This window comes from Calypte anna, chromosome 8 (genome assembly GCF_003957555.1).
Source record: "Calypte anna isolate BGI_N300 chromosome 8, bCalAnn1_v1.p, whole genome shotgun sequence".
In the NCBI taxonomy this organism is placed as follows: domain Eukaryota; kingdom Metazoa; phylum Chordata; class Aves; order Apodiformes; family Trochilidae; genus Calypte; species Calypte anna.
The window spans coordinates 3,758,912-3,901,642 of NC_044254.1; the positions used below are offsets into that span (position 1 = coordinate 3,758,912).

The following is a 142,731-nucleotide window of genomic DNA, read 5'->3' on the forward strand; positions in this document are numbered from 1 at the left end:
TTTCTCCCTCGGATCCAACAGGAGCAAAAATAATCTTTGGGATGCAAAGAGCTTTTTAGTGAAAGAATAGGATGAATAATGAAATGCAAAGGAGAGGGAAGTGGATCCCATCACAGCACTTCCATTCTGTGCTGCAGGATCTAAGTGTCTGCTGGCTTCCCCTCCTGGTACAGAATTCCACATTATCCACCACAGCCCAGCACATCACAGGGATGGTGAAGACAGAGAAGCTTGGAGTGGGAAAAGCCAGCACATGGAATATTTCTGCAGAGGGTTTCAGAGATGCATCATCCCTCAGCGGAGCTTGAGAGCTGCTGGAGGGATGGGAATTAGAGATATCCAGGTGAACACAGAGGAGGAAGCCAGGAGAAGTGAGGAAGTCATTTCCTGGGCTGCTCCAGGCAGGATGTGAGGAGGTGATGGCAGCCCAGGATGCAGGGAGAGACACTTCTCTTGGAAAGCACTGCCAGGGCCACAGGAGGCATTATTATGGCTAATTCAGGAACTAACATGTCACTCTCTTCATGGATAGATGTGGAAAATGGTTTCTTTGGAGTCACTTGGCTAATACCAGGCTGAGATTGCCCAGATCCAGACCATGCTCCTCCATCACCCCCATTGCTCTAGCCCAAAAGCAGGTAGGTGCTGCAGATCATAACAAAGTGAATGTGAAACAGCATCACTCCAGAGAGCAGGGTTATCAGCTTGCATAATTTCATTGCCAGTCCCTTTTTCTTCCCCTCCCCCCCCCAAGCCATGTTTCCTATAATAATTTCATTTTTTTCTTAAAGCATCACATGGATGACCAAAGAGAACAGAAAAGGTGGGATTCTGAGCTTTTACAAAGCTCAGAAACAGGAGTGCCAGAGGTTCTGCAGCAGGAAAGAAAATTAAACCTAAAGTTGTTCTTTTTGGTCGATGCAGTTTTAAATAAAACATGGGTTGGGAAGCCCATCTGACACGAGAGGGGTGCTTGGGTCTAGTAGTGCTGGTAAATCAAGCAGCACTTTGATCCAAAATGCTTTTCAATTTCTTTCATTTTCTTCTGGGACAAAGGAAACACAAAACACCTGCAAACCAGCCCTGCCTGGATGTGGCCATTCTGGCACAGCTGAGCCTGCTCAGGTCCTGAGTGCAAAGTTATCCCAGCAATACAGGGATCACAAACCTGCCAGGATCTCCCTCTCAGCACTGCAGTACTCACATACAGCTGGCTTTAAAGCTTGGAAGTATTGCAGCTAACTTCATATCAGAGTGGGAAACTCACAGGAGTTTTATATCGTTTCTTCCCAGGACTGAAAAGAGTTTTAATCACTGCAAAACTTAAAACCAAAATACTTTTATTCCCTTCTGGTTTGCCTCTCATGTAAAAAGTCTAAGCCCACAGATTTTGCTCCCAGACTCTGCTATTTCCTTATTTCTTAGGACAAATGTTCAGCAAAATAATGCAGCAAATCCTTGGTGAGCTCCTTCTCCAGTGGTTTCTGCACGTGGAATCCCTGCAATTTATCCCACAGAGGTTCAGCCCTGCTGCAGAGTGTGCCTGAAGCCCGGCACTTGCAGGTGCCCTTGAGTTATTACACCTTAAACCCCTGCTCTTCAGCACATCAATAATTTTCTTCCTGTTCAGGCGAGCGTTTCCATCAGCCCAAAATGCTGATGCCAGAAGATGCTCAGGAGCTGAACCCTCAGCTGCTGGCATGGGAATTTATTTTGTTCTACACTCAATCTTGCTTTTATTTTCATTAGCAGCAGAGCCTGGGGCAGCTGTATCAATCAGAAAAAAAGCCTGACGGTGCAAAACGCCATCCCTGCCAGAGTCCATCCCACTTCTCAAGGGTTTGAAGCTTATTTGCTGCCTTGTGTACTCCAGACAATATGGCTGCTAGACTATAATAGGAGCATTAGCCCATGGAAAGGACCTTGGGAGTCAGCCAGAGCAACCTTCAGCCCTCCTCTGTGTCTGTCTGGGGGAGTAGGAGCTAAGCACAAGGCTGTGATGCCCTCACTGCACCTTCTTCCCTCCCAGCATAGCCCTGGGAGCAGATTCCCACAGCTTTCCAAACCTGCCTGCTCCCTTGGGAAGGGCAGAGTTAATGCACAGCTTCCCACCTGATGTGGATCAGTCATTACACAGCTCAGTTAATTCACTTTTGCCTGCACAAAGCACTGGAAAAATAAACCCAACCCAAAGAAGAAGAAGTGTTCAGCTGGAGCTGCCCACCAGCCCTGACCTACCTTAGAGATGGAGCTGGGGATGCTCATGGATCACACACATCTGACACCAGTGGGAAGTCTCTGTGCAACTGCAAACACCAGATCTGTTCAGGGAACTGCAGACACCATCACCAGCATCATCATCACCATCCCTGAAATCCTGGTGAGCTGAAGGAAGACTTGCAGTCACACCTGCACACCCATTTAAGTGGATAAATGGTTGCTTACCCCTGGGGAGATGGTCAAGGGAGGTCACTTTCCCACCAGAAAAAAAAAGGATCTTCTCCATCACATGAGGCTGCCTTGGAGCCCCAACCTGGGTGAAGGACAGGGCTGCCCACAGGAGACACCCAGGGACACACAAGTCTGTGGCAGCATCCACCCTGTCCTGCACTGGAAGAGAAGGAAAAAAAGCCCCAGGTAATGTCCTTAGGTGAGAGTTATGCTATCTCCTTCCCAAAGATAAATGTCATTAAAGTTCAGCCCTTGTTTATTTTACATCCAGAGGTGCAATGAATGCTCCCTCTCCCCAGGGCAGGGCAGGGGGTTGTGTGCTTACAGCTTTCCACCACACTTAAGCAGAAACATGGTATTAACCCATCACATTCCCCAAAACATCACCCTGAGAGCAAGAAAAGCTTAACCCAAGAGCCACTTGTACTTCCCTCCTGGTGCTGGCATCATCCTGGGGCATGGGAAGAAGTGGAAGAAGCACAGGGACTGCTGCTTTTTCTGATTTATAAATCACTTAAAGCCACCTATGGAGCAGTCAGGGAGATTTTTTTATTATTATTTTTTTCCCCCCACCCTGTGCTGTGATATTTAAGTGCCCAGTGAAGGAGCCTTTGGCTGTTCACCATCTGTCTTGGCTATTTTTCTTGTTTAGTGGCCACATGGAGCTTTATCTGTGTACTCTGAAGCCCTGCCAGAGGATGTGGATGCACTTTGCCTTACCCTGAGATAGTCAAGATGTGGCAAAAAGGTCTCACATCACATTTTCAGCCCCAAATCAGGATGTTTACCCTGTGGTGGGTAAACACAAACCTGTGAGTTCGTTCTGCCCAGGAGATAACAGCATGAGCTGTACTCATTTATGTGGAAAGGGGCAATATTTTGGGGGACACCACCTGCTCTATCTACTGGGATGCCTCTGAGAATGGCAGCACCTTTGGAAAACTTGGAGAAATTAAAAAAAAAACAGTTGATTTTCACCTCTCTTCCAGGGATTTGTGTCTGCTCTCCCTGTCACCAGCAGATGCATCTTTGCCATGAGCCACTCCTTTCCTTCCACAAAGCCTAAATATCTGATGGAGCATCTTTTCCTAACACTGGGAAGGAAACATTGCACCATGTGAGCACCCTGAGGTTCTGCAGCAAAGAAAAGCAGGTTCAGCCTGCCCCAGTGCCCATGGAAGAGCCTCTTTTTAGGGGAGAAGGGCCATGGGGAGGTGATGCTGGTTGTCTCCTGTGTGAGCTGGGGACATCCTTGGGCAGTGAGATGCATTGATCTGCTGAGGGGTCTCTCTGCCAAGCCACAGCCCTGCTTGGCTCCTGGGCAGAGGCTCATTGATTGCAGCAGACACAGCTGTGGCATTGGCTTTGTAGGGAAAACATCCCCTGTGGGACTTGTGGTTCCTGCAGCTCCAGGCAGGGCCAACACCAGGTGTGGGGACAAGGCCCCCTCTCTGTCCCAGGAGAATTTTGGGTGATGCTCGGTGGAATGGGAAGCAAGGACAGAGAGTGCAGAAAATTAACTCCTTCCAGCCAGGTGTGACCTTACCAGGATTACACCAACCACTTCTCTGGGCTTCTGGTAACACAAACTCAGTGGTTTGGTTGGAGCAGCCTCAGGCCATCCATGGGACATGGCAGCATGGGGTAAACCCATGGGGATGGAGCCAGGCTCGTGTGCTGGCCAGGGGAAAGCTCAGACATGCAAACAAACTCAACCAGCACAAGCAACCCCAAGCCCCAGCATGGGAAGCAGATGAAGATCACTGAGGGCAGCCCCAGAAATGTTTTCTGCCCCCTTTTTGCAGCACAGCCCTCTGCAGCCTCCCTGGCTGAACAGAAGCCTTTCAAAGCTGCCTTCTGGCCATCATCAACACTGCCATGCCAAGGGCACAGGGCAGGGAAAACTGAGGTGATACCTTGACAACCACCCAGCCAGCCTTCAGGGACCACCCACATCTTCCCTGCTCTTCTTCATGTCTGTACCCATATCCCACCTGCCCTTTTTTGTGCCTTCACCATACCTGAGCTCCTTTCCATGCAGGCACAAGCCTGCAGGCAAGACAGGGCTGCAAAACTGCTGAGAACAAGCTCAGGAGTGCAATGATGAGCTGGGCTGGCCCTAGGGCAGCCATCAACCTCCTCATGGGCACCCTAGAAATCCTAGGAGGTGCCTGCATGATATTAGTGACCAGGGATGTGACAGCACCTTCCCCTCCCAGTGCCAAACCACAAAGCCCATTTTGCAAGGCTGGGAAGGATGCTCAGCCCATTTCTGTCCCATCAGTTCCCCTTCCTGGATGCTTTACCTCCCCCATGGAGGCAGTGGGAGCTCTATGGCTGCCCACAGTGTCAAGACAGCCACAGGTGCTTGGGGGGGATCAGGGGGGAGGTTTTTAGCAGGTTACCAAAATGCAGCTGAGCCATGGCCCTTAAAGCATCCCTGCCTCCCTGCCTGCTCCAGCATAGCCCAGGCTTGTCCTCATTTCAGGCTGGGCAAGCAGCAGCCCAGCCCCAGAGGTAGTGAGGTGATGTCAAATCTCCTAATGGAGCTTGACAGCAGTGGGATTAAAAGCACAAGTGAGATTGCAACCCCTCTGCAATCATCATCTGCCTTGGAGGAGCTGAACCAGAAAAAAAAACCTCCTAGCAGTGGGGAGGGAGCACACAACTGGGGCAAGGGCAGAGGGAGCTAAGGGGAAACCTCACCTGTCCTGAGCTCTCCTTACTTGCCCTGCCAGCCCATCACCAAAGGGAAGGAGCCAGTCTCCCTGCTCCTGTGAAGGGTTTCACCAGAAACAGCCCCAGTTCCAACTGGTCTCAATGGGGACCAACTTCTGCTGCCCCAAACTTGGGATGCGGAGCAGCTCTGCACTGATTGCACCTTTCCTCTCACCATCTGTGAGTTCAAGGTGGACTCCTCCTTTCTCCCTCTCCTTTGGGTGCTTGGAGGAGTGCCACTGGCCCTGGGAACAACACCCAAGCAGCAGTGGCCATGATGGAAATGGGAAGATTCCCTTGGATGTGAGTGGGTGCTCAGGGTATCCACGGCTCCCACAGGGCATGCACAGACCCTTGCAGCTGGCACCAAGCCCCATGTAAAAAGCCAGCAAGGCACAAGCACTGTTCCCATCTCTGCTCAGCTGAAACCCAGCAGCCAGAGGCTGCTCTCCTGCCATTTGCTCTCAGCAAAATGCAGAGAAAAAGTGGGGCTTTTTACTGCAAGAAAAAGGGAGCCACTCCAGGGACGGCTGCGTGTGCTTGGGAGCAGTGGGAAGAGCTGATGGGTTTTGGCACGGTGCTTGGGCTGAAAAGCTGTCTCTAGCTCCAGACCTTGTTTTGCAGTGACCTGTATTGAGAATTGGCTTTTTCCTTGTCAAATGGAAAGAAAAAGAATCCTTCCAGGTCAGAGGAAAGAAAAGCATTTACCCATGGGTCAAGTGAAACAATCCGATGCAGGGTTGAGTGCACTTCTCTCCTCCCTAAACCCAGGAAAAGATTCAATTTCCATCTGAAGAAACATCTAAAAATAAGAAGAGGAAGGTTTTTTGGGGTCAGGAGCTTTTGATTTGGGTTTTTTAAGCCCAAATGACTCGCTGAATTGAACCCCAATTTACAAAGCACAAGTCAACCCAAAAATGCAGAGGGGAGGAGAGGGAATGAGCTGATGCACTGATCTGGAAAATGTCACCCATGCTGACACAGTGTCACTGGGGTGGCTTTAGCCACTGTGGTGGACCAGCCCAAGACCTGACGTGTCCCCAGCATCTCATGCAGGTATCCCAACCTCAGTTCTTGCTGCAAGCCAGGTGTTCAGCCACCTCTGCAGCACTCAGCTCATCCAAACCAAGCTGGCATTTTCCAGCCTCCTCCTTTCCAGCCCATTTAAAATCCCAAGCAGCTGATTACCACCATGAGCCAGGCAGCTGCTCACAGACACCACAACTCTTCTGTGACACTTAAAACTCCTGCCCAGAGCATCACTCCTTGGCCTTTCCTCACCCATTTACACCTGGCCACTTTATTGAGCTGGTCCAGGTCCAGCTCTGCACTCATGTGCATGGCCCCAGCTGAGAGGACCCCACATTTCCCAGTACCCCAGAGGTACTGGGGAGGAGCCCTGGCTCCCCCCTCCTGGCAGCACTGATCCCAGACCCCACACATTGCCCAAGCCCATGAGCAAGTCCATGGAGCACACACCCCACTGGTGCTTTTGCTTAAGCCTGGCTTTTAGGGAGAGCTGCAGACCTTTCAGTGTTTCACTTGCTCTAAAGATTCTGTTCTTTTCCTCTCAGATCACCCCTGCCACCCCATAGCTATGGAGAGGGTGGGAAGTGGGGGGCAAGGGAGAGGAAAGCAGCTCCTCACTGAGCCACCCTCCTCTGAGTGGGACCCCTTGGCAGGAATGCCCTGGGATGAGGGTTACCCCACCAGGCGCTTCTGGGAAAGGGCCCACAGCACCCCACGAAGATGCTCCTCAAAGAGGATGGGGATCCTCCAGGCTCCTGACACATGCAGACAGGGTTGCTGCAGGGCAGAACATCTCCCTCCTTCTCATCAGGCACCTCTCTAGGCTTGAGTGCCTCCAAATTTCAGTTTGCTCAGGTTTATCCAGATGCCACAGCATGTGGCCCTGGCAGAGCCACCTCTGCTCCCCCACTGCCTGGCACTGCCTTGAAGCAGGGACACAAATGTGGCATCACTTTCCAGTCCCTGAGGCATCTTTCCCTTTTCTTCCACTGCTTTAAGCAACAAATGTACAAACAGGGACCCACCAGGCATGAGAAATGTGACCTGAGCTGCTCTGGGAGGGAAGATGCCACAGCGTGGCTGGGAAGCTCAGCCCAGGTCACCTTGGTGCAGGGGAGTGTCTCCAGGTGGGTCTCCTCTCACCTTTTAGCTCGATGGAAAGGGTGTAGAAATACAATAAAGCACTTGCAGACCAGAGATGAATGGCAAAAAAACATAGAAAAACAATATCCTGAGCAGTCAAGCATTAAAAAGGTACCTCAGGCATGTCTGCATGTGGGCACAGAGAGGCCACTCAAGCCTCTGAAGACCTGAGGAACAGTTTAGGCAGCAGCAAACCAATTCAGAACTGGGACCCTTCTATCTTCACAGCCTTTCTCTTCATTAACCAGACACATGGCCAACAGCCAGCTTCATGCTTTTTCTCACCAGATTTTTTATGGATCTCATTCATCATCTGCAACACAGAATTCCTTACGCTTCGTCCTAGTTCACCAATAAATCAGAGCATCTTTTGAGGGGGGGTAGGAAGTTTCTTCTTGCAAGCTACCAGTTTGCAAGCTGGTAGCCTGGACTGAGGCCCTAGCTGGGATACAATGACTTCTAACAAAAAAGAATGTGTAAAGCTTCCATGGTGTTAAAACCTAAATAATCTCCTCACACAATGTCAAAACTGCTAGTGCAAGGAGGGGGGGACAGGACAGATTCCCTTTCCTAAACTTAAAGGATATATAACACAAAATGACACTTAGGTGCTTTCCTGAACCATTGTATTAAAGAGCAATAAATCAGCAGAACACCTGTACAAACAAAGCAAAACTGTACAAAACAAAGCCAAACTCTTTTCCTGAAAATAAAAGTAACATTTATGATGCATCCTGGGAACATCTGAGGAGATGTCACACTCCCAAGTTTCCCACAGGATTAAACCCTTCTGAACAATGAAAAGCCATGTGGAGAGCCTTTGCTGCTCTAGGCTGCCTTGCTCAGCAGCTGCTTCCACTCCCCTCTTCTCACACCTTCTTTCTCAGGTTTAGGGGCCACTGGAAGTAGTGACTGGACGTGGCTAAACGTGCAGCTGCAAACACTGTAGAAAGTGTGGTGGGAGGGACATAAAGTTTCTGAGATGGCCCTTGGTCCAACAGCCCACCAGCACTGCTCAGCTCAACTGCAGGACTCCCAGGAAGGTCTTTGTCCTTCATTTTCTCTTCATCTGCATAAGGAGGAAGACAGAGAAGGAAGATAGCATTATCCACATTGACAACTCAAAAGACTTCCAGTCTAGATTGAAATCCCTTTTGCCTGGACCTTACCAGGCTGTGGCAGGAGGAATTTTTACTTCACACCAATCTGATGAGCCCACCAGGGTATAATCCAAGAGCCTCACTCCCTTTCCACCCAGTGCTTAGCCCTGTCTGCCCAGAGGTGGGAAATCAGATATATAACTGAGTAGCTCCTGCCTGGAAAAAGGGGTCTTCTGCTCCAGACAGCTCTGTTCCAAGGCACAATCAGGCCCTGCTCCTGACAAGTCTATCTACCTCATAAATCAGGTGTTGTAAAATCTTCCATCATTTGGAAGACACAGGGGGGACCTTACAAGGCTAAAAAAAAACCCAAACATTTTGTCCCTTATGGTTATGAGGTTGAGAGAATCTCAATGGTCTCAACTCTTATGGTTGGGAGATTGACAGAGTCAGGGTGGTGAGACACAGGCACAGGTTGCCCAGAGGGGTCATGAACACTTCCACCTCTGGAAGTGTTCAAGGCCAGGATGGATGGGGCTTGGAGTAATCTGGTGAAGTGGGAGATGTCCCTGCCCAAGCAGGGGGGTTGGAACTAGATGATCTTTAAGGTTCCTTCCAACCAAAACCATTCTAAGATTCCATGACTTTATGAAATGAACAGGCTAACCTATGCAGTGCAGAAAGACTTCTGCAAGAAAGCAGCAGAAAGTCAAGAAAAGACAACAAAAATCAACAGAGAGGAAAAAAAACCCCTCTCAATTCATTTGTTCCCATTAAACATTTAGAAAAGCATTTTGCTGCACAAAAGGTCAAATCAATGCACCACATCCAGCCATTTATTATCCTTGCATCTCCTTCCCACAAAAGCACCAACATTTTTAGCTGTTCCAGCACAGCAGCAGCAGCACCAGTCGTGGGATACCCATCAGTGACTGCAAGCCTGACAGCCCAGTACCAGACTGCTCAGTTTTTGTGCTGTTAAACTTTACTACTAACAAATCTATTCGTACTGTTATGGTTGTCCAGCATAAACGGCACTGCCATAAGTAGAATAGAGGGATGTACAGCTTCACCAAGTTGGGCCTTGTTGGAAAATCTTTCTATCTGACCAGGGTCATCTTGGCTCATTCCTGCTCGTTGCTCGGAGTAGATAAAGGAGGAGCAAGTGTCTTCCACTGACTTGACTAAGACAGCAGGCATTGAGGACTCTTCAAGAGAATGAGGTGTCTGCAAATGTATATAAAAAACTCAGGAGAGAGTGTGATAAGTATTTATTGGTTCATTAGCTACTCTGATCTTTATTAGCTCTCACAGTCCACAAAGAACTGGAATGTCAGCAACTAGATGATTAAAAAAACCCCACCAAACCCACAAAAAAACATGCCCCAAAAAACTATTTACTCACAACCTTGGCCAAAGGGCAGTTTTTTCTGCACAGTAAGCTGGAAAGCCTGACAGATTATTACAAGATATAAATCACCATGTCTTAGCAAAGAATGAACAGCTGGCTTGTATCTCAGCAGCCCAAATGATGGCAATGACAGAGGGAGTTGCTGCAAGGGAGTAGGAATCAAGTCAGAGGAAGTCCCTCTGCATTTCAGTTTAAGAATACAGATTAAACTAAAGTTCTAGGGATGATCATCCATGGATCTGCCACAGAAAGGGACTGCTCTGTTTACAGAAGAAGCAAATGAGACAGTGCTGTGAGGGGCAGCAAGCAAAGCAGTATCTGTTCTTTCTTCTGATTCACACAACTAAATCATCACCACTGAAAAGGAAAATGTGAGCAGTCAGAACTGGAAAGGAGGGAATTCCACCTGGTGATGCTGTGTCACAAAACCCTGAAGCCAAGAGATGAGCAGGAATCAGATGCATTTTCCTGCCTGCCTTCATAAGTAGCTGACTCGTGCATTTTTTTTCTTCCTTACATCTATAGGCATGATTATTTTTTTAATCCCATGGTCTTCCTTAATAGAAATTCTCCTCATTTCTTCTGTAGACTGTAACAGAGATCACAGCCAGGGACAGAATATGTGCCCAGCACTTCTTTGATCCAGTAAGGAGATTCCTATGCTTTGAATACTGATGTAGTTTAATACTTGCAGGGGAGCATCTGAGTCAGCTCACAAGGTCTCTATCACTATCTACCCACCTTCCTCACCACATTGTACATTCTCCCCACACTTGCTAACAGAAACTTTCCTTTTCTCTCATTCCCTCAAAATCCCTTTTTCCCAGCCTTTCTCTCCATCCCTTCCAGCTAACCAATTCTTCTAAGTTTCCCCCTCATCCTTCTAGAAAGTGCTTTGTCTCAGACACTATCAACCTCCAAGATATGTAAGGAACCTCCAAGATATGTAAGGAGCTGTGCTTGTCCAAACCCTTGCAGGAACACTCCTGTTTCCAGATCTGCAGTGCCTTCTGTGCCTCAACAAACCCTGAGTGATACTGGCTCTCTGCTGAACCCAGAGTGGAGTCCTCTCAGACTCATCATTAACCACCATTTAAGCAGCAAAGTCATGACACCAGCACCAAAGCATGGCCCAAAACATAACCCTCCCATTGCCTCCCTCCTACTTAAGAAGAAAGGCCTGTGTGATCCAGAGTAGCCCCACAGTAACTCCCAGTTACTCCCAGTAACCCTGAGGGCTGTGAATAAAGGGGAAACAGAGGAGAAAAAATGGGCCAGGTTTGATCTATGAAGTGCTGCAACAGTCACATTTTCCACACTACCTTGGCATGTCCATGGAGCACAAGTGGATCTCCAGAAACACTAGAAACAGTGGCAATGGGGAAAACATAGAGCTCTGAGCCCCTGCTAATAGCCTGGTGGCATTTATCAGTCACTTTTAAAAAACACACATCAAAGCAATCAAAGGATTATTCAAATGATCTAAAAACAACCTCTCCCAAAAGCAATAGTTGTGAAAAATGCCTTTACCTTAACCACTGCAACAAGCTCTCTAGGAGCTTCATTTGCATCCTCCTGTGCAAGTGCTGGGTCTTCATCTGCTGTTCCTGGGACACTCACTTCTTCCAAAAGTGGCAGCCCATCATCCTGTGTCTCCTCCTCAGCAGACAGGTGCCATGGCTATGGAAATGGACAAAGCAAAGAAAGGTATAGCCAGTGATGCCAAAAGAGAAAGTAGGAAGCACTGGAGCAAATCAGAGAGCAAATGTGGTATCAGATGATACCACTTGGAGATCAACTGAGACAGAAATGCAGAGAAGCTCTTCTGTTCTGCTCAGTTTTAACATTTCCATCTGGAGAAGAGTCTGGGTGAGAAAGGAAAGAAAGAACAAAGGAAATAACATGAACAAGAAACTTAATTGTCACTTTAGCTTCTCTGCTCCACAGTAAAACTTAGAAAGTACAGTTTTATTCAAGTAATATTGTCCAGTTATTGTGTTCTGCCTTCTGAGAAGTTTTAACCTGGAGAAGTGTCCTAGTGCAGCAGAGCTGCTGTAACCCAGTGCCCTCCCATTTTGCACTTAAGGGCAAGGGAGGCATGTGTGTTAATTCTGACCAGGCAAATCTAAGATAGGATAATGCATAATGGAAAGGGAGTTTCCCCCTGCATAAGGGGAGTTACCAGAAAATCCTAGCTGAGCAGTTAACAAGTGTTGTATTAGACACATTTAATTCCAGCTCAAAATATTTTGAGTAAGTTACTAATGTTGCACTTCAGAGAAATGTCAGAAAAACAGCCCTGGAGCAGGCTCACTGCTGAACACTTCAACTGCTGACATTTATCTGGAAAGTGCTTTGGCTCCTGTAACAAAACACATCATGAAAAAACAATTTAAACAACCCAGAAGAGCAGAGAATCACCAGTGTACAAATGTTTCTGATGTTTCTAACAGTACTACATCAGATTGCACTCCAGACCCTGGGTTGTCTCCATTCACAACCACTCTGTTCATCAGTTTCTGCATCTGTTAAATAGCAAGAGGCTCATCTTTCCAACATACCCTGAAATCAAAGGTATAAAGCAGTATCCAGATCTGGCTATCACTCACTTTTAAAGTTATCTTTTTAATAAAACTGTAGCTACATACAAATTCATCCCCTGCAACTATCAGGATTGCAATTTGCTTCAATTCAGATAAATTCAGAACAAGACAGATCCCTACTGCAAATAATATATCACTGGTTCTACTCTAAATGATACTCACCTGGTCACACAGATCATTCTTGTCCAGCTTTAATGTTGCTATTTCATTATCCACATCTAGAGATTCCAGCTGCAAGGAAAGGTCTGGTTCATCCAGGTCAGCATCCTCCTCCTTTCCACTGGGCTGAAGATACAAGGCTGAAGGATTCAACTCCTTGAATCCCTAGGAACAAAAGAAAAAAAACCCTCCAATATAGTTAAGAAAACCATGCTGTAACTACCCCAAAGAACCAGAAGGATGCAGCAAGTTTCTAACAGATTTTATGAAGGAGCACATCACTCACAAGCTGCTTCCAAAGTCTTGCAGAAATTGTCTTGCTGCAAAAATCAAATCCCCTTCCTCCAGCAACAGAATAACTGAGCAGTGCCCCCTGCCCCCAAAACTGGGCATACAGGTGCAAAAACATGCATTCTGCATACACTGAATAAAACAACAGTTACAAGCACTCCAGGGTGTAAATTCTGACTTAATCCTGAGATAAAAAACCATGGCCTTTCTAAGGGCTTTCATATCCACACAGTTTTTCCTGAAACTGAGCTGAGACATTCAGTTAATGACAGCCATGAATCTCTCTGCACTGCCTTATGAATTGAATGCCTGTCCAATGCACAACGTGCAAGCTCCCACAGTTGTGCTGTCCAACATTGTACATTTCACTGGCAAAGAGACTTTTTTAAATCAAGGCTATTTCCATAATTCAGTTTGTTGCTGGCATAACCAATCTTCCATGCCTAGAGCAGAGAAGGCACAGTAATTTATTTCACTATCTGATCCTCATTCAACTGCCCCTGCCCCCATGTAGCACTGCATCAAGTCAGACAGTAAAATCTAATCAGTTCACTCTCATTAATCTTTTAGATGAATCAAGGGCCTTAACTTATGACTAACAAAACTTACTGGAATTAACAACAGGCAGTGAAGTAACTAAAACACATCTCTTAACAACCTCTCAGTTCTATCTCAGTTTGGCCTTATGCTCAGAGTAGCTATAGCTATTTTATTTTTCCATGTTATTTATGTAAGATGTGTGTCAGCTCCAGGTGAATCTGCAATACTAACAAGGTAAGCAATTTTAAAAGAAAACAATCAAAATCTTCCAATCCACTGTTAGGACACAGGATGAAGATCATTTGTTCTACTAAAACATCTCTGGTATTTTAATCTCTGGGGTTTTTTTTTTAATCTCTACTATATCATCAAGTTCTACCTTAACCAAAAAGCAACCTCTCAGCATAGAGTTAAGACACTGTGGGCTGCAGTCACAAAATTGCAAGTTAAAGGAAAGGAGGGGATATCAGTTCTGCTCTTCACAAAACTACCTGCTTCAAGCTAAAGATCTTCCCATGACAGGCACCCACCCAAAGCTTTCCCTGCCCCTTCTTTGAGCAGCACAGGCCTCCCCCCTGACCTGGGAAGGAACATTCTCCCTGCAGATCTCAGCACACTCCTCATCCCTCAGTACACTGTGGAAGTAAACATCCTTCTCTGTGGATGTGTCACACAGGAAGAGGTGCAAAATGCCATCCACATATTCATCCACAATGCCCACAAGCAGCTTGGAGCCACACAGCTTCTTGAAGAGGAGAGTTGCTGTGCTGGACCATGTACCCTGAAGAAGGAACAAGAATGTAATGTTACTATCAACAGATCAACATCCAACACTGGAGACTTTCTCTTGTGAGCACATGTCAAAAAAGGAAATTAAGCTGGGTCAGGCTAGGGACAAATACAGGACGATCAAGCAGAAAAGCTTCCAGCCCCTCAACTACATCAAACTACCCCAGTGCTAGTTATACTGAGAATTCCCTTTCTCCCTAAATACTTAATTCCAAACACAATTTGATGGCATTCACCAGTGATTTTTATCACAATTACCTAAAAATAGCTGGTTTTTCCCCAGTTCCTGGAGTTATACGATGATAAACTTTACAAGTGTCAGAAGTTTTTAAAAAGCTGCTAAGCTGCACTGTAATGAAAACTATGATTCTTTAACCCTCAAAATAAAAAAAGGGAAATAACTTTTTTAATATACTGTCTTTAAAACCTGGGAGAAGCAACTCTGCTCACATGCTGTCCTTCAGAGATTGTATTTCTCAGGCTACTTGACCCAGGTTTCCCAGCACAAAGGAACCTTCTTATGACCTCTCTGATTTTTTGGCTATGTTGATTGCATCAAACTAATTCACTTAAAGCTTTGTCACAGATTTTTTTTTTAAAACAGAAAATACCAGGGTCTCAGAAGGACCCTGAAGAACTACTGACAGGGAAAGAAAGAAGTTTGCCCAACATTTGCTTAACAGTAGCTACTTGTTTGTGCAACAATACAAGCAAGGATACTCTGACTGTAAGGAAAACAGCAGAAGGGTGCTCACTTGCTGAGACACAAATTCATATTCTGCTGAATATAACAGCAGCAATTCTGCTGTAAACATCAATGGCCTGAATTAAGCCAGATGTTTGCCCCCACCAGGAGAAAAGGCTAATTTCTACTTGATAGCTCTCATCCATGTGTTAATCAATAAAACTGCCTGTGAACACATACCTCCACAGGTTTTACCCATGCCAAGGAACATGGGATGGCCTGAGCAGGGAGCTTCAAGTAGCACCACCTGCAATACAAAACAAAAGCTATAAGCATTATAGCAAAAGCAGGCAGAAGTGCAGAACTTCCTCCTCTTCTGGGCTTTAAAATCACTTTAGGAATAGAGAGGCTCATATTGGATTTTGAACTTGTAACTAAAACCCAAAGCAACTTTGGAAAATGCTCCACATCCAGAGAACTAGCACAGCAGAAACAGCCATAACAATTGGTCATTTATACCTTCCCTTGCCCAAGCATCTTCCCATCTTAACCCCTTATTGATGTCAGCTATTAATTGAAATAAAAACCAGAAAATTATGGAGAGAGCCATGACTTTTAACCAAAGAATGACAATGGCCAATCCTGAAGAGAGGCTCATGAAAGAGCAGAAGCAAGTATGGAAGAGGTACTGAACTACAGAGAAGAATTAATACCTCTGACACTGCAAGTGTCTCCCATTTGGACCCATGTCCATTCAGGAGGATGCTTACATCCAACCCAGGGAACCCAGGAAGGATTAGGGAGTTTGCCCCTAAGTGACAGAATGTAGGAAGAGGAAAGACTGAGGAACACAGATTTAGCCCAAAGTCACTGTGATGGAGTAACCAAAAGGTTGGAAGTGATCAGACAAAAAGGTCTTAAACAATGTCACCTCAAGCAATGCAAGGCAGGAAGTACAGCAAGGCACCATTAATGGAATAAAACCCCAGATGCTTCCTAGGAAATCTGCATGCTGGAATGGCTTTCTGAAAAAAGGCCAGTCAGCCTCACTTTGATCCTTGGGAAGATGATGAAATAACAAGACCTGGGAACTATTTCCAGGCACATGAAGGACAAGAAGGTGACTGGGAGTAGGCAGCATGGATTGCCTAAATCATGCTTGACCAACTTGACAACCTTCTATGATGACATGATAGGCCTGGTAAGGGAGGGAGCAGTGGGTATGGTTTCACTTTCTGTCAGGCTTTAGACACTGTGTCCTGCAAGATCCTCATAGAGAAGCTCATGAAGTATGGACTTGATGAACATACAGGGAAGTATATTGGGAATGGCCTGAAAAGCCAGGCCCAGGGAGTGGTGATCAGCAGTACAAAGTCTTGTTGGAGTCAATATTGGGTCCAGCACTGGTCAAAATCTTTATTAACAATCTGGATGATGGAGGATGAAGAGTCTACCTTTAGCAAGTTTGCTGCTTACACAAAAGGAGGAGTGCCTGATCCACTAGAGGGTCATGAGGCCATTCAGAGGACCTTGACTGGACAGAGGAATGATGGAGTCAATATTGGTCCAATACTGGTCAACATCTTTATTAACAATCTGGATGATGGAGGATGATGAGTCTACCTTCAGCAAGTTTGCTGCTTACACAGAAGTAGGAGTGCCTGATACACTAGGGGTCATGAGGCCATTCAGAGGGACCTTGACAGGACAGAAGAATGAGTAGACAGGAACTTCAAGAAGTTAATGAAGTCCTGCAATTGTGGAGGAACAATATCCTGAACAAGCAGGAGCCCAACTAGCTTGAAAGCAGCATTATTACCATGAGGGTGACCAGGCAGTGGAACAGTTTGCCCAAAGAAGGCCATCCTCAAAAGCCATGTGAACACAGACCTGGACAGTCTGCCCGGGGAAGCTGGAGAGAGCAATTGACCAGGTCTCTTCCCACCTCAACCATTCTGTCATTCTGTCACTCGTGGGCATTTTACTTACTTGAGGAATCTCAGGGAAGATTTTCGGACAGTTTCGAGGTTTCCGTAGTCGGCGTAGAACACTTCAACTTCTTGGTCACTGATCACACGGTGGATGATAACCCTGTACCACCACTTGAGGACTGTGACACAACAAAGCTGTCCAGGCTGTATTGAAGACTCAGGCATGATGTAACGATCAGAAACAAGTTTATGTGAGTAACAGTGCCTGCAAAAGATCATTATGAAAAACTGTGCTTGGTAGGATGCAGGGAAGAAACAAAAAGAAATGTCCAGGTCTTCAGAAGAAGCCTGGCTTCTCAAAAGTCCCCACAACATGGATTTTCAGTAGTTGTTTTAATAGGTGCTTCACATCTCTGTTCTGCTACACTGAAACTGAAATGACAATAAAAATAGCAAACCCAAACTTTTAGGATTTGAATGGTATTCTTGGGGTCCAACAAAAAGCTGACTAATGGGGATTAATCAGAGACTAAATAAAGCCATCTTGGCAATTATTTTTTTAACATTACCTTGACATGAGAGCGCTGCTTGTGATCCAGGTTTTGGAGTACTGGCTCACATACACAGCATCTGTTGGCAGAGTCTGCAATCACACTTACACATGCCCCACAGGCTCCTGGCACTGACTCTGGCACACAATTACCAGCAATTGTAGCAGTGTCACAGTGGAATAAAATCCCAGATGCATGAGGTAACTGTCACAAATAAAGCCACTGATGGGTTTTTGCTTTCAAAACCAGAAGTGACAAAGGCCTATTACCTTTTGCTTTTTGGTAAGTGGAGATGGAAGTAAAAGCCTTAACCAAGCACATCAGCAACAGCAGAGCAGACAACAGAGAGGTGCAAAGAAACCCTGAAGTTTCTTTCCATAACTTGTCCTGGTTTTTAGGGTTTAGGACCGTCTAGGATGTAGCCACTCACAACTTGCTATTAACCATGCTTTTTACTTTCTAGTTAAAAGGAATGGCTAAGTTTTATGAGTGTATGTTTCAGTACAGCATTGACATCTCCACATCAAGTAATCAAGCCAGCAGGGACTATGATTAACAATGTTAATTACAGATATCCTGCTCAGACAGTGCAAGCACACACCACACACACACACACAATGAGCAGTAACACACAGCGTGTCCCCACCTCATTTCAATCATCATGTCCTGCAGTTTATCAGATGTTTCCCTGCTGCAGACGTGGATGTAGAACTGGCTGGGAGAGATGACATATTCCACATAGACTCCCACCAAGCACCTTCTCTCCAGTTGTGGTAAACTGCAAAGGCTTCTGTCCTGAACAGCATCCGGGGGGATTTCTGGAGTCATGATCAACTTAGCTAGCAGATCTTGAGGCTATGAAGGGATAAGAGGAAGGTGGCACTCAGGTGTACTGTCATATGCTGGAGACACATGACTGGCCTTCCCATTAAAAGAAAAAGAATAGTTTTGCTTTTCTGGCAACCTGTGAGTTACTGAGTATCAGAGAATCCCAACAAACTGCACAAACTTGGATTAAAACTTTCCCTGTGATAAAGCATTCGTTTTCACACTCACTCCCTTCCTTCTTTGTTTCTTCCCTCCATTGTAAAGAGGGGTGCAATAAAAACACCTTGCTCATATTCCTGCAAAGAATAAAGGAAAGGTTTTGAAATCATGCCATGTATTTAGACAAAAATACTGAATGGCTATTGCTAAGAGCTCAGAACAAAACAAAAACTCACACCAAAGAAAGCAACCCAAACACAACCCACCTATTTGTGGGATTTTGCCCTAAAGATGCCAATTCCAGGTTTCCTGACTGTGAAAGGCTACAGCAAAACTAACTGAAAATGATTTGAAAGTGACAGAAGGCACAAATGCATTTCACATTCACACTAGAGCTATATCCCAAGGATATAAACAAACAAAAATTACTAATTCTGTTCTTTTCACATTACAGACAAACTTGTACAGCTGTTAGCACAGCTTACAATTTTGTGTTACTCTTCAGCTGCTGAAAACATTATTTCACTTGAACTAGTGTGGATGGGAACCCTAATCAGCTACTTTCACTGCTTCAAGAGCTTTCTTTTGTGCCAATAAACAGCACTCCTCCCATAATCAGCAGTCAAAATTATTTAAATTTTACTAATCATGAATATTTGCTACAATTTACAACTGCATTATACATAAGGCAATGTATGGGAATTTCTCAGCTTTTCTTCCTGTTTCTCATACACCCTCTCCCCCCCATCTTCTAGCACACCCCCATTGCTTATCTGGCTAAATTCAACTGCAAGCAAGGGTTTTTTGCAATGCAGGGTCTTTTAACCAGTTTTTAAAGAAGTAGATAAAGAGTCTCTTCTTCTGTAGACTAAGCCAGGGCTAATGCCCTTAAATTTTCTCAAGTTAAAAATTTTGACAAAACAGTGAGGTAACATTAAAGCAGCAACTGAGAGAACTGTTGCCTGAGCAGCAGCAGCAGCTCTAAAAACTCCTCATATTTCACCCTCATATTTTCTCTAAGAAGTGCCTGTCAATACTGGCATTTCTAAGGGACAGTTTTGCTCCACAAATGCTCTTCAGATCCCTCTCATGGACACGCATGATCTTTATAACCCAGTTCACACCTTGAACATTCCTGCAGGAGATGTAGAAGACACATACTTAAAAAACACAATTCCAAAACAGCAATAAAATTATAAAAAGATAAACAGCCTGCCAAAAACTCTAAAGCCTGTGTTTTGTGAAGGGTTGCACAAAGTCCAACTCGCAGTGCCAGGCTGCCAAATTTGGTGTCAAAACACCAAATTCAGGGATAATTCCTGAGACCTTTTCCATGCCCATGCACTCCAACTGTACAGCTGCATACAGCCACAAGACAAGCTTGGAAATAACTCTCAGGAGGAGGATTTTCCTGAAAAAAGCCTCTAAATGATCAAAAGGAAGAAACAGAGGGAACATAAGCAAATTCTCCCCATCAGGTTTGTCAGTTCAGAGCCTCTGTACTGACCTTCTCCATCTATTTCTAAAACTACAGTGTTGAACAAACAAATTTTCAAAATCCAAGCAAGTAGAGTTGAGACTGAGGACCATTCCCCAGCTCTGTCACAAAATTGCTTGAGACTTGACCCTTCCCTACTCCAGCAGGAGAAATTCCACATACTTTGTCTCAGAAAAAAGTTACTAAAATCCAATTGCAAGGAAGTACACCTAAAGCTATCACCACTGTTATCAGGGAGAAAGGTTGACCTCAGATGATCCACAACACAGATGTCAAGACCAGAAAGATACTAAGAGACAAGAAAAAGACCCAGTCTGTGGGGTGCATAGTTGGGTACCTGGTCAGTCTCAGTCTGGTTACCTCCAGACCCACCTAAAAGAGGTGCAAAAATTTTTGGAAGCAGCAATGAATCAACAATACAAACTCAGCAGAAACAAAAGCAGTGAAGAGTATCACCCCCTGGATTAAGACATGAAAAAGCTACAGATCACTTGTTCAGCTACTTACTTGTTTGAGGTCATCACTTGAATTTACTGCTTGTGTTTCCACTGGCTCTGACCTCTCTCCTGCTGTTAGATGGAAGCTCTTTGTCTCACAGCTCAACTGAATCTCAGCTGCAGGTGCTGCTGCAAGGATGATAGTTTGCCTGTTATTCTTCATTGGACTGATGCAGTGATATATATTAAGCAGAAAGACACATGAAAATGAAAGTCTGAAAGCCCTGGTGCTATTTTCCTCATCTCACAGCCACCAGTCGTGAGGATTCACTTATTAATAGAGTAAACGGTGTATTTTAAATTAAAATACACCAAAAACCACTTGCTATTGTAAGCATACTAAGGGTTAAATCAAATGCTAGAATGATTCCAAACAAATTTTCTCCAGAAAGCCCAGGAATTTGGCAGGAACTGTATGTGATTTTCTGCCTTCTCTCACAGCTGTTAGGATGGGATCTGCAGGCTCTTCTGTTTTCTTTTGTGGAACATTATGATTGCACATTTCAGACTAGTGCTAAACCTTCAGTCTCAAAGTGCTTTATCAGCCTGCAGAACAGGTACTCAGGAGATCCTTCTAGTTCTGTTATCTACTGCTTGGAATTACTAGAAATTCCATCCCTGCATACACATTCAGGAAGTCCAGACTCTGAAGGGGCTCAACATCCCTTCTCCCAACTTACACCAAAACCTGGTGGCAATCAGTAGAAAACTTCACTTAAACTTTCTGCTACCAAGGCATGTCCCTTGTGACAGCACCCCACAACCCTCTGTACTAAAACCTAGAGGAATTGTGACTCCTACATTAACTGGAAATGCAGCAACATCCACTTGAAACACGTGGCCAAAGTGCTTGAGAGCTACATGCTTACAGTTCAATAATACACTCATAAAAATGCCTCACCTTGCAGCATCTCTTCCTGGAAATCACCTCGGGGAACCTCTTCCCATGCCTCACCTTGGGGCATCTCTTCCCATGCCTCACTTTGGGGCATCTCTTCCCATGCTTCACCTTGGGGCATCTCTTCCCATGCTTCACCTTGAGGCACCTCTTCCCATGCCTCACCTCGGGGCATCTCATCCTTCTCTATCTCACTTGCCAGGCACTTCTTCAGGGTCAGCAAGGAACCTGATCTTGTCTGCTCAATTACAATGGTATCAGACATGCTTCTAAGGACTTCAAACATGGAGAAAAATCCATACTGCTTGTACTGGAACGTCCGGCCAAAGCGTCTGAAGAAGGCTTTATCAAAGTCCACGAGCAGAAGTGGTGAGGAACTCAGCAGATCCTGCAGCTCAGCCTTCACTGATACTGGCAGGACAGGGGTCTTGACCCTCCGAGGGAAACTCTGGGGATTCTTAGAAGTAGAAGAAGCAGGAGCAGCCTTTGCACCAGCACCCTTCCGTGCTTTAGCACTTCTCTGTCTGGCAACCAGTTTAGCAATGGCTTTGGTAGTCTCATCTGCAACAGCTACAACAGACAGAAATACTGTTTTGTGGTTTTGGTAGTCCTTTTAAAGGCTCTACATAGGCAAGATTCCTCCTCTTTTCTTTCTTTCCTCTCCATCCCTCACCCTTTTCAGAAGGCAGTGTCTCCTTCAAAAGCTGTTACACCAAATCATGGCAAACACTCTTCCACTCCCTTTGCAAATGGGACTGAACCTTTTTCTAATTGCCAACAACCAATTTGTGCCCCCACCCCTATAAATCCAGATCCAGACAGGAAGGAGAGTCAAATTCCTGGATACAGGATCACAACAACAAACTCAGCTGCTGTGAAAACAGTAAATGTCTCATTGCTTCCCTAAACAAGAACCACAGTAAAGCCCCACTGTGGAGCACCCCCCCACTCAGGCAAGGTCTCCCAGGTCATTTTTCAACAACTTTTTCTTGTTTTAGTGTAGTGCTCTGTCATAGCTTGAGTTCAAGGCACTAGAGGAGGGTTTTCCTGACTCTGAGAGGAGCAGAAAACAGATGGGTCAAAACTCCCACCCACTCCTTTATAAAAGTCAGGCACACCAGTAGCCTCTTTTTTTATGCATGCTCCTTGCTTCACTGCTGTTCCCCTGAGTTCCCTTACTATCAGCTCACCTGCTCTTCAGAATCCACATTCATCAGGTGCTGGGAATTCCTGTGGACCCCTGCCTCAGGGGCCCTCAGGCACATATTCCTGCCCTTGTTGAGACTGGTTTGTATATATATTTGTATAGTTATTCCTTGTCCCAGGTGTTACTGCCTTTCCCCTGTTCTAGTAAACCTGTTCCGGTGTTAATTTCCAACTTTAAGTCTCTCATCCTTATTCACCTTTTATATTCCCTTGAGAAGGTGGAGGGTAATAGAGAACAATTCTGTTCTCTGGTTTTTGGTCAGAGAAAAAGAAAAATTTCACTCTTCCTAATCAATTTTTTGCACCTACCATGTGTTTTCAAAGCAGTTCCTCAAAGAAAAGGAAAATGAAAAAGGTTATTTGATAAAGACTAAACTTCCCACGAGATCAGGTGAGGAAACATTTATGGTTTCTCTCAAGAGGCACCATACCTGGGTTTGGCTCCTGCTGTAGCCTGCATTTACAGAAGTGAAGTTTACCAGTTCTAATGTACTCACAACACATGGTACTGTAGTTTCTAAACTAAATGCAGAATGCAAAATGCACAAAAATAATTCAAGCCTATGTGCCTTTTCAGAAGGAAAGAATGAAAAAGCATTAAAAGGAAGATCAAAATATAGGAAGAACCATCAAAGACATTAAACAGAGCTATATGAAAAAAAGAATAACATTTGTGACACTGGGAATTCATCTTGCAGATCCTCAAGCATCACTTCATACCACTATGTGGTTCCAAACAACTCATCCATCCACAAAGAAACAAACCCTCACCTTTGAGGATACAAGTGCCTTTCTTGTAAGGACAGACTCTGACAACATCAGGCATATTTTCCACCAGCTCCAAGGTGGACTGGAAGCCCAGGTCATGTAGAGGGAGAGGTTTGCCAATCATGGCCATGTAGTCGTTCTCCAGCTGTGCTGGGGTTAAGCCCTCTTTGGCAGCCAACAGCAATGCTCTCACCTCCTTCTTCAGCACCTCCATAAGCTGTGCCCTCTTTGACATCTTCACCCTAAAGGGGAAAAAAAAAAACAAAAAGGCAAGGAGAAAACAACTCAGGACACAGCTGCTCCACTTTTTTACCACTTAGCAACTGCAAGCTATTGTGGCCACAACCCATGCTCCCCAAGCACCACTACCAACCCCTCTATTTCCTTGCCTGCACTCCTGGAGCTACCACCCTTCAGCACCCCTTGTCCCAGCTCAGATAATGGCTCCTCCTGCATTTGCAGCCTTTCCCATGGGATCAACACCCCTACAACCACCGCATCCCCCAGAGTTCGGTGCACCCCTAACCCTCCACCCCAGGGACGCTCCTCTAACACTTCACAGGGACCCCTCCGCCCCCAAACTGCTGCATGAGGACCCCACCCCCTATCCCATCGAGTCACTACACCCCTAAAAACCCCATCCCGGGGACATCCCCACCCCGGGAATCCCATGGTGCCGGCTGCCCCCCCCTCCCTCCCTTCCCCCGGCCCTGCCCGCACCCACCGCTCCCACCGCCCCCTCTGCGCCTGCGCTCTCCTTTTCCCGCCCTTCCGGGGCGCGAGGGCGGGCACCGCCCCACTTCTCCCCTCATGGCTGAGGCGTTGTGAGGGGAGGCGGGAGCCCAAGGGTGGCTTCTGAGGGGAAGTTCAGCTGCCACACCGACCCCCTTCTCGGTAAAAGCGTCCCATGTCCCCCCTCTGACAGGAAAAGAGTAAGGGGTGGCCTTGAAACGCAGACAGCGGCGTGGTGAGGAGTGGCATTTGTGCCTCTTTATCCCCACCTGAGAGGAAAAGCCGCAGCACAGGTGCTGAGGGACTGTTCGCCGAAGAGCGGCGTGACCTGGGTTTTAGTGAGAGACCCGGGTGTGTTCAGCCTGGAGAAGGGAGGACTGAGAGAGGATCTTATAAATGCTTTTATATTTATATATTTATATATTTATATATTTTTATATTTATATATTTTTATATTTTTATATTTATATTTATAAGGCGGCTGCCAAAAGGATAGGGCCGGACTGATCAGTGGTGCTCACCAACAGGACAAGGGACAATTGGCATGAAGCAGAAGACATGAAGCTTCATCTGAACATGATGGATGAGATTCTTTACTCTGAGGGTCACAGAGCACTGGTACAGACTGCCCAGAGAAGTGGTGGAGTCTCCATCTCTGGAGACATTCATAAACAGCTTGGACATCATCCTCAGCAGTTTCTAAGCAAATATAGATGCTGTATGAATTTATTAATTATTCCCCATTTCTATTAAACTTTTCTACTCTGCCACTAGCCCTTCCCATCCATTGCTTACCTGCTGACGAGGCATCCAGCAGAGAAACCTGGGAGCTGGTGCTCCTGCCCTCCCTGCCTGCAATTTCCTGGCTCTCTGTGGGTCACAAGTCTCCAATAAAGCAGGAATCTGTGAAAAACACAAGAGCAGCACCTCCCCAGCTGGCTTCTGGGCTTCCTCCAGGCACTCCTCCACACCAGAGGCCAAGCATCCCTGAGCTCAGCACTGCCTTGTTGATAGAGAAGTCACTGCTTTATCTTCCAGCCTTGCCCCAGCATGATTTCTAGCCAAATGCTGGTTTCTTTTAATACTATCAGTGCCTTTAAAACACTTTAAAAGTGTTTCTTGCAGTGGTTTCTGTCAATGTCACCAGAGGCTGTGTGGCGTGAAAAGAAAAAGCTTTAATGGTTGCTCTGCCACACTGCTGCTATGGCAAACTTGGGAGTCATTTAGTTCAAGCTCTTTTGGGGATTCAATTCAACAGATCTAACCCTGCAGTGGCCTCCATACCTTATACCAGTCAGGAAGGTTCATGCCTGAACTGGGACCAGCTTATTTCCCTCCCCAATAAATTGTGAAGTGTGGTGACTCTAAGAGACAGGGAGTTTGCTGCCAGTGTCCCTCCACTGTGCCAGCCACAGGATTTCTAGAGAGCAGATCAGTGTGAGATGCTGCTCACCCAGCTGTTCTCTGCAATATCTTCTCCACAGATCTCACCAGTAAAGGTTTTTCACCCTGGTGTTTGTTGTCCTGGGTCACTCTCACCTTTTGAGGTCTTTGGAGCCATACGTCTCACAGTTACTTTTAATTTGCTTTTCAACAGCTTTGCAGAAGCCATCTACTAAAAATCAAATGAGTGCCTTTGGTTGTATTTTATTTCCAAAGGCAGGAAGATGCCCTCAAGTCCACCCTATCCAGGTCTAACCTTCCTTCCCATCTCCATAGCACTGTGCGATGAGAACAGAGCAGCTGGGTAACAGCTTGCTCACTTCACTGTCTGCTGTCTGATAAATATCACAAGCCTGTGATAAACTTGAAACAAGCCTCCTTAATCTGACACCTTCCCTTCTCTGCCCCCTCCCCTCCCCACGCTCTGGTTTTCCTGCCTGCAGCAATAAATTCAAGCACAGATTCATCCAGCTCCCACAGGCTGCTGTGTGCTCCTCTGCACAGATGAAGATGGATAAGAGGTCTCAGAGCTCTTCCAGGGAGTCTCACAGGAGATTCAGGGAGTCCCCAGCTCCACAGAGCAGACGAGAGAAGAAGGAGAGCGGCCGAGAAGCCAGCAAAGGAAGGGGAGACAGAAAGCAGGAGAAAGCAAAGGAAATCAAGAGCACTGCAGGGGCTGATGGGAGGGTGCACACATCCACGGTGGTGGACGTGGATGAAGTGGTGTCTGATGAAGAAATGGAGGCAATGGCATTGCTGGACAGTGAGCTGCAAGAGGAAGGTATGCTTTAGGGAAGGGTTGGGGCTGGAAAGCTATGGGCTTTTTGACCTTGTGTGGGCAACAGGGTGACTCTGCTCTCTTCAACAGTGTTATCACACACACATTGCACAGACTACACTTGTAGCTCTCCTTCTGGATAAGAGAGCTCCTCTCCATGTGTTAGGTAGCCTATCATGACATGAGGGAACATTGTGAGTCTTTTGGCAGAGTGTGTATTACAGGGGACAGGGTAACTTGTCTGCTTCTACACCAGTGCCTTTGCTGTCCTGGAATGACACAAAGGTTCAGACTTGCTCCTCCTGCCTCTCTGGGAACTAGTTTTTCTCAACTGTCTTTGCCTGCTGGAATCTCAGCTAGAGAGCAGAGTGGTGGAGCTCTGGTGATCTGAACCTCCCTCTGGCCCTGGTGGCTCTGCAAAGAGCTCCAAAGGTAAAGGGGCAGGTAAAGGGCCATAAGGGATTAAAAATGGGAGGGATGCCTGAATGGTAACTTCATTGCTGGAAAACATGGTCTGCTCTCTAGGCCTAGACACAGCCAGAAGTAATCTATTTATTTGCATGCCACACCTGAAGATTTTCCCCAGGCAAAAGCACAACAAATAGGAGCCAGAGCAAGATCATCCACAATAATTTTGGGGGGATGCAGAAGGTAATACTCACCTGAGGCTCACCACCTCATCCCACCTTGGGATGACTGCTGAAGAGCACAGGAAGATTTCAGCAGCACCTGTGGCTTGGTCCCGCTAAAATCCTCTTTCAAAAGGACCTGAGACACTCTGATAAAGAAGGGCACCTCAGGCTTTGCATGTTCAAAGCTACTTCTTATTTGCAATCTTTCACTTTGCCATTAGCTTATCTTTCCAGGTAAGCTTCTGGAATCCCTGCTCAGCCAGTGGGTTGCCTGTTCTGAGCCTTTTGACACTGCTTGATATCCACAGGTCTTCAAGCTCCAGGCTGCTCTCCAGTGAAGGCACTATGGAGAAGCATGGCCCTATTTCTGCTGGTAAAGCAGGAACAAAATCTGTCAGCACTGCCTAGCAGTTCCTAGCCACCTGGGGCAGGGAGTATTCTTTAACACCAGAGAGTGCCAAATATACCAGGCCTAGGAGAACACTGAAGCTGATCCATGCAGGCACTTGTCAGGCTATCATATTTTGGAGCAGTCCTCTCCTAGCACAGTCATGTTGGATTTCTCCCTAGGTGTGAAGTCTCCAGGTCTGGGCATCTGTGAGTGGCTTCTGACCATCTTGTCTTTCCTGTTTGTCATAATGACCTTCCCCATTTCTGTCTGGTTCTGCATGAAGGTAAGAAGAGTTATGGGGCCTCTCTCAGTTTAGCATTTGATGTCTGATGTGGATGTAACTCCCTGGTTCAGCACATGTTGGACATGAGCATTAAGCTTCCCTGGCCTAAGGCCCTATTTAGAATCACAAAATGGCTACAGTTGGAAGGGACCTTAAAGACCATCATGTTCCAACCTCCCCCCATGGGCAGGGACAGCTTCCATTAGATCAGGCTGCTCAAGGCCCCATCCAGCCTGTCCTTGAACACTTCCAGGAAGGGGCTCAAGGCATAATTACAACCCTTCAACTCATCATTAATTTTGACTTATCCTTTATGACATGTAGCTGCCTCAGAGGGCTGCACCAGGGTGCAGCCACTGACTATCAAATACTCGTGTTGCACTCTCAGCAGGTGGGGGGTTAGGTTTCTCTTTTTTAAAGCAAAAACACTTTCAAATATAACTAAATTTTTGAGATTAATCACTCGGGCAGGGAGGGGGAAAATCTGCTAATAACCTTTTCTCAGATTCATAGCATGGATACAAGTGTGCATGTTTTGGTTCCTGCCTCTCAGGAAATCTCATGTGCACCACGTTCTCAACAGGTGTCAGTTGTAAGGCTCAGACCTCACATGTCCAACCACATGCACACATGGTTATCTTGGAGGCAAAAATAATACCACAACACAACCTTGAGCTCAAGGTCTTTTAGCTCAAGTTTGTCCAGGCTATAAGGAAGTGGAATGCTGGACAGCTGTAACATGGGCTTCTCTCCCAAATGCTGGGCTGTCTCATTGCTGCTCCTGCTCTGTTCAAATGCAAGGCTGGCCAACACTTCTGGGGTCAAGGGTCTCCATAACACCATGAGCTCACAGCTGCTGAAATCATCCCTTCTGAGGGCTTTCCCATGCTCCCATACCTGTCTGCTGGGTATAGGGCTGCCCCTTTCCCTGTCCCTAAACCTCTATCTCCAGCATAGGTTTTGTTTCCCTCTGCAGGTAGTGCGGGAGTACGAGAGAGCCATCGTTTTCCGGCTTGGGCATCTCCTTCCTGGCAGAGCCAGAGGGCCTGGTAAGGTGTTTACTGAGCTACCCCCAGCTCTGACAAAACTCACACACTGCTGCCCTCCAAGCAGGAATAGCCAGAAAGGAGACAGGATGCTTTTGGTCCTTTCCTTTTAAGGCCAGTAGTTTCTAATGGCTTTTCCCATCACAGAAACAGACTCAGAATTTGATCTTATATATTGCTTTTCCACTGTAGTTTTGCATGCCAAAGCCTCCCCTCTTCTCCAGAGCAGGAAGGGCAGTTAGTGTGGTTCTGATGATCACAAGCTTCCTTTGTTTTTCTCCCACAGGCCTTTTCTTTCTCCTTCCCTGTCTGGACACATACCACAAGATAGACCTGCGCCTCAAAACCCTAGAGATCCCCTTCCATCAGGTATGGCTGACACTCCCTCTATATATTAATTTTTTAAAATCTCTTTAACATTACACCTTATGCTTCCAGCCTTCATCCCTGCATAGAAAAGGTGGAAAAAAACATCTTGAAGTAACCCTAACACCTTAGAAAATGGAAGGCAAAAAAAAAAAAAATTGAAAAAAGAAATTACCACACTCAATTCTCTTCTTTTTTAAAACTACTGCTTTTAAACCCATTCAATTTGACATGCCTTAGTGGTGACATACACCAATAGAGAGTGACTGGGCCAAAAATACTGGACTAGGTTTTTTTATCCACCATACTTAGGAGGCCATGCAGCAGGGACAGGAGCTCAGATTAATATTTTACAACGAAGTAAGGGTGGTACTCTGCTCCTGTAAGCTTAGGAGGATGAAAGGGCTGAACCCTCTTTTCTAACCCTTGAACCTGCAACCCTCCTACCTCCTCTTCTCCTTTTGGGATGTGTTGTCTGTGTTGCCAGCTGGACTGTCCTTGTCTGGTAGCATCTCCAGGCTCACCTCCATGGTGAAATCTTTCTGCAGATACAAGAACTGAGCACAGGACACAGGAAATGCTCTCAAACACAAATGGACCAGGCAGCAGCAGGCAGGGAAATGCAGCATAGGAGGGTGACCTACTCAGGCACTTTCTCAGCAGCTGTACTGAGGGGACTGCTTGCCCAAAGGGGTCAGCAGTTGTCTAATTTGCTCACAGTCAGCAACAGAGGTGGAAACTACAAAGACATAACCATCCAGCTAGTTGTCATCATTCTCTTAAGTGTGTGCTTTTCTATGCTACCTTAGAGTTGTCAGAAGCAGCTCCATCTCCCCTAATCCCTCTGCTTAGGTGGTGACAAAAGACATGGTAACCTTGGAGATAGATGCCATCTGCTACTACAGGTTGGAGAATGCCTCTCTTCTCCTCACCACCCTGACCAGCATCTCCAGTGCCATCCAGCTGCTGGTGCAGACCACCATGAAACATCTTCTGGCACATCGAGCCTTTTCTGAACTTCTCTTGGAGAGAAAGAGCATCAACCAGGAGATAAAGGTGCTTCTGTAATTAAATTGCTCTAACCTCCTGGGAAAAAACACTAATTGGAAGTGAGAGAAGTAATTTTATTTATAAAAAGCCTGACTCCCTGCAAGGGGCCAAGGCCAGGGCTGGTGTTCTCCCCATGCTCTAAACATATTCCTCTTTGCAGGTGGCTTTGGATGCAGTCACAGGCTGCTGGGGGATCAAAGTGGAGAGAACAGAAATGTAGGTAGGAAATGCAGGTACAGGGGACTTCCCTGGCCCTTTGCAAGTACCTGTCCTGCCCTGCTCCCTCCTACCTGCTCCTGTTCCTGCTTTGCCTCTGGCTCTCTCCCTGCAGAAGTTAGAGCCTCACTTCTCACCTCCCTATTTTCCCCAACCCTTTCAGCCTTGTGTTAAACTTTTACATGCTGAGACTGTGCTTGCTCCTGCACTGACAGCTGGGGCAGGATCCTTAGCTGGGGTCTCATCACCATTTCACCACTGCTGCAGGCAGTTTGCATGCAATTCTGGTAGCCCAAGAAGCACAGCAAGCACTGAACCCTCTCTGTCCCACTCCAGATCAAAGGCCCTAGGGTTTTATGCTCGTAGGGATGGGCTCATCACTTAGAAGCCCATGCAGAAAGGTGGAACTTACTCATCTTATGAAGGAGCTTGGAAGAGAGCCAAGCAGTGAACAAGTAAATCTGTGAACAGGAGGAAATGCCTGTGCCTGTCTTGAGAGCAGTTTCCCAGTGGATTCTCTGCTGTCTCACAAAGCCCCAGAATCAGAGACAAGAGGTCACCTCTCTGCTGCCTGGTGACTAGAAATCCAGGCTGGAAAGAAGGGTGGGAATGGGATTAACAGGCTAAAGGGAGATATACAAGGAGGCACACCCAGGGAGAAAAGAACATGAGTGAACTTCTCTGCAGAGAGTGAATGATAAGCCCATTCCAAGCCTCAGATTTGACCCTCCAGTGCTGCCAGAAGAGCCCAGAGCCCAGCTAATCCCTGTCCTTTACTTCCACAGCAACAATGTGCAGCTGCCAGCTGAAATCCGGCAGTCTCTGGCTGTGGAAGCAGAGGCCCAGAGACAGACCAAAGTGAGGGTAAGCTGACACTGAATACTTCTGATCTTATTCCAAAGCATTCCTCCTTCTTTTCTCACCCCTGGTTCGAGGTCCCTAGGACATGCCACACCAGGATACAGCTCTGGGAAGATATGTTTCATTTAATTCCTATGTAAGAGCTGTGTCTAGCAAGAGAACCTACAGCAATACTCTGGGCCAGCCCAGTGGAATGTCAGATTTGGCATCAGGCCTACAGGTAGGACAGAAAAAACACAGCAAGAAGTCTGGGGCTATCCCTGGCCACATGGTGATCCCCATGGGGACAGGGTTTATCCCCTTTGCTGTCACCAGTCATGTACCCCACACCTTGCTGGAGGGGCTGGTTTCCAACTCTTGTATGGAGCCTACGTAAGGTTGATGTCCAGCACCCTTCCCACAAGCCTCCCTTGGAGAATATCCCTCTCCCATGCTTTTGCAGCAAGGCTGTGCCCAATTGTGAGCCCTGAAGGGGCCTAGGAAAAACAAGTTAGACTTGCACTTCCAAATTGGTGGAACACCACGAGGTCTAATTAATACTGTGATCTCCAGACAACAAGAATTTTGTGGCAATCTCCCACTGTAGTGAACAAGTCCTCCTTATTATCAGCCCCAAAGGAACTGTATTCCTTCCTCTGCTTGGTAGGTGATTGCTGCTGAGGGTGAGAAGGCTGTTTCTGAGTCCCTGAGGGTGGCAGCTGAGATCCTGTCCAGTGCCCCTGCTGCTGCTCAGCTCCGTTACCTCCATGCACTGCACTCCCTTACTGCTGAGAAACCTGCTGCTTTCATCCTGCCCTTGCCTTTGGATGCCATGAACCTGGTCTTACCAGCTACTCAGAGTTCTCCAGCAGTAAGCAGCCTCCTCACAGACACCACAAAGCTCCCAGAAAGCCCAAAAGACAAGAAGGACTCACCCATGCTCTAAGAGCTGTCCCAGAAATGGTTGCCATGGTGCCTCCTGGTCCATCCTGCTTAGAGAAGAGCAAGAAGGCAGCCCAACAACAGGTCCTGGTCTGGAAGCAGGAGGGACATAAGCCCAGGTCTGTAATATAAAATGGATTGTACATGGAAGAAGCTTCTGATTGTTTTGGAAAGGGAGAGAAATACGGAGCACAAGGAGCAGGGCTGGGATGTGTGGGAGCAAGGGGTTGAGAGAACCCTTTTAGGGCCAAGGGCCTGGTCCCTAGGGTCTGATCCACCCTGCCTCACCACCTTGGCAGTAGGGACAGCCTGGCCCCTGTGGACTTAAATGCCCCCATCCCCAAACCAAACAACTGGGCAGGTGGGGGTGTGAGCCTGACAACTGGTGGGGGAACAGGCATCCTGCCTGATTCTCCTGTTGAAGAGGGAATGGGATGGGTCCTGTGGAACAGTTCTGGATAGGGGATTTCAGGCACCACCCGTGCACACGCACGTACATACACACAAAGGCAGCCAAGGTGTTTAGACCGAGTTCTAACACAGGAGGGAAAGGAGGAGGAAAGCCTTTGATCGAGCCTTGGCACTGCCCGACAAAGTGTTATCAGCTGTGCCGAGGAAAGGAAGCTGTGCTGCTGCTCGCTTCCACTGGGGGGTGAGGCAAGACCAGTTCTGAGCCTGTGGGCAGCTCAAATGGTGGCGGTAACCAGTTTAACCATCTCCCACTGCGCTGGCAAGGGGGAATCCAGCACTTTTTGTTTAGACCCAGCTGAGACCTCGAGACTTGCCTACTGCAGCTGCCTCGGTAACTTCCATGCACAAGGAAAATCCTCAAAAGTCCTGTTTCTTTCCCATGAACAGTACTTTGAAATTACCAGAAACCTACAGATACCTCTGTCCTTTCTCTTGGCAAAGATACAGAACACACTCTATCTGCACTCAGTTTCTCTGATCTAGGCACCCTTGGGGGGGGCATCAGCTCTGCTCCTGCTTTTACTGCAGCATTTCCTCTTGCTTCAAAGCAGACACCCCCCTGCACAGCTACTCCTGGACCATCATTTAGCTACTGTAGAGACCAAGGCAGTGGGGACTTTGTGGCCCTTAACTTCCCCCACAGTAACTGGCCATCATGCACAAGTCTAGAGGTTATCACAACACTTGTGTTTTCACTCCTTTTATTCAGTCTCTCTTTGCCAGCTGCAAACACACACATCAGTACCTATCACCAGTGATACTTCTGCTAAATGCAGCTGTGTCAAGGATGCTGTACTTAAGGGCTTGAGTACATCCACCCATAAACTCATCCAGGATCACACAAGCATCTAAGCCTTCAGGTGGTAGCCTCACATTCAAAACATTCCACCACAGGCTGTGGCTCTTGCTTGTGTGTCTGTAATAGATCTCAGAGTTTTCTCATGGAAAACTAGCTCTGGGAAGTGGAATAACTCTGTAGCTTTCCACTGGTAAACATGAGCTGCGTCCTTACTTCTCTAAGGCTGGTTCTGGTTAGTTTTCAGGTCCCTGGTTTCCCAACCTAGAGTGCCATAATACAGAGTGAACTGCAGATGATCTTTGCTCTGAGCACTTCCCTGGCTGTGTTTCTAACTCCGTGTAAAATGATCTGTCCACACTAAGATTCCTTGGCACATCAAGGACCAACATTTCCACAGATAATGTCTCAAAGGAGCAACACTTAGCCTGAGGAGTGACTCTCCAAGTACATGTAACACTACATCAGGACACACATTGTCCTATTTGCACTCATCTCTGCAGAAGTCAGACATCATTTCTTCAAACATGTAACTTTACTGCAGCTACAGAAAAGGCAAATGATAGCTAAGAGCATCCTCAGCTCCAAAGAACATGCCTTGCTCCAGCAAGGAGCAAGCAAGGAGTCCCAAGCAAAAGATTTCTGTCTTTTACATATACAGAACTGGCAGAAACTTGTCATTTTACCTTCAGGAAAATTACAGTCAAAAACCTCACAGAAGAAAAACCTAATTTAAAACTGTACTTCAGGATTAGGGATCTATGATGCTTCCAAAACAGAATTTATGTGGGAGATTGTATGGGCCAATGTGATTCCTGACAGTTTCACTGCCTGCCCTTCCAAGCAGTCTGGGTCAAATTGCAGTCACACTGAACTCAAGCAGCTCTGATGGCCTTGCAGAGCTTCATAACTGCACAATCTGCCCAAAGTTGGGGACCCAACAGAGGCAGAAACCCTAGGTGGCCACCTCACTGTGGATGGGAAGCAAGGGGCCACAGAGCATACATTTTAAATACCATTCCAGTGCCCTAAGTGGTGGAACTGGCATAATTTCAAGCCTGATTTTATGACCTTGGTTACCAGCAGCTCTCCTGTTGCAGCAGTTTGAGAAAGGCCTTTCAGGATCGTGCTTCAAGGCTGTTTCATGCTTTCTGAAAGAAGAACAGAATCTTCAAATGATTCCAAGACATACAAAAATTTATCTGTGCATTTCTGTACAATTTCTTCAATACCAGCCAGATGGTCACTGTATCATCCAAAGCCCAGAGGATGAAGGAGGTACCCATATCAGATATACAGCCAGCCATGCTGGGACTAATAGAAAAAACTTGGGATGAGAGCAAAAAGGTGGAAATGACATGATCCAACCTGCATGGGTCCATGATGCATGAGGCTGAGCAAGACTGAAGAACACAAAGAGATGATAAGCACAGGGCAAGAGGAGGGGGAGAAGCAGGGGGAGGCTGGCAGGAGAGGTGTTGGGTAGGAGAAAGTTGAGGTAGCAACTGTCTTGCAAGGAAGAGAAGCTGTACAGATATTAGGATTGTGGGAGGAGGTAGAGGACAAGCAAGACAGATAGGGAAGTGACAGAGCCAGCATAAATGCTGAGATGGCACAAAGACACTGGGGTAGTAGGTAAGGATTAATGACAGTGGATTGGGAGTGAAACATTACTATAAATGGGCACAAAGAAACAACTCAGACATCACCATGCTTTATAAATATTTGGTTTATCTGGATCTCTTGGAGTGGCCAGATGTAGAAGCTTTGGTCTCAGGTCTCAACTTCTGAAATGCTTTCTTGGGAACATTTTGCTGAAAGAAAAACAAAACAACAAACCAGAGGCATTAAAAATACCACAGAGTTAAAATGTGCCCAAGGTATCACATCCTTGAGCTTTGATGTCAAAGAAACAGGATACAGTAAAGGACTATGGGGAGAAGTTTGAATTCCCATTCTTTCTCCTTCTCCACCTCTTACATATTTGGGGATCCAGTTGAGAAAGGGCACAAACTTTCATCCACAACAAAGAGAAGGAACTCACGGCCAAACCATATGGGTGAGATCCATAGCTCAGCAGTGTTTAAATAACTCCTGGGGACAGAAAATGTCCTGTGCTATAAACACACAAAGTCTGTGGCCTCTGAGAGTAAAGGGACCTGGAACACTGTATGTGTTTTCTACCACAAAATCAGTGATCCCAAATAGAACACTCACAAGGAAGATGAAGTCAATTGCAGTGATCTCCTAGATACAGATCCTGTGTCATACATCAGACAAGATTATTTTCTCTTAAAAACTAGGGCCATGTTCAGCAGTTCTTTCTCTCCCAATCTGGAATCATGATAAAAGCCTCCTTGTCTGACCTCTGACAAGACAAAAGAGCCCAGACAAAATCCTAGGATATGCCCAGGAGGAGAGGGTCCTGCACTCAACAAGAGATGAACCTCAAGGCTTGCTTCTCTCTGAGTCTAGGAGAAGGTTCAGAATATTGATTCTTCCTGACCTTGCTCCTCTTTGCATGTTGCTTCTGGGATGAGTTTCCCCTCATTCTCCAGCTCACTCTCAAGGTCTCTGATTCTCTGCAGAGCTTCTTCCAGCTTCTCTTCAAGATCTTCAGATCTCTTTTCTGCATTCTGAGCACGGATCTCCGTTTCTCTGAAACACATAAACAGAAATAATTCTGAAACCTGAAATCTAAGCAGCTGCTGGCAGGTTATATAAAATATTTAGAACCCCGAAGTGCTCAGTAGGATTGACTGACTCCACAGAATATTTATGGTTTCAGAGAAGGGCATAAAATCTTGTCAAAAGATCTATGAAGGACTACACGGCCCATCTGTGTAAATCCTTGCCAATGGATTAATTTTAAATTAATCTCAGTGTTTGCCACCAAAGGGTGAGATGCTGATCTTCCTTGTGCACAAATACAGAGCACAGACAATCCTATTAGCAAGGCTAAAGAGATGGGGTTACCCTGGATAATGCAAGCTCACAGACACAACAAATATGAGGTAATGTAATTCAGAGTGCCAGGCCTGCTTAGGCATGGAAGAAGCCCATGGAGGAAGTTAATGACCAAACACAGACCTTGATGTGATTCTGCACAGAGCCACTTGGGTTCCCCACACTTAGACACAACATGGAATGACTTTACCCACCAAGTCATGGGGCACTCAGCTCCTGCAAGTGCTAACAGGACCTGAAGTATGAAGAAGTCTTGCAGAAAAGGATCGTGAGTGGCTCTGCAACGTGCCTCATGAGTACACAAAATGGAAAATCCACAAATAGATGAAGAGCTGACATGGGTCACGTCTTCAGCTAACATAAATCACAGCCAATAACACCAGACAGTCAGAAGGAAACCCCAGAATTAAGCCAGCAGATACTGGATGAAGCAGAACCTTATCAGAAAGCAGAACAGGCACTTGCCTAGGATGAAACCCTGCCCTGCTCATGCCTCCAGTACAGGACCTGTACTCACAGGAGCTGTGCTTGCAGGTGTTCCAGTGTTGCCAGAGCTTCAAACTCTTTCTGAGAAAAGGGAGTCGATGACTTGGTAGCAGTCATATCCCCCTGGATAGGAGGAGCAAAACCTTCTGTAAGTGAATGTGAAGCCAATGATGCCACATTTCATCTACAGCATGTGCCTGGTTGGGTGCTGGTGTCTCAGTCCCTTCTGTGTCTTCATGACACAGATGATCTCAGAACCAGCAAAACAAGTAAACCAAGAAGCTAATTCAGACTCTGAACTGAGCTTGACATTAAAAATAGACTAAAAAGCTTTTCTGACTTAGACATGCAAGTCTCACTGGCTCGTACTTTCGGGTTGCTGATGAATTCACTGGGGTACAGAGATTGGAGATGATTGCAGCCTGACCAGGAGCAAAAAAACCCAAAAACACCCCAAAACCAAAACCAACAAAACAATCTAACAGCAAAACAATGTTCAGAGAACAGAAAGATGCAGCTCCTCACAGGGTCCAACAGGCATAAGTCAGTTTTCTCCATGTGAAGATGACAACCAGGGTTTTTCTACAAGAATAGCTGTTGAAAGGCTCTTACTCTAAGCTCTAAGCATTAAGCTCCACATCACCACCACCAGACCCAAACCATTGGTGTGTGGAGACTCCTACCCCTGCAACAGAAATGATGTCTGACTTCAGAGACTTCAGGTGGATGTTGGAGTCATGTCCTACAGATCTGATCATGTCTGCAGTAGCTTCATCATCCTCTGCCAAGTAATCCACACCAGCACCTGGCTGCTCCTGAGAGAGGAAAGGAACAAGGAGATATCACTGCCTGAGTGGCATTCAAGGCAGCTGTGGAACCATGTTTCCCATCACCTACACTGAGCAATAAATAAAAAGGCCCTGCTGGGAAGTAGCACATTGCAGCTACTAGCCACCTGCTTAACAGCAATCTCCACCCTTACTTCTAATGTTTCCTCCTCTTACAGGTTTCCTACTGCTCTTGGCATCTTCAGCTGCAAGCTGTTCTTGAGTTGAAAAAATGTTTGTGTCCTGAAGCTGAAGCTTCGACTGCAATTCCTGTAAGGAACCATAAGGATCAAGTTAGTAGCATACTCCATTTGTCCAAATAACCAATGTACAGTGAGTTGATCTCTTTCTCTTGCACATATCTAGGTTTGGGCTCCAACCACCTAGGAGGTTCTGAGTATGAATATGTTTCAAATCACAACTCAGTATACCAACTGCCAGACCCACTGTGGCATACCTGCTTTGTATAAGCCACAAAACAAAAAAGAAAGGGACAAAAAAAGACAGCATGGACACAAACAGCATCACAAACACCTGGGGGTTGGGTTCAGAACTGATGCAAACCAAAATGGAAGACACTTAAAATCCATTTCTTCATCATCTGAATTTAACCAGTTTCATATGAAATTAGGCCAACCCTGTATCAAGCACATCTGATTGTCACAGGCAGTGTCAGAAATCCATGGAGCCACATAAGGAATAAAACTAGAAGATCAGGCCTATCTCCTGGGCAAGACAACCACCAGCATGCCAGCCAAAGTCCACCTCAGTGGGTGAAGCAAAACCTATCACACCATGGGGACCTGATCTGCCAGGGTAATATCTCCTAGCTCCAATGAGGATCTGGTTTTGCCTCAGGCCTACCCTCCTAAGAAGCACTGTGATTTTTAACCAGTTTATGGTCATAACACCTCAAAGTTCCATGTGCCACTTTGAGGTCTCCATGCCAGACCTTTCCTCAAACTGCCACTTTTCCTTAAGGAAAAGTTTTGAAACTGTTCTTCATTCAAACTGGTTCAACCTAGAACAGCAAATACAGTTCCTATCTACCTCTGATCCAAAGAGGTTTCTCAGATCTTCTAAATCCAGAAAGGAGACAGGAGTGCCTTTGATCTCTGAAAGGAGAAGACTACACACTTGAACCCAAGCACAGCATTCATCCTGGAATGACAAAGCAGAGAATTATTATTCAGGGGTTATTGAGAAAATAGCTGTCATCCTATTCACCCAATCTGTTAAATAACTTCACCTCTTTCTATCTTTATTCCAGGCCCACCTGGGCCCTCCTATCTTCATCCCACAATGGAAGACATTTCCCCAAGCTTTCAAACAGCATCTGTCACCAGCTAATCACTCCCACCAACTAATTCCTTCAACAAGGTCCTTCTCAGGACAGTGCAGAACATCCTCATCACAGCCACTGCCCCAGCCCACATGGGGAGAAATGAGTGTAAATCCTAGGGCTTAATTTTTCATTTGCTAAGGTCACAGAGAACAGAAGCACAAATATTATTTTCAAGCCCTGCAGAGAAGCTTCTTTCTTACATTCCTGAAGCAATGCCATTTGCCTTGTGCTCAAGGAAGCCTTGGACTTCAGGATAGGTCTACCTCTTACATTCCTGAAGTGCAGGCAAAGCTTGATTCAGCACTGGTGATGACAGTGATAGCAATTAAGAGCTTTAGATTCAAGTGTAAGGAGGTGGCAAGTAGGTCAGCTGAATGGAAACATTTTCAACTGCATCTGTAAAAAGGTATATTGCACCAAGTCCCTCCAGGAACTGCTCAAGCATTGCCCAAGTCTGGGTGTACATGTCTCTGACAAGCTTTTAACCAGAGCTGAATCAACTGCCATCCATATGGAATAAATCTCACAGCAGAATCCTTACAAATGTATCATAAAACAGAGCAAGGAAAATATTAAACCGTCTGATCCAGGTTTATCTACCAGTCAGTAGGCAACCTGGGGGATTGGAGTAATCCATTGGAGTAGCAAGACTCTTCCTCCTCCTTGAAACCCTCACGTATATTTTTCTCTACATTTACAAAGCAAATTCAGTCTCATCTACCCAGACTCAGTCAGACAAACACAGCCACTTCTTACCTTGATCTTACTCAGCTGCCTCAGCTCAAAATCAGCCTCCAGATCCATCTCCGACCGTTTCTTTCGGACAATGGCATTGACAATCTCTCTGCAGCAGCTGCAAAGATGCAGAATGCAGAATGTCAGATGCCTTTGGATGCTTTATTCCCTTCAGCCAGGATCCTGCTGCTCTCAGCATGCTACAGAAGCTCTCTGAAGACCTCTGCACTGGACAAGTCTCCAGAAAAGCAATCCTGTCCTACTCCAGTTACACAGCAACCTCCCAGACAGGAGAGGACAACACAGGTTAGTTCTGTACTAACCCACAGAATATGTGTGAGCACAGATCTCAAACCAGGCAGAGGCTTTGCTCCTGGTGACCTGGGCTGCAGGCTTGCTGCCTGTACTGTCCTTACACTCTCAGAAGTCACCCTCAGAAGTGTGAGCAAAGCCCACACAACCATCTATGCAAACATATTTTATAGCAACACTGGGTATAAAGCAGGTACTGCCATTCTCTTTAGGTGTTCCTGTCTTATTAGGCTCCCTACAAAACTTCAGTATGGTTCAATTAGGACATGGGAAAAGATCCAAGGACAAGGAAATTGATGGAATCTGTCACCATGATTAATCTCTCAGCACACTACGTATTTTTTCTTGATAAAATCCCCCTAGATGAAATTAAAAACCACTGCCAATACCGGATTATAAAGCCAGAGATTCTGTCCATCTCTGCAACCAGATCTTCAGCTTCATGATGCAGCTTATGAGCCTCCAGAAGCCTGAGCTCCTCATCCATCTTGACTCCTGACTCTTGCCGTGGGGGACACTCCTGGGACATGGTGTTTGCTGTCATGTGGCTCAGCAAATTCACCAGCCACAGGGTCAGGTTTTGGTGCAGTTCAGTCACCTGGAAAACACATCAGGGCAAATCTAAACCAGTAAAATAAACGACTGGTCTTGCCAGGAAGTCTGAATTTGGCACATTTCACACAATTCAGTATCCTGCCTGATTCCATTTGCAAGGTGACCTAATGGCAGAAACATTTGGTTTAACCACTTTTTCTCCCATATTCTTTCCCATTACAAACATATCTTCCCCATCATCAATCTGTCCTGCCCCCAATTCTTTAGGATCTGCTGCACATCAGCCCCGTGGTGCTTTGTCTTTTCCAGAATTCACCAACAACCCAAAAATCACACACCACACTTACAGAATGTTTTTAAATGCACAGTGAGGTTCCTCTAGTCTACAGTCCTGGGAGAAAAAAGATAAAACACAGAGCTAGCAGCCAAAACAGCTCTCTGAACAGCAAATATTAATGTTATTCCAGAAGAAATGCTTGCTAAAAATGAGACAATAAAATTATGTTCATGAGCTGTGTAGGAGCCCTTATAGCTATTCTTAGAGTTCTTTTCTGCTCCTTTGGCTGGAGAGAAAAGCCACAACTCAACACAAACATGAAAGAAGGTGCTGAAAGAGATGAAAGTGTTCCTCACACTGGCACTCTGGCCAGATGGAAATTAAAGGAAAGGCTGAATACTGAATGTAGTGCTCTTACTGCAGTTTCAGGCTGGCACTTACTTTCTCATTAAGAAATGTGATGTTCTTCTCAACCTCTTTATTCATAGACAAAACCCATTGCTGAATCATCTTTAAAAATTCTCTAAGTGCCACCCTGAAAAAAAAGACAAATCCAGAAACAAAATGACCTTTAGTGCACCAGACCTGAGGATCTCCATCCCAAAGATACCATTTGGTTCCCAGCTCAAGGAAAACAACATATGCTGGAAACATGACACAGATATTTTTGTTAAATCTGTGGGGAAAGTTGACATTTGCTCTCTTTCATATACATCATGCATGTGCTCTGCAAATAATTTTTTCCTGATGGTATTTGCTAAAGACAATGGAGCATCATGAGGAGGAATATGCCTCCACAAAACTGTCTGTAAAGGAATCACACAATGGTTTGGTTTTTTTTCTTCAAATGTCAAGATTTCCAAAGCAGGTGGTAGCTTTGAGGGAGACTTTCATGTTCCTGGAGTGATATTGAAGCCATCAACTGTTTCCACAGATATTGCCAAATCAAAGCAGATGAAAGGCAGGTGCCTATCATTTTAACACTTTGCTTGATCATGCTACTGCCACTTTGCTGCAACAGGGTTTCCACAAAAGAACATTTCTCTTTTCTTACACGTGTGGTTTAAGATACAAGGCCAGCCCAGACACACTGAACACCTCTGTACTTACGGGAAATGTTGTTTCTTATCACCCTCAGCTTCATGCAGCTGGCTGGAGCCTAAACAGCTGATCACTGCCTTTACCTGGGCCAGCCACACAGGAATCTCTTGATAAAATGCCCACAGCTCAGCTTGGTGCAGACCAGAACTTGGCTTCAGCTTTTGCACCTTGAGTGACCAATCTTCCATACTTCTCACCAAGGCTGACAGAATCCTAGCTGTGCCTGCAGGGGAAGACAATAATGAACCTTTAATTAAAATTCTTTAAGCCAACAAAAACAAAGCTAGATTCCATGAGGGATAATGCCAAGAGGGACGAACAGCTTCTGTGGGAATTCACTACACTTAGAACTAAGAATAAGCTGTTTAAAGCAAGCTGAAAGAAAATGGGCTTGGTTTGAAGCCCTGACTTCACTTTTTGTCTTGCCCAATTTGTCTTCCTCATTGCATAAAGGCTGAATCTTCTTTTTTAAATGGCTTTGCAGTCACAATATGATTCTTGAAAGATGCAGGTACACACAGAAGATGCAGTACACACAGATGGACAGCGTAGTAAATTACTCCTCTGGCACAAGGTGATGGATGTTCTCTATATGCTTGAAATATGTGCTTGAAGCAGAGCAATGTTTCCTCTTGACAGACAGTGTTTAAGCTTTCTTTAAATGTTGGTAAGGTCCTAGGCTCCATGACATCTTGTAGCAAAGAGAGCATGTAATGCAGGGGGGGGTGAAGACAATTTTTTAAATATTCCAATAATTTTTATCCATGGCTTGGTTTCCCCATTGTACAGCCATGGTTAGATTCTCCCCTGGGTTAGGAGAAGTTTGACAAAGTAGTGCTGGGATGTCAACACTGGTAAGAAAGGGAGGAGATTACCCTCTGCAGGGTGGAGCCTTTCAGACCATATGATGGGAGCCCCACAACCACATATTAGTTTTATAACAGTGAGGAGGCCAATTAATAGTAGAAATTATATTATTTAAGTTTTTCTGCCATGCAGCATCAGCTTAAGAGCAAAGATGAAAAAAGGTGGGTCCCAGAAGGACATGAAATGAGGGAGAACAGTCACTTCTCCTTGCTTACATGTGGTCTGGCCATATGGGACCTTAGACAGTATTCTGGATCCTTATTAAATAGTGGCTTGCTTTGGGAATGTCACTGCTTTTGTCTTACAGACTTAAGTTCTTAGAGAAAGAGAAGACCTAATTGGAGCTCACTGGAGACCCAAGTGCCAATTTCAGTGTCAAAAACTTCTTACTCACAAAGAAAGTATATTGGGAAGGCTTTTAGAAGTGATCAAGGAAGACTGAATAAAACCAAAGACTTTAAACCAAACCTTATAGACTTCTTGTAAGTCCTCTTTTATATCACCTGTCTAAAAATTATCCCATTGCTCTCTCTGCATCTCTAATCCTTGCCATTAAATACCAACTTCTGTATTTCTGGCACATGCTTCTTAAGATCAGGTAATCAGATCTTAGAAGATAATAAATACTTCAGGTAACAGAGTGCCATTGCCTCACAGGACAAAATTACCATGTTCTCAGTGATGTTTCTCACCTGTTCTTTATAATCTCTTTCATTCTCCCTGTTTCTTACCAGAGATGCAATGTAAACAGAAGGAATATCTTGTCTTTTCTACTGAAAGGCCATAATATTGCAGTGTAAAAATGAATCCAAGCCATTCAAAATACACAGCTTTTTATGGGTTGAGAATACTTTTCCTGTGGTCCAGCTCCTAAAGCTTTTGTTAAAGTAAGGTAAAATCCCTTTTTCACTGGAGGAAGCAAATTTGCATCAGAAGTCTGTGCTGTGCTGCTCAGCCCATTGCTCAGATCATGACTATGGAGACTTCTAACAAATTGCTTTTAACTCTTGGCCCTGTTAACTCCTCCTCTCTCCCACTGTCTAATGAGAGCTACTGGAAATGTTTAATTCCTTAAGCTGTCTCTAGGACAGACAGACCTATCATTCTATCTCAGCACTTTTAGTAGGCTGAAATATTACAGGTATTATAAGATAATGTAGGGAAAAGCACAGGATAACACTGAGTGAAGTAAGTTGACAGTACAAGAAGCAGCTTGGCACACAAGTAGCAGTTCCTGACAGTACATGTTCAGTTTGGTTTTAGTCTGCTAAAAGGAAATAAGAGGATTAAAAAGCCAGAGATAAAACAATGCTGAAATCAGAAGTGAGTCAAAGGCAAATGAAGGCAGAGGCAAAGGCTGAGAAGTTTAGTTGCAAATTACCCAACATGGTTGTTATCTTACATAGGACATGATAACTTTATATCAGGAAAAACATTTATTTACATACTTCATTATCAAGATAACTCTATCTAGATTAAGATAACATTGTGCCAATGATAAAAGCAATAAAAAAGTATTACCCTCCAAGACACTGCTTTCTAGTTAATGAACTCCAGTGTGATGTTCTACTTTATATTTTAAACATCCATTTTCCTTTTCCATTTATTTTCTTTTTCATGCATTACCTGCATACTCACAGACTTCCCTCACAGGCTCACCCTCTGAACATAACATGACCTGTTCTACATCACATGTTCTTTGCACTCTATTACCTCTAAAATTTCAATCAGGTTTCTTGGTGTTTATCCCTTGAATGCCCTTGATCCCAGCACATAGCTGGGGGCCAAGACTTCAGCTTTGAAAAAACCCAGTACAGATTATGTCAACCAGTCCTTTATTACCTGCTGCTTTCTTGGCATCCCCAAGGAAAGACAGAACAGCAAAACAGGTCATTCCTTACCATTATTCCCACTTATCCTTCTATTGTATTGCTGGTAGAGTTCATGGGCACTTTGCTTTATTTCTCCCAGGGCAATGTGCTGTGGAGACAACACTCCATCCAAGTGCCAGTGTCGATTCAGCACTGTTTGTCCCAGCTCCATCCAGTGCTCCTGCAGGCTGGCAATGCTCCTCAAACTTTCAGACTTTCCTAGGTGCACCTCCCCTCCATATTGCTCTAGGTCTTCTCTTAGTACCTGAAATAAAAGTAGCAAACTCACTGTGCCCCCAAAAGTTGGGCCACCCCTCGGCTGCATCAGAAATATGATGCAAACCAGGTAAGAAAAGTGTGAGGAATCCACCAGAATAAAGATGTCACAGTGAGTAGACAGCACATTATGTTGGAAATTTATTGGTGACAATTCTGAGCCCTTCTACTGATCAAGAATCTACCAGTCACCAGGACTGTTGGTCAGAAAGTTCTCTAATGCATGACTTAGTTTAATGCACTGGCTGAATTATGGCATTGGTCAATTATAACTTCTTCTGTGTAGATTCATAGCTTAAGCTTTAGCACAAAAGATTTGAGCTGATGTGTTCTCATTCACCTTGGTGATGGGCACAGGTGCTCACTGTGGCTCAGCTAACATCTGGTAATTTGCTGAGCAGATACAACTTGATAATATAGCCAAGCTCCCAAAATCTTACATTTATCATGCTCTTGGTGTCTTGCAGGATTTCATCCAGTAGCTTCTCATTCATCAGAGAAGAGCTAGAGCAGAGGGAAAGAAGGTTTGAGAGCCTAGAGAAGAAACTCATCTAGTGGCTGAGGTAAAACCAAGAGTCCAGGTACATACTCTACACATAAAAAGTTTGTGGTAGGAATTGTAACTCGAAGGAGGACTAAAAAACACCAGGTCCTACTCAACCAGAAATACTTGTTCTCTCACTCAATACAAACACTTGATGTCAGTTAAGAAAGTATGTTACTTCCAGCAAAGACAAATATCAAAGTGAAGCACACATATTGAAAATTAAGACCTTATTAACTCTAGGACTGAAATATATATAAAGTGATGCCTTTTGTTAATGCACAAACTGTGCATTGTTTCTGCATTTTGTACTTGCCTTTGTGCTTTAACATATCACAATGAACTACCAAAAAGCCTGCAAAATACAATCACCTCAGCACACAAGATAACTTTGCATTTGAAACATATCTCAGAGTCTCATTTTGTAAATGTACATTAGAGAACTGAGTGGTCCACTGAATGCCTGTGCCTTCAACCACAAACCCACAACATCACTTCAGAATTTCTGCTGTGGATCTGATTATCAAAATGCATTTGTCCAGCAGAAAAGCAGAAGGAGGGATGTGCTAATTACACCAAATCTCACTGCACTGGAGAGTCAGTGCTTGCTTTGCATTGGACCACTGAGAAGAACTGTCACAAGGTTGAACTCAGTGATTTTTTAGGTCTTTCCATAGAATCATAGAATCAGCTGGGTTGGAAGGGACCTCAGAGATCATCAAGTCCAACCCTTGAACCACCGTTGCGGTTGCTAGACCATGGCACTGAGTGCCACATCCAGTCTCTTTTGAAATATCTCCAGACACGGAGAATCCACTACTTCCCTGGGCAGCCCATTCCAATGCCTGATCACCCTCTCCAGAAAGAAATTCTTTCTAATATCCAACCTAAACCTCCCCTGGCACAACTTGAGACCCTGCCCTCTTGTCTTGCTGAGAGTTGCCTGGGAAAGGAGCCCAACCCCCCCCTGGCTCCAACCTCCTTTCAGGGAGTTGGAGAGAGTGATGAGGTCTCCCCTGAGCCTCCTCTTTTCCAGCCTGAACAACCCAGCTCCCTCAGCCTCTCCTCATAGGATCCGTGCTTGAGTCCCTTCCCCAGCCCAGTTGCCTCATTTGGACCTGCTCCAGCACCTCAATCTCCTTCCTGGGCTGAAGAGCCCAGAACTGGACACAGGACTTGAGGTGTGGCCTCACCAGGGCTGAGTACAGGGGCATGTACTCATGCATGTACTCCAACCATGACAGTTCTGTGAGGCAAAAATCAAGGTAGTTGAGTGCTGCCCTCATCCCTCTGGGCTACTCACGAGTCACTGCATTGGAAGCACTGAAGGTGCTTGTTGAGCCTGCTGCAGACAATCTGGAGTTTTGCCTGGCTTGACTCCTCAGAATGCTCTATTTCTGCTCCAAACTGACCCAGCCTCCCACTGAACTGGTTGGTTTCATCCTGCAGATCAGCAAGGTCTCCTGTGTCCTGCAGGTGTTGGGCATGAGAATGGGAAAAGGGAGTGTCACTGTGCTTGTTTTGTTCTGAGTTGGAGAAACTCTCCCTTTGCACTGGCTGTTTTGAGATATGGAGGTATCAGAGGTGTGGGAGATGTCTAATTCCAGAGCACAGCCCTCACAAACCCTTTGAGGCAGGATTAGAGAGGGCTCACCAGGCTTGCCAGACTCCTCCTTGCTTGTGTGCTACTGAGGCACCACGCAGGCCCACACCAATGAGGTCAAAATTACACAGACTGGGATCTGTTTTGTTTTTACACAGAATGAACTGGGAGACAGAAGAAAGCCCTCCAGAGAAAAGGGGGAAATAAAAGGGAAAAAAGAAAGGTTTGAGGTAAAGGAGACATGCAGTAAAAAGCAAAAAGTGAAGAGTGAACTTAATAAAATTTTAATCTTCTAAACAAAGATTCAAAAGTTCAGTTAACAGTCAAAATACCAAATGAGAACACAGAGCTACATAAACCACACGTACACACACTTTGAACAGGCACCCATTACCTTTGAGGACAAGAGGACTATGAAATGCTTGAGAATGTTGATCAGTGACCTCCCACTCACATGGAGCTTGTGAACCAGTGTGAGCTTGTTCCTTTCTATTATCTGAAAAAAAAAAATGCTGTTATTATTTGGCCTGGTTTCTTCTGAGAAAGAAGCTCAAGCAGTCCACTTTCCTTACAATTAAACCTCTGTTCTCCCATGCAGCCCCAGAAGTTCTGCTAGTGGATTTTAAACTTGAATGGGATAAAGCAGATCACAAACAAGGGGGACACCCAAACAAGGAAGTACAGAACTAACCAAAAATGATATCTTGTGAGGAAATGCAAGGAATTTGGTTACAATATTCTAAATTATGAGGAATAGGAAGTTTTTTAGTCAAATACATCTCTGAATATTAATTTCATAGATGTTCTCTCTGCACAGAACCTGGAGATCTGTACACTCTCTACAGCTCCCTGAAAGGAGGTTGGAGCCAGGGGGGGGTTGGGCTCTTTTCCCAGGCAACTCTCAGCAAGACAAGAGGGCAGGGTCTCAAGTTGTGCCAGGGGAGGTTTAGGTTGGAGATTAGGAAGAATTTCTTTATGGAGAGGGTGATCAGAGATTGGAATGGGCTGCCCAGGGAAGTAGTGGATTCTCCGTGTCTGGAGATATTTCAAAAGAGACTGGATGTGGCACTGAGTGCCATGATCTAGCAACCGCAACGGTGGTTCAAGGGTTGGACTTGATGATCTCTGAGGTCCCTTCCAACCCAGCCAATTCTATGATTCTATGAAAAGTGCTCTGTGAATTAACTGGTTTCCATTTTTAAAAAACCACATGTGAAATACAATAAACCTAAGGTCAGGGCAGGTAGGAGATGTGTTACTACCCAACTGCACTGAATAAATATGTCCTTTGGGATGGAATCTGCCCTCTGAGTAAGACTGCTGTATATTTCATTCCTTGCAGCACATCATGGATCTCCTACACCTACCTTCAGAGCCAGGCCATATGCAGCTGAAGTCCAAATGTCTCTCTCCTGGGCAAGCAGCACAACTTGCTCTTCCAGACGTCTTCTCTGCAACTCATACAAGTCCCGATACTCTTTCAAAAGACTTGAAGAAGGGAAAGACATTGAGATACATGCATCTACGTTTGCCATTTGCACTTACTTTTTCCCAGTTCCTAAAGCTTTTCTGAAACATTTGTTCTCCCTCCCTTTCTTCTTCAGTCATGTCCTGCACAATGTGTGAATTCAGACACTTTTCCCTGAGCCCCTGCAACATCTTTCTGTTACTTCCATTGAGATTTTCCAATCAGAATTAACACAAACCTCTAAGTGAATCCATCTGCCTAACCACTCACAACGGCTCTGATGCCAGCCACCTAACTCCCTGATTTCTCAGGTATCTGAGGATGTCCACAAGCCCTCAGAAGTTCAGAGCTTCAGGCTCGGGTTGAAGATCTTGCCAGCTGTGAATGTGGGGTGAAGGGAATGCCAGCAGCTGGCCAACAGATGCAATTTTCATGTCTTAAAATTAGAGAAGTTTTGAACTGTCTTCCATCCCTTGAGGAACTCAGGATTTGTAGCAAAATGATGGCATTTGTCATACCCAGTCCTCTTTCCCAGAAGGAAATCAACCCTCACCTCTCCTTCCCAACAACCCCCAGAGAGTGATACCAGCACTCAGCAGAAATCTCGAAAACCCAATTCTGAAGGCAACTTACTCTGCCTTTGCTTCAGCCTCTAGAATGGCTGCAGCCAGCTCCTCTTCAGCTTTTTCTGCTTTTTTGGTCACCTTGAAGTCATGCTCTCGTACCTCACACAGCTCACTGGAACAGCAGGGAACAGACTTAATTCAGCTTAGCCCAACCCAAAGGTCTCTACTCTGGTGTGAACACACTGGTGGGTCCTACACAATCATGCAGAGCTCTCTTCTTCCAACACAAGCATCTCACTGTAGGAGTGAAAGACATCTTGAAAACCTCTTCTTCCCAGGCATGTTGCCCTTTTCTGCAGTCCCCTACCAACCAACCTCTGGTGTGCTTAGGAAAGAAGGTATCTTGGAGATGATTTGACACTAAGAAGGTGGAGTGAGAGTGTGAGGAGGCTCAAGTGTGGTCCCTGGAGCACTGCTTAAAATCATAACCCTATCTTCCTGCTCCTATGGGAGGAAGATTAGAAAAGCAAACAAAATCAGAGGACTAAGCCTAGGGCATAGAGATGAATTCTTACAACTCAGACCTGGCCAGCTGTCTAACAGAGTCTTTAAAATGAATAAGTTCTTCAGTGATATGCCTGTTGATCAGCTGCTGTGCCATCATTTTTTTGTAGAGGGTCTTCATCTGCTCAGGAATCCGCTCCAGGAGACTCACATACCTCTGTCTGCAGTAAAAAGGGCAAAAATGGGAGTTTACCTGAGAATGCAAATCTCTTACCCCATCTGCAGACCCTTCCTAGAAAGGGTCTAGAAGCAATTTTTTTCCTAGAAGCAATCCTTTGTTTGGAGTGGGTATTTTAAATGTTGTTATAGTGGTAACGTAATACTGGTAATCTGAGCATGGGAACCCCACCTATGAGAGATGTCCCAGGCTATTCTTCATATAGAACTTCCTCTGAAATGTCACACCAATAAGGTGTGGTCACAGTGTCACCAACTTCAAGCTCTGGGTTACCTAACAGAGGCTCCTTCACCCCAGTTGTTAACTAGGCAGGGAAATCCTATTTCAATCCTGGCATCAGAACACTCCCTAATTTATTACCTGGCAGCCAGCTAGCTTTGCCACACAAGGACTTTGGGAATGATCTGCAGCAGCACTCCCAAGAGGACACAGCCATAAGGGAAGAGGGGGATTAAAGGTTGGTTAATGGTGACCTGAGCTTTGAAAGCAGTTGTCCTCTCTCCACGCAGTCCACGCTGACCTGACGAATCAGCTCATGGAAAACAATGTTGTAGATGTTCTGCTCTGCCCTTATCAGCTCCAGGGAATCATGCAGCTGGCAAAACAGGCAAGAAAAATCATAGCTCTACAGAGCCTGGCCAGCTCACTCCTTTCACACCAGAGGTTAACACAGATCTGTCCTTTCTCCAGAAGTTTCACTTGAAGGACAAAACACTACTAAATGTAAAAAGCAGAAAGGAAAGCACCATCCTGCATGCATCCATTTTCAAACCTCGATTTCCTCATTATTACAGGACCTACAGACACCTGGCCTTGGCAGAAAGGTGCCAGCAGGCACCTTGAGCACAGCAGGGATAAACACTGGGGAAAACAGGATTTTTCTGAGTACAAGGAAGTTATTCAGGGACAAGTGAGTTATTCACCTGCGAAGGTCCTGTCACTCTGATTAACTTGTCTACTCCAGCTTTTTCCAACATGCTGTCCATCACCTCCATCAGCTGCATGACCTCTAATCTCCCAGAAGGTTTTCTGACAGACCAGAGAGACATCATTATTATTCTACTTTCCCAGGAAAAGAAACTCAGATTTTTTTTTCCCAACAGCTTCATGCAGGGTGATACTTACATGGATGGGAACAGCCGCGGTTTCTTCTCACGGTCTTTGAGCAGTGTTGTGTATTTACTGAAATGAACACAAATGTTAGAGCTTGATTACAAAGCAATCCTTCCAGTGCTATCTACAGGATCCTGCTCTCTCCTGCAATCTACTGGTCCTGTGATGAAATTTGGAGAGGCAGAGAAGGGTCTGCAGGGTTGCTCTTCAGTGGGAGCATCCAGTGTCTTATATGAGAACTCTCATGGCTCTTCCCCCAGCTGGAGGTCTTCTTGCCACTAATGGCAGAAATCTTGTAGGATAAGACTGCTCATGGTACTTGGCTAAGAAGCAAACAATGGGTTTAAAAGTAACTGGTGGGGCCAGAAAAAAAACATCCCACCCAGCCAGAAATCAATCACAGAAGACCATTGAAATAAGATGCTGTTGTATGTTGGCAAACATATTGTGAGGATTTCACTCCTGATCTTAGTATTTTAACCCCTGAACAATAAGAAGCTTAATCTTTAAACTTAGCAAGTTTCACAGAGAGACCAAAGAGGTCTTCAGTAGTGTTTTCCTGGGCTAGGTTTGGTAAATTTGATTCAAAACTCACAGCCTGGGGAAAAAGAAAAAAAAATCAAACAAACACAAAACCAACAACCCAGAGTGGTCACATTCAAGATGCTAGCAGGCCTATACAAGTGTAAAGTGAGAGAAAGAACTACCAAGAGCCCACCCAGGTTCCTGGCTGAAAGTGATTCTAGAAGAAAAACAGATACCAATGAAAAAAGCAAGAAAAAGCAACCACTACCCCCACCCTCCACCAAAAATACCACAAACAATCCACCCCAAACAATAAACAAAACCTAACAAACCCAAATAAAAAAGGGATAAAGAAGAGCAGAAACTTCTAAAAGTTGCCTCCAAGGATCAAACTATATTTCAGCTTCTACATTCATGTCCACCTACAAGCAGTACTTGTGTGCAGCGAGTTCCCTTTTAGCCACCCCAAAGCAGCAGTGACAAAGAAGAAGGGGGTGACATTGCTCTGCAGGGTTTCCTGTAGCCTCTTGTTAGCATGAGATTAATACAAATTCTCTTCTATGCTCTCCCCAACAGCAAGGTTGGTGTCTTTGGGCAGCATCCTCAGCTTCTCATTGCTTTATCCTCCACGTCTGAACAACTGAAGAACACTCACTCATCCAAGTATTTCAATGGCAAAACTCCTCTCTTCTTCACTATGTGGAATTCCCTGGGAACCAGACTGTCTGCCAGGATTCCTCGCTGGGGATAGGAAAGAGAGAGAACAAAAAAATCAATATAAAAGATGAGATTACATTCCTGGTTCCTTCCCAGAGAGGACACAGGTTTGGCAACCAGGGGAGGGAAGTACACATAGCAGCTTTTCATGCTGCTTTTTGCCTTTCCTGCTCCACACATCTACAGCCTGACAGAAATACATCCAAAATCAGACTGAATTAACCAACACCCACTGAACTGCTGGGGGGAGGGTTGGGAGACTGTAGCCACAAAGAGACCCAATGAATTTTAGGACCAGAGTAACATTGGGACATGTGCATGAGGACCTCCTTTTCTTCAGTGATACAGGCAAAGAAACACCCTATGGGCAGCACTCACAGGAGGATGTGGAACTCTACCAAAGCTCCACCTCTGCTCTCCAGAACACTCAGCAGAAGACCTTCTGTCCATCATTGCTTTCCTAGCTTGGCCAGTTGCAACATCACACAGGTAAGAGACATCCCTGAAAGGGAGGGAAGAGCTTGTTCACTGACCACCCTGCAGGCTGCCCACCACCCACCATTCCCCTCCTGACATCCTCAGTCATCCGTGGGCTTACTCTCAGCCTGAGACCAGGCTCATGGCCAGGCCTCCCTCCCCTGGGCCAAAAAAGATGGATGATATTGTGGTTTTTTGGCAAACTAACTAAACTTGTATTGCCTATCAATTCTTTACATCTGCTGCCAACACCTTATTGCATACATATCCAACCTCTGATAAAAAGCAAAACATTTTTCACTTCTTAGCAACCATTAAGCATCACCTATTTACAAAGAAGTGTAAAGCTATTCCTTGCTAAGTCCCTTAAAGCCAGATGAGCTGCTTTTCCTAATCGTGGATGACAGAACATCCCTGTGAGCCTGGCATCCTTTGGAAGGATGGTTCTAAGAACTGCTCATGTAGCAACTCATTTACTTATTTTTCCTGGAACACCTTTCCCTCTAATCTCTCCAACTCAGAGGGGGCAGCTGGTGCGTTCATCCAGCCACATCAGGCAGCACAGCCTAATTTAAAAAACAAACACACCAAGGGGGAGATCTAGCTCTGCATTCTTAGCTCTGTTGTCTTTCCAACCACCTCCTGATCCCTTCTTTGCTTACCTTCCAGCACCCATCAAACTGACAGGGTGGTCTGTCAGGTGCCTGAACTTGCTCCGATGATTAGGATAATGCCAAAGCCGATCTGGGGTTTGCAGGCAGCCCTGCAGGCAAGACACACATGGCTGTCACTTCACAGCAAGGAAGGTGCCAAGGAGTGGGAGAGGTCAGTGTGGTTATCTAAACCAGCTATGCATCGTTGTTACTGTCTTGGGGCTAAAGAAATCAACTTGAACAAAAGTGCCTCTGCGAGAGCTTCACAGAAGCACGTTTTGCAGGGAATTGAAGGCAACACTACAAGTGTTGTAGTCAGAAAAGTGGTGAGATACAAGATAAATTCATCTTATGAGGTTGGCAAAATTTCCATGTGGCCAGGGAATGAACGTGCACCCCTCATGAATGGCCAGTTCTGGATGGAAAAAGGCAGGGGATGGCAACACACTCACCCTGAAGCCCATTGTGGTTTTGGAGGCTTCCTGGAGCTTTAAATACTCCAGGCTGTAGAGGGAACTGCTGGCACTGGCCAGGCTTCGGAAAACCTCCTCTGGAACAAAACTGTCCTCCAGGGAGGAAGAAACAGGCTTGATGGGATCAAGCATCCTTGAGGTGCCCCTCAGCTTGGGGATCTCTGGAAAACAGCATGTCAGACCCATTTCAGCAATATTTATTCTGCTGGTGAAAGAGAAAACGAATCTGACTTTAAAATACAGGGCTGAGGAGAACATGAAGTCTTACACACCTCTGCCCTGTCTAATGCCTTACCTCAAGATAGAATTAACCACCTAAAACACTGATAGTCAATCCCATTTTTGGTGGTTGTTGGATCTTCAGTGGAACAACAGTTGTTGTTCAGTGGAACTACAGTTGCCTTCCGACAATGGGAGATGGCAGCAGCAACACAACTGCACCAATCTATCAGGGACACAGATGCCAAGGGATGCTGTAAACAGCTAAAGGTTGTGTTCCTGCACAGTGACTTCCCTTCTAGCAACTGGCTTTCTGTGAAGATGCCAACATCCTAAAATATCAGCCACTGAGTAAATAAAGGCAAAACTTCATGCAGACAAGTGTCCTAATGTAAAAGGAAACCAGAAGGATAGCAAGTAAGATGTCCAGCCCAACAGCCTCCAGCCCAGCCCTACCTGAGTGGTTCCCCTCACTGACAGAGCCCATCCGTGAGGTTCTGCTCCATTTCTTTCCATAGGCTCTTGCTCCAGGAGCTGGCATTCCAGTTGTGGGCATGGTGAGCATTTAGTTTATTGTAATGCTTAGCCAAGGAAATTTGCAGTAAGGAATGATCTAGAAACAGAATTAGACCCTCATTTGCACTTCAAAGGGTTAACAGTTTATTTTGCTTTTGTTTTTTTGTGTGGTTTTTTTTTTTTTTTCATTTTCCTCTTTTCTTTTTCCACAATAAGTAACAAAACCAGGTACATCAGTTAGAAGCCCCCGAAGCTTTGCTACATCCTCCCCGGGATGGTTATTTCTGCAGGTACAAACCACACTGAGAACATTCTTTTACACATTTAACACAACCTGAGATCTAATTCTATCTGAATTTCTCCAATTATTAACCTTACCACTTTTTTCTTCTTAGCAATATCTTACTAATGCAAAAAAAAAAAATCCTATTTTTATTAGTCTCATAATCTCCATGAATCTGCATATGAAGTTTTTTTCCCCCCACACTAGCTTTGCCAATATATATTCTTTAACAAATCTCTTGGTTTTGGTCTCCTTATCAGCCATATCCTCATGTACTGCTGTTTCTAATTAGCTTAACTGCATTTCTTTGCCTTCAGGTGTGTGCTTGTGGTATAATCTAGGAATCATCTTGCCAGGTAATTTCTTGCTTTGCTTCATAAGTGGCTTGTTGGAAAGAAAACACAAAAATTTGCTAAAAACTTCTGTCAGAACTTTTTTCTCCCTGGGCTTGGCAGTACAAATTATTCCTTCCTGAAAGGATGGGAGGATGAATGGCACTGTTCTGGAGCAGCTACAGCTTAAGGACACAGACAAGACTTGACTTTGGAGCATGTGGTGTACACATAGCTGGAAACTATCACATCAAGTTCTTGGCACACAAACCCTTTTCAGGCTCAAAACGAAGGCCAGACATCACCACTGTGATATACATTTGGCAGTTGCTCCAGTTTCTTGTGTTAGAAACTCTGCTCTGTTCCAAGAGACATCAACTCCTTCCCTGTGCACTTCCAAGGACAACCTTTCCTCTCTTACAAAAGCCCAGTGCCCCCTCCCATCAGGTATTTAGCTCTGGCATTTCCTACTGCTTTTTAGGACCTAAAAAAAGGCTCCTGCAAACAACCCTCCAGCCATGGGGATCTCCTCCAGTGGCCCAGCCTGGTAACTCCAAACTTTACCAGCTTGCAGCTCCATCCGGGAGCACTGGGAGGCGGTGGCACCAGGACTCCCCAGAGCTACGGGCACAGGCGGCCTCAGCCCTCCCTCCCCTCTGCCAAATAGCTTCCAGATCTCCAAAATAAGCTCCCTGTTCCTCCTTGGAGAGGTAGAGGGGCCCTGTACCTGCCAGGCAGCTCCTCCCCGGTTCCATCACCATGGAAACACAGGGCTCTCCCCCACCCCCCTGCATTCCAGAAGATGCTCTCCCCCTCCCTCCCTCCCTTCCTCCCTCCCAGCTCCATCCCACATCTTCCCCTCGGAGCTGCCACCTTCCCAGGAGATGACACCCACATCTTGCCCTGCTCCCCTTTACCCTCCTGCAACACCCCCAAGCCCGAATCAGAGAAGAAATAGGCCAAGGCAATGGTTTTTTTCCTCCCAATACCAAAATATATTTCAACTGCTGTAATACAGTAGATTATAAACAGCTCTTCCACGTGACAGGACACGGCCCAGGTTGCACCCCCTGGCTGGGCTCCTTGTCCTTCCAGCCCCAGCTACATCCAGAAGGCAGAAGCTCAGCAGTTCTGTTTTCCTTTAATGGGTGGAGTGATTCACACCAGTCGTGCCATTCCATGTTAAAAAAAAAAACCATCAGGATTTCACCTCTCCCACCACATGCCATACTTGGCTGTCATGGGATTGCAGACAGTTAGCAACTCAGACATAGGACTGCTTCACCTCTGAAGGCTGGAAGCCAAATATCCTGAGAGAGAGAGGACAAACTAGGCATAAAGGCTCTGCAGAGGTTCAGTCCTCCTGAGAACAAACCTATCTGCATGAAAACTGGGACATATTTCACCTTATTAATACTGATTGTTGTGATGTTACTGAGCTGCAGCTGTACTGGCTGCCACTCCAAAGCTGGAGGCTTCCCACCTCAAAACTGAAGGGGTTACCATGGAAGCAATTCTGTTGCACAATTCTGTTGGAAAGAACCTCAGGGAACAGTACACGTTGTTAGGAACTTGTCAAGGGCAGGGTGTGAACCTCAGCATCCTCATTGTTGACCAGAACATCAAACTGCCAGCTCTGGCAATCACAGCCTAAGGAAACTCAAACATGGGCCATAATTAAACAATTACTGCAAAAAAAGACTTAGTATATACCCTCCAGTACTCTTCATAAAAATGAAAATAAGCCCACATTCAAAAGCACTTGAAAAAAAAAGAAAAACACCACAAAACAAACAAAACATTACATTGAAAGTAATTCCCAATTGTTAATGCTCTGACAGCACTGCAAGATGCCTTGATCTTCAAGGCTAAAAACCTCAACCTGCCAAAACCTAAGACTTGTTCCAACAGTTGAGCATCCCTTTCTGGTTGCCTTTAGCTTGCCAGCTGCTCACACCCTCAGGCTTCAAAAACTAAGGATGCCAACACAGTAAATGATGACATTCTTTATCAGGAATGACAGCTGTGAGGGAAACACCAAAACTGGGCACAGTCTCCTTTTGAGAACACCAGGACAGCAGCAAGACCTGACACAGCCATCAAGACAGCAAACTGAATCCCAAATCCATTAGACCCTTTTTGAGTGCAATTACAGCTGTACAGAAGTTTTTTGAGCACCACAACTAAGAAGTACTGGACTGAATTTTATCCTGTATTAAGGAGGTGACAAAGCTGTTTGGCCAAAGGGTGGGATTTGTTGATTTTCTTAAAAAAAGGAAGCTCAGCTGCTCCAGCACATCTATCTTCTTCCTCCCACAAGAAGTCTGGTGAAAGATTTTAGGATTAAATCCACCCAAATGAGGAGAAAGGAATGCATTTCATTCTCAGGATTTTATATACTAATACTGCCAAGTTTCAGTACATACATTAACTCCTTCCTCTGAAATTAACCCAGTTGTTTCAACAAATACATTCTAGTGGGAAATCCTTGTAGAGCAAAGCCACAAAAGCAAACATTACATTTGGCAAATTTGAGCTGACACAATGTCCCTTCTGAAGAGTGGAATTCCAGGAACCTGGAAGAGTTTAGGCATCTCCTAACTTTCACACAGTCACTTTATGACTCAGGTTAGGAAAAACGGAAGCCCTAAAAATAGAAGTGGACTGGGAGAGAAGTCATCAACAGTCCTAATACTGCTGGTATCCAATACCTAGGCTGCAGGTCAGCAAGGAAAAATTGTGACCAAAAAGTCTCAATAAAGAATATTTAGATAACTCAGAAACCCCTGTGAACAAAGTTAAGGTACCACCATCAGATTACTTTCCCTCTCTAATCATGAAAACTGCAGTGGGGCTGGAGAGGTACATACCCAGATACCATGTAAGCCTTTTTTTGTGGCTAACATCTGGCAGAACAAGGAAACTGAAGGGACTGCCTAATTCACACAATGCCCCTCCCTTTAACAGCATGCATGAGAGCATGCCCTGCCTTTTCAGAAAGAATACCTAGGAAAAAGGCTCTTCACCTCAAGTCCCTACTGACAGAAAGGCTGACACAGGCAGATGAGAAGCAGCTCTGGCTCCAACCACGGCACCAACCCTCATTTCCCACTGAGGGTGTTGGAAGCTGCTGCTGCTGCAACACACATTGGGAAGAGGCACAGGGCTGTGCTGGCACATTGAACTGGATGTGGCCATTTCAGATGAGAATGCCCTATGTATCTGTAAATCAATTGTCATTTCTTACAGTTGGGTCATGGTGTTTCAAAACTTTCTCACTAAAGGAAGCCTTAACAACTTGCACACCTTAAAGAACCTGCCAAATTGAGGCAACAGCTCTTTTACAAGTGTTTTAAAAGAACTGATTATCTGGAGCAAGGGAAAGGAAGAGCTACAAGGAACAAGCTATTCCTCAAGCCCTGAGAGCCTTCAGAGAACAAAAATGCTGTAAGTCTGTTGGGACATTAATCAATACAGAGAAAACATAACATTTCAGTGTAAAAAGTCATATACAGACTGCACACACTGTGTCCTGCTTCTGAACCCCACTCTCCAATGCAGCCACAAGTAAACTGACAGCCCCTTCTTCCTTTGCCCATTTTAAACCTGTAAACAGTCAACATGTATAGAGTGAAGTTCAAAACCACCCAGGATTATTTTGGCTGTTTTCAGAGCAAGGAGGCAAATACCCTGTTGCTCTGCCACTTGTCTGTGCCATAGCAGCAGACAGAACCTCAAAGAACAGAAGTTTCATTGACATCCCATTACCAAAAGTCAGAAAAAAAATTGCAAGGGGATTGCTACAAAAGATGGACAGACACCAACAGTGAGTTCCTAGCAAATCTGACTACATTATCTATTGTCCAGAAGAGCAGCAACTTGTGGAGAACCCCTGGATGAGTAGGATTCCAGTAGACTGAACCTTCAGCATTATGTTTTACTGGCATAGAAATGGCTCAAGGAGGGACAGCATGTTGAGGATGCTGCCTATGAAGCCTGTTGCAATCCAGGTCAACTGGTTTGCCCCAGTAATGTTTAAAAAAATTACAGTTTCTCCCCAATAAACAGGAGGCACATCTTCCCTTAGAAAAAGTTTGTAGTGAGTTAGGTCACTGGTCCAAATATTTGGAGGACAACTCTGATCTTCTGTGATGATGACACAGCCAGAGCCCCTTTTTTTACATCTTCATATGACATGACCATGAACGTGGTTTTAAGTAGTCCAGGAACGTGGGCTGCAAACATAGAAAGGCAGCAAGTTAGTCACAGGCAAAGAGTGCAAGTTGTGTTCGTGTCTGCTAAAGTCCAACTTCCCTAGCAGGAAAGGTCAAACTACATTTTGACATCCTGCAACCCTATTCTTACCCTCACAAAATGCTGACTGTAGCTACACTTCCACATACCAAGCTGTCTGCCTCCCTGCCACCTGCCTTAACCCTAGTTCTGACACACCAGGTAAATGTCATATCTAATAAAATATTACATCAGGAAGCCAGTCACTTACTATGACAAACTCCTAAGTGAGCACAATCAAACTTAAAACATAGTTTACTTGAAGATAGCTTAAAATTGAAATCAACTAGACAGCAAGGAATTTTGTGTAGAACAGAATCTGCTATTAAGAAATTACTTCCAAGTCAGAAAGTAACAAAACCCCAAACTGACTATTTCCAGGCAACCAATTCTCAGTGCCACCCACTTTTGCCTGGGAGAGGCATAATGGGCTCAGTTCTTCTGTGCCTCCTAAAAAAGTTTCTCCTGACTCACTGGCCAAGTTCTGCAGTGCCATTCACACAGCCTGAATGACCTAGCATACTCTCAAGCAGTTGCTTATTTCCTCACAAAGGTGGAAAACCACCCTCAGATCCAAGTAGTGAAATACCATCAACATCAGAAGAGCACTAGTGATTAGAAAAAGCTTCCTAGGTTCTCTCCTGTCCCTAGGCTAATTAACCCCTCATGACCTGATACAGCACTTGTGCCATGCAGCTTCTGGCCTGTCCCCACAGGCCACTGGCATGGTCAGTTATCCCACAGGAAAGGTCAAGCACTAACATTTTCCATAGGGCAGTACTGGCGGGCATACCACTCCTGGCTGTAAAGGCAAATGATGACACCTTGGCCCAGGAAGAGGGATGTCCACATGATGACATTCCAGATGGGCCCTTTCCGACGGTCATTCAGGATGAAGTTGAAGACCACTGGAATGAGAGGAGACAAGAAGCACTGTTGAGGAACGAACTCAGAATTAAAGAACCAAAAACCAGCTGATTTCACTGGATCCACTTCATTTCTGGAGCAACAAGGCTGCTCTGTCAGGTCAGTTCTAGTGCAAGAAAACCTGACTATGATTGGCAGTAAATACTGTGAGTTGATTCTGAAGAATCAACTTTCAAGAAGTCTGCTGGCCCAGCTCTAGGCCTCTGAGAATCAATACTGTGTTACACTGGTGACCAAGACATGCCAGCAATGGTGGCCTAGAGTTTATTAGAGCCCTCTAGCCCACTGTAGCTCAAAACTGAACAAGAAATGGAAGACCTCTAACTTCTAAATGGGCTTTCTCACTGAAGGGGGAAACACACTATGATTTTAAAGAGGAAGACTTCCAACCTACTGACATATTCAGCTGAGGCTTGGCAAAGAGGAAGCACTGCTATTAAAATATGTACAGTGCCACATGAAAGCAGAAGATCATATATAGCTCTCTTCCTCTCCATCAGTAAGTCCCAAGACTGCAAACCCAGGAATGTGTACATCAATTTATCAATCGATCGATCAATCTATCAGTCAGTCTATCTATCAGTCAGTCTATCTATCAGTCAGTCTATCTATCAGTCAGTCTATCTATCTATCTACTGAACCACCTAGCTGCAAAAATTCATTCACAAAGGATGGAATGGCAATTGCAACTCTTGAACAAGAAACAGTTGTGTGCCAGTGCCTATAGAATAACTGGCACCACTGTCAGAAGGGCAAAGCATGCTTTTAAAAAAAAACACCAAAACCAACCAAACAAAAAGCCCACAACCCACTTAGAGCCTCTCCTAGGAACTTACTTCCAAAGCACATAAACAGGCAAAACAGAACTGGGTAGAAGAAGCCGAAGCAGATGCTCAGAACATATTCGTGCACAGCAGCTGAGACTGTGAAGACAGATAGCATAGCTGCTGCTTTGAACTTCTTGCCAAAAAACTGGGAGAGAAAAAGACAAAGTATTATAAGTTATTCTGTTGTGGGTTTAGTTTGGTTGTTTCAATATGTGAGATATGAGAGATACGAGAAGAAAGGATAAGAGATATGATAAGATATATGATATGACATCTATGATATATATCTATGCAATTTGATATACATTTATAATATAATGTAATATATTTATAAGTAAAACAAAATATCATGACATTACTTTTTATGTCATATAATATATAATTTAACATAATATATATTTAATATGTATAACTAGAATTATACATTGGATTATATTGTAATATACCATATCATGTAGTATATTACCATATGCAATAAATAATATATAATCATGTAGTGTATAGTATATAAAACAGTATATTTCTAATATTAGATATTATATATTACATATTATAATACATTGTAATATGCAATAATCATATTTTATTTCACTTTTTACTGTTTCACTGTTTTACTATTTCACTTTTTACTGTTTTGTTTCACTTAATTTTATTTTATACCTGAAACAAGAAGTGCCTGCACCAGCCAAGAGGCATACATGAAACCTGAAGTGCTTTACAGAGCACTTAAAAATTTCTAAAAAATCATGTGGCTGCCACCACAGACACAGAGGCTGCAGTTTGACAAATACAGTGTCTTGCTTGGTGGTTAAATATTTAATTAACAAGAAGCCTACATCTGCATGTTGCTCACCCAGAGGAAGTCCCTGTAGGCATAGTAATAGAGCCAGTCATGTACCACCACGTTCCAGGTTCGGTAGTAGTTTGCATAGGAAGTGGAGTTCCACCAGTCCTGAAAACACAGTTGAGAAAGTATAATCTAATTAAGTGTAAAAAAATTTTACAGGTGTCCTGGATATCAAGTTGAAAAATATCAATCAGAATAATACCACACAAACATAAAAACCATGCTGACATAAAAAGTCAAATAACATATTCCATTGCATTACCTACATTCTACTCTGAGTATCAAAGTCTGGTTTTATCCCAAAATGCAGATCATAAAGGAATATAAACAGTGCTGACAGAGCTATAGGGTAAGCCTGGAGGCTGGTTCTGTTCACACAGAGAGTATCCTGACTTAGAGCAATTCAGACTGCCAAGCAGAAATCTGTATCTGTTCCACAGCACAACAATAAACTTAAACCCTACCACAGAATCATAGAATCCTAGAATTGGCTGGGTTGGAAGGGACCTCAGAGGTCATCAAGTCCAACCCTTCATCCACTCCCGCTGCAGTTCCCAGGCCATGGCACTCAGTGCCATATCCAGTCTCTTTTTAAATATCTCCAGACACGGAGAATCCACTACTTCCCTGGGCAGCCCATTCCAATGCCTGATCACCCTCTCCAGAAAGAAATTCTTTCTAATATCCAACCTAAACCTCCCCTGGCACAACTTGAGACCCTGCCCTCTTGTCTTGCTGAGAGTTGCCTGGGAAAAGAGACCAACCCCATAAAACAAGCAAACCCCCATGGATGCTTTATTTGGTAAAACACCTTTTTTCTTCTGGAAAATGAGTTTTAGGGGCTTTGTAAAGCTTGCTTTGCAAACTGTAACTCTGTCTCCATACCTTATAGAACATCCTGTCTGCAAAGCGCAGCATCTCGGCAAAGGCGTTGAGCCAGCAGTGAAGGAAGGCAAAGAAAACCAGGAAGAGGATCAGGACTCCTAGGAACAAGGCAGAGTCAGACCAGGTTTGTAGAACTTTCTCTGCTATAAGCAAGAGCCTGTAACACAGTCAAGACTATAGGCACTGATACAGATGAGCTTTGTGCTACCTATGAAGTAAAAAGTATTTCAGTTTCTCATTACTCCATGCCATGCTCACCCCAGAGGGGCAATAGCACAGCTGCCCCAGACCCTAGAACTTGGCTCAGAAGACAGTTAGATTCAAACCCAAGCTTTTATTTTGTGCTGTTGATTCTCAAGTTTTAACACTTCATGCTGCAGTCTGCCCAGGAGACCTCCTTTGCTGAGCTCTGCCTGGTATGAACGTTACCTTTACACCAAGCACTTCCCTCCCTTCCTGCTCTTCCAGAGATGAGATCACTTGGGTCTTACCTGGCAGAATGGAATTGAAGATGCAGAGGACAAGTCCTCGAAGATTGAAGGTTTCTTGACTACTGTTGCGAAACTGAGGAATGCAGAGTCTCACAAAGATGTAGTAGGCATAGAAAAGTGAGCCAAGCACCTGGAACAAAAAAAAAATTACGTCTGATTCCATAGGAAAAATGCACAATTAACACTAAACAGCTCTAGAGGAGGAACAGCAGCTTCCAACACAAGTCCAAATAATTTATTTTACATTGCTGCTAATAAACTTCCCTGAAGGTCCAGGCAGAAAGTAATCCACAGCCAACTCTGTAGCATCTTGAGAGCCAGAAGCAAGATCAACTTGTCTTTTCTGCTACGGCAGCTGGAAGTTTCTCCCAGTCTTATCAACTCAGAGTTTATGACAAAAGATTTGTTTCAATGCCAAAGCAAGCAGGGAAAATACCCTGTGATGTGGGTCCCAGACAAAGGCAGAAATAATTGAGAAATACTTACTCGTGTTAAATCTAATGTTAAAGCTTACTTTGCTTTTATTCCAAAGGGTATGTTTACAGGCCAAATCACCTCAGGCCCTCCCTGGCTCATGAGCCCCTGTTGCAGAAGTTGAGGTCAAAATGCAGGTCACTGCTTTTAACACTCCAACTATTGTAAGCCAGATGCACACTTTGTCACCCTCTTTTTCAAAGAGCAAGCAGCCAAAGACCTTTTCATGCTTTATTTGCATTTCATTGTTTTTAGAAATGCATTGTGTGACAGTAAAAGCTCCAACCATTGAAAGCCTTGACTTGGAAACAGATCCACAAGAAGCAATTGAAGCTCAAGTCCAGTACTCTAAGAATCACATGAACCTTGAAGAGTTGGACTCCAGGTCTCATCATTTCAAAACTGGTACAAATATCTGAAGACAGGTAGTGTGCTAGTGAGTCACAACACAGCATCAGTGCAAACAAAGAGGGCTGTGCTCCACACACATATATACAGCTTTTGCTTGTATGGAACAGAGTCTGAAGGCTTGTTTGAGACAGGATTTTTATATTTCTTTTCCTCTTTGATACAACCAGTATCAAACAAGACCAGATTTTGAAATGAGATCAGTTTAATTTTTTTAATCATTAAAAAGTATTCTTTTCTGGTAAGCCCACAGCAAGTAAGCAGTGTTTTAATGCCAAAGAGAGAACTGTTTAGCACACTTGAGATGATCTTTGAAAGTGGATTCTTCAGAAAGCTTCAGCACTCACCTGTGCAAACTTGGTAGCTACATAGCCCCATCTTATAGTGGGATTCCTAGGAAAAAGAAGACATCATAGCATGTTAAAATAGGACCTCAAAGAAGCAAAAATATCCCTTCAGTTATTGGCTTTACTGACCTATACTCTGAAAAAAATCCCTTCTTGAACTCCAGAGATCTTTATCTCCTAATATCCAAGAGATGTCTGCCCATATTGCTGGTTCCTCTCTTCAAACTACAGCAGAATGACTCCAGGAATGCCATAAATGGGAAAGCATCTGGAGGGCAGCATTATGCAATTACGTAGGAGGTGGTGATCTGCCTGATAGTCACATAAGGGACTGCTGACTCGACACAAAGTGCAACCCAGCAAAGTACACAGAAGTTTGGGAGTTCCCAGTTTTAAAGGCTTCACCCTCCCTCCTTAAACTCAAGAGACAACGTTGCTTCTTGGCACCACATAACACAACACACAAAACTGCTGCAGGAACTCTGTGTCACTGGATATTCAGTAGCAAGTTCTTAATTTCTTACATTTCAAGAGCACATCTCAAAGAAATAAAAGCAGCACTGGAAAGTCAAAATACTATTACAGTTTTCATGACCAAGTTACTGACAATTGCAGCTGGATGAAATCTCTCAGTCATAAATAGAACAGATCCCATGCAGAGATGCTCAACACTGGCTTTAATTTTTAGATTCATGTTCTATTGGTGTTGCTCACATTACCTGGGGTAGTTATCTCTGTAGATCAGGGTGGGAGCAAAGAGGAAGTAGAGGTATTGGGAAATTCTGGGAATAGGTACTGTGCCTGGAAAGGGAGAGACAAAAAAAAACAACCCAACACTTTTCTATCTTTCTGCTTACTGATGGTTTCATTTTCCCAGTGCCCTTTCACAACATAAAACCCTTATCACCTCAAAAAAAAACCCAGTCTGGAAGTAAAGGCTTGCAATTTAGAGAGAATAAAACAAACTGTATCAACATGTGGGGTCATGATCAGCTCTGGTATGCCTTGCTAAAAGAGTTTCTGTGCTTCTACACTCACTGTCATTTCAACTAGAGATCACCAGGGAAGTGTAGGCAGCCTCTACACACATTTTTCTCCCAGAAGCAGAAATCAGGAGTGCTGCTGAAGTCATCACAGAGATGAGTCTGGGCTGAACAACAGCCTAACTGATTGCCTGCTACCACATGAAAAGGTTAAAGCTGAAATGACAATGTAGAAGGTCAGTCTAGAGCCTCATCACCTGCCCAAAGTCACCTACTCAAATCCTACCTCTCCAGTTCATGAGGACAGCTCAAACCAGTGGAGGGAAGAGAGCAGCTGGTTATGCACTAATGTCTAAAACAGGAGGGCAAGTTACTCACTGGACTTGTCCTTCACAGAGGAGAGGACTCTGGGCACGTTCTCCCTCACAAAGGAATGAGCCTTCATAACAAGACGAACCTGTAAGGATGAGTGAATTATCAGATTAAAACCTTTTCACTTTCCCAGCTTCCAAATAAAGACCCTGCCAAACATTTTCATAATCTTCATTTATCTCCAGTTCACCCCTTTCCCAAGGAAAGTGCTGCTTTCTTTGCCCACAGGGCTGTTTAACTGACATGAATTTAAAATGCTGCAAGATGAAATGCAGCAATAATCATGACTCAGGAGGGTCAAAACATCACAGGACCACAGCATGTGCAAAGACTCCCAAATCATATCAGTAAGTCACTAACCAAGACTAACTTAAAAATCAAAGAAAAAGCAAAAACTTCACAAAAACCTATCCACTTCAGTAGTCCAGTGTGCTTCAAAGTTTTCAAACTAGCTCCTTGATATCAAATGCATTTTACAGCAACTACCACTGCATAGCAATAAGGTGGTGTCACACAAATAATCCCTGAAGGGACTGAGGGACTATTATTAGCCCAAAATTAATTCTTCACTCTCATCTCTGACCATTTTGTTTTACCCTGATGGTCTGATCAGTTTCCACACTCCTGCACTCTTCCCCTCCTTGCCTCAAAAAGAAAATTGCACTTTCAGTAAAGTTCTCACTACAAGAATAAGTCAGTTGCTTCTTTCAGCCTTGAAGTATGTTCAGCAAAAAACATTGCAAAATCTTAAATACAGCATAAGAAAAAAAATATGGTTTCCAGATCAAAATAAAGTTTACTATCCAGTATTTCTCATTGGATTAGGTCTGTCTTCAAGTCAAAGACAAAATCCATTCACAGCCCTGGCTTAATTTAATGCATAAAACAACACTTGACTCCTTCAAAAGAAAGAAATCCATTTTGAAAACAGGATTTATGTATTTAAAAGACCTACCTGTTCCAGTATTACAATAAAACGGGAAGCTGGAGGCAGGGCATATGATACAGCAACATAGGTTGGTCCAAATCCAAGGCCAGCTGTTTGGAAGAGTGTGAACAACATCCCATAGAAAAGAGACCGAATGATACGATGGGAGGAGCTGCAGTAGCCTTGGGCCCACCAGACAAAAAGGTTGTAGGGGATGATAACTGTGGCACAGAACATGCACAGCCAGGTGCAGAAGACAACTGGGAACTTCCCGAAAACAAAGACCAAAAGATCAAATCCTAGGACCAACCTAGAGGCCACAAAAAAGAGACAATATTCAGTGTCACTAGAAATACTTCTACTCCACTAAGTGGCTACAAAACACAAAGCTTCCACATCATGGTTGTTTGACAGTCTAGACTGTGGCAATTTTCAGCTCAGAAAACTTGAGGGCTGTCAGTGGCAGATTTAAGTGATCACCCACAAAGCACACCAGAAAATTAGAGATAAGGACTCATGCTATCAGTTGTTTGTTGTTTTGTTTTTTAAATAATCAGAGAATCCACCCTTATTAGTTGATTTTAGAGGTAAAAAGCTATTCTCCCCTAATGTCCAAACAGAATTAAGTCAGGATCAACTAAACAATATTCAAGCGTGCCTGAACCTCTTCTTACACCTAGACAATTATTATAAATCCACATACAGATCTAGTTTTGTACACTGAAGATCAGATAACCAGCAAGATAAAGATGTAATCGTATTTGTGTACGTGGGATGAAGCTTGCCAAAAAGATCCTATTTTAAGCAATAAGCAAATGTGAGGAAATCAGCCTTTCATAATCTTATTCAGAACTGGCTACCTGCAAAGTACAATCTTAACAAAGGCTGTGCCAACATCCTTTGTATTTTCTTCCCCAGCATAAACAAGAAGTTCTCTTTTTGTTTAAGCATAAGTACAGTGTTCCACAACTCATTTTTAAGCAGAGAGAGGACTGATTATTTAAAGTTTCTCTAAACACAGTCCTCCCTCAAGCAACAGAAGAAGCTGCAAGCTACTGTTTCATTAAATTTATTCAATGAGAGAAGTACACATTCAATGATGATCTCTCCCTTCCATCAGCCCTATCATGACCTAGGCACATTAGGCTGAACTGTGTGTAATTCTCATGGAATACACCTGTGAGGATTCTCCTCATATTTATCTATCTGATTTGAAATGCCCTCAGCAGGAATTCCAGCATTTAAAGTGGTTCAAGTTGAAAACCCCCTTCCAACAAGATCCCAAGGAAGGATTCCTGCTTCTTTCTGCACCATTCTGCACTTCCATCTACCTCTGATGCTCTGGAAGCAAGTATTTCCCAGCCATATTCCCTGTCTTCCCAGAGCATTCCTACCTTCCTTCATCAATGAAGTCCACTAAAAGTGTGCTGAGGATGAAGACGATGAGAAGGGCGATGAACATGTGGTAGATTGTCCTGATGTGACTCACTTCAAACAGCTCACTAAGGGAGAGATTTGGATGCTATCAGGCAACTCACAAAGCACATCACACCCCCAGTAGCTTTCAAAGTGCTTCCCAGTAAGAGAAGGTGGCATCACTTTCCATTCCAGTTCCAAGGACTGAAGTTAATGCACTGTTTGGGTGCCAATCCACACAGACACTTCCCTGTGGTTTACCCTCAGACACCAAATAATTAGCCATTATCTTAGTGGTACTGAAAGGACTGTAATTAACACTTATTTACAACTGGGAAGCCCTCAGGTTGCAGTAGAGATGTTTTAGAAAGGAACAGTGAAGCTTAGATGGATTAGCCCACAGGGGCCTGAATATAAAACTGGGTGGCAATGGGGAGAGCACATCAGAGCAAAGGTTTGCTATCAAGGGTATTCTCAGTCAATTTCATAGAAAACATGAAATAAAGGTACTCACTCCAAGAGGGACCTTCTGGCACTAAAGATCTTCCCATGCTCTGGGGGAGCCCTTAAGGTCCTGACAACAAATAGGAGAACATTTGAGACAAGAAAGGAATTAAGGCTTCCAGCCAATCTTGTTATAGAACAGCTTAAACTGATTTACTTGGCTTTGTGCTGCTCCTTCTCTGAGGAGGAAGCTGGGAAGAGGGAGGCTGAAGGTGAGGAGTCCAGGAGGGCCGATTTTGCTACCAAACTGTTCACAAACTCTGTGAAGTGACTATCCACTTCCTTCATGAAAGCTGGCTTCAATTGCTGGTACAACAAAAACAGAGCAGAAAATTGTTTAACTTTCTGGATACATTTTCATAAAACATTTATATCCCTTTTTATCCCAGGGCAAGACAGAGTAATGCATCAAGAAAACATTCCTGTAGCATCTCCCAACAGCTGGAGCCAACTACTGGATACGATCAGGTAAGATCAGGAGTTTATCCTGACCTGTTCACACTCCTGAGGCCAGAGGACTCTGAATACTGGTTGTTTTCTATCAGATGCAAGACAGAGGAGTAAAGTAAACATGCTGATCATCATTGTATGTCTAGAGTGGCAGGTATTTCACATGCTCTATGTAGGTATTTCACATGTTCTAGAGTGCCTAGAAGGTTGAGCTAAACTTAATACATGAGCCCCAGAAAACATTTCTCAGTTTTAAACAGTGTCTAAAGTTAGCATAGAAAACAAATACAATAAGATGTACTTTTTAGCCCAGCTAGTGTTAATGAAGCAAAGATGGATCTTCTCACCCTCACAGGTAAGTAATCACTATTGATGTTCTCACACATGAACATCTGAATTTAACCTTCCACTGCTACCACTGTTTGCATTAAAACTTTCCCCTACCACTGCAATTACAGAATGCACAGAAGATTTCCCACTAGAGCAACAAGAGGGTAACATTGTGAAGCATTAAGACTGAGCAGTAAGAGAGACAAAACTGGCAGGCAGCAAGACTGAAGTTCAAGAATTCAGGGGATGGAATGTCCCAGTTGAATATTGTACACCCACTCTATTTCAGACAGCTTTATACAGGTTACTGCTCTAGTACAGCCAGTTGTGACAAAGTTGCACCATATTTAGCCTCCTAGTGGTTTTGCTCACATTTTATTAGACAAAGGCAACTTCTGCAGCATCTGGTTCCAGATGACCTGGACTTCTTAGGGTACACATAAAATCATTGATGAACATCCCCCTCCCCACCATCTTTTTGGAAAAATGCACTGATACAGAAGAAGCACCAGAGATAATCAGCTGTGAATAAAGCATAGGCCACTACTTCCTGTTTGACCCAGCAAAGAGTTTCTTTTCTGGAAGAGAAAACATTACTTAAAACTTCCAAAAATAAGTTATCCTGGTAATTATTACAATTCATGGTAATTATTACAATTCATCTCCAGAAGGCAGGCTGTAAAATGCCATGATGTTTTCATACCCCTTTTGTCTTGCCTGAAGAATAGCACAAGTAATTCATTTCCTGCATTTTCTTGCCTGTAATATATTTGGATCTGCTATTTAGTCTCATAACATAAGCTTTCAAAGACTTGATCTCCCACACCCCAGGCAGAGTTTTGAAAACTAGATACACTTAGAAGAAACTGTAAGATAAAATGTTCAAAGTTACTTATTTTTGCAGCTCTGGAGAGCTGTTTGCTGCAATGCAAATTCTCTTTTTCTTTATATACAGAGAAGATATGGAGGTTTGCCTAAGTGGTATGACTAGGAAAAAAAAACACCACAAAAAACCAGGCAAAATTAATTCCCTCAAGAATTAAAAAAAGGCAACATGCAGTCACAGGACTTCCATGAGAACTTTGGGAATCTAAAGATCCTTAGATCCTCTGGCACTTCAGTAGACAGCAAGTTGTAAGACTTCTGAGAACTGAGATCCATAACTTCAAATCCTCAGACACCAAATGATTTTCCCAATACTTGAGCTTAGTGATGAAGCACAGCTGAAAGCTAACCCCGAGCTCCCAAACCATGAGTCTTTCTAGCATGTTCTGCCAGAAAGTCATTTTCAGGACAGGAAATAAGCAAGTTTTGAGAAATTACTTTGCATCCAATTGCATAGTGTGTTTTGGGGGGGTTTATGCAAGTGTCTAGTGGCAATATTTGTCTGACCACCCTTTTGACTGTGATTTTTCAAGTTTGTGTCCAGATTCAAGGCCCAACACCTTCTACATGGTAACTAACATTTCATCCAGCCTTCCTGCTGATGAGCTGCTTAAGAAGCACTCTTGCTTCCCTGATCACCTTCAGAATACAGCTGTTTTCTAATCTTTAAGACTGACAAGTTACAAACCCAAGGAATTAATTTTTAAGGAAGGAAAGAAAGAGACAGGAATTTGCACAAAGCCAGTGCTTCTTCAAAAAGGCATTTGTGGCCTCATTTGTGTCTCAGTGCCTATCATGCTGAAGAAAGCTAGAGAAACATTATTTTTACTATGCAGGAAAAGGTACAAAGTCTATGAAAAGAAGGAAAAGCCAAATAACAAACAGGATCCATTAGCTTCAGTGAAATGTTCACCTCTTGCACAGAGCTCTTCACACATTTATGTTTTAAGGAGTTTGGACTTCCACTGATGGACACATGGGATCCATGACAAAGCCTTCATACTCCAAGCATCCTTTGATTGGTTTTATACAGTAGGTCCCCAAAACACTAAGCTAAAAAAAACCCCTTCAGAAGCAAAGCTTTCAGACTAACAAAAATGTACTAATAGATGATGTATTCTTGCAAAACATTACTGGTTAATGTGACAACAGCCGAACAAGAAAGCAAAACAAAGTCTAACTCTGGCAGGAAATACAGGGCAATGTGAAATGAAACCACACAAAACCACATAAAATCAGGGGACCAAGGACCCTGAAGTCAAAATGCACGAGAACTCTACATTCCTCCCATTTCCTGGTGATCAGAAAGATCTCTTGAAACAGAAACTGCAGTAGGAGGAGAAAGAGATTATTATTTAATGTAATAATTTGGTGACTGCCAGTATACAATAAACAAGATTCAACAGTGCTTAATGAAACAGTTCTTAGACTGTGGCTGCTCTTGGATATTGCTTTCTGGGGATCAGATCTCTCAGAAATGTGGATTTGCTCTTTTAAAAACAGAAGAAAAGAGTTAAATACTGTCTAAAACCTGTAACAGGAGACTCTGGTGTTCTCTGGCATAGCCTGCTTTTACAGCATGCATGCACATATCCCTGCCAAAGAAAAAGTCAAATAGAAGTTCCTCCTCCTCTTGCAGCACTCAAACTCCCTTGCCAAAAAACCCCACACTATTCATTCCTACCAAAATCTGTCTTTTATTTTAAAGCCTCTTTCCCTTTTTTTTTTCTTTCAGCCTCATCTCAGCAACATAAATTCTTTCCTTAAACTATCTTTACAATTTAGTTTGCACTCAGCTGAGATTGTCTCCTCCTAATACAACCCTCAGGGACTGCCATAACAGACATGTATTTGGACTGGGAGAGCAGGACATGAGTTCTCTAATCTAAACCAGGAGAGATTTAAACAAGATTATTAGGAAGAATTTCTTTACTGAGATAATAGTTAAGTGCCACCAAGGAGGTCGTGGAGTCACCACCCCTGGAGGGATTTTAAAAAAAAAAAAAGTGTAGATGAGGCACTTAAGGACATGTTCTAGTGGGCTTGGTGATATTTAAATTTTTTTTAATTTGCCTTTTTTGGGAGGATGTTGATGGTTGGACACAGTGATCTTGAAAGTCTTTTTCAACCATGACAATTTCATGATTAAACGTACAAATAGAGCACAGACCACACATTAATTGTGATAACAAAACTGCACAATATATTGTGTTATACTGCCAATTATACTGCCATTCAAAGGGCAATCTACTTGTGCAATTGCCAGAGTAACTGATGTCACCATTACATTTTAAACAAAAGAATTAGATAATTATAAAACCAAATAGAAGGGAAAGGATGAAAAGAGTGCTATGCCAGAGAGAAGCTATCCAGTAACTGATAAGAAGTCATAAAAAGTTGAGAAGCAACACTGTAGCTTATTTAGAAAGTTGCAAATGTTCCTCAGCATTTTACTCATTCTAACAGTAATTTCAGTGACCAATCCATAACATCCAGTCCTGATCAACTGACAGAACACAGCATTCCACACTCAGGTTAGTGTGAACCAAGGACTAGGTTTTCAGACAGGACATCCCATGCATGAACCTACAAACCCCATTTAAATCACGGGGAGCTGTCAGTGACCAGCACTTTACAGAAGTCAAGCACCTGTCTAGAACTCAGTTAACTAACCTCCAAGTTAACTAACCTCCAAGTTAACTAACCTCCAAGCCTCTGTTCAGTGCTTCACACAAGAAAAGGACCAGGCATTCCAGGAATTCTCAGGAATTTTGCAGTAGATGGAGGGTTTTATGTAGTCTTATAGCTATTATTGTAGCTCTGAGGCACATTAAACAAATTTACAAGCTGCCTAATGTTGGCTTTAAAACCTGCATTTCCTATGTTTTGGGAGAAACTTAAGTACTAAAAGCAGTGCTGCTGCTTTTCTTCCATTCTCTTAGCAGATAAGAAATTACTTTGTCTACAAACTAGTGTAAAGCTGGGGAGAAAAACACTGCCAGAAAAACAGAATTAGAAACAAGAGACATTCCTGAGAAAAGAAAGGCAAGATCAAGTTGTACCCTTGCAACCAACTAATGTTCCCTGGAACTTATAAAGTTTGTCTGAACAGCCAAAGCTTTCTCATGTGGCTGTTTTGTCTTCAGGGAAGATAGGAAGCTTGCTCTATCCTGTCCTCATCAGAGAAAAGAAAGTACAAAATAAAGTTGTGAGCTGAATATCCCCCTCATGGGCTGAATTTTAGGAGTTTCACTGCATAAAGCAGTACATATTTTGCAGAAGATGCTTAAGTACACTTTAGTTATATCTGTTATAAATTACACATCAGAGGTGTGTGATAAATATTTCACCAGATGTGAAATAAAAAAACTTGTAAAAATATCTCAAAGGTGCAAAATACTTCATTTGTCTTACAAGTGCCCACCCTCTACTCTTCACATAAGAGTGTCACAATTACATTACTTCATCTTTACCACAGGATTCTCTGCAATAAAATGAAGCAAGAGTGCAGCATGATTTGCCCTGAAGAACAATGCTTACTACAAAACAATGGTTAACAATGAGGGTGCAGTTCATTGTTAGGTAACTGCATTTAATTTGGGCATTAAATCATCTTGACATAAGCTAAGACAATGGCAGCTCACATGGGTGATGCTGGAAATACCCAGTGCTATTTCCTTTGATGCTGCTGCTCAAAGAGTGGGACCAAGGCTCAGGAAAGTCACCTCCACAGCCACAGAACATTTCACAGACTCAGTAGGAAAGCAAGCAAACTGGTAATCACACTGCCAAAAGTTGGTGGTGAGGGAACCTCCATTTTATTTACAGGCCCCAAAGTTCACTCTTATCTCTGGACTTCAGCCTGTTGGGATCAAGTGAGACAAAACTTCATCTGATAACACAAACCCTCTTGTGCAAAGTCAGAAGAAAGGAGGAGCTAAAAAGGGCTGTACAAAAGTCACTGCACTCAAGCTATGACTGACCAGGGATATTTATATTCTAGGACCAGTGACTCTCCAAAAGACATTCAGGGTAAATTATCCTGTTCCTTCCTACAAGCAAGCATTGGAGTATAACTTACCTCAGCTTCTGCTATTAGCTGCATTTTCCTTGTTATCACATGGTCAACATCAACACGGCCTAAGGAAGGAAAGCAAGTATTTAACATTTGTATTTTCAGTGATGCTTTTGGATGTCTGAAAACACAGAAAGTATGACATACAGTAGCTGGTTTTTTCATTGGTGCTTCTGACTTCTAATAAGGTACCAGTAAGTTTAAAACTAAGTTACAGGACATTAATAAAGTTATGACCAATTATTCTAAGCAGCCATTAAAGATCACAGCACTATAAGACAGTCAACAGCTGATAAGATGCTGCATTTTTGAAAGCTTCATTTTTCATCAGCAACTCTGCAAATCTTCCCAAGGTCCCTAGACATATTCAGCCTTGAAACAGCAATTAGAACAACCCTTAGAAGGTCATATCCAGGCGTGCTGATCTTTTATCAGAACTTTATCTTACACTCTGTGAACTAGACCTAAGATTAGTTTGTCTGGAGTTCACCACGTTGCCAAGTCAGCCAAGTCACAACTATCTGTAAACCACTGCAGCCAGCTCTGAAAACAAGCTAACTGGGAAGCTGAAGGGTTATTTTGTGTTCAAACCTGGCTATTTCCACTTCTTTCATCCCCCAGCAGAAGCATGGGACATCAGTCTGACTGTAATTGCTCAGCAATTCATTGCTGGAACAGTGGGGATCCAGCCATGCCATAAACATCACCTGATTTGTTTCATTACCAGTACCACTGGCCCAGATTTAAAGCCTCAAATATCACCTTGCATGAAGTACTACACACACCTGACATGCCTCTAGTATGTCAAGAGGAACAAGGCATGTGTATCTTTATATATGGGACATCTTTATATTTCAGGATAGCTGCTTCAGACAGGGTTTGTCTGCAACAGTTGTCCAGTGCTGGCAAGCCAGCTGCTGTTTCACTTCAACAACTACAACACAGAAGATAAAGTTACTTAAAAGCAGTCTTGCACATGAAGCAAAAACAAGATGAAAGCAGCAATATCAACTCCCCTGGAACACTAGCCAGGGTGAAAATACAGCAATGAACCTTGCCTTGTCCATGTCCTTTGGCAGTTACAGATACATCATTAGTCTCCTCCAGTAATACATGGCGAGTATCACAACTTGTATGATGAGTTTCTAAGACAACATTACCCCTTTCAGAAAAAGAGGATACTGAACTGATTGCCAAGTAATATTCCAGGGAAGCATAAGCTAACAGATTTGCCCTACAGGTGTAAAGAGAAGACAGAAGTCTGAAGATGCTCTTGAGAAACCAGCTGTAAACAGCTTAAGCAGACCTAATTCAAAGTTAACTCCTGTTCCAATACTAGAGAAGAGTTAAATGAAATGAGAGAATTCACCTTCAATGAAGCCATGTTCAGTTGTTAGTATTAATTGCACCCCTCCACACCCCCAATCTTGCAAGGAAGATAATTTCTTAAACCTGCTACACAAGCTACAAACTTAAGAACAGACCAGTAACAACAGCCTATCACTTTGTAGCCTTGTAATCCAACAACAAAGCAAGTAACTTGGTTAATATAATGAATTTCTGGCTGCATAAAAAGATAAATTTTTACAGAAACAGAATCTTGGTTGCTAAGCATCTCACCTACAAGAAAAAAAAATACCTCAGCATTTGAGCTCATCATGCTACTTACTATACTTGCACAAAACAGCAGCAGTTTGGAACACAATTTAAGAGAGGAGTACAAGACAGCATTACAGTCCCTTGTCTCACTCAGTTTGTGCACTTTGCTGGTCTCAAATGGAGCCCTCCCCTCTCTCTCCCAATGAATAAAATAACTTTTTTAAAAAATCAACCTTTTCCACAAGCAGCAGAACTGTATGCCCTTCATATAATCTCAATGACTCTACTGCAGTGTCTCTCCACAATATTCCTATCTCCCTCCCTCTACCACTACTAGGCTGTGCTTGCCTGCTCAAAAGCAGACCACAGGTGTTCAGCTCAAAACTCAAATCTTTTCCTGTAAAAAGGTAAGAATTTGTGTTTCTTATCCAGCTGCCAGTCTTCATGACTTTATCAAGTCAGCTTGAAGCTGTCCAACATGGCCAAAGAGGACAGGACAGATGAAGCTTAAGAGATTCAATTATTTCTTTCATAAGCTAAGCTAAAAATAAACAAGCACTGCTTTGACAATATATTTTCTCTCAGATCTTGCATTCAAAGCTTCTGTTATTAAAACTACTCAGGAATGGGTCACTTTGGAAATAAAACCCCATTTTTTAACTTAGAAGGCCTTAAAGGGGTATAGTTTTACAGCCACCTAATGTACAGCTTTAATGGTTGTACAGGAAATGAGGCCAGTGTCTGACCTGCTGATGCTGCAATTGCTAAACTGTACACAGTGTTCCTCCTATAACTTTATTCACCCACGCACCAGTGTATGCAGATTAGACAGTTAACATCTTTAAAAGTCATTAAAATCAAGATCTCTTTGTCTTTAGGATATGCATCCCATAACAAAAGTAAAACCACCTTTAAGCTTGTTGCTTCTTTTCCAGAGCAAAGCCTCCTGTAGGAGAAAACCCACCCCAAACCAACAACTCAGGCTGCTGTGTTGCACAGCCCCATAAAATCAGGCTGTGTCACAAGGCAGAGAGCAGAGAACACAAACTCATCATATTCTTGCGTCATTCATCTTCTGTTGTGCAAGCTGCTGCTTGTGTCCTGTGAGGTCATTTGTGAAGAGAAACATCACATGATTTTGAGTGTGAAAAGAGCATGTACACCTGACACCAAAAATGAAGACTGGATCCCCCTGTATCACTTTGGGACTGGGACATCCCAACAAAAATGGACTCAAGGCTACACAATACAAGAAAGCAAATCTTAGCATTTAAAATAATATGGGATATGCCTTAAGGAAATGGGAAATCCACTGCAAGTCATAAGGAAGAAAATCTTCCTTGAAGGCTAGTACGAAATGTCATGATACTGAAGCATGGTTCATTTGGGAAGAGCTTTGCTCACAGGGAGAAATTTAATCTAATAGAACTTCTGCTCCTTTCCCAAAGACATTTGTAAGATCTTTAACTAGCTAACCACTTGCCTTGAGCTTGTGACACTTCTGCACAGCCCAAACTCTAAGCAGGTTCAAAAATCAGAAGAAAAACCAATTACCATTTTAATTGTAGACTTTGCTTCCATAGGAAATCAAGATAATAAAATATTACCTGGAGACTGAGGAAGCTTTTTGTTGTTGAAAACTTGAGCAATTTAAGTTTCACAAGACTTATCAGCTACCTTCCTTAAAGGACCTCATTGTCTCTTTTTCAACATATTCTTGTACATTACAGACAAGTGACATTTAAGAGGAATAGAGAAGCCTCCCATTCTGCTGATGTCAGTGTTACAGCTTGGCCTCCAACAAAAACAACTTCTCTGCAAAACACCAGCCAGCACTCTACAAAGTAAGCTCACAAAAGCAAACAGTGCTAAAAGACATTTATTTTATTTCATTGCTGTGGTCCACAATTATCTCCAAATGCACAAGTGGGAATAAGTCCTTTGAGCAAAGCCCTGGCTTGGGCAGTGTTACTGTTCCAGACCATAGCTGCTTCACCAGCCACCAAAGCTGCTCAGCCACTGCCACTCAAAATGTTCCTTCACTGTGGTAGTTAGAACCACCCAGGAGGCTATTGCTATCTGCATCCCTGCTCAGCATTCAAGACAAAAATAGCTCTTTGCATAAAAGCCAGGAAAAGCACACCTACTGCAGTTTATTGCCACATGTACTTCAAAAAAAAAAAAAAAAAAAAAGACACCTCTCAGAACAACCAAGCACACCATTTATAGTTCACAAGTATTTTTTCCCAACAATGTCAGGATCTGTTTAGCTTCAGGATCTTAACAGAAAGTCACAGATACAAATTGTACCCAACACTGCCCCTCTCTAAAAGTTTAAAAATATCTTCATTATTTCTTGATCAGACAACTTACCACTCAAAAGGTTAAAGCAACAGAGGCAGAAGGATTTCCTGGTCCTGTTAGACACCTGGCATTACCTGAAGGAGAGCTATGTTAAAGCCAAGCTAGTGCAAGACTGCTGTAAAGAGGGAAGTCTTCCATATCTAAAGCAATACAACATCTGTTAATAATTTGATGCCAAAAACCCTATTCTGACTTATGACAATGTATTTGGCCACTCAGCAGAACAGAGTTATGACTAGAATGCTTCCAGAACTTAGATGATCTGCTTAAAGAATGTACAAGTGAGGTGTCCTTGCACTGCAGCTGGGCTAAAAATTCAGTTGTAAAGTAATTCCTACAGAAACACAGGACCCAAAAAGCCTCTTCACTCCCAGGAGGAAACACCAGCTCTCTCTGTGTCATACCAGCATGCCCACAGGCTCTTCTCCAAACCCACAGGTTACAAAACACCAAAGCACCTACAACTACCAGAATCCACCCTGTCTCAGACAAGACAGTTCTGCTTGATCCAACCCACTCAAAAAATTTAATTCAAGCAACTTAATCACAAATCCATTAATCCACAAGAAATTGCCTTTTGATACAATTAACATTTATTGCTGTAAGCCAGGCAGCAGACCCAAAAGCTTTCCAAATTAAAGCTCCCTCCTCCCACATCTCTCAGAAAGGACACACAATTCATGAAGCTTCCTGAACTTTTGCACTCAGAATGATCAGTAGTAACCTCTTGACTGGAAGATAACAACCACTTTCTAAGACCAGCATTACCAAACAGGCTCACTCACACCAAACACAGATATGCCACACAGTCTGTTTGTTTGCAGATCAGTCTCCACACACTTCTAATCCATTTCTGAGCAAACAAGGGCAAATTCCAAACCCACCAGTTTACTGTTTTGAATGGTTTAATCTTAGCATTTTAGAGGCACTCAGATACACACTGAAAAGCCATTTCTCTCTAACCTTTTAAGCTCTGCCCATCCAGTTTCTATAAAGGCAGTCCAGGGAAGTTTTCCTGCAACTGGTACAGCACCTGATAGCATTATACCATTAAGCTGAACAGTTTTATATTTATTTATGTATCTCCAGCAGAAAACTTACAAAACTAATCTTTCTAAGGAAGCCCAGCTTTTGCAAGTGGATTACTGCTGCCTAGCTCACCTGTTGACTCTATGCCAGGACCAAATTAGTTGTTTAATTATGACATTGGAACCAATTCAAAGTGAAGCAATGCAGGAGACTGAAGTTCAGGCACTCTGTCAAAGGGAAATCACAGGCTGAACAACTACAAGATACAAACACATCGATGAACAGAAGAATTCTTCTGGCAGTCTCAGAGCTACAAATACTTCCACATTTCTATAAATTTGGGGGTACCAGAGAACAAAATATTGCATATCAGAACTCAGCAAACAATGAGATGGTTTTCAGCAGAACTGATGTAGTTCTAAAGCTATGGATTAAAATTCTTCCTCCAAGCAATTTCAGATCAGCCAACACATTTGAGTTTTAATAATAATTAAAAAAAAGGATTAATGGCCTAGAAGTTTCTACAGGAAGTTCACACACTTCTGGAAATAAGTCAATTGGTTCTTGACACAGTAACTTAAGTTAAAAAACAGTTTGCATTCACTAATCAGGGAGGATAGAAGGTGAGAAATTACATTTTAGCAACTGAGTTTTTCTACAGTAATAATGGCCATAAAAACACTACATATTAACTTGCAAACAAGATACTGCCTTGGTAGAATCCCTTGACTGCAATAAACACACATCTTGTCTAAAATCCAACACAACATTGAGTGTTAGATGTTGAACTACAACCAGGATGTTACCAGACAGAGCAGCCTCATGCTGCCTTTGAAGTACAACAGGACCAGTGCCTCAGAAACAGCTACTCAGAAGTGAAAGGTGAGGACCAAAGAAAGAAAAAAAAGAAGTCTGTGGCTAATTCTTTTGCAAAATTCTTCCATGGCAGCTGTACTTTCACAGAAAGCCCTGTCTACTTACACAAGCATACTGGACTACCTGAAGAGACCACTACCTGGACCATGAGAACATCTCAACTTTATAAAGCTCCCACCTCTTAAATAACCAGGATTGTTCCCTCCTGTCCTTCACTGCAGGTTACACTGTATTAAAACACCCTGACTTCTTGTAAGCCAACCCACTAGGCACACATACACACATGAAAGCTGGGTACACTTTCAAGAGATCTACCCCAGCATGTTTACTTACTACACAGCCCCAGGATCTCACCTGCAGCAATGTTATGCTGCATGTCAGAGGTATTAAAATGAAAGGCTTTTAAAGATAGGCACACCCACCTACTAAGTGCTAATTATCACAACTATAATTACTCTTTACCCACCTGCTTGCAGTAACTCAAATTCATGCATAACAATTAAAAGTATTTTCATAGATAAAAGGTAGAAATCTGCTTCAAAACTGATCATAACTGTTAATAATCATCAACTCCATTGCAATCTTCTAAAAACAGCTTTAATAGAGCAGTCCCATGTGATTCAATTAAAACAACAGTACTATCAGCTGCTTAACATTCCAGTTCTCCAAGTAGCCTGTGGGATGACTTTCCAGAAGATTTTTTGCAATAAATTTGACTTGTCAAAGCTTAAACTTAAATTTTCTCCAACTCCTGTTGCCATAGAAAGAAGTACTAGGAAACAGTGATAATATTCAGAAGTATAATTCAATAAATATCTCCTGGAGTCACTGGCATCAGGGCTTTGGAACCAATAATTATGTGGCACACTGCAATAAACTACTTGAGCTTTTAGTTTACTCTATCTCCCAGAGAGAAAGGAAACAAGCTGCAATTTCTTCACTAGCCTTCTGTCACCAGGCTGGAATGCAGTACAGAAGAATCCAGGAACTAGAGACAGTCACCGTGTCCAGAGATTCCACAGGCAAAACCCCTGAGGCTGCCACAAAACTGTCCCTGCAACAGTACCCATGCAGCAGGGACCCTTCCACAAAGCCAACTATAACCACATAACTTTTAAAGTGACCACAATACAAATGAATACAAACCCAACTGTTTATTGTTCTCCTTTATGGTAGCCAGGGTTGAGACTGGATAGAAGGCAACTGCTCTGACATGAACAGAGCCTCAGAGGAGCTAAGGATAATTTTTTGTGGCATCCTACCTCCATCTGACTGTCAGGATGGGTACACTAGCTCAGCCTGGTATGTCAAAGACCATTTTCTTCAGTCTTGAGGTAGCCACATATTTAAAGCTTGTAAAGGAAGCAAGATGAAGTCCCCAGAAAAAGCATTTAGCAGAATTACTGAGAATTGTTGTCAAGATGCATTTGCAACATTTACAGCATTAATGCCTCTCCTCCTCATCACACACATTTCTTCTGTGACTATTAGTAACTTTCTTTACTCTAGATGCCTGTAAGCACTGCAGTACAGAGGTCCCAAGGTAAAGTTCTGCAGGACAACCTAAACCTGCTGAATAAGTGCAGCTGGTACACAGGGAACTCCACTTTGTCATCCTTCCTACAAGCAGGAAAATAAAACTTAAATGAAATAGCAAAGAGGCAAGAGCCATGAGCTAGAAAGGACACCTTAGAGGATACCACATGGAAGAGATGCAATTAGTCCCAAGCAAAAGAATCTCACCATTGCTTGAGTTTTGAAATGACCTCTCACTCTCGGGTCTCCTCTGTGTTCGTTCATTATCAGGGGTCTTGCAGGTTGTAGTGGAGCCAGATGGACGTTTTCTTACACAGTCTTCACCTGCCATTGTTGCCTAGCAAGACCAGAAAAGAATAGCAAAAATGTAATGACAATTTACTCTTTACATTATTCAAGAATAAATCAACATAGCTTTCTTTGCATGCAAGTTACACTATCTTCCTTCCATGAAGAATTCAGAGCAAGGGTAGGGGAAATGAAGCACATGCTTTTACTAATCACTTACTGTGGATCACACTTCCTCTCCTCTACTACGAGAAGCAAAGGAACAAAGTAACCAAGCAAGTTCCCCCACCCCTGCCAAAATAGCTCCCCACAACTCCCTTACAGACCTTCTAAGTATTTAAAATTACTTAAACCTTTGGTAAAATCTTCCAAAGTCCAGAGAGCCCTTGCAAATGCTTTCTGATAGTCAGCCTGAGAGCAAAATGTGTGTTTGGATAGATCTGGAAGGCTTGCTCTGTAGAATCATTTGCATTATGTTGCCAAGCCCCTTCCTGTCAAGTTTTCAGTTCTTACTGAAAGAGCAGCTTCCTCAATAGATCCTTGTACTCTGCTTGGCCAGACAATGGCTGTGCCACAAGCTGTGTAAAGCAGGAAGAGAAAATCAGGTTTGAACTGTGCCAGATTAAACTACTAAAGTCACTGAGGAGGACAGAGCTGCTAGCAGGGAATACCTGAAGCACCACAGCCAGGCTGAAACAAAAAAATTCTCGTTTGAAGAAAATGGGAAGAGGAGATTCCATTTGATCACATTCTCTGTGAAATTCAGCTCAAGAAGCTCTCAAGGACAATTCTCAGGAGGTAACCAATTAACACCGCTCCTTTTTTAGATTTTTTTCACCTTGGCACAAACCCTTAAACAGATGTGTCTTGTCACTAGTGAACAGAATACATGCACCAGCACAGATGAGCTGTTAGAGACAGGTAAGGAAGATTCATGTACTTGTAGAAAAGCCAAGAAGGCAGGACATAATTATTTAAGGATGGATTTCCTCAGAATAATGAGGTTGACACTTCAAAAGATAGAAAAGACTTTTCAGGTTTGTCCCTCTAGCAGAGCAGTTTGCTATTCTCCTTTCAGGCAGCACAGCATACAGGGATAAAAAGCCCTTTTGCAACACCAACCAATAAATCACTAACTCCAGTGCTGCTAGTCCACACTCACCAACAACATTCCTTGTAACACTACCTCTCTTGGCTCGGAGATCAGAGCCAGGTCTATGACCTATAAAACACCGACCATATAAACTGCAAACTTCACAGGTGGATTTGTACAACACCTGATAGCTCATACTATTACAATTTCCATGATGCAAAAAGCATTTACGTGAACAACAGAAAGAACCCGGCCAGAATTATGGTAAATCTTCCCACATATATCAGTCACTATCAGGAAGACATTGCTCTTTCCTCTTCCCAGCCTTCCCACAAGGTTCCAGGTACAGATATAACCACATCATGTTAGAGCAAAGGATCATCTGGCCCCCCTGGGGCTTGCAACTACATGGAGCTCCTGGACAGGCAAATACTTCCATCCTTCTCCTTTTACACAAGAGAGAGGCCCAAAACCCTATCAAAGAATAAGAATAAATTATTCTGATCACACGATGGGATCTACGGAACAGTACAGGGGGAAACAGAGCACTAGGAAGTCTCTCCACTGCCTCTTGATCCAAGTTAAGGTGTTCTTGAAAGCCACAACTGCCCTTAAAGATAGAGGTTTTCCATCTCTCACAGAGGAGTTTAATACTTTTCCCAGTACACATTTCATGTTTTTCAACAAGTAAAAGGCACTCCTTCCTCTCCAGTGCACAGTGGTTACAGTATCTCATGGAAAGAAAGGCTAACAGAAGTTAAAAATAAAGTTTCAGGATGGGGAAAGGAAAAACCATGTACTAGAGAAGAAGTTAAAGCAATTAATCTAAAGAGTTATTAAACTCATATAAGCTAAGTGTTCACAACAAAGCCTTTTTCACACTGAAACAAGAACTGTGCTAGGTGAAATCTATGAAAACACATTTTCCTAGTCTAGTCTCCATAGTCTTCATATGAAGAAATGTATAACATTACAACACCCAAACAACTATCAGCATGTCAGTGCTTAAAGAGGGGATCAGACCTTCCCTCTAATCTCTGCTAGAACAGAAGCAATCACGACATAACACTACTTTTAACTCAAAACGTTCACCATTGCCTTCACAAAGGGATATCTTTCCTCTTTATGAGTCAAAAGCCACTCAGCTCAGCCCACTCCAAGCACTTGCAGGACATCCAGAACTACAAATGTGTTGCAGTATCACAGTTGTAAGCAGACAAAATCTCCCCCATTTAATAGGCACGACTGCGTTGTGGTACAGGTGGAAGCAGATGAATTTCTCCATCTTCCCTTTCGAAACAAGAGTAATTACAAACAGGCCTCGGGTGAAAAGCAACATCTTGTACATCTTTGCATTTCAAAAGCCTGGGTGGCACAGAGAGGGCATGTATTCTACCCCCAGTACCGCTGATGCTTAAATAATAACCTCATAACCAAACATCTCTCAGATCTACAAGGCTTTCCCCTCGGGCATCACATGAACCAGCAGACCCGGGGTGATACCCAGGTATCAGCAGAGCTCTTCGCGAACTGGACTGGGACCAGAAACAAAGTTAAGGTCATTCCACGCGCAAAACACTGATTAGGAAAAGGAAAAACAAATAAAATAAACAAACAAACAAAAAAAAAAAAACCACAATGGAAGCTGCCCAAAGCGCTGCCGGGGCTCCGAGCACATGAAGTCAGCAGCTCCTTTCTCCGCTAACTCCCTGGAACACGCACGGAAGTGCTACCGGTGGTGCCCGCTGCTCACCCACCCCCCCTCAGTCCCTCCCAAGCCCCCGCCATGAGGGATCCCGGAGGTCGGCGAGGCGCAGACCCCTTCTCCCGAGCCGCACGGCGCTTGACCGGAGAGCCGCGGGCACAGCTTCACCCCTTAAGCAGCAACTCCCCGGGGTGACGCCGGTGCCCTGGAGACAACCCGGGGCCTAAAGTCGCCGGCGGCGAGGGAAATGAGACAGGGAGAGAGAGAGAGGCAGAGCCCGCCCCGGAGGAGCTGCCGAAGGGCGCGTCCGCCCTCACCCGCGGGACCCACGTTACCCCAGGAGCGAAGCCGCCGCTGTCTCCGCCGCTTCCCGCCTCCAGCGCGCCCAGGCCTCTTCCCGGGTCTGTCGGACGTCACCGCGCGGAGGAAGCGAGGGGGGGGCGGAGGGAGGAGCAGCGGCGGCGTCCATTGGCGAGGAGGAGGGGACAGAGGGAGAGGGGGGTGGCACATGAGGTACATGTGGGGATGTGGGGGGGTCTTCTCCCATCCCGCCCCCTTCATCTTCCACGTCGTTTCCCGTCTTTTTCCACACCGCGCCCGGTTTGTTTCTCAGGTGTCGTGGCGGGACGGGGCCGCTCGCCGGTGTTCTTCGTGAGAAGAGTAACGCGGACAGAGGAGCGTCCCGGTGAGGGTACGGCCGTGACCGATGACTACTTTGGGGGGTTCGGCTACACCCAGAGTACACACACACACAGAGCACAAAATACCCCACACGCCCCCTCCACAAAACAGCACCCAACACCCCCCCCACACCCCACGCCCCCCTCACATACCCCCCAACATATACACACCACACAACACCACCACACACACCCCCCTACCACACACACCACACCATTCTTCACCCCACACCCTCTCATCTCCAGAAAAACTTATTTCAAGGCACTGTGAGGACACAGAAATCCAGGCTGAGGAGCCTGGAAGAACCAGTGGGTTTCTCTGTCCTTGTTCTTTAGGGGCAACACAAGGATTGCTCAACAACCCCTGGCGCCCAAAGTTTGGTACAAATGCTCATCCTTCCTAGTGAGGTTCTTTCAAAGGGCTTTACTGGAGCAAGGGAAAATATTTTTTAAAGGGAAGCCCCCCTCGACTTTGGTGAGACCCCCCCTGCAGTGCTGTGTCCAGTTCTGGGGTCCCCAGCACAAGGACATGGAGGTGTTGGAGCAACACCAGAGGAGACCACAAAGATGGTCTGAGGCTGGAGAAACTCTGCTCTGGGAATAGGCTGAGAGAGTTGGGGTTGCTTGGTCTGGAAAAGTCTCTGGGGAGACCTTAGAGCACCTTCCAATACCTGAAGGGGCTACAAGAAAGTTGGGGAGGGACTTTTTATAAGGGCATGGAGTGACAGGACAAGGGGGTGGCTTCAAGCTGAAAGAGAGAAGATTGAGATGAGATAACTAACAGAAATTCCATTTTCTAAATGGGGTTTTTATGCCAAGGGGGAGTTCACCCTCAAAAATTTAACCCTGGGCAGTGTGAGCTGCAGCTCACCAGTAAGGGGGGGGGGGGCAAGAAGGGGTCCTGGATGGAGAGGTCTCCTTCCAGTTCCAGCCTGTGCTACAGAGGGATAAAAACTGTGTGAAAGGTTGGGGGCTACACCCTTTTTCTTTTTTTTCCCCAGGCAGACACAAGCTCGTGATAGATGGTGAGTCAGAGGAACACGTCACCAGCAAACAAACTCTAGTAACCTCTCCATAGCTGTGTCTCACAATGGAAATAGGAAAGTTTTCCCAAAGTCAGGAGAACTAAGCCACTAATTTCCCACCAGCAATTGCATCTTTCCTTCGCCTCACAACTTCAGAGCTGTGCTATGCCAAGTCTTCTGTCACAAATCAAGGTACAAAGCTATGATGGGGCATCAAAACATTTCTATCACGTTCCACCTTATCAGATCTGTTTTAAAAACAAATTTGTTTTGACCAACACACACAGTCTTTTAAATGTGTAACTCTGCTAGAACTATTTGGAAGTTATTTCAAATAACTTGTGGGGACTCTGAGCAGGGCACTGAGTGAAAAAGTCTGAAACTGATCTATTTTGCAGTGTATTCTCATCCCAGTATCCCAGCACCATTCTATTAAGCTTTCATGCTGCTTAATAGAAAAACTGCTGTAAAATTTAAAAATCCAATTGTTGCTGAAATGCAAATAGCTGCATGGTTGATAGCACTGAGAATTTTCACAGAACTTTTCCCCATTCTTAAGCAGTTGCTTTTATACAATGCTGTTTAGAAATACAAGTCAGGCTGTACATGATCACTGGTGCTCTTGTGCTGAACATGCTGTGCCAGCTATTTACACACCAATCTCTTGTGGGACCAGCACTCCCTGGCTGAACAAGTGGAAAAGCAAAAAAAAAAGAAAATAAAACCCTCACATACCAAAACCAAACCAATCAAACATTAAAAAAAAGTAAAAAGACAAATCCAAAAGTTTCCTCGAGTTCCATAAGTTGTTGATTAAACTGTTCCTTCAAATTAGAAAAAAAACCTAATTCTGAGTGTTCAGAAATAAGACATCTTTAACAGAAAGAAAAGTGCACCTAACTTTCTGAGCAAGTCAATTTGCTTTTCCTATTTTGCCTTAAGGAGGCAATGGGTAGGTGCCACAAGAACAGAACACTGCTCTTGTGACCTTTCTTGCCATCCTTTGCACAAAGAGGACATTGCTACCTCTTCTCCCTGCCACCCACACCCATCACCTGCTGTTGCCCTCACTGCTCCAAACTGCTGCATTGTCTCATCAGCCCCTTCGTTTGCTCCTCATCACCACTGTGCTTCCAATCTTGATTTTCTAGAAGGTTTTACATTCATGCTATGGGTTGTATTGCTCAAGGACTGCCACTGCTCCTGAGCACTCCTGGCTGAATCACTGCATGGTCGTTCTCATTTGTTGACATGGGAACATTTGTGGCCCTGACACCCCAACCCTTTGCTCCAGCTTCACTTGCTTTCAGCTACCCAGTGCCAGATAGCAACTTGGCTTCTGCAGTACTGCAGAGGGTTGAAGCTTTCACAAGCCCTCTATAAAATCTGTGCTTGGTCCTGTTCCTTCCTGGCACTTCTGCAAAACATATGTGATTAACACTGCCTACTTTTAATTCTGTGTAAGTCTGGTTTAAGATTTGTGGTGCCAGTCAGCTCAAGGAGTAAGTACCTGTGGCTGTTTCTGATGCCTGTGTTTATTGACCAGAATTTTTAATTATTTTAAAACTTCTATTTGGGCTTTAAAGTCAGTTATTGGAGAGCCTCAGTACTTTCACATATTTCAGTAAAGTGTAGTATGTCCTATAATAAGCTGTTTAAAAGTATAGTTTATGATTTTCCCAATATGTACGCACAACAGCAACATCCTAATGTATAAATGAAAGAGCTCCCTCAAGTGGTAAAAAATATTGCTACAACGTTAGATCTGTAATGTAAAGCCGGTTATAAAAGTTGCAACAAATGAGCTTCCCTTTTTTTGCATAATCAGATAAAAATGGTATGGATGCAAGACCGAGGCCAAAATTCAGTAAGGTAAGTGCTGCAGCTAAAAAAAATATAAAATTTAACAATCTATAGAGGTCTTCAGCCTCATCTGACTATGCATGATCAAAGTTTGGCAGGAAACCTAAAATCCAGCTGCAGCAAATATCACATTGTTGAGAATGCCTGAAGTGTTTATAAATCATAAAGATAGCTCTTTAAAAACTCAAGTTTTCACAGTTCCTGCTATCATCATACCAAGATTTTGTGTGTAATTATCCATGCTCCTTTTTACCTCATATGAGGTGGAGAGTTTTTAAAATACTTGGTGGAAGAGATTCAGATCAGGAAACTTCAGAGGAAAAACAGAAGCAGCAGAAATTAAACTGCAGTTCCAGTGAGCCATCCCTCACATAGTTGCTTCCCAAGCAGTGAAGTTGCTGGTTTTGCTGGCAGATGAAACAGTCAGAAGGAAGCATCCCTCTTGCAGCAGAGGGCAGTGGAATACTTACTCAAGCATTGAATTACTTTTTGCTACTGAACTGAAAACAAAATTAAAAAAAAAAAATCAATTAAGACCTCCTGCCAGCCAGCCTTGCTGCCTCCCTCTCCCAGCTCAGGAATTCAAGTGCTGAGCTTCTTGTCATGACCAAGCACGAGGTGCAACAGCCAACTTCACTGCTGTGATTCCACACTGAAAACTTGTGTTATTTTTTGAGCAGTGAACTTTTTTCTCCTTCCTCTACCATTGTGAAGGAACAGAAATAATAATCTTGCCAGCTGGGCCTGTGTAATGATTGGGGGTTAGATTGTTATAGGAGGTTATTTTTTCAGGATGTTTAAAAAGAACCTTCTGATCTGGCTAAACATCAAATAATGAAAAATATTGAATCTGTAAAGGCAGAACTACTGACTAACCCTGCTAAGCCAAACTGTGTTTCCTGAAGCTGTTCTTCACCCTCAGCAACATACCAGCTTTCTCTTTCTTATTAGAAACAATTTCACCTGGGTTGCAAGCACACTATAGATTGTCATCCTTCTCCTTCTGACACCAGCTCAAAACAATCAGATTTATTTTGCAGCACACTCTGCTGCTTATTAAAACTGCAGGAAAATACTGAACTGCCTCAATGAGAGGATCCCTGAAGCTGTTTTGGCAGGAACACAGGGCACCCATCCCTGGTAGAGTAACTTGAGAGAGTTTAGTTCCAGAACAAACAAATCAACTTGCTAGTATTGATTCTCCAGCATATAAGAGCTTTCTAAATACTTTTGTGGAAATGCAGCACTGAACCTGGCCAGCATCTCCTTCCCATTCCTAGAGTAGCAACTGTGCATGTTTCTCATGACTCCAGAGGTGGCCAGATGTGCTACACAGCTGGGACCCTTCCTTGGGAAGGTAAGACACAGCAGGTAGAAGAGTTTTTTACACATAATGACTGCCTAGTGCTCTTTAGCAGCAATCTCTTCCTCTCCATATTTTGTAAAAAGGTGCATCCTTTCTCTTTTTCCTAAATAAGTACAGAAAGCTTTGCTATTGCTCTTCCCAGAGACTCTAAGGTGTTTAGGTGGAAAAAACCAAGAATTTTCTACCATTTTGTTGTCTCCCACTTATTTCTTAGATTATAAATGTGCTGATTGCTGATGGACATTGAGGAGAATTAGTGCTTGGGGAATGAGCAGTCCATGATGATTCCCAAGACAGTTATTTGCAGGTCATCATACAGTCCTACTCATTTGGTACTTTGCAAAGTGCAATTTGTAGGGGCTAATAATTTTCTGTGTGCAGTAATCAACTTTATCACTTTTCTATGTGAGAGATTTCCATGGCTTTCTCCACTCCCCAGAGGTAGAAACAGAAGCATAATCTTAGGGCATCTAAGATCTTAGGGATCTTAGATCTTATATAAGATCTTGTATGTTTTTTTCTCTATTACAAGCTGTAATGTATATATATATATAAAGTAATTTTTGCCCTCAAAACTGCCATTATGAAGCTATGGGAAAGGTATTGGACTTGATAGATTTTGGGGAAAAAAGCACAGAGCTCTTACAGAGAAATGTCACAAAGTGGGCTTGCAAGGTGCATGGAGAACACCATGGAGAAGTCTGGGGGCACTGAAATGGCAGCCAGAATCACTGTCAGAAGTAGTTGACCTTTGTAGTGAAAGACCAAGAAAATGTGAGGACATGGGAAGAAAGAATCCTCATCAAACATCAGGACTTAATTGTCAAGGATAACAAACACCTTCATAAAGCCATTGAAGGCTGTCAAAACCAAAAGCAACCACATTTTCATCTTACAGTGTTGGACATTTCCTCTTTTCCAGCTTGTTTTAATTTCTGCAAAGATTGATGGCATCTACCAAAAGTAGTCCCAAGCAAGAGACAATTTCTAAATCTTCTCAGCCAGCTCTGTGGCTGTTTCCATGGCAGCGACACAGCACTTCCTGCTGCTCTCCCTTCTGCAAGAACCCTTCCCAAGCTTGATATAGATTGATAACACCATGCATTTGTAGCTTTCCTGCCAAAAACTTCCATCTTTTCTACTTAAGGCCATTCCCATCTGTTCTTTTGTGCTTCTCTCTGATTTTGGAAACACCCAAGCAGAGAGGGAATCCATCCATGTGTTCATAATGATTCAGGCCAAGGAGGGACTGCTGCTGGTTATACAAGTTGGGGGACTGGAGACAGCAGTGGTTTCCAACCTTCCTGTCTTGGAAACAAGTTTTGAGTGATGGTAAGGGAGAATGTTGCAGGGCTAGGAGCATAAAGAAAGCAGAAAGAAAGAAAATCCAAGTTTCTGTCTAGTCTCCCAAAAGAATCAGACTGAAACTTGGCACCTCTGGCCATAGCAACAAGTAGAGCAGTAAAGAATGTAGACTTATTACAATGCAGCACTTATTGAAGGAGATGACAAGCACAAAGGAGTGCTTCCAAATCCCTGAATTCAGATAGATTTATGTCACAGCTGAGTCTCCGGCAGCTCTCAACAGCATTTCATTGAAAGTGGAAAAAAAGGAGTCAAAATTAAAAAGCTGAAAGAGGAGTTTTAGCTATCAGCTGAGGACTAGCAGAAATGGAAGTTTATAATAGAACTACACTGGAAGGTGAAGCAATCTGCAGGGCTTTCTGCTGTTGATCTGCATTGGGCTGAGTTGATGTGGTTACAAAAACATCTTTGTGCTCAGCACTGCTCTGTTGTTGGCCTGATGCCTTAAGGGCTACATGCTTTGGAAATAGGGCTGAGGAGATGAGAACCTGAGCTTGTTTAAAGGATTTAAATCTGAAGATGGCAGACCCAGGAGAGGGGTTCTGAGTTCAGGCAAGTCATGCAAGAAAGGTCTTGTCTTCACTAGCAAGTTAGTATGAAATATAGAAAAAGTGTTCCTGATAGTTCAACCCTTTAAAAAAAATCCCTCCAGCAATAAGGAGCTGGAGAAACATGAATTGGGAAGCTAACCAGAGACATGGGTAAACCTCAAGTAAATTCACTCCATCCTTTACCCCTGCCATTTCTCTACAGTGGGGACCCACCTTGAGCACCCCCAGAACAAGCAGTGCTCACTTCCCACATTTTTTTCCACTTGTGCTCTCCTCACCAACTGCTTGCTCCTCACTTCCTATTCATGAGCTTCTTTACCCAGTTGCAAAAGGCTTCCACAGGGCCTACAACAACAATTACCCAACTTCAGCCCAGAAATCTTTTATTATTTTGAAAAAGCAGATAACAAGACCTCATTTTCCTGCTGATCAGGCATCAAGTTATGGGAGAATCACTGGCATGATGCTACTTCTGTTTATGATTTTAGGAGGCAGGATCCAGGCTGAAAGCTTTCTGGTAGCATTTCAAGTAAGCTGTCATGAGAAGAGAATCCAATGTGCAAAACCTCAGTGCTGGGGGGAAATCAGAGAGTTTCATCTACTCAGAAGAAAAGTGAAGAACTATAAATGCCAACTCAGTAACTCCCTAGGAATGAGCATGTGCCATGCTGAGACTGAATGCAAATCCCTGAGGCCAGATCTCTATTTCAGACTGCACAGTAAAACAGCTCCAGGGAACATACAAACAGAGGATGGTGATAATTTCACAGTTTCTGCCTCCCTGTGATGCAGAAAATAGAAGTGTTCTGAAGCTCTTTCCCAGGAACAAAGAAATAACATTTTCCAGAGCCATCAGAAGCAAAGGAAGATAGATGTGTTCTCTGCAAACTGGGAGAAAAGGAAACACAATAGCCCCCTGCCATGGCTGCTAAAGCAGTCTCTCAGCTGATCAGGAAATCTTTTGGACTGAAGGTACAGAAGTGGTCCCTTGGAGAAGAGATGTTGGGAAGGGATGTGAAGGTGGCTCAGGTAGACCTCAGAAGCATGCACAGTCCACAGTGACCTCACGATGCATCAGCATCTCCCCTAGCAGCAAAGATTATCCATGTGCCTCCTCTGCCTGCCCTTTATCACAAGCCACCCCTGGGAAAAACTTCCAAGACAGATGACTCAAGGTAATTTGGTAGTGTGACTGCATCCTAAGAAAGAGCAGACAAAAAGGGAAAGGCAGACAGCCAGGCGGTCTGGAGCACACTGAGGTCAAATTCCCCTTCCTGTCACTCCCTGGGATGGGAAAGCTGAGGATGACACAGAGAGGTAATGGACATATTCCTGTGTCTGCTGGAGGAGACAGACGAGGCACCAGGAGGACTTAAGCATACACTGGTGTGAGCACAACATTATAATCTCTGTCAGAAAGAAGATGCCCTGGTTTCATTCTTAAATGTCTCGACTTCTCTGCATAGTTCAGATTGCACAGCAAATGCCTCAGCTGTAGGAAATGTGCTGCTGGCTCTGGGGAGGCATTAGTTCAGGTTGGCTGCAGCTGGGAGTCTGCAGCAATGACTTCAGGCCTCATTGGGTACACACTTGACCAGTTTTCTGCACAAACATAAAGGAGAGAAAGGTTTTCCTGAGAAAACAAGGCTCATGCAGTTTTCCTCTGTGTGTGGGGAAGGCAGTGTCTCTGTGTCTGCCCCAGTTGTCTTTTACCTCCCTACCTTTTGAATCTGCTGGCCAAATTTATGCAAATCAGATGGAGAGACAGAGGTTCCAGAAATTCTCAGTTCCTATGAGTTTTGTGAAAAGTTCAGCCTAGACAGAGAACAGAACCTTAATTAATGCTCTGAATGAAGGGAACCTGCAATTGAACTCAACTTCTATCAGAATAAGAATTCAAGTTGGCAGTGATCACTGTAGACCATCTGGTCAAATCCCCCTCTCAAAGCACTCCTAGATTCTAAGTTAGATGCTGCTGCTCAGGGTTTTATTTTGAAAACATGAGGTGTCAGAGAATCCACTCTAAACCTCAGCTTCACAAAACAAATGCACCAAATGCAAGTCCTGCAACTCTGCTTAACAGGTAATTAATTTTCCCTTCTTTTGAAGAAGGTTTTGAAGTGGCAGCTGATGATAAAGCCTGCCACAATCCCTACAGCAGGCAGTCCATAGGACTCTCCTTATGGTAAATACATCTAACTAATTTATTTTGGCATTAAAAGTACAAAGGTTAGACTCAGAGACACAAGGCTTGGTGTATCTCATTGTTTGATTTACCAGAAGCCACAAGGGAAGGAGCTCTGCTCTGTATGACTGGGAACTACAGGCTACAAACCCAGCCTGCCAAGCTCATGAGAACAAGTCATTCATTAACAGAACACTTGCTGCTAGGCAAACACACACAGCTGGTATGGGAGAAGAATTTGGATGTGAAATGAGACAGTGTAGTTGGTTTTTTAAACATTTCCTACTTCAACAAGCTTACAGCCTAAGTAAAGAGCATTCAAAACACATTAAGAGCCTGATCAGAGGAATATTTGGGCTTTTGTCTTTTCTGAAGGGTTTGGTAATGAGAAGAGGGTTGAATTTGTAAGGAGAACAGAAATATTTGCATGTTTAATGGAAGGAACAAGTTTTAAATTTAAGTGAGATCTGTATATGCTGCTCTCTGGGGTACTGGTCTGTGCACATGCAGAAGTGTTTCCAGAAACATCTTAGAACCCCCTGATGCTTTCTCCTGCTTCAGTTGCACAATTACATTTTTCTTTAGAATAGTTTCACACTGCTGAGCACTTTTAAAGGAAATAACACTAAAGCCAGAAGCTGCAGAGCAGGGATATTTAATACTACATCTCTGTGTAAGGAAGAAACACAATGTCCTTTGAAATATACAGTAATCACTTGCAATTCTTGCATAACAAAATAAAAAAACCTACCAAGGAAGGATCTATCCAGACTTTGTAGAACGAAACAATAAGTTCCACCACACTTTGGCTTTTAAAAAGGGATTTCATTATTTATGACAGTTGCATAGAGCATGGCACCATTCATGGACAACACACATGGGCATTTCCCAAAGTGGTTCAGAGCAAGGCTGGATCCCTGCCACCCTATGTTTACAATGCAGAGCACCAATCCTGCAAGAAGTTGTACCCTCTGGCTTCCTTACAAGATAAAAGATTAAATTCAGAAGACTGTACAACTCAAAACAACACCAGGAATGCAATCACAGAGAAATTATTTATTGTAACAAGGGCAACACTGGAAGATACTGTTTTGAGTTTAATTTAAAAAGGGGCACAAAGGTGCAGGGAACCCACTGGCTGGTAAAATATTCTAAGCATGAGTGACAGGGTGAGGAGGCAAGAAGATAGAGGTCAAGGAAGTACTTGCCAAGTCTCAGTTCCATCTTATTTTAGCTGCATGTCTTAGAAAAACAAGACAAAGAAATTATTTCTTTCCTGCTAATGTAGCCTGTATTTTGTTTTGGCTACCATGGAGGTTATTCTAATTCAAATACAGTACAGTAGTCATCAGAAGACTCTAAAGTGGGGTGAGGTCAGTCTCTGAGGCACTGATGGAGGTACTGCAGGATAGTTTTGTGCTCTGAAGCATTTTCTATCCCTTACCTAAATGTCAGCTCTCAGGCTACAAACCTCTAAGGAGAGAAAACAGAAAACACAGGAAGAAAAGCTCTTACCTGCAAACTAGAGGACCCACTCACTGCCCAATGAGCCATTAGGAATCACAAAAACGAGGCTGCTCAGCATGACTTAAGGAAACCCTGGAATTCTGATGGCAAAACACTCCCACTGACCCACCTGCAGATGAATGCCTAAAAGCCTGAATGGTCACCAGGTACTTCATATTATCTCAGTGCTTTATCAGTGATCACACCGTGTCAGCTGAGTGCTAATTTGCAATTTGCATCAGGTGCAGAGACTTGTAATCACTTTTGTTTGGTAGAGACAACATTTTCCAGGGAAAGAGGCAAACAAGCAACATTCTTAATGCTCTTACTAGTACACCCTTCTGCAACCTTTTGATGCTTGTGAAAGGCAGTGCAGCTGCAGTACTTGAAGAAATTTCTCAGACAGTAAAACAACTGCTGAAGAAGTGCTATAATCTGCTTATTTGGTGTCTCCCCAACTCTGCTCTTACTCTGCTGGAGGGTGTGAAAAGGTTATGGGTTACACCATGAAAAGTATAGTTCATGCAGAGCCTCAGAGCAGTTGCTGTGTTGCTGTTTACAGTTAGTAGGGATGGCCACAGTTATGATCCATGAGGGTGCTGAGTCACACAGCAAACCCAAAATAAAAGGAGAATGAGCACTTGAGATGCTGTAATGAGCTGGCTATCTCTACACACTGACACACTCATCTTTCCCACCACACTAGTAGTCCCTTTTCTCTCACTGCACAGGGTCCTTTATTTGCTTGCTCTCCCAGTAGGCATCAATATTTGGGTTGGTAGCTGGCAGTGTCAGAAGAATAATTTGAATGAGGATAGTGCTGAAGCAGCAAAGAAGTAGCAAAAGGCTGTCTGCACTGACAAAAAGGAGTTGGATGGTGGGATGCAGCATTTAGGGGGTGTGGAGTTTTAATTTTGTCTAAGGGGGAAGAAAGAAAAGTTTATCAACAGGGGAAATTTCATCTCTCAAGTGTGGCACTTGAACCTTTCTGTGCTCTTGGGCAAAACCTGTTAGAAAACCATACCTCTCCAGAAAGCTTTTATGTCCATAGATCCCCAATGAACAGGCACATGTGTACTGCAAGATATCTTGGATGCACTGTAGGTAAATTCTAATTTAAATCATAGTAATAATTCAAAATAACTTCTTAAGACTACTCCAAAACACCACCTATTGTGCCATGAAAGATCTGTGCAGACAGTATGTTCCAGGAGCTGCTGATCAGAGATGAAATGGAGAATGCTTCTTCATGTTGCCATGAGAAATGTGCTTCTTTGAGATGGCTCAGTGCTTTTAAGCTTCCAAAGTTTATTGCAGAGTCCCTAACCTTGTGTCATGAAGCTTTTATCAGATTTAAAAATCTTTATATATATATATATATATTTTTTTTTTTTTTTAATGTCTCTCCCCTCCTTTTGGGCTAAGAGATGGCTGTCCCTTCACACAGGTGAAGTGCAGGGTGTTCCAGAGATGCTGTGCAGCAATGCCCTGAGCCATCTAGTGGACATTACACATTTCAGACATCCAAGGGGAGTTACAGCTCCCCTCAGCTCCACAGCATGTCCTGGTACTGTAATAAAAGCATAAAAATCCTGACATGTTGTGTACATGTATCACTTTTAAGAATTCTCAAAAGGACTCATTAAGGCTTATGTTGTTCTAGGCACTTAACAAATACCTAACACCATCCCTGTCCTAATACCAGCCAAATATTTAACACAAATCTGCTTCTCTGTATAGCTTTGAGAGAAGGATGTATATGAGCTGGAAGAAGAGCTAAGATTACTCCTAGGATTCATTTACAAGCCACTGACAGTGTACTACGAGTTGATTTTTTTTCCCTAAGTTACAAACAGAAATTGCCAGGTTGACCCAACACTTAAGCTCAGGAGTCTCCAGTTTGTCCACAGGCTTCTTTAGGCACAGAATCCAAAATTCAGGCAAGATAAGAGCAGCACACTCATGACATGCAATGCTGGGCACATCAGACTGCTTCAACTCCAAATACTTGGTTGTGTGATTCTTGGAGCATGCTGTCAGTGCTTAGAAGAAGCTTCAAAAAATGGATATACTATATAGTGAATATTTAAAGTCTGTTTAGAAGCATTGCCAGAAATATCACAATTCTTATCAGGTAAATTACTCTGACCTCAATGCTGCCCTTTTTTACTTGGTCTTTTTTATCCCTAACAGCTCATGAGATGGCAGATTGACTTGAAGCCCAAAATTGCCAAGAGGACAGGAACTGCTGCTGATGCCCCATTAATGCACAGTGCCAGGCCTCTTCAAAAGAAATCAACCTTCTGAAAAACAGCCTCTTCCTGATACTACATGAGACTGATCACATCACAGCTGATAACAGCAGGTACAGGTTTTTACCTCTTCAAGGCACTGCACAATCTTTGCATGGTTAATGAGTGTGACACTTTGTGAGGTGAACACTTATTAGGCCCTGCTTTAACAATAAGAACAGAGTGGCTCAGTGTCACTGGTGACTTAGCAGTACAGTTGTTCTGTTTGGGGAGTTTCTTGTTTATATCCCCATCACCTCTAGAGTTCCTGCTCACCAAGCAGAGCTCAGCATCCTGTTTGTATGAAACCATGTAAGCAATGTTGTTGAGAGGACCAAGTGGGGTGCAGCTTGTTCAGCACACAGCCTGGGTCACAGGTTTCCAAGCTTTAAGAGTTCCACATGACTTTTAAATACAGTAGCAAATGGCAACTATGCCACAGCTCTCTTTCCCATGCAAAAGGACTTTTTAAGAAAGCTCCTGCCTTACTCCTTCCCCAGTTAAAATGTTTGTGTGTCAGACAAGTTCCATGCAGCTGGATGTTAATGTAATTTACAGCACAGGCTGCTGGTATGAGAGATTTCAGGAGATCTGAGGATGAACAGTGTTTAAACCCAGTTCTCCTTACTGCACTTATGTGTAATAGTCTCTTGACACTGGCATCTTCTTTTAAAGCTCTAATGGCCTTCCTCTGGGTAGTTTTTTAGCATCAGTGAATAGAAGGCATTAGGAAAGAAAAACAATATTTCTGTTGGTTTTTAAAGAGTGGTTCTGTCCTACATGACAACTACAAATGGCACAAGGGAGTCCCATGTTTGTTGTCTCTCCACAGTCTCCAGAGAACATTTTGTTTTGTTTTTTCACAAAGCAAACCATTTATAAATGCCAAACTCTGCAAATTTTAGCTGCAATTAGACCAGGAACTATCTCCACTGTGGATTTTACCCCCATGGGCCACTTCTGCCCAAGAATGCCAACCCTGCAGATCCATCCACTGCTCATAAACACACAACCATGCCTTGCAGAAGGCCCTGGACACGGCAATGCTACACCCAGGTGTTCCCAGCACTATGTTAAGACCTGTTTTATTGTGTGTTATGTATTGTCAGCAAGTCTGTCTAATTCCTGACCTCTCCCAATGTTCTTAGTCCATTAATTTTGGGAGTTAAGGCATTTCCTCACTCCCACACAGCATCCAAGGACACACCAGCTCAGTGGGATGAGCCACCCTTGTTTTAGGCATAATTATTATTGCAGCAGGGTGCATGTGACAGCACGGATAGCATTTTGGCAGCACCTCATGACCTTGGAAAGACAGAAAATTTCCTTTTTCTAAGCGTTCCTTGCAAGCAAGATGATTCCATAAGCTGAGAGGGCTTCTCCTCACCTCCCAGCTCCATGGCAGCCACACAGAGGTTGCTCCAGCCCCAGTTTGCTGTGACTCCACGGAAGCTAGCAGGCCACGAGAGTCACCAAGCCGATCTGTCACTGTCACAGCAGTTTCTAAGCGATGCCATGAGGGCACCGGAGACACCGTGGCTCTCCCGCCAGGAAGCCACATTGCCAAAGCGGTGCTTAAACAGTCACTTAGAGATGAAACAACACACTTCACAGCGCCTAGGCCCTCTCAACTGCAACATACAGTTGGATCGCTCACGCCTGACCTCAAATCGAGCCTCAAATCGCCTCCCTCGAAGGGAGGGACCCTCGGAACCCGAGTCACCCCGGTCCCGGCTCCTCACTCCCCGCCGCCCGCCTCAGCGCTCCGGGGCGGGGCGGGCGGGCGGCCTCCTCCGGCGGACCGGAGGTGGCTGAGGGAGTCGCTCTGTCCCCTCTCTCCTGACGCTCTGTGGTTTAAGATGGCGGCGGGGGCTGAGGGGGCGAGGCCGTGAGTCCCAGGCCGGAGCGCCGCGGGGGCCGGCGAGGCGAACCGGGCCAGGCCGAGCCGAGCCGGACCGGACCGGGCCAGGAGAAGAAGCGAAGGGAGGCTGCCTGCCGGGCCCGGGAGCGGCGGCGGTGGTGGCGGCGGCATGTGAACGTGGGCCACAGGCGGGAGCGCGGCGATGGGGCAGCAGGTGGGCCGCGTCGGGGAGGCGGGCGCCGGGCTCCAGCAGCAGCCGCCGCCTCAGCAGCAGCAGCAGCCGCGGGGACTGCGGGGGAGCAGCGCGGCCAGGCCGGCGGGCCGGCGGAGGGAGGCTACCGGGCGCTCCGCCGAGGGAGGCTTCAATATCTTCACCCAACACGGTGAGGGGGAGGAAGGGGCCGGGGGGGGGGATGCGGTCGCCCGGGGATCGGGGGGATCAGGACAAGGGACAAGATCGCCCTTCCCTTCCTCTGGTGTTGGTGGGGGTGTAACTGAGGAAGGGGAGAGGTGGTTGCTGGAGGTGCCGGGGTGAGGAGAGGGGCCTGTGGGAGCGGGACAGCCCCTGGTGCTGCTTCCACGTCCCGGGGGATGTCGGACTCGGCCCAGATTCTGGCAGCGAGATCGGGGCCGTGAAAACTTCTTGCGGGGCGCTGGACGGAGCCTTCCCCCGCCCTTCCACGGCTGGAGGGAGGGGGCACCGCCGGCGAGCCCAACTATCAGTGCTCGGTAGCTGTCACTGCAGCTGGTTCTAGCTCTGGTTGTGTTTATAAAGGTAAACGTTCCTATGCTTTGTCTTGCTGTTTACCGAGGTGCTTGTAGCTTGCCCGTCTAGATCTATAAATCATTGTTGCTACATTGCTCTTGACAGAGCAAGTAATTTTATTTTAAGCGGGGCATTCTAGCTGTCATCTGAGTCCCAGCTGAAGTTTTTGCCTGTTCACTTCTGTTCCTACTGCTGTAAGCTGATACAGGAAATGTTTGATGTATTGATTACTTTCTCAAAGTACAATCAGAAAGGCAACACCTTAACATAACGCACAGGTTTGGGAAGCTGAAAGTCTGTCTGCCTTGACAGGAGTGTTGAGAATAGGTGTGTGGATGCATCTCTGAATCCTGAAGAACAGAATGTGCTATGGAGAGCTTGGATTGTTTGGCATGAGGTGGAGAGAGATGCCAATATTTATAGAGCAAGGCTGCTTCTGACAATACATATTTTCTTTTGCTTAATAGAATGAGCATAGGCAAAAAGATTAAGGAACATTCAACCAGCACTCTAAATGTAAATATCATCTGCTGTTACTGCTAACACGTAAGGATCTATCAAAACAAGAGCACAGCACTAAATCTGATTCTTGAAATCTCAGTGTTATCACAGCTTTTGAGTTCAGGGAGCAGTATCCACTTTAAAACCAAAACAGAACTCCCTGCTAGCTAAAGCTCCTGACCCACTGTTGGCAAAAAAAAAAAAAAAATAAAAAAAAATTATAAAATAGACTAATACTGCAAATTCAAAATGTTAGGAGTAGATCTTGAAAGTTATGCACTGACACCACTTCTGCTCAATACCCTGAAGTCTTGGCCTTTAGCAGCAGAGGAAAATTGCTGTGTGTAGACTAAGTGTGACTTAGTGATGATGTTAAGTCACACGAGTGTCAGAGCAGGCTCATGACAAACTGTCTGTGTTTCTGTGTTTCCATGTTTTGGTACCAAGATGACGATTTGGCTCTAGCTCTCACAAAGCAAGGACAGAAAGGGTGTTTGTGTGAAGCAGGGCACACCATGTGAGGACGTGTAGTTACTTCAGAATAACACAGCTGAGATGACTTAAGTGCATCTTTGCCTTTATTGCTGATGCTTTAGTAGTAATTTTGCACAGCATCCTGAACAAACACCCTCTGGCTCCTCCCTCAGCCCTGCTAATTTTTGAAGGTGTTGTCTGCTTGATGGAAAGAACAGGGAAATCCATATTGTGGTACCCTGCTGTTGTGTCATGAGAAGACACCTAGACTTCTGGGGGTTGTAGGTCACTCTGTTACTGAATTCAGCAAGCACTGCTGTATAGTTGAGCAGGAAAGTCCTAAGCATTCTGATACACTGATGTGATTTGTTAGCTGTGGAGCAGAGTTCTCCAAGATGCAAAAGAGAGTAATGGATTTTGCAGCCTTTTCCAATTAACCCTTCAAAGTGTCCCCTTGCCAGCATTCCTGGCATGTGATCTGTGACTTAGAAGAGCAAGCAATGGATCATGGAGCATGTTGATGTGCTAGGTATCAACATTTCTAGGAATGTGCTAGAAAGGAAGAGTGCAAACAGGAGGGTTATTCCCCACACTGGTGTTCCCATGTACGCTGTGTCAGAATTCACTAATACTACAGGGACAGCAACTCAAGAGGGAGAAGCTGTAGCCAACACAAGTTACTACCAAATTCTTACAGGTCAGTGTAAGCAGCAAAGATAAGAAGTGCTTGGTGCCATTACAGGATAAGCTTGCTTTCCTTTTTAGAGAAGGGGAGAGAACAGGAAGCAGCTTATCTCCTTATCCTTCCAGTAGTTTGTTTGAGGGAAGGGGTACAACTGATGACAGCCAACAGCATGGGCTCTGCTCAGCTCCTCTTTTGACCTTTGAACAGGGACATGCTCCAATTTTCTTTTTGAAGAGTAGTGATAACTGCCTGCTCTACCAAGATATTCTTTGGAACAGTGTTAGCTTGCTTTTCATCTCTGAAGAGACTTGCTGAGTGTTGTAGAAAACATAGTGCAGGAAAATCAGATTATTTAAATCCTGGAATGGAAAGCCTTTGCAGTACCTGTTTGCAATACTGCTACAGTTGCCTTGGGGTAGCAGAAGGCTCTGCCACACTTGAGCTTTTGATCCAGTAGGCACAGGACATTTGTTCCCTGTTTTGTTTTCTAGAGGAGGAATTTAGCAACCTTTTGCTGTGTGCACCAAGGTCAGGCAAGAGAAGCCTATACTTTAAAAAATAAATTATCATTAAAACTTCCCTAAAGCAGATAGAGTGCTATATCACATGGTAAAAGCATTCTAAAATAGGAAGATAATAATACATAGTGTGATGAAATAGTCTTATATTATTATTATAAAATATATTATTATAAAATAACACCATCCCTTTGAAATTCAGTGAAACTGAAAGACTGGATGCAGAAAAATGTAAAGAATGAGAGAAAATAGGGTCAGTTTAACAACTGCACTTTGTGGGCAATCTAAAACATTCTTTTTTTTTTTTTCATCCCAGTGAAATGCAGGAAGCTTGGGCCAGAGGTACTTGCCTGCAGACTTTCCTCTAAGTAAATGCCCTGTGCAGATGGAATATAATCACTGTGTTCAGTGCCTGACTTTTTGCACTGTACATCAGAAATCTTGTGGGACCATAAAATATAAATAACTTATTTGGGGAGTAACAGATAGTTCAGCTAAGTGCCTACAGAAACATCTGCAGAACATGGAATCATAGGTGTGTTCTCTATTGCATCATTCCCTGTGATAGCTAAATTATTCCTGCAGATTCAGCTGCATCCAGTACTCATTTTTATACCTCTGTCTTAAGTTGGTATTTTTGCATATTGTGTATTTCACAAATGAGAGAACTCTCCTAACTCAGTGGAAGGGACTCCTGACCTGTTAGAATTCCTGACACATACATTTTTCTTATGTACTTTTGGTATAAGGGAACAGAAACTAAAGAAGGGAAGACTGAGATGAAGTTACTTCAAAAAGATGTTAGAATGAACTCAAAAATCAGATTTCCAAGCCCAGACAGATCTCTGATTCCCCAGTTTTCCACATGCAGCAGATGGTGTGGTACAGGTTGTTCTAGCAATATTTCACAACTTGCTATTGCTTGCAAGTGCAGGGCTTTGCAGAAAAAAAAACCAAAACCAGGCAGATTTTTTTTTAAAATAGGGACATGACCAAGTGGAAAGTGAATGTGTAAGCTACTGGACACCAAAACAAATTGTCAGAAGTGGCTTAAATCATCTTTTTTTTAATTTAGCAGGATAGACAGCTCACATAATTAGAGTTGGAAGGTAGCTGGACTATTTCCTAGAGATGCTGTAGCTGGCTTTAGGAACACTTTATGGCTGGTACTAATTACAGATTCTGGGACAGTAGGCTTGAAATCATGTTTTCACTCCTGTTTAGGAGAAGTGACCTGTTCTGTGACCCACTGACTTCAGTGTATGTCATGTTTATTTGTTCTCAAAGCAGGTCAGTCCTTGCTGAAGTAAAATCATTCTTCTTAAATCTTTGTTTTGTAAGTAAAGCTAAATGAGTGTGTGATTTATTCTAGCCCGTTTCTCTTAGTTGTCAGAATTTAATGTTTCCAGTATGCTCATTATCCTTAGGCTGTCTTTTAAATACCACTGACAGTTGCCTAGAGCAACATTCATAAGAAACAGGGCTAAAATCCACCTTACACAAAACAAGAAACAGCAGTTTCTATATGTAAATATAGTGCAGTACAGATGCACGTGAAAGTTATTAAATGGAAGATGGGTTTGTTCAGTGCCTCCCAAGTTCATTTTCACCTGGTTGTATTTCAGAAGTCCAAGGATGGGTGACCTCAGACTAAAGCCTCACCTACAGCTGTTTCTGAACCTGACAGCCTAAGTTACAGCAATAGTTTCTTCAGCAGCATGCAGTTATGGATCACCCAAAGCTGGGCAGCAGTAGTGCACATTTCACCTGGCTTTGCAGGTCAAAGTAGGAATACAGGATCCTTAACAGAGAACTAACTGGTAAAGAAATATTTTTTATAGTTGTTTGGGCCACCAGCAGCCTCTCTCCCTCTGAACACAGAAAGCTTGTGCTGAGCAGGGCAACACAGTTGACTTGCTGGGTCTGAACTAATGGTTCCCTCACTGTTAGTGCATCATCCCTGACATTTCTCTGGTTTTGTGGTTAGGAAAGACTTTATTTTAAAGGCTGATCTTGGTATTATCCATAGAGATGATTCTCTCTAGAATAAGTGACTCTTACAAAACCATTGAGGCTTCCTGTTGGTAACACTGAAAAACCACAACAACAAAGCTTTGTTATGTTACCCGTATCTGCTTAGGAAGTTTTGGGTTCTTTGTGGTCTGTCTATAAAGATATGAGCATCTCTCAGTATGATTGCTTATCTGCAACTGTCTATAAATGAACATTATAATAGGTGACTGTTAGTATCAGCTACATCAGCACAGGAATTTAAAAAAACAGTCAAAAAATAACATGCCTGTTTTGAAGAGGAGACAAAGATGCACAGAAACCTCTTGCTAAGAATTGAATCAGTTTAATTTCAATCTTCTTATAGGCCATTTAAATGTATTTCTTTAAATACTGAACTTTTTCAAGAATTTCCTTTCCTCTTCTCATGTCACTCCCACCCAAACATTGTCCTTAGGATTCTAATCTTACTATGATACTCCCATTAAAAATAATTACATGTGTTAAGAAACTTAGAGCTTCACTTACATTTATTTTAAAGTATTCTATGACAGTAGTGGTTTGAGAGTTGGTACTGCAATTACTTAAGAAAAACTTTTCCATGGAGGAAACCTCATTTTCTGTTGGACAGTTCTGCATCCACTCATCCTTTTAATTTGATAATGTTATTGGCTTGGATTTTGATCTTTCTGGTGATTGTTTTGTTGTTACTTATACTAAAGTGAAACTGAAGCAGCAGCTTCTTGTTCTAAGCTATATGTATGTCCATCACCTGCTGCTGTTTGGGTCAAATTAGGGATCAAACTAGAGGTCAGCAGGATGAGAACATTTTGGATTTGTGGCCTTATGCAGCTCCCAATCTATTTCTCCTTCCTTTTTCCTATAATAATCCCCAAAACAAAGCATCAAGTGTGTCTCTATTGCTCCTGTTTGTCAACATCTCAACTGGGATATGTAAGCTAAAGACAATACTGCAGAGGAAAGAACAGGAATGAACAGAAGGGAAAATGAGGAAAAGGTAAAAGAGAATCTTGCAGCTCCTCTCTAATAGTGAATTTAAGTATATTGGAGTTTCTGTTTCAAATGTTCAACCCCAGAGATAATGCTTTTAAAGTACAATCTTGGGTATAATGATGCATGTTGAATGAGACTGTTGTGCCTCCTGAGCTGATCTATGGTCAGGTGTAAATGGATTTCTGACTGAGGTCCCTGTAATGGGCACCATTCTGGGTTGGGGGTTTCCCCACATAGCTGACAACTGAAATCAGGCACAAAAATGAGTTCTAAGCTCCTGGAGCACAACCAAATGTTAATTTACAGGACTGTTGGTTTTGGAAAGCAAAAAAAACATTAACAAAATATCCTCCTCCTGTTCTGTTCTTCCCAGGGGTGGATTAAAGTACAATGGAATAGTGCACATATATATATACACACATATATACTCTTTGGAGTTCACAGGTGGGATTTACAGTGGGTTGGGATAAGATCCCAAGTCACTTTTGTTGCAGGTCAAGTGCAACAAAAGTTGCTGAGCACCGTGGCTAATTTTGAAATAGATGTCAAAACCTGTCTAAAAAACCTGAAACAGGTGTCAAACATTTCTGGGTGAAAGAAATGATATTAATATTGGCTATTTTAGTGGTAGTATGTAGCATAGGTCATGAAATGTTGCAGTTTTTCAGAATCTGTGTTCAATTAGACCCATAATTTTTGAAAGAGTTGACTGTAGAATACTGTAGACACATCAGAACATACAGAAATGGCAAAGTGAAGAAACTTCCTCATTAGGAGCTTGTTTAAATATTATCCAAGTAGATCAGTATCAGTGCTGCCTACATTTACACTAAACATGAGGGGTCCAAAAGGTGTTTATAGACCATGAACTTGTTTTCTTGACAAAAACTGAAAACATTATCACTTTTTAGCCCCTGAATTGTGAAGGTAACCCTGCCAACCAAACTGGACTGGAAATTAATATAACCAGGCATTTCTTAGCTTGCAGGGTCAGCTCAGTTTACCAAGATTCTTTCAAAGCCTTTGCTGCTCAGGGTTCATTTTGCTCACCAGCTGTGTCATGGGGTTAACAAGACTGTTCAGTTTTACTGCTGCTATTCAGAAACTTGTGGGAGGCTGTGCAACTGATGAGAATATAAATTTAGTGTTGCTGCTTAGAAAAGCCAAGAGCAGAAGCAGAGACAAAATACAGCTATGCTAGAACCTCTGTAATTTACTTGGTAGAAGAAAAATAGAAAAAATAATCAGCTTAGCATTGAAAGAATATAAAAAGAAATAATTTCAGTTATTTCTGGTCCAGTGATCTAGTATGTCAGAACTTGCCAGTTAATGAAATTATGCTGACTGTTTAGCAATAAAAGAAGTCTGTTTATGCAAATTTAAAAAAAAATTGATACAAATTACATCATCTGGGAAGAGGGAAATGGACTCTTGGAGATCTGAATAACCTTGAAGATCTCTTGAAATATTTAGTGGCATAGCTTTCTTCCTCCATTAAGTCACTGGCTGCAGCAGAACTCAAGCTTAAGAGGTCTGAGTTACATTGCAGAAGCATGGAATTACTGCTTGTGTTTAATGCTTTTTTTTTTTCTTATAATGTGGATTTTAACTGTAAAGCTTCCCTTCTGTACAAGTGAAAGAACTGATTTGCATTTCCTTTTCTCCTATAAATTTTTTTTTCATCTTGTCATCTATGAAAAAATCCAGTCTAGGAGTTGGCAGCTCTCAGGCTCAGATTTAAGGTACTAAATTTAAAATATCAAGTTCTTCAAACTTGAACTTGAAATTGGTGAATGTCCTGTATCTGCTCTTTATATAGTGTTGAGTCTTGGTGAAATTACTCTTAGAGTGGCACCTTGCCCAAACAGAAAGGCATTGGTATAGGCAAGACCTTAAACAGGTGCTCTGAAAGTTGTTTCTTTGATCACTTTGTGTTGGTATCACTCAGTTCTGGTTTGTTTTCAAACCCACTTTCATCCTGACAGGATTGGCATCAAGTGAGACATGAGCTTTGACAAGTTTATTCTATCCCCTCCCCTATGGTCATCATAGAAGGTCCTATTGTCAGAAAAGCCAAATCCTTACTGTTAGCACCAACTGCTAGCCAGAAGTTGCTACACATTATTTGTTTATATCTCACAGCCCCTTTTCCTCTAACTGGCAAGATAAAGGAGAAGAGAACATGAGCTCCTTTTCCTCTAACTGGCAAGATGAAGGAGAAGATAACATAAGCCCCAAAGTTCTTAACTTGCACACCCAGTGCTCTATATCGTGCCTTGATTTTGCCCAGCCTTATGTTTTCTGTGTTATTTATGCCTTCATGGGAAAGCAACAAGAGTTAGCAGTCAGTATTCTTCCCAAGTTGTGGCAGCCTTTCACTGACATGGATTTTTGCCCCTGGAAGGAAGCAAACTTCTCATGGTTCTTCACCTGGTCAGCAGGTGGGTGCCTCAGAGCCCTTTAAGAGTCACCCACTACGAGCACACGTTGTTTCTTCTTCTGGTGGTGCAGTGTCCTTGTGGACATTGCTTGGGGGTGCCTACAATTAGTGCCTCATCTCTATTAGTTGTTATACCAGATCCTTGGCCTTCATCTATATCCTTGTTTGCCTGTCCTTCAATTCCCAGAGCTCCATACCTGTTGTACAAGGGCACTTGGGAAGGTGAGGGGAGCTGGGGGTTGAGCCCATTGCTTATGGAGAACATAATTTTCCAGCTTGCCACGAGAGGGTGCTGCAATGCTTTGACTTAATTTCTCTTTTTTTAAAAGGTTTTTTTTTCTCTTTTTTTAAAAGGTTTTTCTGTTAGTAATGCAAATTAGAGGGTTTTTTCTGATCTTATGGTGTTACTCTGAAATGCTTTAAGTAACCATTGGATGATGAAAACAGGTGAGAAAGATGTTAGCTGTCAAATTTTAGGCATGTTCATTGATGTTTATTATATAGAATCATAGAATCATAGAATCATAGAATAGGCTGGGTTGGAAGGGACCTCAGAGATCATCGAGTCCAACCCTTGATCAGCTACCGCCACAGTCACTAGACCATGGCACTGAGTGTTTTGCTTATGTTTGTTTATATGTTTGTTTTGCTTATGCCTTTGGCAGATGGACTTCTTCCAGTTGTTGGAAGTTGTTTTGTTTCTGTTGGGCTTTATCCTAGAAAACTTCATCTGCTGGTAAAGAGAGCTTTTGCAGCTTGTTTATGTGTGAGTATGCAAATAGCCTTCCATGCATGAAAAGACATTAAATCTGATACTTCTGCTCAGTAGTCTGAGTCAAGTCAAATTAAGTCTCATTTCTTCTGTGCACTTCTCATCTGTAAAATGGCATCATCTGCCTGGCTTTATGGAGATGTTTAGACTTAACTGTTGCATAAACAAACATGGAAAAAGCTGTCTGCAGGCTAAGTGTTCAGCCACACTCTTGTCTCATCCTGTAGGCTGTTACAGAAACGTGTTTATTGTGGTTCTAGACTGGGTTTCTAAACACTTGAGGCATGGCAGTAGCTCTGCAAGATGAGTGCCTGTGTTAATTGTCTGACTTGCCTTGGAATGGAGGCTCAGAGCACTGTGCTTTGCTGAATGTTATCTATCAAACATCCATGAATAGACTCAATCTGTTAAAAATAGAGAACTTCAGCGCACTGTCTTTGGTTGTTTACCAGTAGAGCAATACCAGGGAAAGAGTGAATAGCAGTTAACATCCATGCAGTTGGGTCTTTGGCTGGGACACAGGGTCTGAGAGGCCCTAAAACCTGATGTTTAGGATTTAAGTGTTTGTCATTACAAGACAATAAAAATCACCTGACACTGCTGTGGTGTTCATCACTGAGTGCTCATCTGTGAGGTAGTTATGCTAAATTGAGATGCATTTGTGTTTTATAAAAACCCTTTGGTCATTCCCTTTAGTACAAGTCAGTAAAAGGCCACACTGAAAGAAACACATTAATCAGTCCTTAAAGCAGGCTACTAGAAAGGAGATATGCAACTGTTTAAATACAACCAAGACAGACTTCCTGGCTTGCATATAAAAGCAATTGCCTGACTTCTGATATGCCATAGCTGTCCTTTTTTTCTCCCCTGCATTTTGCCAGTTTGTTATGAGACTTTCAGACCTTGGCATCTGGCTTTGTTAGATCTATTCTTTGCTCTCACAGGAAGATGAAAACCCTTTATCACACTGTTACCTCATGTGCTCCATCCCCTAAGCCTACAGAGAGTTGGCTTGTAATTGTTTAAATCATAAAAACTATTATAGAAGCAGCATCTTGTTAATAGAGAAGAAGGCTTTAGTATATAGAATAAACTTCTCTGCTTACAGCAGAGCTTCAGATCAGCAAATCTGAAGGCAGCCCTTCCTGGAATTGCTCTTGTGCTTTTAGAAATTAAATAATGGTCCTGTATGTAGAGAACAAGTGTCATTCCATGGTGAACACTGTGTGAAGTAGTCTGAGGCCTGAAGGGAAACAGAATAGAATGGCCAGAATTGGTGATGATGACAAACTAGGAAGAACTATTTCCTTTCCTCTGAGCATTTAGGATTCTTACTCAGCTGCCTGTATCTTTATTTGGAGCCACATCTGTAAATCTATAATTTTCCAATCTGGAAAATTATAGGTGATGCACAGTCTGATTCCCTGTGCTCTGGAGTTAACAGTTTGTTCCCAAATTCCTTGCCACTGCTGAGAGACAAGAGCTGTTTACTTCCAATAGTGTTACTCATTAGAGCTAAACTGTAAGAATTTTGTAAGAAAAACTCTAAATCTTGCCCTTTAGAAAGCACGGCTGATTCATACCACTTGAGTCCTGCTCTGCCATAACTTCCAGTCTGATGTCTAGCAAATAACTTTGTTTCTTTGCTTTAGACCTTCCTCTTCAGAGTACAGATTTTACCCTGCTCTGTACCACTGTCAAGAGAATAAAATATCAAAACAGTGAGGCACTCCATACATCAAGTGCTACAAAAATACACTATGTAGTATCAAGTCATCATATCAGCATGCCCTGGCTGAGAATGTTCTCTAGGCTGTGAATTTCATGCCTGTGAGAAAAAGCATTTACTGTGGTTAGCACTAGTGAGGGTAGTCACCAAACCAGGTATGGCCTCAGCAGAAGCCATCTAATACATAATCATTCTTTTTCCTCCTTAAATCAAAGTGTTCCAGCTGAAATTGTGGATCTTACTGATTAGTATTACACACCTGTGCACACATGGTGATATAGATGGTCACCAATGAGAGGATTTGGAAATAAACCTTACTAGTATTCATATCTTCATTGAAAAAATGTTGTCTTGTCACAAGTCTGGAGAATTATTATGTAGATTCAGAAAAACCTCACAGTTTTGGATGAGATACTCATGCTGCTGTTTCCTGACTGCCTCTTGTGTGAAAGATCAGGCACATGGCTGGGTGACAGTGTATGTCAGCACTCAGACAAATTTAAATCTGAAAAAAGATGACTGCACATCTCAGGCTTGGTTTCTGAGGAGAAATGCTGAGTCCTTTCAGCACTGTACCTCCCAAGACAGCTGCACAAGTAGCATTTGTGTCTGCTAGAGTCTGTTCTCCACAATGATCCCCACCCTGAACCTCCAGACAAAACCAGGAGATGAATCTCAACAGCTGCAGAAAGCTCAGTTTATGAATCTTAATTAGAGTAAGGAGTTACTTGAAGTGTTTCTTTTCAGAAGTCTGTAATGATGGTTGATAGGGCTGTGTATCTCCATTCAACCTGTCAAGACAATGCTAACCTCTTTGAGGGTCTGGTGGTCTGAGCCTATATGAATGCAATGTCCCTTTAAACATAAACAATGCTTGAATAGATTGTAGTGTTCTTCTATGCTCTACCAGTTCTCAGTTCTCCTTCCTCTTTTCCCCTACCCAGGTTGTGCCTATTTTTTCAGATGCTGATTTTTCCAGTTATATTTTTTATTTTGAGTGCAGGCTCCCACCCTTCCATGATCTCCTGCTGTCATAACAATGGCAAAGTGCCCAATAAAACGGGTTTGAGACCTCCACACCCAGACCTGAATATTTTTCCTTCCAGTTTAAAGGAATGACCTGCATTTTGTCTATTTGTTTTAGACTACAGGAGCCACCTTCACGTACAAAGAACAAAGCCAAGACTGTCAGTTTCTCTGTAATTATAATGTACCTGTTATTATGTAGGAAGACCTGCCCTTTCTTTGCAAGTATTAGTATTAGATTCCATACATTTTAATTGAATGAGTAATTGAGTTTCAATCCTGCTGCCAGAATGTGTCTGTTGTGTCTAATGTAATTTCCCTGTAATGGGGCCAGCAGTAGCAGTACCAGTAGTATAAAGTCCATTATAAATAATCCATCTACAAGATTCACCAGGAATTTATGGTCCAGATACTTAGATTATTTTTTTTCCTGTGGTGAAGAGGGTTATACATTCATCTAGGAAATAACCTAATATTGAAGTAAGCTTTTACAGACTAGAGCCTGTTTGTCAAAAACTTGTCAGAAGAGTCACCCCCACCTCCATGCTCCTTCTTTACCAGTACTGGTTCTCATCTATCCCTGTGGTGAGCCAGTCCAATGGAAAACTCTAAAGTCACACTTTGGTTTCCTGACCCAGCTCCCTGCACATCAGCTGGATATGGGTGTGAGGATGGGGGAAGCAGTAAAGGAGGCAGCTGGGAGCAGGGGAAACAACCACCCATATTGCAGCAGGTGCCTGCTGGGCTCACTTAGCCACATGGTCAGTCCACACCCTCAAAACTTCAGTAAAACAGTTACCTGGGGTTTGTCTCTGGTGCCTGGGGGAGGGCTTTGATGAATCTGGTTTAGGATTGCTTAAAACCTCCCATAATCTAATAGTATATGCACATACACTTAGTATTGTATTTCTTTAGCAAGGCTGGTATCTGAAATGACTCCCTGAAATTTGGCCTTTTACAGTCTTTGAAATTCAGAGATGAGTTAAGTGCCTAAAGAGTCAAAGGTCTCTCTTCAGAAGAGATGACTCTTTAGGTTTCTAAGAATAAGATCAGCTCTTACCTGGTTTAGGGATGGGTTTCCTAACATGTATTTTACTTTACTACTCATTGAGTTTTTTTCCTTAATGGCTTTCTACCATGCTACACATGTATGCCTTAAATGAAAAGCTGATTATAACCCAGTGGCCACAAACAGCAGCTCCTCTGCTGTCATGGAGTTGGTGAGACAGACAGCTAAAGGAAAGGGCTGGCTGGCCTTCAACTGGTTGGATAAACAAATGGGTTATTTGGCCAGTATTCCTGCCATGAGAGTCTCAGTTCTGTGAATAAATGTTGGTCTGGTTTCTGTAGGAATTAGGAATGAAGTTCTTACCCTGGTAATCTGCCACATTTGAGTGAGGCACAGTTCTCAAGGTGGAAGTTTAACTGAACAGTCACATTTGAGGTTACTGGTAAGAGAACATGCCAGCCTGGATTATTGAGTCCTTTTGTGGACCTATTCTGCTTGAAATATTTGATTATGACAGTTTGATGTTTGCCATTACTCAGCTTTTCTGGCTTCAGAACCTGAGGTGTGGCCCTGCATGTTTAATTCACTGATCATTTAGTGGAAAAGATTATTTTGCACTTGATGCAGGTTTCTGCTGGATTCACCAGGCTCTCACCTTTCTATTTCAGTCACAGATTTGTGTGCTGTTCATCTTCATGGGTGCTTCACTTGGTCTTTGTAGGGGCTTCAGAGGTTTTTATTTTTTGGGTGCACGAGAAATCTGTTCTTCTTGGGGCAGGCATGACCTTAAGGGATGTTTGCTCTAGAATCTTCACACAGGAGCTTCAGCATCCTTGGTTGAGGAGCTTAAACGTGCCAGGTTTCTAAATTTCAGCTCTGGTGTAGTTTTTCAGGGACTCACCAATGTAGGATTTATTAAAAAAAATAATATTCTTATGCTTGTCTGGTGTATTTAAAATTGTAAGAGAGCTGGATTTCAAAGCAACAATAAGTCCATATAAAACCTTTCCTTGCCTCACTTCCCTCACTGTATTTGACAGTTTTGGCATCTGCTCAGTTCTACAACCTGTCCTGGAAGTTGTTACTTCTAAGCAGCCCATGCAACAGTTATTTTGGCTTTAAGTGCTTCGAGTAGCTTGAAAGCAGTGGGAAGACTTTCTGGCAATGATGTAGACAAGCAGGAAATGTGTCATTAATTCTCAAGTGTCAGCTTCTGGGTGCTCCATTGCTTGCCAAATAGCAGCTCAGGAGCTGAGGCATGACTTGTAGTTTACCTCAAGGGTATCCTTCAAACAAGTTTGAGAGTTAAGGAACATATCACAACAGCATGGAGTTCCAAGAGAGAAATGCCTGGAAAAGCAGGGTTTTAGGGGCATCTCAAGAAGCTGGCAGTAATTTACTGTCTTGCAGGAGTGATAAATAAGAGGTCTCTGTAAGGATGAACTAGAGAAGCCCTTGGCTGGAAGAAATACCTACATGGGATGGATAATATTGTGCTTTCTGCTGCATGGAGGGGAGCTACAGTTATTTTGAAAACATTTAAATACAGGATTTACACAGGGAATTTTTGTAAATAGTAGAAATGTAACTGAAAAATCCTTTCCCAAGCTACCAAAAGCCAAAGCTGCTTTAGTTGCCAGTAGCTGGGCAAAAGGCAGTATTCTGCCTTCTTGTTTTAAGAGGCTAAGTCAGAACTGAGTACAGGTACTATGGTTTTGGTTACTTAGATATCTGATTTGAAGTAGGTTTGTACTGTAAGAGGTGGGAGAAAGAGGATGATTTTTAGGGGAGCATTTGACTTGGAAATTCCAACTTCAAGACAGCACTTGATGTGCTCCTACAGCCCAGCAGTGACCCCTGGTCCCAAAGGAAGCATTTAGTCTGGCTGGTTCTTGAGGGGATACAATATAGCCCTGTGTAACCCAAGCAGTCAGCTGTCCTGTCAACCTATATAAGCCAGCAACAACTGGGAATGTTTTTCTCTGGAGTGGGAGGAAAGAGAAATGAGGAGGAACTCTGTCGAATCAGAAGAAAAAAATACCTTAAGGGACCTTTCTGGGCCATTCAAAACTGAAGATGTGAGGATCCTGCAAGCAAGTTCCCTTCTGGATGGCACAGTTTGACTTTGGTTTCAATCTCAGTCCAAAATTTATAGGTCCTAAACCAACACTCCTAAAATAGGCAGCAGTTTCCCATACCTCCCTCAAAGCAAGATGTACAGCACAAGCACAAAGGTTGCCATAAAGCTAATTGCAACCATGTTCTTCTGTCAGAGATCTAATTTTATAGTTTAGGTTAAGTCATCTTCCCTATTCTTCATCATTTCTTCAATAATTACTTCATAATTTCCCTATTATTTGATGGTAGCAGTATATGGATACCATTCCATGGGTCTATAAGTATACCTATGAGCTATATGAATGGTTTAATTTCTCTGCTTTAATTTCTCTGCTTTGCATGACTTAAAGTCATAGTTTTGTGTTGCTCATGCACATCATGCATCAGTGATAACTTAGATCAACTTGAGTGGCAGCTGCTGTGCATTTCTACTGCTCTGCCCCCATTGCTGCTGGTGTGAAACTTTATCAGTACCACAAGAGGCCAGGTAATATTGATGCTTCCTCCCAGTTCATGATGTGCTGTACTCCTTAGCTCTAGAGAAAAGTGCATTGCAGTCTACAGAAAAATCCACAAAAACTGATGCTGTAGGTGGATGTAATTTAGAAACCAACCAGTACTTTACAGAGTGAGAGGAGACAAATTGCTGAGTGAGCTGCAATGTCAGACCTCCCTCTGGGATTTTCCACCTCTTTCTTTCTTCCTCCTTGAGAATATATATAGTAAGTGGAGTAAACTAAGCACTGGGGGAGGTGGCACTCAGAGTAATAGAGGCTGGAGTAACTTCCAGTTAAAACCAGCTGACAATATGCTGACCAATCCCCTGAGCATCCCAGTCAGACCACCACAAATACTGGCAGCAGGAGAGATGTCTCAGACAGCTGTGCCAGTGGTAAGTGGGAGGAAGTCTCTTTAAATAACCAGCAAGTGGGTCTTATTCCCTGTGTCAACACTGAATTGTTGTTTCAGTCCCTGAACAGGAAAAAGTAGTCAAGTAATTGTGTGGCAAGCAAGTGACAAAATTAAATCATTTTAACTTTTTCTAGTTGCTGGGTCTGTTTTAGAAGGGAGTGAATATTGTCATTATGCATTTCTATTTTAAAACCTCCAAGCAACATGATGAAAACCAGAACAAAAGACAACTAATTTGGTTAAAATTAGGGGGGTAGCACACAGGTGAACTTCATTACTGAAGCAGTCCAGAATTACATGAGTCTCTGTTTTGGGTTTGGATCATCTGCATTTTGAGGGTGCTGAGGCAGCATTAATCCTTTCCCTTTTCATGGTTGAGTTCAGAATGCTATTAAGTTACTGTGAATAATTCAGTCTTGAGAAGCCTGCCTTACTCTTACAGTATTACTTAAGTTGTCTGTATCCTTTTATTCCAGGTGAATAGAAGGTTTTGTGGCAGCAGTTCAGTGAAACAGAATTTTATTTCCCCAGTCAAGGAAGAAATGTTTGCAGTGTTAGAGAAAAGCTTCGTAAATGGGCAGTCTTTTGTCTTTGGACAAATTGTTAGCTAAATCTGGACTTGCAGCCACCTCCTTTATGGTGCTTATTTGTCTATAGATTAGATTCTGTCCTTGCCAGCCTATTTTAAGGTTAATCTAAGCATTTTACATGCAGTTTCTAGTTTTTGACTTGGTAGTCTTTAACCTGGTAAAAAGATTTGCCCTGCCTGATGTTTCTGGGGAATTAAGCAACTCATTTCCACACAGTTTTACTTAGATTGTCTTTCTTTACTGCTCTACAAACAATCAGAAAAAAACAACCTACAGCAAGTTCCTGCTCTGTTTGCATCCAGGCACACTCAAGTTTCCCATTCCTACTGATTTTCTCCCTGGAGCCCATTATATTGCACCTGGGCTGAGGCAATCCCATGAATACAGGTTGGGAGGAGGAAGAATTTAGGACAACCCTGAGGAGAGGGACTCAGGGGTGAGGGGGGAACAGAAGGTTAAAATGAGCCATCAATGTGCACTTGCAGCCCATAAAACCTGGGTAATACTGTGCATAATTCTGATCTGTTATCTGGAGGGGTGTGTGGTCAAACTAGGAAAAAACCCCAAGGAGTTGTTTCAACATCAGACTGCCTGAGAAGAACTTAAGCCTGAAACAGAAGTCGCTGAGGTAGAGTAAGATAAAGGACTGGAAAAGTCACAAGTGGCAGGGAAGAACCAGCAGGTTCATGATTTGCCTCTCTACAGACTGACAAACATCAGTGATGTAGCAAATGTGGTTTTCAAAACAAATAAACAACAGCGTGCAGTTGAGCTGTTGGTGACATTGCAGCAAGATACTGTTGTTTATATGGAGTTTCATTTGCATTGCTTCAGGCAGCAACTGGAAAGATGTTGGAAGAAGCCTGTTAGGAAGATTCACTACAGCAATGCCAGCTCTGGCTCAGAAAGACTTTGAGCTGCAGTTTGTTGGAGGCTTGAAAAGTTTTTTGGAATGATAATAACCCTTTCCCAAGGCAACTTCTACTGGTGAAGGCAGGATTCTGGGCTGTAGTTATGTAGTATGACTGTTGTTACATGACTGAAGAATCCCAGTTGTCAGCTATCTGGCTTGCTTTTGACATTTTAAAGTGTTATGCTGATTCTGATAGGCAGTGTTGGTTTTTCCTGTCAGACTTCCTTTACATGTTCTGTAGTTCTCAGTGTTAACAAGAAGTACTTCCTGAAAAGAAAACTTATCTCAGTGCCTACCTAAACAGTAAATATAGCAGACATACATATTTATGTATTATACAGAATTTATGTATGTAGCAGACATACATAAATTCTTAGCTGCATAGAATTCCTTCAAGTTTAATGTGTTGGCTGGTCTTACCTCTCTTCAATTATTTTAAAAAGTTTTTCTTTTATTATGCTTTCCAGAAACACCAGCTCTGTACTGAATAATATCCATCACAAACCTACTAAACTAAATATGCATTTTCAATCCAGATCTACTTTATTCATAATTTCCTTGTTCACTCAGTTATCCTTCTTTGTATGATGATTTTATTACTACACCAGCAATTCAGAGATTCTTTTGTAGCTTTGATTACTTTTAAAATAGGAGCATTGACCTTGCTCAGTCTTCCTATAATCTTTTTTCCTTCAAATTAATTCTGCTATAACCCAGAAAGGATTTTTCAAAAAAAAGTTACTTCAGTGGGTACATTCTTGTCTTAATAGTGGGCTCAGACACCTCCATTAGTAGACTGGAGAAGGCAAATGTAGTGACACAGCCTGAAACTGCAAACCTCTCAGCACTGAGCTGGGAATTCTCCTTCTGCCACAGCTGGGGTTTGTGTTTCCAAGGCCATTCAGCAGCTGTTGGAAATGCTGCTGGTGAATGGAGTCCCTTGTCTGGGCAGCAGACCCAGTGACAAGTGTCTGGGTTTGGCCAGGGGAAGTGGCACAGCAGCCAGTAGCTAAGTTTAGTGCAATGGGTGTGTTGCTCTGACTTCATACGCGTGTCTTCACCATCCCCAACCCAAAAGTGAGTCAGCCCAAAGGGCTGGGAAGGAGCAAGACAACTAAAACTCTCTCAGCCAGGGCTCAGCTGAATGTCAGGCTCTGAGGATCTCCTGACAAGCATCCACATTTAGAATTTTCCTTGATTCTGAAGTTAGCAAGACAGGATGCAATTCTGGGGCAAGTGTCTGTGCTAAAGCCTGGCTTTTCTTGGAGGAGATGCTGGTTTATTTTGTAAGACAAACATATTTCAAGAAAGCAAGATCACAGGAGTATTTCTAGTCAGATGAAGCAAGTATTTTAAAAAGGAAACCCCTTCCTCAACAGAAGAAAATTGATGTGGACAATGGCTTGAACAACATATTGGCTGCTAACAAAAAAGGTTAACAGCTTTTGTGATTTATTTTTAGCTAGATAATTTTTTTTTAAATCAGAAGTATTGTAGCCTTGGCAGTTGCTGTGTATTCAGTGTGGGTGGATGGAACTGAGAAGTCACATCTGTGCTAACAAGCATTTTGGGATTCCATTAAAAATTAAACTCATGTACTGGAAACTGAAGCTCTGTCAGCTCACTTGGGAAGCTCTGCCCTCTGAATACCCTCCTCAAGGTAAGCAGTGCTGCCTGGCCAAGGCATTTGCAAAAAGAGTTACTTGGGCCTCAGGTTGTGACATCAGCTCGAATTTTGGCCATTAGGTTGAAGTTTCACTCACAAGATTACCAGTCTGAGTTAAGCTCTATGCTCTCCTTCCAAGTTTTCTCTCTAAGATGGTTAAAAATAAATTTCAAAAAGCCTGTCAAGAAACAGTTTAATGTGGTCATTATTCCAGGTGCTGAGTCTAAGGAGAGTATTAATACTGTATTATTCTAATAATTGTGTCACTGGAGAAGCAGCTTAGACATTCATGACATGTTAACTCAAAAGCCATGTCAGTCAGTGCTTTACATGTGCAAAATAAACCTCTCCCCAGCGAGGCTTTGTTAGTGTAGCTATTCCTGACCTGCTTAGGGGTTAGCTGAGCCATGATTTTTCAAGCAGTCTTTTTGCAGAACTCCTCTTACTTCAAATGTTTGTCTTAACTCTGTGTGAATAAGCAGCTATTCATTTGATCTGCTTAGAAGCAGATAATATTTTGACTTTGATCTGACTAGTATTAGAGACTCCTCAGGAATTCTGTTGGAGTGAAATGTAATCTGCATTAAGCAACTTCTCTCCCAAAGCACCAACTTAAAAAAAAAAAGCTAAATGACTTGCTGTAAGCTGTCATAATGTTTGGCCATCCCACCTTTCCTGAAGAAGGAATGGGTGACCTAATCCTCCTTACCCTTCATACTGGAGAGGTTTACTGGAACTTCCAGCCACAGAGGAAGAATGTCAGACCTCTGAAATACATCTGTGCAGTTTTCCAGTAATCTATAAATTGGGATATCCCTTCACAGCACTCCTTTCCCTAAAATTCCTATGGTGGGAGTAGGCAGGATTCAGAGTGACAGAGATTGGAATTTCATCACCTCAATGGAAACAGGTATGTAATACAGAGCATTTAAAAGTGATGGGGTCTCTGCTTGTTTCTAGACACCAGCAGTTGTAAAGCTGCCTAGCTTTATACAAGCTGAACAGTTTCTTAGTAGTTAAGGTAACAAACATTTTGATGCAGTATTCAGGATTTTGTGGAGAGGTGATATTTGTAGCTTTTAATTCTAAAATACCTTTTGTACATAATTTTAATTGCATTAAAATCTTTCTGAGTGTGGAAAAACATTTTTATCATCATCTGTTGGGTTTTGGTTGCTTGCCTGGAGGCACATTAAAGGAAGCCAGATTAGTACTTTTGAGTGGATTCTGGTGCTTCTGACCATTCCCAGTACCTGTAGCAGGAAACACCCTTGGTACCTTTTTAATAATTACTAAGTCCAGCTCACCAGTGCTCACAAGTTCCTCACCTTAAAGTGGTTTTTTCCAAACCCCCAAAAAACCCTGCATCATTTTACTGGGTGCACTTACTCCAGAGGCACTTTCCTGACAGAGTCCTGTGAGGACAGGAAATCTTAGAGGTAATGATAACCAAGCTACTGAGTTATCAGTGTTTGTACTGAAGAAGATAAATTCACCTGCTTTGAAATTCTCTCTTAAAACAGCAAGGCTACCAAATGCTTCAGTGACTCACAGCTTGATTTATTTCATTCTGGGTTCTGTACCAGAAAGACACTTCTTGACCAAAAAGACTTTGCTGCATTAGGGTGGTTTTAGGAGAAATCACTGTAAATCACTGACATCTGATCAAGGAAAGAGGCTGAGGGACAGCTCTGGATGTTTGGTGGCATTAATAACAAAGGAGGAGGATAATTGGAGGCAGTGAAACAGAAGCCAGGCAGTTCCTTCTGCCAGCATGACTTGGTTTGAATCTTAAAATAGGAAACATCTTGTCACATTCAGGTAGAGAGACACGTGGAGTTCTTCATACACTGCTCTCAATAGTTGAGAGCAGCCTCCAAGTGAAATTCATTAACACCAAAACCCCTTGGATTTTTCTATGAAGTTGACCCAAAAGCACATCTTCTTGATGAAAAGCCACCAGTAAATAAGTTACCACTTCAACCATTAAATAAGTGCAGGGGAACACCTCATGCAGCAGTTTGTCACATTGCAAAATAAATTTGTTTCCATCTGAACAATAATGATAATAAAATAAAAAACAAATATAAATAATGACTATATTTATACTATGAGTTATTATAGTATTATACACTATATAATTGCAAAAAATAAAATACTGCTACTACAGATAATAATAAAAGAATTATAAATCTAGATTCCATCATACTTGAAAAGTCATGGCAGTCTGGTAGAGTTTCTGCTGCCTGGAAAAGGGGAAACATAACCAAAATATAGAAAAAAAAAAAAGGACCCAGGGGACTGGAGCCCAGTCAGAACCACCTCTGTACCTGACAAGACAATGGAGCAGATCCTCCTGAAGGTTCTGCTGAGGCATAACAAAGATAACAGAGGGGTGACTGGTGTCAGCTTCACTAAGGACAAGATCTGACTGACTGTTGGTCTGTTACCATGGGGTCACAGCCTCCATGGGCAAAGAAAGAACAACAAACTTCACCTGGAGCTGTGCAAAGCTTTTGGCACTGCCCTGCCTGACATTCTGGTCACGCCATTCAGGGGGGTTGGAACTGGATGATGCTGGAGGCCCCTTCCCCACAGCCATTCTGTGATTCTGTGAAATCTGCATTTCGGCTGTTTGAAAAATATTTAGGTTTCTCCATGTATTTCTCTCTCTGCTACAAGACATTTTTAATAGCCTTTTCTCTATCACATATATTTTGATAACTGAGGCAAGACATTGCTGCCAGCTTAAAACATGTGAGCTCTTCATGATTCAATTTTGTGATATTTGTCACTGACTCTGAAGTCTCCTCCCATTCTGTCTTTCCCAGCCTGGTACCATTAATAGAAACCTACTCCTTGCCCATCCCAACTTCTTGGCTTGAATCTGTGTTTCTTGGCTTTATTCAGTGAGTTGTTTACAGTACTTAAACTTTGCACCACTCTGTGGGAGGCCCTGAGGCTGTGACTGTGCTGAGCTTGGGCAAACCACCTTATTAAGAGCCTGGTTGCTTACAGGAGAGGAACACCTGGGTATGACATCCAGTCAGGTTGCCTGCATTTTAGCAAAGCCTTATGTGAGCTGTCAGAACCCTTTAAACTGATGTTTTTCATGGCCACAGGTTTGTTAGCAGAAAGACTTTGTGGTCCATTTAGGTCAGGGCTTAGGTCTGTTAGAGGGGAAAGAAAGTTCATGGGTCTACTTCTGTGTCACCGTGTTATTACACGGCAGGAACTTGGCCTGTTCAGCACTGGTTTGCTTTTTAGTTTGTAGTTTATTTTTGGTTAGTAGGAAGTGCTGAGACTTAACTTCAGAAACAAAATTACTGTAGAACTTAATATTGTTCCAGTCATGTCAGGAAAATGGGAAACACACTTGCTGCTGTGTTACCAATTTTGTTTCCTTGAATTAAGGCAGAAATCCTCCTGCTCTCAAGCTGGTTGAAGATCTCGGAGTCTAGTACAGTGATGTGCATTTGGAAAATGCAGTGGAAAACACCAACTGTTCTAGCAGTTGTTAGTTACTTGATGGTCTGCTACCTGGAGTGACCAATGCCTACTCTTTGGTAGTCTTAGAAACAAGCACATAACATGAGTCTGAGTGTAAAACAGCATCATGGAGATTTGTATTTGGTTTGAAAACTCAAAGTGAAAATAAAAGATAAAGCATATGCATGGATCTTGGTAGCTTTATAATAAAGTCTTTCTTTGTGAAAAAGGGGCATGTGAGAAGTCATAAGATGGAACACCATGTGCATGTATATATAAATATACACATATATATATACTCCCTGTGATTTCTGATGTAAAATGCTAAGGTATAGATTGAGGCTGTATGCAGTAGGTGGTATTTACCCTATAACCCTTTCTTTGTCTCTCCTTCATTAACAAACCATCCACCCTGGCCTGCTACCAACACCACCAAACCCTTTTCCTTTTCACCAAACCCCATATTTCCATTTACACATCTGTTCTGGGTTATGCACTCAGCAAGATTTCCTTACATTCAGCTTTTCACCACTGCTGGAAGAACCAGAGAAATGCTTCCAAATGGATGATTTAAGTTGCACAGGGTGGGCAACCACTCTCCAGAAAAGGCTTTGAAGGGCACCACAGGGAGTAGTCTGAAAAACTGGGAAGAGCTGCTGTGCCTGAAAGGTGGATTCTTCCACTGAGGAAGCTGAGTGTGGCAGAATTAAGGTTTTATGTCATGCACTTACTGCAGAGGGAATGGGAACAGGATACAGATGGGGTGGATGCATAGGTGAAGGCCTAGAGTGTAAAAATCTAGGAAAAAACAGTTATAAAAGAAAAAATGCTCATCTAGAACACAGAAAGATGCAGGATTTTGTTCTCCCTGGGTGCATTTGATAGGATCCTATCCCCTCCCCTGTGTCCTTCCCACTGAGGAACACCTCCAGAGGGGGGGTGGCTGGAAGGGTCCAGACAGAATTGCCCTGGTACAGAGAACACAATGCCAAGGTTTTACTTGCCCAAAATGCCAGTGCTGGCTACTACTTGATTCATATCATCAGCTCATTAACAGACCAGCCAGCCTATCCTTAAAAGGCTTTTACTTTTTTAACAGAGGCTAAAACTGAGTCAGTAAAACCATCTTCACATTACATTACTAATCCAGCCTAACTTCACACTAATCCTTCTTAGTTCCAGAGATAACAATTACTCATCTGTTGTATTTTAACACAAGTAAAATGATTAAGTTTCTTAACTATTACAGCTAGGAATAACTTAGCAAGAACTCCATATGGAGTTTACCATTTCCTTGTACCATTTCAGACCCACCTGAAAAGTGAGTTCACAAGGGGCTAATCCACATTTCTGAGGCAATGCTGTCTTTCTCTGCAAGTGCTGCTTATTTTTGTGTATTTATAGCTATGCTGAGGCTAGTACAAATATCAGTGTAATTAAGATTACTCAAAGCAATTAAGAGGGGAGAAAACAATAACTGCAAGAAGCAAAACCAGAAAGGAAATTCTCTTTTCCACATAAATTAAGTCATGATAGCAGGGGAAATACCTCATGTCACAGACCATGTAGGGAAAGCAACTCCTTAGTACTACAGCATACCCACAGTTTTACATCAAGTTCTTCCACATCCACAAAAAAACACAAACATTTAGATCAAGCCAAGTTGCTTATTTCCTTTTAGCCTTACCTGAGTCTTCATCACATGGTGCAGCTGCCTTTCTCACAGAAGGGGGGAAGTTCCTAGATTGCAGAAATGCTGGTTTTTGGTTGTTTTTCCTTCCTGGTGGGCTGCAGCAGTTCTTTTTCCCTCTACAAAAGACCAAATGATTTACTTCCTTTTAGGCCTTTTATACCTCTCTGCAGACCCACTTACCACCTACCCAGGTGTGAGACTTCAACAGTGATGGCTTGTTTTTTAACCCTTCCTCATCCATGTCCTGCCAGAAACCATACAGGCTTTGCTAGAAAACTGGGGCTTTTAAATAAGTCATCCAACAAATCTTAGGGTTTTTTGAGAGGTAATTTGATGGTGCCTTTTTGGAGAGTTGCCAGTGCAGGGGGTAGGAACTAGATGATCTCTAAGGTCTCTTCCAACCCAGACTATTCTGTGATTCTGTACTGTACTGCCCTTGCTTTTTTTTTTTTATTAAATCCTGAAATTTCCAAGAGCATTTACTTGCTCAGTGCTTGGATGTCTCTAGGACATATATTTTCATGGATGTCATTTCCTGTTGATTCATGTAAATAGTGCTCCAGCAATGCTGTGTGGAGTGGAAAAATGAATCAATCTGGGTGGTCACATTAATGGGTGATCTATTTTGTAACATGTAAAAGGAATTTCTCCAAGGAAACTGTTTGCTTTCCTCCCAAACACTTTGTTGCCTAACTCTTAGCAGAACAAAACTCTGTCTTTATAGCTCATCTCAAAATTGTTTCAACTTGCAGTCCAGTCCCCACATCCTCTGCTTGTTCAGCTTTCCCAGGGAAGCTCCACCCTCTCTTCCAGCTAATAAACAAGTTAACCCACACCTTGGTTTTCCCAGTTTCTCCTTCACCTGCTCAGCAGCATTTGTTCTTTCATTGGCATTGTGGCCAGTGACCATCAGCACGTGGTGGCCTTTTGTCAGGGCAGATCAGGAAAGCACAGCATGGTTGTGGGGACCCTTCTCTTCCAGTCCAGCAGCTATGGCAAGGAGGAGAAGCTGCTCTGCTGCCTTGGGGAGGAAGCCTCTGAGCCTGGTGGGGCAAAATGCACAGGTAGGATGTTCAGGGATGGAATGTTGTGCCATCCCTTTCCTGGTTTTCTCAGGGTGCTTCAGGGAGGGTTTTGGTCCTTTCAAGTTTTATTTTTGTCTTGTAGTATGAGACCAGTGTCAGGCTGGACTGAGATTGGCTGCTTTTATCCAGACTTGAGGATTACTGAAATGCTTAAATTTTGTGAGTTAGACCACTTAAGCATTTCATGTGATTCTAAAATTAAAAATCTAGTGTATACCCTCTCCTGGTCTTGGACTGAAGAGATTGTTGGAGTTGATGATCTCTGAGGTCCCTTCTAACCCAGCCAATTCTATGATTCTATGGTGTTGGCAGCAGAGAGTGGTGATGGAACTCCCCTTACATGCTGGCTGTAAAGAAAAAACATTCATATCTGGAGAGAAGGAAATTGTTTTATAGGAATAAAGAAAAGGAAAGAGATGGATGAAGCATAAACTTCTTGCATGATCTGTATTAACTTTTACACTAAACAACCATGCAAGTTTTCCACTGTATAGGAAATGAATATGGTCATGTATGATTTATGGTCAGCCTTTAAAAGGAGCTGATATAACCCAAAACTTCCCAGCTCATTTCCTTACTCTTGGAGTGAACAGAGCTTGCAGACTGCTCAGTGTGATTGGTACAATTTGTGATGTGCTTTGGTTATCTTACTTATCTTACCCAGCTGTAAGCAGCAGAAGTTATTACATAATAATGTAATAGGTGCTCTTACATCCCAGTATATTCCTCTTTAGTAGCAACTGGATAACCTTTACAGTACCTGAAGCATCCAAGTAACTCTAAAAGTGAAAGTGAAGGAAGTTAATGAGACATGAACTCTTAAAAGCATTTGATCTTTAGGTAATGTGACTTTTAGGTAAGCACTGTAGCTAAGTGATTGAAGCTTCTCATCAAACATTAACTTCCACTGGCTTTTTTTTTTTTTTTCTTTTTAAGATAGAGTGGGTGTTAAGACCATACACCAGCCTCCCAGGCATCCCTGAGAAAATGGGAGTATTCCCAGGTCTGCTTTGAATCCTTGCCTGCCATCCAGCACAGCACACAAATTGTTCCATGTGGACAGAGCTGTGGCATTGCTGCTGGATCTGCCTTGGCTGCAGTGTCCTCATGGACAGGCTCAGCTGGCACTGGGCTGAGCTGGCACTGGGCTGCTGCAGGTTTCCCCCTCCAGTGCATGGTTAAACACTTCATTTAGTGCTCTAGGGCTGGATGCTCAGCTCTTGGGCTTTTCTGGCTTGAGAAAGAAACTTCAAGTAAACTTTGATTTAGAACAAATGCATATATTGTTGTTTAATGCCTTTCATTTTTCAGTAGATATGTAATTGAAAGTAAGAAGTTATTTAAACACCATTAAGGTAATACAGAGCTGGAGCATCAGATATTCTTTTGGAAACATTGCCCACTTTTGTGTTTGCTCCTTAGCAGAGATGTGCAAGTTGGATATCTTGTGTAGCACAAGTCACTGCAGGAGCATAAAGAATGTATTATTTAATTAAATATGTATTTTTACTCATTAAAAAGAGATGGATATCATGGATATAGGAACTGGTGATCTCTCCAGGAGTTCAACCACACGTGTGCACACCCAGCTCTAAGAAGTTACAGTGGGATGTTGGCAGCCCTTCCAGAGCTGAGCAGACACTGGGATTTCCTTTCTTTTCCCTGATGGCACCCAGTCTGCTGGGGTGGTGCACTGTAAAACCAATTGATGCAATTATTGCATATGCAGACAATAAAATCAGAGAAGTGACACTTTGGTAGCTTAATCCCTTGTCACTGACTGTGACAGAGGGTACTTTCAAGACTCAGGAGGTAGATTATTAAGTAATTGCAAGGTGAGCAGGTTATGCAAGCTGTGTAACTCTGAATGATGACCAGAAATGCATTTCCTCCATGTTAAAACCAACACACAATAAGCCTCAAGCATTTACTTTATCATTTACTTAAAACACAGTAAAAAAAAATGCATGTAGATGCTGGGAACTACCATGAAGTGTTCAGTTTTGCTTTTTACTGCTCCTTACAGAACCCTGTATATTTAGATTTTGTCCCTCTCAGTTTTTCACCACTAATTACAGTTTTGTAATGTATTACAAATCACCATCATTCCTCCTAATATTGAATCAGTTACTGTCCCAACCTGTAGACCTCATTTGTCTCATAATTCAGTCTCTCTTACCTGAATTTGTAGTTTCTGTTTCAGATCCAGGCTTTCTACTTCAGCCACATTGTTAATAAAGACACAAAACAAAACATTTCAGCATCCAAAGGTTTCCTTCACTGTGTCACATAATAAAAAAACACAATTTCTCACCCATTTTTTATCTATGAATGCTTAAATATTTTCAAATAGAGGCATATGTATGTAAGTACATATTTATAATAAATATTAAATAGAAATTGTATGTGCATAGCTTAATACTGATACATGGGCAGTTAATCTCCTTCTCTAGCCCGTCAGGATTAACCTAAAGAATGAAGAGTCAGCAAAGTGGGGATTGAAAAGCACTGAATTAATCTCTGCAGACACCGAGTTCCCTTTCCATAACGAGCATATTGTGCTTTGCTCTGCTGACTCCTGATTTTCTGATTTTAATATCCTGACCTCTTCTTTCTCCAGAGGCCCTGCACCGCCCCTATGGCTGTGATGCTGAACCCCAGGCACTGAACGAAGCCATCAGGTGGAGCTCCAAGGAGAATCTGCTTGGAGCTGCTGAGAGTGATCCCAATCTCTTTGTTGCACTTTATGATTTTGTAGCAAGTGGTGACAACACGCTCAGCATCACCAAAGGTGAGGCTCTGAATCACAGAGCAGCTGCTAGGCTGAAAAGTTACCTTGGCAATAGAAAATAGAAAGTGGAATCTCTGGTGAGGAAAGAGTGTGGTTAGAGATCATTCTGAGTGTTTGTTAGAACCTCTCTCACTTGTCTTTCAGAGACACCTGCTGGGCAGTGCTGCTACAGCTGCAGCTCTGGGTAACACAGCCAGACAGGCCAGGCCACTTGAGCATTTCCTAGGCTCCCAAAATCACCAGCCTGTTGAGACACCTGTTCCAGGCAGGAAAACCTTTAACTCAGTGATAATAACAGAATTCAGCACTTTCAGCTGGAGCAAAATTAAGGATTGAGAATTTCTCTGAGATTTTATATTTCTGTTCAATAACATACCAGGAGATAATCTGTGCAGATTTAAATCACATGTCATTTAAGGCTTCAAAATGGAGGCAAACCATGATTTGAAACCTTGATCAAATAACAGTACAGTATGTTGAGTGATGCAGAAACTGACCTTGCACCCAAATCACATATCATTTAAGGCTTCAGAATGGAGGCAAACCTCATCCCTCCAAGAAGAAAAATCTTTCTAGTCTAAAAAGCTGGACTACAGGAAGCTGGAGTAAATTAGGAAACAGTATCCTAGGTATTTTGTCTGAAACTTTATTTCATAAATACTGTATATAAAACAGCCTAGTTACATCTGCAGCAGATTTTATTAAGGTACAACCCCCAGGCTTAGCTGCTCTCAAATGTCTCCCTTAGTGTGACCCTAGAGCTTGCACTCTGCTTATTTTGCTTTTTCCTTTCTGGTCACAGGTGAAAAGCTGCGAGTCCTGGGTTACAACCAGAATGGTGAATGGAGTGAGGTACGTTCAAAGAACGGGCAGGGCTGGGTGCCCAGCAACTACATCACCCCAGTGAACAGCCTGGAAAAGCACTCCTGGTACCACGGGCCGGTGTCACGCAGTGCAGCAGAGTACCTGCTGAGCAGCCTCATTAATGGCAGCTTCCTGGTCCGTGAAAGTGAGAGCAGTCCAGGGCAGCTCTCCATCTCCCTCAGGTATGAAGGACGTGTTTACCACTACAGGATCAATACCACCTCAGATGGAAAGGTAAGGATCTCTGGATAACACTCTGGGGAGGAGGAGTAGGGATGTTAATGTTAGGAGGTGGCACTGAATCTCAAGTTGTGGAGAGAGAGAACAGGTCCACTGGTTGATTAATATAAATAAAGAACATGTATGCCAAGAGCTTGGTGGTGACTCACTTTGGAGAAGTGCAAGCAGTACTTAGCCTGTCAGGAAGCAGCCAGGGAGCAAAGCTGCTGTGGCTTGATGTGGTAGCTGTCTGTTGATCTGCTTAGAATAATCAGAGCTTTGGTAAGACAGCGATTTTTGATCAGCATTTTGAAACCTGATCACATAACAGTTTGATGTGTTGAGTGATGCAGAAACTGACCTTGTAGCCAAGCAGAAGGATTCCAGTTTCTAGTCCTGTAAAGCACAGTGCAGGAGACAGCACTGCTCTCAAGTCATAGCTTCTATCTTGTTGCTTTCTGCAGGCGAAAATCCCCCAGATTGCTGTTTATTTACCCAACAGCATGCAAATACTCTGAAGTTTGGTTCCCTTACTTTTATACCTGTTAGAATGTTTTCACTGTGCCTGTTTTCCAGTGTTACTGAAAGCTTCCAGCTGCCTTCATTTAAGTAGATTCTGGTTCCCTCTTACAGGTGTATGTGACAGCAGAGAGCCGTTTCAGCACGCTGGCAGAGCTGGTGCACCATCACTCAACAGTAGCAGATGGACTGGTGACAACTTTGCATTACCCAGCACCCAAGTGCAATAAGCCCACAGTCTATGGAGTGTCCCCCATCCATGACAAGTGGGAGATGGAGAGGACTGATATCACCATGAAGCACAAACTCGGGGGAGGGCAGTACGGCGAGGTGTACGTTGGTGTCTGGAAGAAATACAATCTCACTGTTGCTGTGAAAACACTAAAGGTGAGAGTTCAGATTGGTTTTGCACTGTTCATTTGGTCACCATTTATGATGAGGGTCGGAAATTGCAACATCCTCAGTTATACTTCCAAATGATACCAAGTATCACAGTATGGAACCTGCTGTTCTGCATAGGATCCATACCTGAGAGTATCTTTGCAGAACAAAGTTAGCTTATCAAACTTGCAGCAATCCATGAGCCCTAGCAAAAAATTTGGCATTTTGGCCCAGGAAGCTCCAGCAGGAATGTCCAAGTCAGATCTGTATAAATAACTTCCTCCAGAAGAGCTGTGGAAGCTTTAAGAAATCAAAGAAACCTTCTACAGCTTCCCCCCTGCTTCTGGAGAAATTAAACCTTGCCATTTATCTTCCTTTTTGAAACCTTCTGTTTGTGTTTCATCACTGACACCTACATATCCATGTACCCCCTAAGTAAGAGCTTTTATGCTGGATTTTTGTAGCTAGGTAGGGAACCAAGTCAGTGATCCCAAAGGTCTCTCACCAACCACAACTGCTTTGGTAGCCACAATAGCTACCAAAAAGCCAAGGCTCATACTCTCAGGGTACTGCAGACCTGCCACTGGGCCATGCTTGCAGACCAGCCAGCCAGATTTCAGCTTTGGTAACACCCAAAACAGCAGAATGGGGAGAAGGATGCCATCAGTTATGTGATGTTAAGATGACCTTGGTCGTGAAGATAAATTTGTGCTTCTTTTGCCTCTCTGATTATCTAGGAAGATACCATGGAGGTGGAAGAGTTCTTGAAAGAAGCTGCTGTGATGAAGGAGATCAAGCACCCAAATCTAGTGCAGTTGTTGGGTGAGTGAAATTCCTTCCTTTCTGTTCTTACATTTCCACCAAAATTAAATCTGTCTTGTTTAAAAGCAGTGGCTTTTTTGTCTGTATTTATAGAACTTTTTGAGTTAAGTCATGTTATGTGGTGGTATTTTTGACAGCTTACTCCTTGATATAATACTGGAGCTAAGATGCATTGATTTTAAATAAAATATGGTCACTTACACAAGCAGACAACTTTGCTATTGAGGTATGATATGCATTATATAAAAGTCTGCAGTATCAGCTGGTGTGTACCCTTAGCCTCAGATATGCTCCAGGGTTTAGTTATCAGGGTCAGATCCCTTTTCTGCTCGTGGAATTATTTTCCAGGAGTTATTTTTCTGATAGAACAAACCAAAGTTCTAAAAAAATTCAAAGTGAAAGAAAAAATTACATTGGAAGCACAACAAATACTGTTCTTCTTTCTTACTTCTCAAATCAGAACCATTTCTAGAAAAGGCTGTTCTGAGTAGAAAAAAATTAGTCCCTAATTAAGCAGAAGACAACCAGATCACTGATGTCATTAGGGACCCTGTGCATCACCAGTTAAGTACAGGAGATCAAGGCAGTGGAGATGCAGGTCAGATCAGACATGAATGGCAGAAATCTGCAGTCTTTACAGCTTGGCTGTGCCTTGTCTCACTGGCAGATGTAGAATGTGATGGTCATTCTTAAAGAGTCTTCTTAGCTGTTAATTCTACATGTACAGAGATTCTTAGGGAGACACCATAAACCTTTAGTAATGTTTAATTGCCTCTGGACTTTTGCTGCTTTCACAAGCAAAGCTGTCAAGCCAAGCCTAGGATGAAAGGAGAAATGTGAAGAATGTGAAGGCTTTTAATACTGACAACTCATCTGTACCCAATTAAAAACCAGATGAAGTGGTTCACAGATGAAGTGTCTGCTGAGCCCTGTCTGATTCCAGGAGTAGAGACCAAAACATTTCTCATCCAGGAGATGTTTGGTTTTTTGCTCCTGATGCACAGTGTAGATGTTACTCTATCACCTGGCATTCAGCAGCACTGTAGCAGGAGTTCAGGGAGATCTGAGGTGTTGCCCTTATCTTCTGTTAATAAATACTTGGTACATGATTGCAATGACTGTAGCAAGGAGTCATCTGAGGAACGTGTGAGAATGCTGCAGGTCCCACCCTGCTGATCACTTCTCCCTCAGCACACATGGGAGTGCTTTACCTTACTCCATAGGGCATCTCAGTATGGAAATCTTCCCAGCTGACAGGTAGTTGGCCACTCCTCAGCTTTATGAAGGAAGACAGGGGAAGAAAAGCAAATAATATGTAAATAATGTGTTTGAAATAACTCCTGTTTCAATCTGTAACACTCCAAAGAACAGAACTACTCCTTCATGTATATTAAATAGGAAGAGTGGTGCTTTGATGGGCACGTTTTGCTCCCTTCATAAATTGGATGAAGAAAGAGACAGAGGAAACTCTGAATTTTTAATCTGGGCAGCACTGATCAGGGGCTTTTAGATGGAAGTTCCACTTCTCAGAGAAACAGGGGTACAAAAAATGACAAATGGATAATAAATCAGAAATAGTGATATTCTAGGAAGAAAGGGAAGCTTTATTCACACGCTCCCTCCTTCTCACTTCTAGGTGTATGTACCCTGGAGCCACCCTTTTACATAGTGACAGAATACATGCCATATGGAAACCTGCTGGACTACTTACGGGAGTGCAACCGGGAGGAAGTGAGTGCTGTTGTGCTGCTCTATATGGCCACCCAGATCTCCTCTGCCATGGAGTACCTGGAAAAGAAGAATTTCATTCACAGGTGGGTAGAGTCATGTTGGGCTGGTACAGTTTGACATTGCAACAAGGAACAGGCCACCAGTACAGTGGCCCAGAAATTCCTCCTTTTGGGAAGTTTTCTTCCAGAGTGAGATTGTCTGGCTTATGCTTTGGTTGATTTGATTTCCATAAAGTTGTGCTTCCCCCCATGACTGTCAGAGCAGACTTAGAATCTTGTGTCTGACTGCCTGACAGCTGTGAAAGTTGGTGTTGCCCTGTTCTGATGCACCCCCTGTGTGCCCAGGTCCTGTTTCCTACAGTGAGGTGAAACCACACCACAGAGCTGTTGCTGTGTGTGAGGAGCTGCCATTCACATTCTATTCTTAGAAAACCCAAACTACTACTTATAACAGCTATCATGACTGGAAATTTTATAGAATTAAAGAATGAACCCTAATCTTCACTTACCTTATTGCTCCTAAAAATAAGTCCTCCCATTTTTTACTGTGTCCAGAGGAAAACACTTTGCCTTTGCTTCCTGTATAAAGAGAGAATTCAGGAGAGAGAGTGTCTGTGCAACCTCAAGACTGTACTCAAAAGCCCTGCTCTTGCTCCACTAAAGGAAAGTGCTTTTTCCCTTTGTGCAGGGACCTGGCAGCCCGGAACTGCTTAGTTGGAGAAAACCATGTGGTGAAGGTGGCTGACTTTGGCTTAAGTCGTCTTATGACTGGAGATACCTACACAGCTCATGCTGGAGCCAAGTTCCCAATCAAATGGACAGCTCCTGAGAGCTTGGCCTATAACACCTTCTCAATCAAATCTGATGTGTGGGGTAAGACAGTTCCATTCCAGTGTTCCTTTCTTGTTCATTTTGTTCTTTGACAGCCTAGACAAATAACTTGCTTTCTGGCTTGGAGAGAAACGTGGGGAGGAAATGGTCTCATGCCAGGCCACAGCTTCTTGAACCAATAGCATTGTGAGCAGTTAATGTCTTCACCTATACTGGCCTGCAAGAAATACTTGCAAGAAAATGCTGAAGCTGCAATACAAGCCATGATATAATGAACAACACAAGAGGAGGGCAGACTCGTGACCAAGAATTTTATTTTCCTCCTTTTACAGCCTTTGGGGTGCTGTTATGGGAAATTGCTACCTATGGGATGTCACCCTACCCAGGCATCGACCTCTCTCAGGTGTATGATCTGCTGGAAAAGGGCTATCGGATGGAGCAGCCAGAGGGATGCCCTCCAAAAGTTTATGAACTGATGAGAGCATGTGAGTATCTTCTTCCAGTCTGAGGGACAAAGCCTGGGAGGGGTGGGAGAAATGTGTAGTTAATTCTGGAGTTCTTGTTCCTGCTCTGCCATTTTGTTAGCAAACGTGGGAAAGCCCCTGTCACCTGAGATGTACTTGGTTACTGATGGAAAATGAGTTTGGTCTGTAAGGAACAAGAATACACTCAAAACCTGTCATCTCTGAGTACAGCTAGAGAGCACACTGGGGAATATGGTACTGATGATTTGTCAGCAGACTGTGGAATAACCAAATCAGGAGGAGATCTAGTTCTCTGCAAACACAGCACCTGTGAAGGAGGCAAAGCTGACAAGGTTGCACAGAATGGATCCTCCAAGCTCAATACTGAGTATTGGGCATGAAAAGCCCCTTAACATATTGAAAATCTACTAATAAAAGACCAAAAGATGCAGTGTGCTGCAGGAAGAGAGATTGGCAATCTCCTTCAGTCCTGCAAGAGCAGAGAATTTGTTGGGTAAAAGGCTGAAGATCCCAGGGAGCAAACCAGGCCATGCTGTTGACTGAAGTGAGCATCTTGATCTCCAGCATGTTAAAGGAAGTCATGGTAAACTTCAGTTACAAAAAAAAAAAAACAGAGTAATGAGAATGTGCTTAAAATATACCTTCATGAAGCTGATAAAAGCCCCAAAGCAGGGAATTCATACATTAATGCTTCCCATTATGAGCAGAATGCCAGTCACTTTCCAGCCCCTGTAAGTGATACCAGCAGATAGTGCTTCTAGAATCCATTCCTCAAGTGCAGATTTCTAAGTACAGAAATTACACTTTTCACCATGATTCCCTTCCATAACTTTCCAAGCCACATCTTGGAGCAATGCACTCTCTTCCTCTTTCCCCCACAGGGTGCACATATTCTCCTTTTGGAAGGCTCTGGCTGAACTGCAGCATTAAGAGCACGTGAGCAGAATGTTGCCTGGAGCTCTGCACAAAGTTATCTATGACTAGGTTAGATGAGTTCAGTCCAAACAGCCAGGGTAGCAAACAGAATTCTCCTGGGCTGAAAAATTCAGGAAGAGGGCTGGGGAGATGAGAAAAAGCTGTGGAGTTGGCAGAGAGCTGGGATTTTTAGAACTGATGCTTCTTTCCTCTCAAGAGCTCTTTATTAGGATACTGTAGGGTCACTGGACTGCTGTGGGTTAATATCTGTGAATGATTCTAAAGCCTGTTTAATAGTAGAGCAGCTAACTGATACATTTTCTGTCTCCTTGGACACAATAAAACAAATCTTCTGTTTCAAGCACTGAGACTCACTCTGCTTCTCACATTTTAGGTTGGAAGTGGAACCCTCCAGATCGCCCTTCCTTTGCTGAGACCCATCAGGCCTTTGAAACTATGTTCCATGACTCAAGCATCTCAGAGGGTGAGAGCCCAAAAATCATAGAATGGGTTTGGGTTGGAAGGGATCTTAAAGATCATTTTGTCCCTGCCATGGGCAAGGACACCTCCCACTAGATTTAATTTAAGAGTTATTTATTTATGACAAGATAAAGTTATTCTCAAAACTTGGTGTTGCATAACTTCACCAACACTGTATCACCTGTGATAAGTAATAAGCCCCTGAACCCAGAAATACATCTTCTTCCAGTCTGTAACAAATCATTCCTGCTCATGCATACAGATACAATTTTTGTCATAGGGAATATGACAGATTTTAGCATTAAAAAACAGAAATGAAAGACAATATAATGGAAAAACATCAAAGAAATAACACATATCCTACTGCATTAGTGCACACTGTTACTTTATTTCTGAAAGGGCACTGGGGCTTATTCCCCAGAGGGGTCTCCTTTATGGATGGGTTCTTCAGGCTTATCTGCTTGCTGTGGAGGTTGTGAGAGGCTTTGCCCTTTACTGAATGCCTTAAGTCTACAAATACATGTTCATAATTGGTGTACAAACTCTAGATAAAATTTATACATAAACCAGTGTAAAGAACAGTAATTCATCTGAGCACCAAAATGCCAAAAATTAATTTAAAGAACATTTTCTCCATATTAGAGGAAGCTTCTTGTTTCCCAGACTGAAGCATAAGGATTAATGGTGATGCACAAAGATCCACTACTCCCTGCAGCAGTTAGGGCATGAAATCTTTTTCTATGAGCTTTCATTTTGAAAAAAAGTGCCTCAGTCTCTGGCTTTTCCACTGAGCCACTTCTAGGAGCTAATCTGTGCAACTCAGGTGTATCAACAAGGAAGTAAATACTGGTGAGAACTGTGATATGAGACAACACACAAGCAGAACAGTCTCAGCATCTTCTAAATTTTTAAATTAAATACAAGTCTGATCCATCCACTTCCCTATTACAGAGGAAACACATCAGATAAAACTCTCCCAGGGTAGATCTAAAGCAGGCACATCAAGTGGCTCATGCCTGAGTGTGTGGGGTATTTTTCAGTCACATACCTTGTGTTGATGGTAGGAAGGAAACATTCAGCCTTTGTGTCAGACAGGACAGTGCTTTGCCTCAAGCAAATAATCTTAGATCTAGATCTGGAGAAGGCCCAACTTTTGGGGGATTCCTGGAGCATCCATAGGAGGCATCTGAAGTAAAAGCAGAGGCAAATGCATTCAGTGCTGGCTTTAAGTCTTAAGCCCAGCAGAGAGCTGGAGTTTATACCAGACCTCTTGTACAGATCCTACCAATCCTGCTTCCTTTTTTTTCTGAATTTATTAAGATGTAAATGAGTTTGAAAGCATTAGGAAAAACATCTCACCTTGAATACCTCTGGACTAAATCCATAAACTAGGTACTTCTGTCATGCATCTCTTCTTGCCAGTGTGGGTTTCTTTTCCTCTCCAGTCTCTGTTCCAACTATTTCTTTTTGGTTTGTTCATCTGTTTTTTTTATCTTACAGAGGTAGCAGAAGAGCTTGGAAGAACAGCCTCCTCCTCATCCATAGTTCCTTACCTGCCTCGGTTACCCATGCTTCCCTCCAAGACCAGAACTCTGAAGAAACAGGCAGAAAATAAAGAGAACATTGAAGGAACACAAGATACTGTGGAACACTCAACATCCAGCTCAGCACCAGGTATGGACACTGGGACAGTGGCAGTGAGGCCACATGTTCTGGGACAGGCTTGCTGCTTCTGTAAATTCCCAGAAAAACAGAAGGAAACAGAACAATATGGTGTGGGAAGGTGCTGTGCACTGCAGTGTCATTAGGGCTCAGCAGCCTAATTATTTACTAGCAAACAGAAATCACTGCAGCTTGTTCAATGTTCTTTTAGTAAATCCCATTGTATTTTTTTCTTTTTAAATTAGTTTAGCTGCTTTTTTTGTAAATGACACTTCAAAACTAAAGTTCACAATTCAACAAGACATTTCCTTTTATACTTGTGGTATTTGGGGAAGGAGAAAAAAAAACCACACAGGAAGGGGTAAGAAACTGGAAGGAAAAAGCAACTTCACTTTCTCCTGAACTCTCTCTCTTCTAAGTGGCCTCCTCAGTATAGGTAACAGAGAAATCATGCATGCAGATGAGGGAAAATAAGTTAAAAAAAAAGATATTGAAAAGCATGCCTGCCTCACACAAAAATAAACATGCTAACTTCCTTTCTTAGGAAAGGAACCAGACAGCTAAATATGTAAATATGTAAATATGCAGCTGTAAAGTCCACTGCAGGATAGGGAGGTGGAAACGGAAATGGATTTTGCAGATTCACCCTTGTTTCTTCTGTCCAGGTTTTATCAGAAGCACACAGCCAACAAGTGGGTCTCCTGCACTGCCCCGCAAGCAGAGGGACAAGTCACCCAGCAGCCTGTTGGAGGATGCCAAAGAGACCACTTTCACCAGGGACAGGAAAGGTGGCTTCTTCAGCTCTTTCATGAAGAAGAGGAATGCTCCCACACCCCCCAAACGCAGCAGCTCCTTCCGGGAGATGGAGAATCAGCCCCATAAGAAATATGAGCTGACGGGTAACTTTTCATCTGTTGCTTCCCTGCAGCATGTGGATGGGTTCTCTTTTCCTCCCGTGCAGCAGGACACAAACCTGGCACCACCCAAGTGCTATGGTGGGGGCTTTGTGCAGAGGACCTTCTACAATGATGATGGCACTGGTGCCAGCAGTGGTGGGGGTGTGAGCACCAGTGGTGGGTGGTTGGGCATCACTGGTTTCTTTACGCCACGCTTGATTAAAAAGACGCTGGGTTTACGAGTGGGAAAACCCACTGGCAATGAAGAAGCTTCAAAGCCTTTTACAAGGTCAAACTCTACATCTTCCATGTCCTCAGGGCTTCCAGAGCAGGACAGGATGGCAATGACCCTTCCCAGAAATTCTCAGAGGTCAAAAATCCAGCTGGAACGGACAGTGTCCACCTCCTCTCAGCCTGATGAGAGTACAGGGAGGGAAAATGACCTGTTTCCCAAAAGGTTTGAAGAAGGCCCTGCTTTGACCAGAGAGAGACCAAAAGCAAAACTCTTGCCGAGAGGTGCCACAGCACTCCCTTTCCCCACCCCCTCAGGGTTGGAAGAAAAGGAGGGTGCAGGGCTAGCAGCAGCTCCAAAGGGCAAAGAAAAAAACAGTGGCCCCCAGCAAGGGGTTCCTGAGGATGGCGAGAGACCAGGGTGGTCATCTCCAGTGAAGGCTGCAGCAATACTTCCAACCACTCATAACCACAAAGTGCCAGTCCTAATCTCACCCACTCTCAAACACACTCCAGCAGATGTGCAGCTCATTGGCACAGACTCTCAGGGTAATAAATTTAAGCTCTTATCTGAGCATCAGGTCACTTCTTCTGGCGACAGGGACCGACCCAGACGGGTAAAACCAAAGTGTGCTCCACCTCCACCACCAGTGATGAGGCTCCTACAGCAGCCAGCTGCCTGCTCAGATGCAGCAGAAGAGTTGAGCAACTTGGCAGGAGCACAGCACGGACTGGAATTGAGCGAAGGGAGTAAGAAGGCAGCAGCAGCAGCACCTGTTGGTGGAAAATCTGGGAGGCCTTTGATGCCTCCACCTCAAGTGCCTCTGTCATCGTCTTCCACCTCCCCGGTGAAAATGGCCAATGGCACAGCTGGTGCAAAAGTAGCTCTAAGAAAGACCAAACAGGCAGCTGAGAAAATCTCTGCCGACAAAATCAGCAAGGAAGCACTGTTGGAGTGTGCAGATCTTCTCTCAAGTGCCATCACCGAGCCAACACCAAACAGCCAGCTGGTAGACACAGGGCACCAGCTGTTGGATTACTGCTCAGGCTATGTGGACTGCATCCCGCATACACGCAATAAATTTGCCTTCCGGGAAGCTGTGAGCAAACTGGAACTCAGCCTGCAGGAGCTGCAGGTGTCCTCAACAGCTGCTGGTGTCCCTGGGGCAAACCCTGTCCTTAATAACTTATTGTCATGTGTCCAAGAAATCAGCGACGTGGTGCAAAGGTAGCTACTGTCAATCGGGGTAAGAGAAATACACGTGGGGGGGTGGGGGGACTTTTTTTCTGTACTGATGCTTTCAAAAGGAAAGACTGATACTTGAGTATGTGAAGTACCTCAGATCACTGAGTTCTTCTCATGTTTACAGGTTCATCTCAAAAAATGGGGATGGAGAGGGTAGATTAAAGCTCTGAGGGGCAGAACATCGAGTACTTGTCCCTACCTAGTCAGTCTGATCTGCTTGGTATGGTGAGGGAAGGTTGCTCCTTGCTATCCCTGGGAGAGGCAGGAGAATTGGTGGCAGGTTCTCGTTGGGCAGGTTTGATGTGGGATAGCTGGAGTGGCTGGATAGAGCCTCCCCTGCCTGCACTAACCTGTGCTGTGGCCTTCTGAGCAGGCAGTCTGAGCTGGAGCAGCACTGCAGGGGGAGGCCACATGCAGTCAGGGGAAAGGTCTAATGCACTGACAGTATTCAGAGCTGCTGGAAGTGGATGCACTAACCCAGACAGCTTACTTCCACAGCACTGTTGCTGCTGTTAATGAGAACTGCAAAATTAGTTTATATGAACCGATCCTTTTGTTCCTCCTGTCCACCTCCATCCACCACATCTTCTCATCTTTGTTGCATTGGAAGTGTCAGGGATGCTGGGCAGACTTACCACTGGAATACCCCCTTCTCCACCACCCAGCCTTCACTCCACTGATACCTGTTTCTGGTGGTCAAGCACAGGTGCTGCTGAATGGTCTTTTTTTTTTTTTTTTTGAGTGGTTTGGGGCTCTTGCACAACTTACCAGTGTTGTTATTAGGGTAGGTGGGTTGTTTAAGGTTGTTTTGTTTTAAGCTCTAGATTGTTTTTCTCACCAAGTTGACTCGTGAATTCTGTTTATCACACTGAGGTCCTACAGTAGGTAGGGCAGAGCCTGCACCACCCCTGGCTGTTCTCCACAGGAGTCATTCCCAGTGTCTCCCAGTTTGTGAGGCTGGAGAGCCAGACAGTGCAGCCTGGGCAGCCACACCCCCCACACACACAATCCCTACTCTTGGCACAACAGGAGCACTTCACACCAACAGCTGCTTGGGGTTTGTCCTAGTGATTACCAGTCTCAGGCTTCCAGCTTCTCTGCATATAAAGGTGGCCAAGTTTGCCAGCACACAGGGGAAAATCACAGCCCTCTTCTTAATTTATTTCTGTATTTCAAAGGCTGGGCTAGGATCTCATGCTGTTGTGTAGAGAACATGCATGCATACTGCTAATGCCCCAGCCTGAGACATCTCAAGCCTGAACAGCTCTGCCTGAGGGAGATCCCACTGGGGGGTGGGTTCTGACACCTACCCACAGTCCCAGAATGAAAGCAGCTGTGTGGCTGAAGTTGCCATCCTTGGTCCTTGTGCTGTTTTAGACTGGTGTGGCCTCAAAAAATCCCTGCAGTCTTCTGCATACACACACAACTCCCCGAGATGTAGTGGGAAGACCACAGCTACCTGTTGCTCTGAGAGAAGGAAACAGGCCTGGCACCTGGCCCCAAATACTACACATTACCCTGCATGCTGCTGCTTCCTTCAAACTAGTGGTGATGATAGAGGATCTGGCTTGCCTTGCACCTGAAATCTTTTGGGTTTTGCTAAAAAGTTGTTTTAAAACTTTTTTTAGAAGTGTGACTGTACTGCTTTTAGTTTGAGTATTTAGAGTTGAGCTGGGTCACAGGTGTGAGTTTAGCAGATGTGCACTTCCATTTATGTCTAGAAGCTTTGCCCTGGTGGTGCTGGGAAGCAGGCTGGGATGTCTCAGAGTGTCCCTGTGTTTTTTTGACATGGAGTATTCCATGGCATTTCCAAGAAGTAAAACAGCAGCCTGAAAAATCCTCAGAAATGGGCTGGTGTCTGAGAATCCTCATATTATTCCTGGTCTGTGGTAAAGTTGTGTGACTCCACCATGCATGAATGTGCACTGGTGGAGGAGGATGTGAGGTTAAATGGGCACTGAGCTACATTGTCCCAAGTAAGGGAAATGGGGGGAAGGAAACCCAGCAAGCCCTCCACCCCACCTGATAGGCATTCAAGTGAATTAATTAATGGACTTCATTGAGCTGGTACCTGAGTGGAAACAAATACAAGTACAGTGTGGGTTACTCACCCTGACAGAGCAGCACCAAGCCCACCCAACAAGGCCTGTGGTGTGGTTCTGCAGTAGATCCTCAGCCCTCCTCAGGTCAGTGGGGCAGGGGAAGCTCTTTCACAGCAATGCTCAGCCCTGAGTACCAAACCCTGACTGAGCAGATTTTACTGAGGGCTTTGTGGTTGACCTTACCTCTTTCAGGCATCTGTATTGAAGGCTTGCAGCAAACAAGTGGCCTTTGGGAAGGTGACCTGCAAAGGGAAGGCAGCTCGTGGTGTCACTTCACACAGCTTTTCAAACAATCATGAGGGTGAAAAGGTTGGGGAGCTTTCTTTAGGGCAGAAAGGCAAAGCTTATTTGCCCTGGCTGACAATCGTGTGGTGTCATCACTACTGCTACACCAGACAGACTGAAACAAGTGTGATTCTCAGGGGAAAGGTTTTTGAACCATAAAAATGTAAGGCTACAAGTCCAATCCTGATGAGTATTTTGAAGGTTTACTTTCTTTTCCTGAATTCCAGTCTTCCAGAAAAGCTCCAGCAAAAGTGACAGAATAGCAAAGAATTGCTGGAATTTCTAACTCCTAAAACTCCCCTCTTTCATCCCTTTCTGATCCTTCCAAATAAACTAATTTTGCCCTCATGAAGGACTGGTTCTCCACCACTGGTCATCCCCAGGTTCAGATTCTTCTGGTTTCTCCTCCCCAGGACAAAGGCAATGAGGCAAGAGGCAGTACCTCTGCTGTCGCTGAGGTCTGAAGGCAATTCTGGACGTCACTTGTTCCAACCTCCTGCTCAAGCAGGACTGCAAACAACTGCCACCTAGGACTGCATCCAGATGGCTTTTGAGTATCTCCAAGGATGGAGACTCCACAGTCTCTCTGGGCAACACAGAAGCCCATTTAGTTCTGATCACTCCAATGGAGGAGAAACACAGAACAGTGGAATTTGGGGGTTTTCCCCATCATCACTCCTCTGGTGGGCAGATGGTGGCAGAGGTAGCACTGACCTGACACTAAGTTTTTTTCCCTAAATACAAGGCTGCAGAATTATTGCTGCTTCTCTTGCCCTATGATGTTTTATTCCCAAGTGGGATAGCCAAAGGATGGTATCCAGGAAAGCTGGTTCTGCTGTAAATCACTGTTCAATTGTTCACCCTTCCACAGCCACTCTCCTAAAACTGTTCTTTCTCCCTCCTGCTAGGTTTGGCTTTCTGTTCAGCCTTAGAGGTCTCTAGGGTAGCAGCTGCTTTGCTTTGAGCCTTATGCAGTGTGTTCAAACTGATGTAAGGATGGTGGAGCTCTGGTACTTGTCCCAGTGAGAAGCACAGAACTCCTGCTGTGTTCCCTTCCCTCACTACTGTCAGCTCTGTAAGCAGGGTAAGCATGCTGGGCTCTCACACTTGCACTGGTGTAGGTTAGAATTTAAAGGAATCTCTTGG

General features: G+C 43.5%; 5 protein-coding genes across 11 annotated transcripts; 2 read left to right on the forward strand and 3 right to left on the reverse strand.

The window, feature by feature from the left end:
- Positions 1-8,210: 8,210 nt before the first annotated feature.
- TDRD5 (tudor domain containing 5) lies at positions 8,211-23,490 on the reverse strand. Its single transcript, XM_030455292.1, has 11 exons — positions 23,259-23,490; positions 21,420-21,851; positions 20,394-20,512; positions 18,048-18,256; positions 16,909-17,115; positions 15,160-15,226; positions 14,026-14,226; positions 12,618-12,779; positions 11,383-11,532; positions 9,452-9,668; positions 8,211-8,410 (listed from the first exon to the last, which is right to left on the reverse strand). The coding sequence occupies exons 1-11, from the start codon at positions 23,488-23,490 to the stop codon at positions 8,211-8,213; spliced, it is 2,196 nt and encodes a 731-aa protein (XP_030311152.1).
- A 2,444-nt stretch (positions 23,491-25,934) lies between these two features.
- On the forward strand, positions 25,935-31,978 carry NPHS2 (NPHS2 stomatin family member, podocin). Its single transcript, XM_008494816.2, has 8 exons — positions 25,935-26,211; positions 27,411-27,514; positions 28,491-28,563; positions 28,847-28,929; positions 29,779-29,982; positions 30,137-30,192; positions 30,978-31,056; positions 31,700-31,978. Exons 1-8 carry the CDS (start codon positions 25,935-25,937, stop codon positions 31,976-31,978), a joined length of 1,155 nt encoding a protein of 384 aa, XP_008493038.2.
- A 2,993-nt stretch (positions 31,979-34,971) lies between these two features.
- On the reverse strand, positions 34,972-54,516 carry AXDND1 (axonemal dynein light chain domain containing 1). Its single transcript, XM_030455570.1, is given in 27 exon segments — positions 34,972-35,017; positions 35,019-35,055; positions 35,748-35,899; positions 36,726-36,817; positions 37,378-37,509; positions 37,650-37,695; positions 37,697-37,791; positions 38,572-38,682; positions 39,623-39,719; positions 40,303-40,511; positions 41,187-41,280; positions 41,856-42,069; positions 44,615-44,849; positions 45,301-45,364; positions 46,708-46,874; positions 47,402-47,503; positions 48,375-48,495; positions 49,109-49,213; positions 49,626-49,766; positions 50,257-50,378; positions 50,707-50,812; positions 50,909-50,965; positions 52,077-52,162; positions 52,517-52,640; positions 53,278-53,378; positions 53,721-53,902; positions 54,417-54,516. Coding segments are annotated over 27 exon segments (3,138 nt in total).
- A 2,837-nt stretch (positions 54,517-57,353) lies between these two features.
- SOAT1 (sterol O-acyltransferase 1) lies at positions 57,354-85,470 on the reverse strand. Of its 6 annotated transcripts, none has more exons than XM_030455165.1 (16): positions 85,359-85,470; positions 82,145-82,274; positions 74,540-74,598; positions 68,951-69,099; positions 68,804-68,863; positions 68,268-68,375; positions 66,901-67,183; positions 65,952-66,030; positions 65,310-65,391; positions 64,591-64,636; positions 63,362-63,491; positions 62,871-62,968; positions 61,992-62,090; positions 61,148-61,283; positions 60,178-60,292; positions 57,354-59,326 (listed from the first exon to the last, which is right to left on the reverse strand). In XM_030455165.1, the coding sequence occupies exons 2-16, from the start codon at positions 82,266-82,268 to the stop codon at positions 59,305-59,307; spliced, it is 1,590 nt and encodes a 529-aa protein (XP_030311025.1). In that variant the 5' UTR covers positions 82,269-82,274; positions 85,359-85,470; the 3' UTR covers positions 57,354-59,304. The 6 variants fall into 6 exon arrangements, with proteins under 6 accessions (XP_030311025.1, XP_008493037.1, XP_030311023.1 ...); XM_008494815.2 differs by having other exon boundaries at positions 60,147-60,292; XM_030455163.1 differs by lacking the exon at positions 85,359-85,470 and adding an exon at positions 85,192-85,259 and having other exon boundaries at positions 60,147-60,292.
- Positions 85,471-99,918: 14,448 nt separating this feature from the next.
- On the forward strand, positions 99,919-139,194 carry ABL2 (ABL proto-oncogene 2, non-receptor tyrosine kinase). Of its 2 annotated transcripts, XM_030455059.1 has the most exons (12): positions 99,919-100,099; positions 127,747-127,917; positions 128,720-129,015; positions 129,634-129,906; positions 130,638-130,722; positions 132,359-132,536; positions 133,141-133,325; positions 133,616-133,768; positions 135,078-135,167; positions 136,664-136,837; positions 137,491-137,724; positions 138,040-139,194. In XM_030455059.1, the coding sequence occupies exons 1-12, from the start codon at positions 99,919-99,921 to the stop codon at positions 139,182-139,184; spliced, it is 3,165 nt and encodes a 1,054-aa protein (XP_030310919.1). In that variant the 3' UTR covers positions 139,185-139,194. The 2 variants fall into 2 exon arrangements, with proteins under 2 accessions (XP_030310919.1, XP_030310918.1); XM_030455058.1 differs by having other exon boundaries at positions 137,491-139,194.
- The last annotated feature ends 3,537 nt before the right edge of the window (positions 139,195-142,731 follow it).

Coding starts and splice junctions, on each gene's coding strand:
- TDRD5 (XM_030455292.1), bottom strand. CDS start 23,490: ATGTCAAAGAGGGCACAGCTTATGGAGGTGCTGAAGAAGGAGGTGAGA. Junction 11,533..12,617: donor AGAATGATCTGTGTGACCAG/GTGAGTATCATT, acceptor CCATTTCCATAG/CCATGGCACCTGTCTGCTGA. Junction 9,669..11,382: donor AGCTTGTTGCAGTGGTTAAG/GTAAAGGCATTT, acceptor ATACATTTGCAG/ACACCTCATTCTCTTGAAGA.
- NPHS2 (XM_008494816.2), top strand. CDS start 25,935: ATGAAGATGGATAAGAGGTCTCAGAGCTCTTCCAGGGAGTCTCACAGG. Junction 26,212..27,410: donor CAGTGAGCTGCAAGAGGAAG/GTATGCTTTAGG, acceptor ATTTCTCCCTAG/GTGTGAAGTCTCCAGGTCTG. Junction 29,983..30,136: donor GCATCAACCAGGAGATAAAG/GTGCTTCTGTAA, acceptor TCCTCTTTGCAG/GTGGCTTTGGATGCAGTCAC.
- SOAT1 (XM_008494815.2), bottom strand. CDS start 82,268: ATGGCAGGTGAAGACTGTGTAAGAAAACGTCCATCTGGCTCCACTACA. Junction 64,637..65,309: donor TACAGAGATAACTACCCCAG/GTAATGTGAGCA, acceptor TCTTTTTCCTAG/GAATCCCACTATAAGATGGG. Junction 59,327..60,146: donor AGTACTGCCCTATGGAAAAT/GTTAGTGCTTGA, acceptor CTATGTTTGCAG/CCCACGTTCCTGGACTACTT.
- ABL2 (XM_030455058.1), top strand. CDS start 99,919: ATGGGGCAGCAGGTGGGCCGCGTCGGGGAGGCGGGCGCCGGGCTCCAG. Junction 129,016..129,633: donor ATACCACCTCAGATGGAAAG/GTAAGGATCTCT, acceptor TCCCTCTTACAG/GTGTATGTGACAGCAGAGAG. Junction 132,537..133,140: donor AAGAAGAATTTCATTCACAG/GTGGGTAGAGTC, acceptor CCCTTTGTGCAG/GGACCTGGCAGCCCGGAACT.